Source organism: Budorcas taxicolor, chromosome 13 (genome assembly GCF_023091745.1).
Source record: "Budorcas taxicolor isolate Tak-1 chromosome 13, Takin1.1, whole genome shotgun sequence".
NCBI lineage: Eukaryota > Metazoa > Chordata > Mammalia > Artiodactyla > Bovidae > Budorcas > Budorcas taxicolor.
Genome location: NC_068922.1, coordinates 48,068,480 through 48,212,658, shown reverse-complemented (window position 1 = coordinate 48,212,658; position 144,179 = coordinate 48,068,480). Strand labels below are relative to the sequence as shown.

Here is a 144,179-nt window from a genome sequence, read left to right as displayed (position 1 = left end):
AGAATGCTGGAGATTCCTTCAGCTGATTCCTCTTGTCTGTTTCTCTTACTCCCACATCCAGCGCATCATTGCGTCTAGCCAAGGCTGTCTCCAAAAGACACCTTCCATTCATTCCACTCCCTCTCCACCTTTAACTCCACCACCACCTTGGAGGGCTAAGCCTCCGCTATCACTTGTTTGAAGGTTTGTGATTATGTCTTAAATGATCTCCCCCAGTATCCTAGCAAATATCTTCAAAGGGATATCTTCAGAATACCTTCTTCAGCCTGTCAGTCCATTGCAAATTTTTACTCTGTTTTATATGCTTCCCCTTCCAGACATGGACTTCCATAAGGGCCTGAACTTTACTGTTTTTCTTCAGTCACCATTCTACAGCACCAGCAGGTAAAAGGTAATAAAAATTGTCTAAAATGAGAAACGCCCTTGAAAATCATCTAACCTAGTAACTTGTACCTTTGGGGAGGTTGTGGATTGCTTAGAGAAATCAATGAAAGCTATGAATGTTCTCCCAGAAAAATAGATTTATATAACATGTATACCATATTAACTATAATTTACAGTTTTAACTATTATGATATTCCCCCACAATGCTCCATTCAGGTCCAAGTTTTAAAAAAAGAAAGAAAAACTCTAAATAACCTCTTAACTTTTTCAGAAGCTTAAATTAATTTTCTAAGATCAAACAGTATGTAGTTGATTGAGTTGAGATAAAGTGAAGTCACTCAGTCAGGAGTTGAAATAAGCATGTTCAATAAAACTCCAAGTGATTAAACTAGAACTCACATTTTCCAAAGAAATGGTAAAGGAAACCATTTAGCTAAGAAATCCTGACTATAATACTCAAGAGCTGAAAAAGTATATAAAAAGCTACTTACCAGCTTATTTCTTAGTAATCAAATTTGTAGAATATAATCATAACAACAAGAGAATTTCCTTTTTTATCATTTGTGCCATAGAAATTCCATGACCAGCTAGAGAAGTTACAAAATCCTGGGACCTGGAAAAGTCTTTTGCGACCTGGCAGGTCTTTTACAAATGGAGACAAAAGCATCCAAAGGGTCAGTTAGACTGAAACTAGGGATGAGCATTCCAGGCAGAGGGAATAGCCATGGCAAGGTGCAGAATAAAGGCCAGGTCTGATGTGATCAAAGAAAAGCAAAGAAGCCAGGTTGGCTAGCTCAGAGCAGACTTGAGGGAGGGTAGCAAGAGATATGCTCAGGTAGGTGACTGGGGTATTTGACTTCTCAGCAGCCAGTTAATGCTGGAGAGGTGAGGACAGTGTGGGTAGTAGGTAAAGTTGTAAGCACATAAGTCGACTATGGATGGGATCCAGATTCAAGGGAGGAGAAATGAAGACAGAATCTTTCTTGTTTTCTACAGTGGCACATTTCCAGTTTTTATTAGATCTCTCCTATTGCTCCCTCCCTCACCAGAGCCACCCTCTCCGTTGACTTTCCTCAGGTCAGTTTGGGAGAAGAGGAGAAATGATAAGGTCAGAGGTGGTACCGGGACTGGGTTCGGGTATATCCTTAACAGGGAGGTTGGGGAAGAAGTAGAGAAGGGTATAGCATGGGATTTCTTTTTTGTGTCAAGCCCTCACACAAAAAAAGAATCAACACACATAGGGTTTGCTTCACAATCCAGTCCCGTGGCCCCTGTGAACTTCCAGATATTCAAGCTGGATTTAGAAAAGGCAGAGGAACCAGAGATTAAACTGCCAACACCCGTTGGATCATTGAAAAAGCAAGAGAGTTCCAGAAAAACATCTACTTCTGCTTTATTGACTATGCCAAAGCCTTTGACTGTGTGGATCAACATAAACTGTGGAAAATTCTGAAAGAGATGAGAATACCAGGCCACCTGACCTGCATCTTGAAAAAAATCTGTATGCAGGTCAGGAAGCAACAGTTAGAACTGGACATGAACAACAGACTGGTTCCAAATAGGAAAAGAAATACATCAAGGCTGTATATTGTCACCCTGCTTATTTAACTAATATGCAGAGTACATCATGAGAAATGCTAAGCTGGATGAAGTACAAGCTGGAATCAAGATTGCCGGGAGAAATATCAATCACCTCAGATATGCAGATGACACCACCCTTATGGCAGAAAGTGAAGAAGAACTAAAGAGCCTCTTGATGAAAGTGAAAGAGGAGAGTGAAAAAATTGGCTTAAAGCTCAACATTCAAAAAACTGAGATCTTGGAACCTGGTCCCATCACTTCATGGCAAATAGATGAGGAAACAATGGAAACAGTGGCCGACTTTATTTTGGGGGGGGCTCCAAAATCACTGCAGATTGTGACTTCAGCCATGAAATTAAAAGACACTTGCTCCTTGGAAGAAAAATTATGACCAACCTAGACAACATATTAAAAAGCAGAGATATTACTTTGCCAACAAAGGTCTATCTAGTCAAAGCTACGGTTTTTCCAGTAGTCATGCTTGGGTGTGAGACCCTGAAGAATTGATGCTCTTGAACTGCGGTGTTGAAGAAGACTCTCAAGAGTTAGACTACAGCAAAGAGATCTAATCAGTCCATCCTGAAGGAAATCAGTCCTGAATATTCATTGGAAGGACTGATGCTAAAGCTGAAATTCGAATATTTTGGCCACCTTATGCAAAGAGCTGACTGATTTGAAAAGATCCTGATTCTGGGAAAGATTGAAGGCAGGAGAAGAAGGGGACAACAGAGGATGAGATGGTTGGATGGCATCACCGACTCAATGGACATGAGTCTGAGTAAACTCCAGGAGTTGGTGATAGACAGAGAGGCCTGGTGTGCTACAGTCCATGGGGTTGCAAAGAGTCGGACACGACTGAGCGATTGAACTGAACTGAACTGAACTGATCTCCCTCTTAGTTATAACACCACCAATTAGACCTTCTAAAGAAGAAATTGTCCAAACCAGGTAATTTTAAAAAAAAAATAACACAGATGATGTGGTAGGCAGAACAATGGCCCCCAAAGATATTGGATTATAAGATGGAAGTAATAAGGGGTCACAGGCCAAGGAAGGTAGGCAATCCCTACAAAGTGGAAAAAACAAGGAAATGGATTCTCCCTAGGGTCTCTAGGAAGAACACAATCCTGAGGACACCTTGATTTTAGTCCCATGAGACCTGCTTCAGACTTCCAGCCTCTAGAACTGTCAGATAGTAAATTTCTATCAGTAATTTGTTACAGCAGCAACAGGAAACAGATACACATGTAAAGCTGGTTCTCATTTACTCATTCATTAATTCAATAAATATTCATTGAGAGCTTCTCTAAGCTGGACACTGTTCTTGGCTCTAGGGATACAGTTTTTTAAAAAAGAAACAAAGTGCACAGCCCCTTGGAGCTTACATTCTAATGGATACAAACAGACAATAAACAAGAGAATGTCTAATGTATCAGATGACATAATAGGTCAGGTAAGTCCTGTGACTGAAATAGATGGAAGTAATGATGAGAGGGAGGGACGATGTTATACAAGATATTTGGAGACATCTGACAAAATGGCATTTGAGACCTACACATCAGGAGCCAAAGCACTCCAGGCAGAAGAACAGCAAATGCAAAGCCCTGAAGCAGGAACTGTGATATAAAACATTGCGATTTCGCTGGTGGCATAGTTCTAAGAACTATCACTGCTTATATTTATAGTCAAAGGAAATGCTAATTTTGTGTTATAGGTCAGTTTCCTCCCCCCCCCCCTTTTCTAATTCACACTGAATTTGGATTAAGATCTGGTTTAAAACCCTGGTAAAATCAAAGCATTTACTTAATCTTTTAAAAATAGATAGTACTATAGTAAGTTAAAGTAGGAGACCACTCTCCTCAAATCCCTAGAAATCCTCTCTTTTCAATTCAAGTTTTATTAAATACCTATAGAGATCTTCCAGTACTCTTGCCTGGAGAATCCCATGGGCGGAGGAGCCTGGTAGGCTGCAGTCCATGGGGTCTCGAAGAGTCGGACATGACTGAGTGACTTCACTTTCACTTTTCAATTTCATGCATTGGAGAAGGAAATGGCAACCCACTCCTTTGTTCTTGCCTGGAGAATCCCAGGGACGGGGGAGCCCGGTGGGCTGCCGTCTATGGGGTCGCACAGAGTCGGACACGACTGAAGCGACTTAGCTGCAGCATAGAGATCTTCATATGCACAATATGAGCAAATAAAACAGTAATAGGAAGTCTGTTAAAACATGCAAGTAAAGCAAGGATTCTGATAATTACTAGAGGAAAATCTGACCTCTAACTTAAAAATAAACATATTTGTGTTCTAAATCTAATGAAACCAAACCTAGATGGGGGAGGGGCAGAAAGAAAAGCGGTATATAGGATTTGCAAGCAGGACAACAGTGACATCTAGTGGGAGCGTTGTGGTAAAGCAGCTTGAATACTACCAAGAAACCCAGCAGACAGAAATAAGCACAGAAAGACATAGTCATTAAACATGTATTGAGCGCCCAGAGGAGATACCCCACATCCAAGGTCAGGAGCGGCAGCTGTGCTTTGCTGGAGCAGCCCTGAAAAGATACTCCACATCCAAGGTCAAAGAAATCCCAGTAAGACGGTAGGCGCTGGAGCAGGCTGTGAGGAGATACCCCAAGTCCAAGGGCAAAGGAGAAGCCCAAGCAAGATGGTAGGAGGGGCAAATTCACGTTTAGAATCAAACTCCATTTCTGTCAGAAAAGCTAAGAGGGCTCAAACAAACCTTGTGCACACCAGGACCCAGGGACCCCACAGAGACTGACACAGAACTGTTCGAGTGTTTCCCATGGAAGTACGGGTCAGCAGTGGACTGCCGCAGGGACAGGGGCTCTGGGTACAGCAGACCTGGGTATGTCATAAGCCCTCTTGGAGGAGGTCACCATTAACCCCACCATAGAGCTGCCAGAACTTACTTAGGACGGGGAAATAGACTCTTGGAGGGCACAATCAGAACCTTGTGCACCAGGACCCAGGAGAAAGAACCAGTGACCCCACAAGAGACTGACTCAGACTTGCCTGGAGTGTCCAGGAGTCTCCAGGAGGCGTGAGTCGGTGGTGGCCTGCTGCGGGGTTGGGGGCACTGAGTGTAGCAGTACATGCATGGGATGTTTTGAAGGAGGTCACCATTATCTTCATTACCTCCACCATAGTTTGGCCCCAGGTAAATAGCAGGGTTTTGCCAAGAGAATGCACTGGTCATAGCAAACACTCTTCCAACAACACAAGAGAAGACTCTACACATGGACATCACCAGATGGTCAACACAGAAATCAGACTGACTATATTCTTTGCAGCCAAAGATGGAGAAGCTCTATACAGTCAGCAAAAAACAAGACCAGGAGCTAACTGTGGCTCAGATCGTGAACTCCTTACTGCCAAATTCAGACTTAAACTGAAGAAAGTAGGGAAAACCACTAGACCATTCAGGTATGACCTAAATGAAATCTGTTATGATTATACAGTATAAGTGAGAGATAGATTTAAGGGACTAGATCTGATAGAGTGCCTCATGAACTATGGACTGAGGTTCGTGACATTATACAGGAGACAGGGATCAAGACCGTCCCCATGGAAAAGAAATGCAAAAAAGCAAAATGGCTGTCTGGGGAGGCCTTACAAATAGCTGTGAAAAGAAGAGAGGCGAACAGCAAAGGAGAAAAGGAAAGATATAAGCATCTGAATGCAGAGTTCCAAAGAATAGCAGGGAGAGATAAGAAAGCCTTCCTCAGCAATCAATGCAAAGAAATAGAGGAAAACAACAGAATGGGAAAGACTAGAGATCTCTTCAATAAAATTAGAGATACCAAGGGAACATTTCATGCAAATATGGACTCAATAAATGAAAGAAATGATATGGACCTAACAGAAGCAGAAGATATTAAGAAAAACTGGCAAGAATACACAGAAGAACTGTACAAAAAAGATCTTCACGACCCAGATAATCATGATGGTGTGATCACTCACCTAGAGCCAGACATCCTGGAAAGTGAACTCAAGTGGGCATTAGAAAGCATCACTACGAACAGAGCTAGTGGAGGTGAGGGGATTCCAGTTGAACTATTTCAAACTCTAAAAGATGATGGTGTGAAAGTGCTACACTCAATATGCCAGCAAATTTGGAAAACTCAGCAGTGGCCACAGGACTGGAAAAGGTCAGTTTTCATTCCAAACCAAAAGAAAGGCAATGCCAAAGAATGCTCAGACTACCACACAATTGCACTCATCTCACATGCTAGTAAAGTAATGCTCAAAATTCTCCAAGCCAGGCTTCAATGATACATGAATGGTGAACTTCCAGATGTTCAAGATGATTTTAGAAAAGGCAGAGGAACAAGAGATTAAATTGCCAACACCTGCTGGATTGTAGAAAAAGCAAAAGAGTTCCAGAAAAAAAAAATCTTTTTCTGCTTTATTGACTATGCCGAAGCCTTTGACTGTGTGGATCACAATTAACTGTGGAAAACTCTGAAATAAATGAGAATACCAGACCACCTGACCTGCATCTTGAGAAATCTGTATACAGGTTAGAAAGCAACAGTTAAAACTGGACGTGGAACAACAGACTGGTTCCAAATAAGAAAAGGAGTATGTCAAGGCTGTATATTGTCACCCTGCTTATTTAACTTATATGAAGAGTACATCATGAGAAACACTGGGTTGGAAGAAGCACAAGCTGGAATCAAGATTGCTGGGAGAAATATCAATCACCTCAGATATGCAGATGACACCACCCTTATGGCAGAAAGTGAAGAAGAACTAAAGAGCCTCTTGATGAAAGTGAACGAGGAGGATGAAAAAGTTGGCTTAAAGCTCAACATTCAGAAAACTAAGATCATGGCATTTGGTCCCATCACTTCATGGCAAATAGATGAGGAAACAATGGAAACAGTGGCTGACTTTATTTTGGGGGCTCCAAAATCCCTGCAGATGGTGACTACAGCCATGAAATTAAAAGACGTTTACTCCTTGGAAGAAAAACTATGACCACCTAGATAGCATACTAAAAAGCAGAGACATTACTTTGCCAATAAAGGTCTGTCTAGTCAAGGCTGTGGTTTTTCCAGTAGTCATCTATGGATGTGAGAGTTGGACTATAAAGAAAGCTGAGCGCCAAAGAATTGATACTTTTGAACTGTGGTGTTGAAGACTCTTGAGAATCCCTTGGGCAATAAGGAGATCCAACCAGTCCATCCTAAAGGAGATCAGTCCTGGGTGTTCTTTGGAAGGACTGATGCTAAAGCTGAAACTCCAGTACTTTGGCCACTTGATGTGAAGAGCTGACTCATTTGAAAAGACCCTGATGCTGGGAGGGATTGAAGGCAAGAGGAGAAGGGGACAACAGAAGATGAGATGGTTGGATGACATCACCGACTCAATGGACATGAGTTTGAGTGAACTCCAGGAGTTGGTGATTGACAGGGAGGCCTGGCGTGCTGCAGTCCATGGGGTCACAAAGAGTCAGACATGACTGAGTGACTGAACTGGACTGAGCACCTATTATAGACTAACATTTCTTAGACCCAGGCCAATAGCCCATTCATGTATTTTTCCCTCCCCTGGCTCCATCCCACACCATAATGACCTTCTGTGTACACATCTAAGCCAGACACAAGGTAGGTAAAGAAAACAGTCCTGGGTACTCTTCCCTTTCATAGACTGGCTAATTGAAGATTTAGTGCCAAAAACGGTCATGCAGATATAAGGTGACCAAATCCAGGCAAAGGATATTTGCCATGAGGGCAAAGGAAAACATGTGCCCTGAAGTAGGTTATCATTTTGGAGACCTGGAATGGAATCACTCAGTTCCCCACAAACTACCTCCATGTTCTCTCTCCCTTTGCCCTTTCCTTCCTCCAACAAACCCAGAGTGCCTGAGAGGTAGTGCAAGGGCCATGAGAGGAGAAGATGGACAGCATTTGCTGCAAAGTGAGTTCCCTGGGACACTGCTCAGACCTACAGGAGTACACGCTGCGGTGGATCTACCCTACGGACAGGGGCAGCCTGAGGCACTGCTCAGGGTGGGTTGGAGAGGCACTGAGACCTGGGTGGTCAGAATGCAAAGGCTGAGAATGGTCCAGGCAGAAACATGCTTGAGGCCCATTGTGAAGAGAGTTCCAAAGTCTCAGGTACCCAGTGTAAGCCGTTTAAGGGTCTAGAGGTGGTCTCCAGAGGGAAATACTCTAAGCTACGTGGGCTCCTCAGCCAGTGGGACAGTCCTGCCAGAAGGAGCTGTGGGAGGAGAAAGGGTTCTTGCCAAGAGTTAAGGGTAGCACTGCCCTTACCTGTTCTCCCTCCTGCATTTCCTGTTTTCATAACTGTAGCAACTCTAGACATTCACATAGTCCATATGGAAGAGGAGTGAGAGAGATCAACCACATCTCTCTAACAAAGCTCTGTGGTACAGTCCAAGAGTGGGCACCTGCTCCTGCCAGACTGGTGGGACGCCTTCCCGGGACATTGTCAGAACTTTCAGCATTTCCAACTGTACAGTCATAATGGGCATGGCAAAGTTCATCCTCTTCACCTAGTTGAGTCAGCCTGAGAGTAACACCACTGCAGAAGGAAACAGAGCCAAGACATGGGGAGGAAGACACGGGGCTCTGATGAAATCCTGAGTCCTGCCACAGCTCACACCTCCGTTATGACAAATATTCTCCTTTTGTCCCTGAGCTACTTTCGGATGGTCTCTTCTCTTCCTGATTTCAATCTTGCAAGACACAGACAGCAGCTGATTTCAAAATGGAGACATTATTGCTCCCATTTCAAAGGGATACATCTTCCAGAAGACTTCCCCAACCCCTCTAATCAGCAAGAAGCCTCCTGCATTGAAACCTACAGTTCTGGGGAGTTACCTGGTGACCTAGCTGTTATGATTCCTAGTTGTTATGATTCCTGCCTTGGCCCAGGTTCAGGGAACTGAGACCCCACAAGCCACTCAGTGTGGTCAAAAAAGAAAAAGAAACACACAGTTCCAACAGCCCTGGGCCTCTCATTTGGAACTTTTTATTTATAACCCCATTTATAAAGCATTTTCCAGTTGCAAAGACTGTTTTAGATACATAGTCCAGACAAGAAGTAAACTGCCTGGGTTCAAAGCCACTTGGCCACTTCTCAACTATATGATGCTGGGCCAGTTACTTAGCTTCTTTGTGATTCCATTTCTTCTACTTAAGGCTGCTATGATGCTTGGTTGGTTGGTGTTCAGTCGCAACCCCATGAATGGCAGCGCACCAGGCTTCCCTGTCTTTCACTATATCTTTGAGTTTGCTCAAACTCATGTCCATTGAGTCAGTGATGCCATCCAACAGTCTCATCCGCTGTAGTCCCCTTCTCCTATTGCCCCCAATCTTTCTCAGCATCAGGATCTTTTCCAGTAAATCAGCTCTTAGAACAGTGCTCAGCACATGGTAAGACCCATATACAGGCCTTCCATTACTTATTATAGCTACTGATGTTATTTTATCCCAAAACAACATTTCAAAGTATGTATTACTGTTTTTATCCTTATTCCCATTTTACAGGTTAGTGAAACAGAGCAGGACCCTATAGCCCTTGTTCCCCCCACCCATATCCTCTGCCTGTCTTTTGTCTGTGGAAAACTTTAATCATAGAATAAGTTTAATAGAGAAATGAAAAATGCAGAAACAAGGGAAAACAGTCAAAGGAGACCAAATAATAATAATGTAGTCATTAAGCATAGTCAAAGACCTTTAGTTTTTTCTCAAGGGCTATAAATATTCTGAGCCACACCCATGAGCTGTCTTATAGAAACTGAAACCCCAGGTGGTGAAGCTAACTACATGATGTCCAGACTGTACAGATGACATGAGTTGTGACAATTCTGAGAACTGGGCTCAAAAAAATGGAAACAAACCGACCTGGAACTGAAGATTAACCGTACCTAAAACAGTTGAGATGATGCTGCTCAGACCACTGATGACCAGTATGAAGATGACTATGCTATTTCTGCATGTAGCCCCCTCCTTCTGTCTATAAAACCTCTTGCCTCCCATAGAGGTTGATATCAGAGGCTGGCATCAGAAGCTGGCATCTGAAAAAAAGCAAACTTTTCTTTCCACCAACTTGGCCTGTTTATTGGCTTTTGAGGAGATAAGCAGCTGTACCCCTCACCTCTTGGTAACATTGAAAATGAAAGTGAAAGTCATTCAGTTGTGTCCAACTCTTTTCTGTATAGTCCATGGACTATACAGTCCATAGAAATCTCCAGGCCAAAATATTGGAGTGGATAACATTTCCCTCGTCCAGGGTATCTTCCCAACCCAGGGATTGAATCCCAGTCTCCCTCATTGCAGGCAGATTCTTCACCAGCTGAACCACAAGGGAAGCCCAAGAATACTGGAGTGGGTAGCCTATTCCTTCTCCAGCAGATCTTCCTGATCCAGGAATCAAACCAGGGTCTCCTGCACTGCAGGCGGATTCTTTACCAACTGAGCTATTATCAGGGAAGCCTCGGTAACATTAGGAGACTGAAAATATTGTATGGCAAATTCATTTAGTGAACAAAATTGCTGAGATAATTTCAAGTCTTCTGATTCTATATACCCATCAACAATCTTCCCAAACTGTAATGTGTGGACTCTCCTAATATTGTCATATTATTTAGCTATTTTATTTGTATGCCTATTTTAGATCTCCTCATTAACTAAACTATAATCTTGATGCTAAAAACTCTCATTAATACATCTTTAAAATCCCTGAGCAAGTAGCACAGTAGCGCCAAGTAGTAAAAAAGCATTGTTGTTGTTTAGTCCCTAAGTCGTGTCCAGCTCTTTGTGACCCCATGGACTGTAGCCACCAGGCTCCTCTGTCCATGGGATTTCCCAGGTGAGAATATTAGAGTGGATTGCCATTTCTTCCTCCACAGGATCTTCCTGACCCAGGGACTGAACTTGTGTCTCCTGTGACTCCTGCACTGCAGGTAGATTCTTTACTCTCTGAACCATCAGGGAAGCCCCCAGTAAACAAATACCCAGTGACTAATAATATTTAATGGGATAGAAATACATTAATACATAATGTGATATACATTAATTCTTTAGATGGTAGAGGCAGTTTGTAAAGCAGGATGTATATGAATCCTATTACAGTAAAAAAATATTTTTCTATGTATTTTTCTGTATAGAGACAGAAAAAATGACTAAAGGAACTTTTATCCAACAAGTTTTTTCATTTCTGGGTAATGGCTTATGGATAACATTTTGTGTGTTTCTGGGATTTTAATTAAGAGATTCCCAAAATTATATATACCCCAGTGTCCATAGCAGAATTACTTATAACAAAAAGATATGGAAGCAACCTAAATGCCCATTAACAGATGAATGGATAAAGATGTATGTACACACAGTGGAATACTACGCAGCCACACATAAAAAGGAATAAAATTCTACCATCTGCAACAACTTGGATGGACCTGGAGGGTATTATGTTAAGTGAAAAAAGACAGAGAAAGATAAATACTGTGTGTTATCATTTATATGTGGAATCTAAAAAAAAAGTTTATGGATAAATATAAAACAAAACAGAAACAGACTCACAGACATAGAGAACAAACTAGTATTTACCAGTGGGGAGAGGGACAAGATTGGAGTGGGATATTAAGAGGTACCAACTACTGTGTATAAAACAAATAAGCTACAAGGATGTATTATACTTCACAGAGAATATAGTTAATATTTTATAATAATATAAATGGAATACAACCTCTAAAAATTGTGAATCACTGTATTGTACACCTGAAACTAATATAATATTGTAAATCAGCTATACTTTAATAAAAACAAATTTAAAAAAATTTAAAGAGACTTCCAAATACTCAACAGCTGACAGGTGTGATGTGCTGTGCTCTCTCACTTCCATCCTCCCTTCTGCTACCTGAGGGCTGGAAATGGACCAAAGGAATCTTCTCAAGTCCAGAATCTATATTTGTTAATATCCTTGGTGTGACCGCCTGTCTCAAGCTCTCCCAGTTGGGTTCCAAAAGCTTGAATGAATGCACCACTTTTCAGTGATGCATAAAACTCCCTCTTACTGCTGCTTGGTGTCTCCTCAGTAAAGGATTCTCAGAGGAGCATAGAAACTGTCCGGTCTTCATTCAAGAACTCTCCCAAATAAGGGGTGGAAGATCCCAGGTGATCCTCTGAGCAGAAGAGAGAGAAGTTCCCCATGGGGGCTCTCCATTCTACATCTTCTACCACCAACATGCATCTTACAACAGAGAAAAATGCATTGTTAAAAGCATTATAACATATATTGAAAATATACTGAAATGAGTTCTTTGTCCAAGTCTTGCCAAATTTTCATGCTTTTCCTATTTATTTTTGCTCTGTAGGAGTCAAAGCATAATCATCTTTAAATTGTCTATTCTGGATTTGTTTGTTTATATTTCCTCTCAGTTTCCTGGGATAGTTTTTTATCTCTACAATGACTGGCATAGAACAACTCTCAGTTCAGTTCAGTTCAGTCACTCAGTCGTGTCCGACTCTTTGCAACCCCATGAATCGCAGCACTCCAGGAGTCCCTGTCCATCACCAAATCCCAGAGTTCACTCAAACTCATGTGCACTGAGTCAGTGATACCATCCAGCTATCTCAACCTCTGTTGTCCCCTTCTCCTCATGCCCCCAATCCCTCCCAGCATCAGGGTCTTTTCCAATGAGTCAACTCTTTGCATGAGGTGGCCAAAGTATTGGAGTTTCAGCCTCAGCATCAGTCCTTCCAATGAACACCCAGGACTGATCTCCTTTAGAATGGACTGGTTGGATCTCCTTGCAGTCCAAGGGACTCTCGAGTCTTCTCCACACTACAGTTCAAAAGCATAAAATTCTTCGGCACTCAGCTTTCTTCACAGTCCAACTCTCACATCCATACATGACCACTGGAAAAACCAAAGCCTTGACAAGACGGACCTTTGTTGGCAAAGTAATATCTCTGATTTTTAATATGCTATCTAGGTTGGTCTTCACTTTCCTTCCAGGGAGTAAGTGTCTTTTAATTTCACGGCTGCAACCACCATCTGCAGTGATTTTGGAGCCCAAAAAAATAAAGTCTGACACTGTTTCCACTGTTTCCCCATCTATTTCCCATGAAGTGATGGGACCGGATGCCATGATCTTCGTTTTCTGAACGTTGAGCTTTAAGCCGACTTTTTCATCCTCCTCGTTCACTTTCATCAAGAGGCTCTTTAGTTCCTCTTCACTTTCTGCCGTAAGGGTGGTGTCATCTGCATATCTGAGGTGATTGATATTTCTCCCAGCAATCTTGATTCCAGCTTGTGCTTCTTCCAGCCCAGCGTTTCTCATGATGTACTCTTCATATAAGTTAAATAAGCAGGGTGACAATATACAGCCTTGACATACTCCTTTTCTTATTTGGAACCAGTTTGTTGTTCCGTGTCCAGTTCTAACTGTCGCTTCCTGAACTGTATAGAGGTTTCTCAAGAGGCAAGTCAGGTGGTCTGGTATTCCAATCTCTTTCAGAATTTTCCAAGTTTATTGTGATCCACACAGTCAAAGGCTTCGGCATAGTCAATAAAGCAGAAATAGATGTTTTTCTGGAACTCTCTTGATTTTTCCATGATCCAGCAGATGTTGGCAATTTGATTTCTGGTTCCTCTGCTTTTTCTAAAACCAGCTTGAACATTCACGGTTCACATATTGCGAAGCCTGGCTTGAAGAATTTTGAGCATTACTTTACTAGCATGAGAGATGAGTGCAATTGTGTGGTAGTCTGAGCATTCTTTGGCATTGCCTTTCTTTTGGTTTGGAATGAAAACTGACCTTTTCCAGTCCTGTGGCCACTGCTGAGTTTTCCAAATTTGCTGGCATATTGAGTGCAGCACTTTCACACCATCATCTTTTAGAGTTTGAAATAGCTCAACTGGAATTCCATCACCTCCACTAGCTTTGTTTGTAGTGATGCTTTCTAACGCCCACTTGACTTCACATTCCAGGATGTCTGGCTCTAGGTGAGTGATCACACTATCACGATTATCCGGGTCATGAAGATCTTTTTTGTACAGTCTTCTGTGTATTCTTGCCACTTTTTCTTAATAAATTCTGCTTCTGTTAGGTCCATACCATTTCTGTCCTTTATCGAGTCCATATTTGCATGAAATGTTCCCTTGGTATCTCTAATTTTATTGAAGAGATCTCTAGTCTTTCCCATTCTGTTGTTTTCCTCTATTTCTTTGCATTGATCGCTAAGGAAGGTTTTCTTATCTCTCCTTGCTATTCTTTGGAACTCTGCATTCAGATGCTTATATCTTTCCTTTTCTCCTTTGCTTTTCGCTTCTCTTCTTTTCACAGCTATTTGTTAGGCCTCCCCAGACAGCCATTTTGCTTTTTTGCATTTCTTTTCCATGGGGATGGTCTTGATCCCTGTCTCCTGTACAGTGTCACAAACCTCCATCCATAGTTCATCAGGCACTCTGTCTATCAGATCTAGTCCCTTAAATCTACGTCTCACTTATACTGTATAATCATAAGGAATTTGATTTAGGTCATACCAGCTATAGACATCTGTAAAAGGTCTTACCTAATTTCTTTTTTTAGTATTATCTTTAAACATTTCAAAGGGTTAAAAATCAAGAAACTATAGAGTAAGACTCGTTTCTCTTTCAGTTCAGTTCAGTCACTCAGTCGTGTTCGACTCTTTGCGACCCCATGAATCGCAGCATGCCAGGCCTCTCTGTCCATCACCACCTCCCGGAGTTCACTCAGACTCACGTCCATCAAGTCCGTGATGCCATCTAGCCATCTCACCCTGGGCCGTCCCCTTCTCCTCCTGCCCCCAATCTCTCCCAGCATCAGAGTCTTTTCCAATGAGTCAACTCTTCACATGAGGTGGCCAAAGTACTGGAGCTTCAGCTTTAGCATCATTCCTTCCAAAGAAATCCCAGGGCTGATCTCCTTCAGAATGGACTGGTTGGATCTCCTTGCAGCTCAAGAGACTCTCAAGAGTCTTCTCCAACACCACAGTTCAAACGCAGCAATTCTTTGGCGCTCAGCCTCCTTCACAGTCCAACTCTCACATCCATACATGACCACAGGAAAAACCATAGCCTTGACTAGACGGACCTTAGTCGGCAAAGTAATGTCTCTGCTTTTGAATATACTGTCTAGGTTGGTCATAACTTTTCTTCCAAGGAGTAAGCGTCTTTTAATCTCATGGCTGCAGTCACCATCTGCAGAGATTTTGGAGCCCAAAAAAATTACGTCTGACACTATTTCTACTGTTTCCCCATCTATTTCCCATAAAGTGATGGAACCAGATGCCATGATCTTCGTTTTCTGAATGTTGAGCTTTAAGCCAACTTTTTCACTCTCCTCTTTCACTTTCATCATTTAGCAAATATTTGTTTGCTACCTTCTATGTAACAAGCCCTGGGGAAAAGTGATGAATTAAAATACACACTTTTCTTATCTTCTAGGGGCTTAGAGTCTAGTAGCCTTCAATCTCACTCACCTCTAGAAGTGACGTCCCTCTTCTCCAACTGTCATCTGTCTATGCTATTATTGTTGTTGCTACTGTTTAGTCACTAAGTTGTGTCCAACACTTTGCAACCCCAGGGACTGTAGCTTGCTAGGCTCCTCTATCCATGAGATTTACCATTCAAGAATACTGGAATGGGTAGCCATTTCCTTCTCCAGAGGATCTTCACCACCCAGGGACTGAACCCACATCTCCGGCCTTGGCAGGCAGATTCTTTACCAGTGGGCCACCAGGGAAGCCTATGCTCTATGCTCTGTAAATTTTCCAAAATCAAAGCTTTGTATACACACTAAACAGAAATATCAGAAGGAGAGGAATTAGGGGAAAAGGAGAGGTTGCCTCACATATTGTCTTCCTAGTTATTGGTTTAACATCTACCTTTACAAGTGTTTTGCAAACTCCATCAGGGCAGAGACTTTATCTTTTCATTCACTACTTTATCTCCCGCACATAGAACATTGACTGGCACAGAGGAGGCACTCAACAAATACCGACTGATTTCTTGAATGAATGAATGGACTTAGAAACATTGCCTGACAGGGAATTCACTGGCTGTCCAGTGGTGAAGACTCAGTACCTTCACTGCCATGGGCATGGGTTCAATGCCTGGTCAGGGAACTAAGATCCCATAAACTGTGTGGTGTGGGCAGAAAAAAAAAGATCATTGTCTAACAGATGTAGGTGCTCATTTATGGATAAATAGGTGGTCCGAGTAGATGAGTGGATAAGCATATAGATTAGCTAACAGTGGGGATGAATAGTAAAAGGGTGGGAAAGTTGAGAAGTGGATGGGTCAGGTGGTGGGGTAAGCACATACATGGTTGGGTTGATGCATATGTGTGTGGTTGATTTTAAAAATGGAAAGTTTCAGTACAGTTACCAAGATTCTTGCGATAATATTCAATTTGTAAAGAGGTTTGAATTTTTTCTCTAGTCAGGAAGAAATCACAGAAGCACCACCATAGTTTGGAGCAGCACATGGCCTGAATATTCCTAAATCACACCCTGCAGCCAGGTCATGAGGCTCCAGCAGCATACATGGTTCAAACCAGGTACATTTTGCTGCCCTCACCCATTCTTACTCCTGGCAACAGCATCTATTTACCCTTTGAAGAACCACCCACCCCTCCAAATATGATCTCACGAGTGTGCAATAACATAAACTGGACTACTCAGATATTTTGAACCTGAAGCAGAAAAACACTGTATTTGCTTCCTAGGGCTGCCATAACAAAGTACCACCAACTGAGTGGCTTAAAACAATAGAAACTTTTTATCTCATAATTCTGGAGCCTAGAATTTTGAAATCAAGTTGTTGACAGGGCGTTGCTCCCTCTGAAATCTAGCAGAGAATCCATTCTTGCCTCTTCTAGCTTCTGGTGTTTGCTGGAAATCCTTGGCCTCCCTTGGGTCTTAGCTGTGTCACCCCAATCTCTGCCTCCAGGGTCAGTCCCCATCTTCTCCCCATGTCTCTGTCTCTTCGCCTCTTATACGGGCACTAGTCATGTTGGATTTATCACCCTACTCCAGTATGACCTTGTCTTAACTCAGAGAACCGACTTCCCAATAAGATCACATCTGTAAATATTGAAGGGAGGACCTCCACATACCTTTTGGCCAATACAATTCAATGCCTAACAGACACAAAGCCTGAAACCATTTGTCTGAAAAGAGAAGCCTAAAGTGATTTGATCCCTATATGCCTTGGTTCCTGTCCTTTCCAAAGTCTAATGGGGAGCTTTTCCTTGAGTCTGTGGACTGCAGCTACTTAACCATATATTTCAATTTTATTTGTTTACTCTTTTAAGACAGAATTGGTTTATGTTGTCTACAACCAAAATATACTAACAGTTAGACCCAGTCCTCCAGGACAAAGGGATCGGGTGTGGTGCACACACAAACACACCACTAACACACACACACACACGCACAGTCACCTTTTCTTTGACCTTGATGAGTGAGCTTGTCAAGAAGAGGCCAAGGGGTTCCTTTGTCAACTCAAATGAAAACAAAAGGTCTTTTCCAGTACATTTTACTTAACCTTGGTGGCTCAGACAGTAAGAATATGACTGCAATGCAGGAGACCCAGGTTCAACTTCAGGTTGGGAAGACCCCCTGGAGAAGAATATGGCCACCCACTCTAGTATTCTTGCCTGGGAAATCCCATGGACAGAGGGGCCTGGCAGGCTACAGTTAGTGGGGTCTCAAAGAGTCAGACACAACTGAGCAACTAACAGTTTCACTTTTCCTCTCCCTCTGTATTTTAGTTCAAGAATCTTGAACAGTTCATCAGCTGGATTGTGTTGAATCCTTGTTTAAACTTATCATAAGGGTATTGTGAAAACTAACTAGGGGAAAGAGGTTTGAAAACAAAATATGACTAACGAAGTGTTATAAAACAGTGAAGGCCATATCTTTAGTTGATGAAGACTGAGAGTCAATTGTAGATTCAGAAGATTCCTGTTAAGGGTCAATCTCTTACCCTTCTGTATTTTCCTTTGTAAACATTTTTATTACCTGAAACTGCATTTTATTTGTATTTATTTATTTACTTGCCTATAATCGGACTTTCCACTAGAAGACAAGCTCCCCGAAGTGAGGACTTGACTTCCCTAGCTGAAGTCTCCATAATGCCTGGATGAATGACTGAAAGAAGCTGCATTGTCAGCACTGAAGACAAATTGCTTAACCTAAGTGTTTGTTGTTTGCCAACTTATTACAGGAATTGAGATGAACTAAGACTAGTAATAGGCTTCCCTGGTGGCTCAGACGGTAATGAAGCATCTGCCTGCAACGCAGGAGACCTGGGTTGGATCCCTGGGTCGGGAAGATCCCCTGGAGAAGGAAATGGCAACCCACTCCAGTACTCTTGCCTGGAAAATTCCATGGATGGAGGAGCCTGGCAGGCTATAGTCCATGGGGTTGCAAAGAGTCAGACACAACTGAGCAACTTCTCTTTCTCTTTTCTTTCTTAAGACTAGTAATGCACAATGTAGCCTGGAGACCAGCGGCATTGGCACCATCTGGGAGCTTGCTGGAATGCAGGTTCTCAGGCCCCAACATAGACCCACTGAGTCAGAATTTGCATTTTAACAAGATACCCAGATGATTCATCTGCAAGATATAATTTGAGAAGGCTTGAATGTGAAAGGTGCATGCTGCTCACTTCATTCGTGTCCGACTCTGTGACCCTATAGACAGCAGCCCACGAGGCTCCCCTGACCCCGGGATTCTCCAGGCAAGAACACTGGAGTGGGTTGCCATTTCCTTCTCCAATGCATGAAAGTGAAAATTAAAAGTGAAGACGCTCAGTCGTGTCCAACTCTTAGCAACCTCATGGACTGCAGCCTACCAGGCTCCTCCGCCCATGGGATTCTACAGGCAAGAGTACTAGAGTGGGTTGCCATTGCTTTCTCTGGAAAGGTGCATGAAACTGTTCATTGATTAAGGTAAATGAAACTATAAAACATAGGCACAGACATTATCACATTATTATATTGTTGCCATATGTCCTTCACTTTTTCACTGTGTCAAAAGACAGATACCCTAAGGGCCTAGTAGAACATAATTTTTAACACAAGAGTGATAACAATGCATACTAATCTTAGAGGAGTTCTGATATACTGCTGGACAGAATATTAATGGATACAATCTTTCTGGCGAAAAAACTTTACAATCATACCAAAACTCTTTTTTTTTTACTAATTTTTGTTTATTTAAACATTTGGATTCTCTGAGACTTAGTTGTGGCATGTAGAATCTTTTAGTTGTGGCATGTGGGATCTAGTTCCCTGATCAGAGATCGAACTCAGGCTCCCTGCATCAGGAGCATGGAGTCTTAGCCCTGAACCACCAGGGAAGTCCCCCAAAACCCTTTAAATTTTTACATACTTGCACAAAAATTTAGTAAGATATCCAGCAGAGCCTTAAGTTGGAGGGCAATGGAAACAATTCAGAACAGTAGATAATGGATTAAAATAAATTATGCTTACCCAAAACAGTAGAAAACTTGTAATCATGTTCAGTATATATGCACATATGTATTATTAGTACAATGACTAAGCAAGACTCATACATCATAATCTTTTAAAACTATTTTACTTGTTTCCCATTCTGCCTGTAGACACAAGGAGAAGGGGTATTTATCTTCCCCTCCTTGGGTGAAAATCAGGGCAGCTTTTATAAGATATCTGAGCCCTCTTAGATCATGAAAAGTACTCCTGACACTGGCTGGCCATTAAAAAAAAAAAAAAAAGTTTGGTAAGGGATAGTCTAGTTTCATGTAAAAATTTAAATATCAACCTTCATTCAAAGTTAAAACTTCTCCTTCCTCCATCTGTGCTTCCCACAGCTTCACCACCTACAGCGCTAGTTCTTAAAGGAGAGGTAGGAATTTACACAAAGAAAGAGTCAAGGAGGGCAGTACAGACAGAAAGAACTGTGTAAACAAGGATGAGAAGCAACAAAAAGCACACCTTCCTCGGTGGACTCCAAGAAAACCATCCTGCTGAGATAGAGCCCTCTTAAATGGCAATAAACTCTCAGAAGCTGCCAGAAATTCAACCTATCAAAACTAGGTAGAATTGAAATTTGCAAAAGGAATACTGCATGTGTGTGCCAATAGTATTGTGAGCTATTGAGAACATTGGTTTAAGAGTTAAACGGGTCCAACTTCAAATTCCAAGTTTGCCACTTAATACCTGAGTGACCTTGAGCAAATTGCTTAAGCTCCTTAAGCTTCAGTTCCCTCATCTGTAATATGTCCCCTTAGGTTGTGAGGATTAAGTGACATAATGCATACAAAGAACTAGATACTGTGCCTGGAACACAGAAAGTACTCACCATGACTCAGGAAACTGAAAACTTGAGCTTATCCTCCATAGTGGTCAAGGATTGGAACCAACTGTCATTTGCAATTCCTACTAAGAAGTTGAGGTTGCCATCTCCTGTTCCCTTCCCAAGAACCATTCTCTCCCCAGAAAAATGCAGGAAAGATATTCATTGTAGCACTGGAAGTTTGTAGCGGGCTCAAACTGGGCTCAGGGAAGGAAAGACATTTCCTTTAAGTAAGTACTTAGAGAAGACAAATTTTTAGAGACCAGTGGAACTGGAGCCCAGAGAGCCCTTCCAGAAAGCTCTATACCCTTGGGATCTTCTTAAGATGCTGGAGAGAGGTCAGGAAAGTGAAATCCAATAACAATAGATAACATTTCCCACCAGCAAAGCAGAAGGGAAAAGGCAAGGAAAAAGGAGTGATTTAAAATATTTTTGAAAAATTATTCATTTTAAATTTTTTAACAGGTTAAAATCTATACTTAATTGAAGGCAACAGATTCATACCCCTTTCTTTGCCATACAGTGTCCTCCTGTTCCCAGAGGCAAACATTTCTAATTCTTTTAGCTCTTTCTCCTGGGTGTTAAATCTATATCTCTATACAGTGGAACCTCATTACTCAGTTCCATATTTGAGAATTTGCCCAGCCTCCCCTGGTGGCTCAGACAGTAAAGAATCTGCCTGCAATGCAGGAGACCCAGGTTCGATCCCTGGGTCAAGAAGATCTTCTGGAGAAGGGAATGGCTACCTGCTCCAGTATGCCTGCCTGGAGAACTCCATTGATAGAGGAACTTGGCAGGCTACAGTTGATGGCGTCACAAAGAGTCAGATGTGACTGAACAACAAACACACACTACTAGATAAACTTTATTTGTAACTCCAAAATTAATATTCAAGGTGTTTTTGCAGCAGACAACAAAAAATTTGAGTCACCTCTAACATGCTAGTGTCCAACTGAGGTGGATCAAGACAGTAGACAGCTTTCTTATTTCATGTCTCACACAGATGTCTTCAAAAATAAACAATAAAGAACTTCCCTGATGGTCCAGTGGTTACGAATCTGCTTGCCAATGCAGGGGCCACTGGTTCAATCCCTGGTCTAGGAAGATTCCACATATCATTAAGCAGCTAAATCCACGTGCCGCAACTACTGAACTCACTCTAGAGCCTGTCCTGGGCAGGGCTCTAGAGAAGCCAACGCAATGAGAAGCCTGTGCACCACAACTAGAGAGTAGCCTCTGCTCTCCAAAACTAGAGAAAGCCCACAAGCAGCAACAAAGACCCAACACAGTCAAAAATTAATAAATGAATAAATAAAGTTTTAAAAATAATAATCAGTTAAAAATCTACAATAGTAGTATAAAAGAGTTTTATTTGACTCAAATTGAGGACTATGGTCAGGGAGACAGCAACTCAGATTAATCTGAGGAACTGCTCTGGAGAAGCACGGTTTTCCACACAATCTTGTCATAACAAAGAACATCAAACAAGTCAGGGATACATCATTTCAAGTTTTCAAAAATAAATCAGCACATACACAGCAAGTTAATATGTCCTTGGCACCTAGGAAGGGAGTCTTATCACTGAAGGAATACCAGCATTGGCATCACTTGAAGACAGGCATTTCAACTTTATTTTTAATGTGGACATTCTTTACTTCCAGTCAGTACAATCTTTTCTTTAGTGATTAAAGCAAATGTACAATGTATGTTCAAGAGACCACAAACAAGCTGTTTTAGTTAACATAAAATTCAATTAAAATCATGATTAACCCAGAAACCAGGCATTCCCATACCTCAATAGGTGAAATTTTCCATCCATTATTTTTCCCTTTTGATTGTAAATCTTTCTATAGAAAGCACTGATGATCAAAATATTTGTCCCCTCAATGCCAGGGTGGTTGCTGCCTGCCCTGGGCCCATCAAGTCCCTCAGTGCTAGGCTTCCTTTTTTGTTGTTTACATATGTATAGAGATCTGCCTAAGAAGGAGATAGTCTGCCATCCAAGTGAGGGGCCTGCGCCAAGAGGAGCCAAGTGAAACGAAGCCCGAGCATGGTGGGAGCCAAGCAGAACATAGCTCCAGTGCACAGAGGAGATCTAATCCCGCCTGGCCCACACTGCCAAGGCAGGCCTGGCATGCAGGAGGAGAGCCAGGTGCTCTCCATTCAGAGCCATGTCATCCACAGCTAGAGGGCAACTGGGTGGCCATGTTCCTGCTGCAGGTTTTGGGGTTTGAGGTGGACACAGTGAACTCTGTCCAGTTTTCAAACCACACAGGCCACTCTCCCTTGAAGGGCCAAGTGTTGAACTCAGATGAACTCCCCAAGCTGTCAGATGGGCTGAAGCTGAATGACATGAAGAAATATGACAACGTGCTCACAGGTTACATGCGAGACAAATCCTTCCTGGCTATGGTGGTGGACATCCTGTGGGAGCTGGGACAGCAGAACTCCAGGTTTATGTGAGCAACTCTATGAATGGAGACAAGTGGAATGAAGAAGACTCCATGTACTTCCCTTGAGGACTTCCTTCAGGTTTACAGAGAGAAGGTCATGCTGGTTGCAGACATCATAACCCCCAATCAGTTCTGGGGCTTCCAGTGGTAAATAACCCACCTCCCAGTGCAGGAGAACTAAGAGATACAGGTTCAGTCCCTGGGCCAGGAAGATTCCCTGGAGGAGGACATGGCAACACACTCTAGTACCCTTGCCTGGAGAATCCCATGGACAGAGGAGCCTGGCAGACTACAGTCCATAGGGTAGCAAAGAGTCAGACATGGCTGAAGCAACTTAACACACACAAACGACCAGCTCAAGACTGAGTTGCTGAGCAGGAGCAGGATCCCTAGCCAGAAACAAGCCTTAGCAATGATGCACATGCTGCATTTGATGGGCCCCAACATGGTGGTCATCACCACCTCAGATCTGCTGTCACCCAAGAGGCAGCAACTACCAAATTGAGCTGGGGAGCCTGAGGATGCTGACCACTGATGGCTCTGTGGTGACACAGCACATTCATGTGGAGATGCACAAGGTGGACACAGTCTTTGTGAACACTGAGGGCCTCTTGGTGTGGATACACAGGCACCCTAAGGCTCTCTGGGTGATCTGTGAGTACACCATGTTGCCAGGTACCATGTTCTGCAGTGGACAATCAAGTGCACAAAAGCCAAGCCTGGGGACAGACCAAAGCCTAGCCTGGCCTAGCTGAAGCTGAGAATGGTCCAGAGCAAAAAGAATATCAAGAACCCAGAGATCATTATCCAGGCCACAGTGCTCTGAGTGATGCAGAAACCTGCCTCCTTTAATGACCATCGTTAGGTTTTCATCCTTGTGAAAAATGTAAAGTCTACATTTTTTATGAGAAAAAAAAGAAAGAAAGAAAGAAAGAGACTTGCCTGATTATTTAATTGAGGGAAGGCAGAGTAGGGAGTAAAAGTCAGACATAGCTAACTGGGCATGCACAGGCATGCTAATTGGGGAACATTTTATAGGCGATGCATGCATGCATGCATGTACTAAGTCGCTTGAGGCATGTCTGATTCTTTGCAACCCTATAGATTGTAGCCTGCCAGGTTCCTCTGTTCGTGGGATTCTCCAGAAAAGAACACTGGAGTGGGTAGCCATGACCTCCTCCAAGGGATCTTCCCAAGCCAGGGATTGAGCCCACATCTCTTCTATCTCCTGTGTTGGCAGGTGGGATCTTTACCAGTAGCACCACCTGGAAAGCCCTTACAGGTTATGAAAGTGAAAGTGTTAGTCATTCAGTCATGTTTGACTCTTTGTGACCCCATGGACTGGAGCCCACCAGGCTCCTCTGTCCGTGGAATTCTCCAGGCAGGTATACTGGAGTGGGTAGCCATTCCCTTCTCCAGGGGATCTTACCGACCCATGGCTCGAACCCAGGTCTCCTGAATTGCAGGCAGATGCTTTACAGTCTGAGTCACCAGAGAAGCCTTTATACGCTATAAATTTTATCAATTATGCTGAACTGTCACATAAACATTGTTACACTTGTTTTTAGAAATAACCTTAAAGCATGTCCTGAATAACTTCATACCCAGCAAAAGAATAATAATACCTACTATGACAAAGATGATCATTTGTAAAGCAAAGCAGGAAAAAAGATCAGACAACCTTGTAGTCATTTCATCCTTTTGGGAAATTGTGTGTGTGTGTGTCTACTTTTCCAGGGTTGTTCATATAAGTGCAACAAGTAGTGTGAGCAATAGAATTATTGCTTCCTTGTTTAACCAGCAAAACTATGAGGCAGTGTTCTATTACCCAATACTATGTGGGCTAAGGAATTTAGGGATATCTGCTATGCTGCAGTGCTTTTTGCAGTTTCCTCAACTATTTGACCAATGGTGGCTGATGGATTTCTAATCATATCTCTGTTTATACATTCTCCTGCATTAGGAACCAAGATTGCCAAAATATTTTGACATGAGGTATCTTATTATCTTGCTAACACGGATCTCTTGACTCTGTAATAGAGAGGAAAAATGGATTCATCTCTTTATTTATGTAAAGACAATGTAGTAATATATTATCCTAGTAAACATAAACCTTCTATTTGCCAGCTATTTAAGACTATGTGCCCATCTTTAGGAAGGTGGATCAGCCCCAATATCACATACAAAGACAAAACCTGGGTGAGCACAAGTGATCTCTCCCACAGTGCTTTCACTGCAAGTTTTATTAGCATGAAATTCAGCCATGGGTCATTTCTCTTACAGGCTTTCCAAAAGCCATCTCTATAGTATTTGACATAAGGGAGTCACTGGCATAATTTACTTGTGTTTTTTCATTAAGACATTTGTTAATTAAATAAGAAACAGAATGAGGTGTCCTAAAGTAAGTTATGTCAAGCCTCTAAGGATCAAGGATCGTATCAAAGAAGGGACGCTTTAGTATATAGAAGAATTTGTACCTGAAAGGTTAGGCCAAAGGGAGGTCAGTATAGGTGGATGGTAATGTTAGAAACATTTGAAAAGTCAGTGATATGAGTATTATGGTCTTGTACTATGGCCAATTGGTCTTGTACTAACAGAGGAATTTGATGGCAAATCCAACAATCAATTAGATTGCCTCTAGGAGTTATTGTTGTTGTTCAGTTGCTAAGTCGTGTCCAACTCTTTGAGACCCCATGAATTGCAGGGCACCAGGCTTCCCTGTCCTTCAGTATCTCCCAGAGTTTGCTCAAACTCATGTCCATTGAGCTGATGATGCCATCCAACCATCTCATCCTCTGTCACCCCCTTCTCCTCCTGCCCTTAATCTTTCCTAGCATCAGGGTCTTTTCCAATGAGTTGGCTCTTCACATCAAGTGGCCAAAGTATTGGAGTTTCAGCCTCAGCATCAGTCCTTCCAATGAATATTCAGAATTGATTTCCTTTAGAATTGACTGGTTTAAACTCCTTGCTGTCCAAGGGACTCTCAAGAGTCTTCTCCAGCACCACAATTCAAAAGCATCAATTCTTTGGTGCTCAACTTTCTTTATGGTTTAGCTCTCACATCCATGCATGACTACTGGAAAAACCAAAGCTTTGACTATACAGACTTTTCTTGGCAAAGAGATGTCTCTGCTTTTTAATATGTATGTATTACTGTCTAGTTTTGTCATAGTTTTTCAAGGAGCAAATGTCTTTTAATTTCATGGCTGAAGTCACTGTCCATGGTGATTCTGGAGCCCAAGAAAATGAAATGTCACCCTTTTTTCCCATCTATTTGCCATGAAGTGATGGCAACAGATGCCATAATCTTAGTTTTTTCAATGTTGAGTTTTAAAGCCAGCTTTTTCACTCTCCTGTTTTGCTTTCATCAAGAGGCTCTTTAGTTATACTCTGTGACAATTTTACTAAAGAATTTTCTTTTCATTCTCAGCATTAGGACAAAAGTATAGCTAGAAGCAAAACAATAAGTTTCCATTTTGAATAGGAGGACAAGTATTCAGTTCACAGAACAATTGAATTAGTAGGGTGGGTCTTGCAGGCCCAGTGTGGATTCCCGTGTCAGCTGTATGCCATTGCTGTCATCCTTTGTCTTAGTGTGTCATTTGAGGTCAGAAGTCCTTTCTATAAAACAGTCCAGTGCAGAAGCCCTTCTTAAGTAGGAAATACAAACTTAAGAGTCAATTCCCATCAGTTTCACTGCACATGAGCTACTTAAGAATACTTTTTTAATTAATTTATTTTTTATTGAAGGATAATTCCCTTACAGAATGTTGCTGTTTTCTATCAAACCTCAACATGAATCAGCCATAGGTATACATATATCCTCTCCCTTCTGAAACTCCCTCCCATCTCCCTTCCCATCCCACCCCTCTAGATTGATACAGAGCCCCTGTTTGAGTTTCTCGAGCCATACAGCAAATTCCTGTTGGCTATCTATTTTACATGTGGTAGTGTAACTTTCCATGTTACTCTTTCCATACATCTCAACCTCTCCTCGCCTCTCCCCATGTCCATAAGTCTATTCTCTATGTCTGTTTCTCCATTGCTGCCCTGTAAATAAATTCTTCAGTACCATTTTTCTAGACTCCGTATATATGTGTTAGAATATGGTATTTATCTTTCTCTTTCTAACTCACTTCACTCTGTATAATAGGTTCTATGTTCATCCACCTCATTAGAACAGACTCAAATGTGTTGCTTTTTATACCTGAGTAAAGTTCCATTGTGTATATACACCACAACTTCTTTATTCATTTATCTGTCTATGGACATCTAGGTTGCTTCCATGTTCTAGCTACTCTAAATACTGCTGCAATGAACAATGGGATGCATGTGTCTCTTTTAACTTTGGTTTCCTCAAGGTATATGCCTAGGAGTTGGATTGCTGGATCATATGGTGGTTTTATTCCTAGTTTTTTAAGGAATCTCCATACCATCTTCCATAGTGGCTGTATCAATTTACATTCCCACCAACAGTGCAAGAGTGTTCCCTTTTCTCCACACCCTTTCCACCATTTATTTTTTGTAGACTTTTTGATGAGGGCCATTCTGACCAATATGAGGTGATATCCTATTGTAGTTTTGATTTGCATTTCTCTAATAATGAGCAATGTTGAGCATCTTTTCTTCTGTTAGCCATCTGTATGTCTTCTTTGGAGAAATGTCTGTTTAGGTCTTTTTCCCACTTTTTGATTGGGTTGTTTGTTTTTCTGGTATTGAGTTGTATGAGCTGCTTATGTATTTTGGAAATTAATCCTTTGTCAAGTGTTTCATTTGCCATGATTTTCTCCCATTCTGAGGGTTGTCTTTTCACCTTGCTTATAGTTTCCTTTGCTGTGCTAAAGCTTTTAAGTTTAATCAGGTCCCACTCATTTACTTTTGTTTCTATTTCTATTACTCTAGAAGATGGGTCATAGAGGATCTTGCTTTGATTTATGTTATCAAGTGTTCTGCCTGTTTTCCTCTAAGAGTTTCATAGTTTCTGGTCTTACATTTGGGTCTTTAATTCATTTTGAGTTTATCTTTGTGTATGATGTTAGGAAGTCTTCTCATTTCATTCTTTTACATGTAGCTGTCCAGTTTACCCAGCACCATTTATTGAAGAGGCTGTCTTTGCCCATTATATATTCTTACCTCCTTTGTTAAAAATAATGTACCCATAGGTGCATGGGATTATTTCTGGGTTTTCTATCTTGTTCCATTGGTCTATATTTCTGTTTTTGTGCCAGTACAATCTTGTCTTCATGACTGTAGCTTTGTAGTATAACCTGAAGTCAGGAAGCTTGATTCCTCCAGCTCCATTCTTGTTTCTCAAGACTGCTTTGGCTATTTGGGGTCTTTTGTGTTTCCATATGAATTGTGAAATTTTTTTTCTAGTTCTGTGAAAAATGCCATTGGTAATTTGATAAGGATTGCACTGAATCTGTAGGTTCCATTTGGTAATATAGTCATTTTCACAATATTGATTCTTCCTACCCAGGAACATAGAATATTTCTCCATCTGTTTATGTCATTTTTTAAAATATAAATTTATTTATTTTAATTGGAGGCTAATTACTTTACAGTATTGTATTGGTTTTGCCATACATCAACATGAATCCACCACAGGTGTACATGTGTTCCCCATCCTGAACCCCCCTCCCACCTCCCTTCCCATACCACCCCTCTGGGTCATCCCAGTGCACCAGCCCTGATCACCCTGTATCATGCATTGAACCTGGACTGGCGATTCATTTCACATATGATATTATATATGTTTCAATGCCATTCTCCCAAATCATCCCACCCTCGCCCTCTCCCACAAAGTCCCAAAAACTGTTCTATACATCTGTGTCTCTTTTGCTGTCTCACATACTGGGTTACCATTACCATCTTTCTAAATTCCATATATATGCGCTAGTATACTCTATTGGTGTTTTTCTTTCTGGCTTACTTCACTCTGTATAATAGGCTCCAGTTTCATCCACCTCATTAGAACTGATTCAAATGAATTCTTTTTAATGGCTGAGTAATACTCCATTGTGTATATGTACCACAGCTTTCTTATCCATTCATTTGCTGATGGACCTCTAGGGTGCTTCCATGTCCTGGCTATTATAAACAGTGCTGCAATGAACATTGGGGTACATGTGTCTCTTTCAATTCTGGTTTCCTTGGTGTGTATGCCCAGCAGTGGGATTGCTGGGTCATATGGCAGTTCTATTTCCAGTTTTTTAAGGAATCTCCACATTGTTCTCCATAGTGGCTGTACTAGTTTGCATTCCCACCAACAGTGTAAGAGGGTTCCCTTTTCTCCACACCCTCTCCAGCATTTATTGCTTGTAGACATTTGGATCGCAGCTATTCTGACTGGTGTGAAATGGTACCTCATTGTGGTTTTGATTTGCATTTCTCTGATAATGAGTGATGTTGAGCATCTTTTCATGTGTTTATTGGCCATCTGTATGTCTTCTTGGGAGACATGTCTGTTTAATTCTTTGGCCCATTTTTTGATTGGGTCATTTATTTTCCTGGAATTGAGCTGCAGGAGTTGCTTGTATATTTTTGAGATTCATTCTTTGTCAGTTGCTTCATTTGCTATTATTTTCTCCCATTCTGAAGGCTGTCTTTTCACCTTGCTTAGAGTTTCCTTTGTTGTGCAGAAGCTTTTAATTTTAATTAGGCCCCATTTGTTTATTTTTGCTTTTATTTCCAATATTCTGGGAGGTGGGTCATAGAGGATCCTGCTGTGATTTATGTTGGAGAGTGTTTTGCCTATGTTCTCCTCTAGGAGTTTTATAGTTTATGGTCTTACATTTAGATCTTTAACCCATTTTGAGTTTATTTTTGTGTATGGTGTTAGAAAGTGTTCTAGGTTCATTCTTTTACAAGTGGTTGGCCAGTTTTCCCAGCACCACTTGTTAAAGAGATTGTCTTTAATCCATTGTATATTCTTGCCTCCTTTGTCAAACATAAGGTGTCCATAGGTGCATGGCTTTATCTCTGGGCTTTCTATTTTCTTCCATTGATCTATATTTCTGTCTTTGTGCCAGTACCATACTGTCTTGATGACTGTGGCTTTGTAGTATAGTCTGAAGTCAGACAGGTTGATTCCTCTGGTTCCATTCTTCTTTCTCAAGATTGCTTTGGCTATTTGAGGTTTTTTGTATTTCCATACAAACTGTGAAATTATTTGTTCTAGCTCTGTGAAAAATACCATTGGTAGCTTGATAGGGATTGTTTTGGGTAGTATACTCATTTTCACTATATTGACTCTTCTGATCCATGAACACGTTATATTTCTCCATCTATTAGTGTCCTTTTTGATTTCTTTCACCAGTGTTTTATAGTTTTATATATATAGGTCTTTTGTCATGTTTGATTTCTTTTGTCACTGTCATAATTTTCTGTGTACAGTTTTTTCATCTCCTTAGGTAAGTTTATTTCTAGATATTTAATTCTTTTTGTTGCAATGGTGAATGTGAATGATTCCTTAATTGCTTTTTCTGATTTTTCATTGTTGATATATAGAGTTGCAAGTGATTTCTGTGTATTGATTTTGTATCCTGAAACTTTGCTAAATTCACTGATTAGCTCTAGTAATTTTCTGATACCATATTTAGGGTTTTCTATGTACAGTCATGTCACCTGCAAACAGTGAGCACTTTACTTCTTCTTTTCTGATCTGGATTCCCTTTCTTTCTTTTTCTTTCTGATTGCTGTAGCTAGGACTTCCAGAGCTATGTTGAATAATAGTGGTGAAAGTGAACACTCTTGTCTTGTGTCTGATTTTAGGGGGAATGCTTTCAGTTTTTCACCATTGAAAATAATGTTTGCTGTAGGCTTATCATATATGGCCTTTACTATATTGAGGTAGGTTTCTTCTATGCCTGATTTTTGAAGACTTTTAATCATAAATAGGTGCTGAATTTTGTCAAAGGCTTTTTCTGCATCTATTGAGATGATCATATGGTTTTTATCTTTCAATTTGTTAATATGGTGTATCACATTGATCAATTTGCATATATTGAAGAATCCTTGCATCCCTGGAATAAACCCAGCTTGATCATGATGTATGAGTTTTTTGATGTGTTGCTGAATTGTTTGCTAAAATTTTGTTGAGGAATTTGCATCTATGTTTATCAGTGATATTGGCCTATAGTTTTCTTTTTGTGTGTTGTCTGTCTGGTTTTGGTATCAGGTTGATGGGGGCCTCATAGAATGAATTTGGAAGTGCTCCTTCCCCTGAAATTTTTTGAAAGAGTTTTAGGATAGGCATTAACTCTTCTCTAAATGTTTGATAGAATTCTCCTGTTAAGCCATCTGGTCCTGGGTTTTTGTTTTTGGGGAGATTTTTGATCACAGCTTTAATTTCAATGCTTGTAATTGGGTTGTTCATAATTTCTACTTCTTCCTGGTTCAGTCTTAGAAGATTGAACTTTTCTAAGATTCTGTCCATTTTCTCTATATTGTCTTTTTTATTGTCATATAGTTGTTCACAATAGTCTCATAATCCTTTGTATTTCTGTATTTTTCATTTCTAATTTTGTTGATTTGATTCTTCTCTTTTTTTCTTGATGAGTCTGGCTAAGGGTTTGTCAATTTTGTTTTTCTTCTCAAAGAATAAGTGTTTAGTTTTATTAATCTTTACTATTGTTTCTTTCATTTCTTTTTCATTTATTTCTGCTCAGATCTTTATGATTTATTTCCTTCTACTAATTTTGGAGGGTTTTTCTTCTTCTTTTTCCAGATGCTTTAGGTGTAAAATTAGGTTGTCTATTCGACATTTTTCTTGTTTCTTGAGGTAGGATTGTATTGCAACAAACTTCCCTCTTAGAACTGCTTTTGCTGCATCCTATAGGTTTTGAGTTGTATTCTCATTGCCATTTGTTTCTAGAAATTTTTTATTTCCCTTTTGATTTCTTCAGTAACCTGTTGATTGTTTAGAAACGTGTTGTTTAATCTCCATGTGTTTGTGTTTCTTACAGTTTTTTTCTTGTAATTGATATTTAGTCTCATAGCATTGTGGTTGGAGAAGATGCTTGATATGATTTCAATTTTCTTAAATTTACTCAGGTTTGATTTGTGACCCAGGATGTGATCTATTCTGGAGAATATTCCCTGTGCACTTGGAAAGAAGGTGTATTCTTCTGCATTTGGCTGGAATGTCCTGAAGTTATCAATGAGATCCATCTCACCTAATGTATCATTTAAGACTTGTGATTCCTTATTCATTTTCCATTTTGATGATCTGTCCATTGATGTGAGTGGGGTGTTAAAGTCTTCTACTATTATTGTGTTACTGTCAATTTCTCTTTTTATGTTTGTTAGTGTTTGTCTTATGTATTGAGGTGCTCCTATGTTGGGTGCATAGATATTTACAATTGTTATGTCTTCCTCTTGGATTGATCTTTTGATCATTATGTAGTGTCCTTCCTTATCTCTTGTAATCTTCTTTATTTTAAGGTCTATTTGTCTGATATGAGGATTGCTACTCCAGCTTTGTTTTGTTTCCCATTTGCATGGAATATTTTTTCCACCTTCTTACTTTCAGTCTATATGTGTCTTCAGGTCTGAAATGGGTTTCTTATAGACAGTATATATATGGGTCTTTTTTTTTTTTCATCCATTCAGCCAGTCTATGTCTTTTGGTTGGAGCATTTAATCAATTTACACATAAAGTAATTATTGATATATAGGTTCCTATTGTCATTTTTTAATTGTTTAGGGTTGATTTTGTAGATCTTTATTTTCTTCTGTTGTATTTCTTGACTATAGAAATCCGTTTAACATTTGTTGTAAAGCTGGTTTGGTGGTACTGAATTCTCTTAACTTTTGCTTGTCAGAAAAGCTATTTATTCCTCTATAAATTTTTAATGAGATCCTTGCTGGTTACAGTAATCTTGGTTGTAGATTTTTCTCTTTGAGTACTTTAAATATATCCTGAATTTCCCTCTGGCCTGCAGAGTTTTGCTGAAAGATCAGCTGTCAAGCATATAGGGTTTCCCTTGTATGTTACTTGTTGCTTCTCCCTTGCTGCTTTTAATATTCTTTCCTTGTGTTTAGTCTTTGTTAGTTTGATTAGTATATATCTTGGAGTGTTTCTCCTTGGGTTTATCCTGTATGGGACTGTTTGTGCCTCTTGGACTTGATTGGTTATTTCCTTTTCCATGTTGGCGAATTTTTCAACTATAATCTCTTTTAAAAAATTTTTCATACCATTTCTTTTTCTCTTGTTCTTCTGAGACCCCCTATAATTCAAATGTTGGTGCATTTGATATGGTCCCAGAGGTCTTTGAGACTGGTCTCAGCTCTTTTCATTCTTTTTACTTTATTCTGCTCTTTAGAAGTTATTTCCACCATTTTATCTGATTCATTCTTCTGCTTCAGATATTCTGCTATTGATTCCTTCTAGAGTATTTTTAATTTCAGTAATTGTGTTGTTTGTCTCTGTATGCTTATTCTTTAACTCTTCTAGGTCTTTGTTAATTGATTCTTGCATTTTCTCCATTTTCTTTTCAAGGTTTTTGATCATTTTACTATCATTATTCTGAATTCTTTCTCAGGTAATTTTCCTATTTCCTCTTCATTTATTTGAACTTCTGTGTTCCTAGTTTGTTTCTTCATTTATGCAGTATTTCTCTGCCTTTTCTGTTTTTTTTTTTTTTTTTTTAAGTTATTGTATTTGAGGTCCCCTTTTCCCAGGCTTCAAGGAAAGTTGAATTCTTTCTTCCTTTTGGTTTCTGCCCTCGTAAGGTTGGTTCAGTGGTTTGTGTGAGCTTCATAGAGGGTGACATTTGTGCTGAGTTCTTGTTTGTTTTTCCTATGGTGGGCAAGGCTGAGTGAAGTGGTCCTCCTGTCTACTGATGATTGATCTTGTATTTTTGTTCTGTTTGTTGCTACTGGTGGTTGGGTGATGCCGGGTCTTCAGGTGGTTTCCTTTGTGTGAGTTCTCACTATTTGATATTCCCTAGGGCTAGTTCTCCAACAGTCTAGGGTCTTGGAGTCAGCACTCCCACTCAAAAGGCTCAGGGTTTGATCTCTGGTCAGGAACGAAGATTCCACAAATGGTTTGTTATGGCATGAAGGGAGAGTAACACAAATATCCAAAAACGAGAAACCAAAGATGAACCCCAGATCAATGGCAGTTACAAAATCAGGCAAATAATAATTAAAATAATGGAATATACCCATGTATATATACACTCATGAGCATAGTGAAAACAGTCCAACAAAAATAAAGTACAGTAGTGATCCAGTGATAAAGGAAATCAAAAATTATATTTACCAGTTAAGAACAAAACTAACTTGTGCACAAACTGGAAAACAAAACTAAAACAAGGTGCCAAATGGAGAATAAAGCAATGAAAACAAAAGTAACAAACATGTTGAGAGGAAAGGAAATAAATAAAAGAAAGAATAGATATGCAAAGTTAAATAGAGGTAGATGAAGAAGATATAGGTACATTAAAGATTAACTGCAAGGGGAACAGAACAGGAGGAAAGGCAAACAAAGGAATAAATGTAGAAAAAATATAACAGGTTTAAAATTTTAAATTAAAAAAAAGAGGAAAACTCCACAGAACTGCAAAAGCCCAATGTAGAGGTTTATGACAACAATAAAAAATGTGACTGAGGAAAAAAAATGCTCAAAAGCTTAATTGTATTTCTTAGTGCCAATAAAATCAACAACTACAACAAGGGTGGCAAGGGTGGGGAAAGCGGGGAGGGGGGTCGGGGCGCCAGACGGGGATCCAAAAAAAATCTACAGAACAAGTCAAAAACAAGAATAATAAATGTTTTTCTTGAGTCACTGCTGTCAGAGTCCTTTCCCACGCTGGGAATCACAGTCCACCTTACCTTCCTAGGATGCCATCCAACACTGTGCTGATCTCTGGACCTGCTGTGGGGGCTGCTCAGATTCTAATCTGGTCCTACCCTTGTGTGTTCTTGCCTCCAATGTCCTCGGCTATCAGAGCTAGTGCGTTTTCTTTTGTGGGAGCTCTCAATGGCCTTTTATATATTCCATCAACACAGAGTCTGCCTAGTTGATCATGTGAATTTAATCTACAGCTTGTACAGCTGGTGAGAAGGTTTGAGGTCTTCCTTAGCCACACTGCTCCTAGGTTTCAATTGTGATTTTATTTCCACCTCTGCATGTGGGTCATCCACTGGGGTTTAGCTCCTGAGGCTGCCCTGAAGGGCTTGGACTTGCCCCTATGAGGGCCAGGTGTAGGGGTGGTGCAGCTGCTTGGGTCACAGAGGTTCTGGCAGTACCAGTTACTCAGGGGGGTTGGCAGCTAGGGTAGTAGGAGATATAGTGCTCTAGAAGGGTATGGCAACCAGTATTGGCTGATGCATTCCAGTATTCTTGCCTGGAGAACCCCTTCTCTGACAGAAAAGCCTGGCAGGCCACACTCTACAGAGTCACTAAGAGTCAGACAGGACCAAAGCCACCCTGTGCCCATAAACACAAGACTTGTTTGTTTGTTTATTTGTTTTTGCCTCTGGCAGCTCTGCCCCAGTGAAAGTTGAGCATGAAGGTAGTGCAGCTGCTTGGCTTGTGGGGACCCTGGCAGTGCCAAGTGTGCAAGGACACAGACTGCCTCTGCTGCAGGAGTTATGACCCTATCAGAGTCTTTTCTTCAAGCCTCATGTAGCTGGTGATCAGAAGGCCTTTTTGGCCAGTCTTTGTTCCTAGCTCCACCCATTCGGGCACTTAGAGGGATCCCTTGCCTTGGATCCTTCTCTGTTGTTCCATGCATCATGCACATAGAGGGGACCACTGACAGGGGTCCTACTCTGTAAATTGGCGCATCAGACACTTAAAGGGGCACCCTGGGTGGGGTTCTACTCTGTAGTTCAGTGCATCAGGTCTTTGATGGGCCAGCCTCTCTATTGTTCAGCTGTCAATTCTGGCATGTGGAGAGAGAGGGGCTGTGGTGAAGGCTCCACCCCCTACGCATGACTCAGCAGTATCACCTTGCTTCCATGGCTGCCTGGCTTTCCTCCACAGGCATTTTCCACCACAATCTCCTCCTCCACATACCCTCAATCCATCTCTCTGCCGTCAACAACAGCCCTTGCCCTGCAATTGCTCCACAATCCCTAAACTCCATCTCCCAGCCGCTGCCCCTTCCAGGAAACCCACATTCCTGCCTGGCATATGTATGGGTGTGGCAAGGACCGTCTGATTCTCATTCTATATAGGTTGCCACGGATCAGCTATTTCACTCTCAGCCTTAAATGTTTCTCCTCTGACTCAGACAATTGCCCCACTATGGGGATTGGACCCCTGCTTCAGTTCCCCACCCACCTAGGGCAGGTCCAGTCCTACAAACACTCCTGTTTTTCCTCCTAGTTCCTTTGTCCTACTGAGTTTTGCATGGTTCCATATATTCTTTTCCGGAGAAGGCAATGGCAATCCACTCCAGTACTCTTGCCTGGAAAATCCCGTAGGCAGAGGAGCCTGGTAGGCTGCCGTCCATGGGGTCCTGAAGAGTCAAACACGACTGAGTGACTTCACTTTCACTTTTCACTTTCATGCATTGGAGAAGGAAATGGCAAGCCACTCCAGTGTTCTTGCTTGGAGAATCCCAGGGATGGGGGAGCCTGGTGGGCTGCCATCTATGGGGTTGCACAGAGTCGGACACGACAGAAGTGACTTAGCAGCAGCAGCATGTATTCTTTTCCACTGGTCAAGTACTCCTGTCCACTCTCAGCTGGTGTTATGCATGCACTTTTGTGTCTGAAGGTGTATTCCTGATGTATCCATGGAGAGAGATGTAGTCCACATCCACCTACTCCTCTGCCATCTTGTTTTCCCATTAAGAATACCTTTCATCTATGTTGGAAAGTCCTTTAAATGGTGTCTCTTTCAGTAAGCATGGTCTCCTGAATGCAGAACATGTGGCATCTAATCTTCATCCAAAGAGAGATTACTGTAATCAACTTCAGAAAAAGTTTAGAATATTCTTTCAATAATTCAATAAAATTTACAATAAAGTAACATAGGAACAAAGAGGCACCTCAGGTGTAGGTAGCAAATGCAAAACTTCAGCACAAACAAAACCTCAATATCCATAAAGATATATTATAGAAACATAATTTTTCTCTATATATTATCTTCATTTTTACCAAATATAATAGTCAAATTAATACTAATTTGTTTGCAAAATAAATCTGGTTCCAGTAAACTTAGCCTGATTACATAAGTGGAATTGATCATATAGGTTCTTTTAAATATGGCTTTGCTGGAACTTTTCAAGAGGAATCGAAAGTCCTCTCAAAGAGTAGCATTGAAAAATACACATTCAGTTCAGTCGCTCAGTTGTGTCTGACTCTTTGCAACTCCATGAACTGCAGCACGCCAGGCCTCCCTGTCCATCACCAACTCCCAGAGTCCACCCAAACCCATGTCCATTGAGTCGATGATGCCATCCAACCGTCTCATCCTCTGTCATCCCCTTCTCCTCCTGCCCCCAATCTTCCCCAGCATCAGGGTCTTTACCATGTGTAAAATAGATAGCTAATGGGACATGGTGGTATTATGCAGGGAGCTCAGCCTTGTGCTCTGTGACAATCTAGAGAGATAGAATGGAGTGGGAGGTGGGAGAGAGGTTCAAGAGAGAGGAGACATGTGTATACCTATGAATGATTCATATTTATGTATGGCAGAAACCAACAGAACATTGTAAATCAATTACAATTGAAAATAAAATTTTTTTAAAGTCCTCTGAAGACCAAGAGAGTCATGCCAAAGACTTGCCATGAGATTCTGCCTGAAGTATCTAAAGATTTAGGGGTATATCTCGTTTCTCAGGGTCCAAAATATCTTGAAGTTCCTGCACCTGCCAGGAAGTAGCCTTCCTTACTCTCTTGGATAGGCTGCTGGGAACCCAAGAGTTTCTAAATTCTGGAGCGTTCAAGTAGAGAGGAAAGATAAATGCTTCAATCTGCTCACAAAGGCACAATTTACAAAATTGTTATGAGTTGGAATTAGCTTAGGATAGAAATTTTCCTTTGTTTCAGGGGAAAAAATAAAAATTAGTAATATTTCAGACAAAAAAGTCATTAAAATTGTATTTAGTTCATTCAGTCTCATGTAACTAATTTTTGTTCTACTCAAGTCCACTTTCCCCATTAGTTTTATTGACCTTGCCTGATGACTGAGGATGACAGTGTCAGTGATAATTTCAAGAAATTTGCAAAGGTTTTTGTTAATACTGTTCTGATTTGCCTGGTGAAGTGGTGCCTTAATCACTGGAGATTGTAGAAGATATTCTCTAACTGGAAAACACATTTTCTAACACTTTATCATTGTGAAATCATCAGCCTTGCAGAAAGAGGTTTTAACCCTTTAAATGAAAACTGGGATTTGTCAGAGAGCTGGGGAGAACCCAGCAACCATCTTGAGTTTTCCACTCACAGTTATCACTTGCCCACCTTAATTTCTCTGATTTAGGAACAGACTGACCATGTTACAAGGACATCTGGATGGCAAAAGCCTGACGATAAGGGGTCAATCTTGCAGAGGCAGAATGGACTTTATCTATATGTGCCATAATCTTACAGATTCTGTTGTTACCTTTGCATGAAAGTCAACTAGGGCATTCTCCTAATATGAGTTCAGTTCCTTTGGCATAAGCCTCAATTTTAATGACAAGATAACATTTTATATCAGGACATATGACTTCCAGGAATTTACGTAATTTCAGGAGAGCCGCTGTCCATGGAATTCTCCAGGCAAGAATACTGGAGTGGGTTGCCATTCCCTTCTCCAGGGGATCTTCCCAAACCAGGGCTTGAACCTGGCTCTCCTGCATTTCAGGCAGACTCTTTAACATCTGAGCCACCAGGGAAGCCCACATAATATATACTGATATCTATATACTGTGTATGGAGATGATTTAATGCTACCTTTTATTTTACAGTGCTTCCCATATAATTTAACAGACTGAATAAGCCTAATTAGTTTAATATCTCTTTTTGAGATGCTTCAGGACAAAAATCTTAATTTTCTTTTTATTTATTTATTTTTGGTTGTGCTGAGTCTCCATTGCTGCATGCAGGGTTTTCTCTAGTTGCCACAGTGGGGACTATTTTTCATTGCAGTGCATGGGCTTCTCATTGCACTGGCTTCTCTTATTGCAGATCATGAGTTCCATGTGTGCAGGCTTCAGTAGTTGTGACTCATGAGCTCTAGAGTGCTGGCTCAGTGATTGTGGAGCAAGGGTTTAGTTGTTCTACTTCATATAGGATCTCCTCAGACCATGGGTCAAACCTATGTCCCTTATTGGCAGGTGGATTCTTAACCACTAGACCACCAGGGAAGCCCCATTTTGTTTTTATTTCCGTATTTTTAAATTTTTATTAATTTATCCTGGCTTCACCACACAGTATGTGGAATCTCAGTTGCTTGACCAGGAATTGAACCTGTGACCCCTGCATTGGAAACGCAAAGTCTTAACCACTGAACCACCAGTGAAGTCCCCAAAATCACTTTTTCTGTCTTAACAAAATGCATTTCCATTTTTCATACCTTCTTTTACTGAAAACACACCTTATTTTCATTGTACACTGAAATATTTCCCTATTTCAAATAGCTTTAATTACCTATATATTACCATTTTTAATTTTTTTAAAAACCTGGAACTTCCCTGATAGTCCAGTGATTAAGACTTATGCTTCCACTGCAGGGGACATGGGTTCAATCCCTGGTCCCAGAACTAAGATTTCACATCCCACAGGATGTGCAGGAAAGAAGTTGAGGGGCGGGGGGGCGGAGGGGGGGAGAGACAAAAAAAAAAAGCCTGAATCTCTAGCAAAAAAAAACCCGAACAAACAAAAGCAAGCAATTGTGAACTGTTCGTCATATCAGCATTTCCTGGTTGGCAAACTTGTGAACGTACTCTGCAATCTCTGAAAACATGCATTTACTCATATCAAAATTTCTCCCCTTAATGTCATATAGGACATGTTTCCAATAAATTCAAACATCTTTAATTTTTCTCTAATAAGGAGAGAAAAGTAGGTAAATTTAGACTTGCTTAGCAATTAATGTTTTAGTATTTTACCTTAATTGGAAGTGATCTGAATATTCAATGAATTCCCATCATTTAACTTAATCTAGAAAAAAACTTTAAAGCTTCAAGTTACCAAAAGCCTGGAGAAACTATTTTTAGGTAGACATACTACAAAGCCTACCCCATGCAGTCCATGGGGTTGTGAAGAGTTGGACATGACTAGGCAACTGAACAATGAACAACAACCGCAAGACAATCATTCTTAAAGAGTTCACCTAAAAACTTTTATCCCATTTATCTCTATTCATTACTGATGAAAATTTCATATTGCCGAGTTTAATTTTCTTGTTGATAAATTTTGTAACAGAGGTAACATGAGCTTACTGATTTTTAGTAAACCGAGGTAAAATATGTGTTATATTTAATGTTGGTGACTCTAAAGACATGTCTCCCTTAGTTAAACCAACAACTTGAACTTGTTTTCATTCATTAAAGATTAATCCTAGATCACATGATCGTTTAAAATTTGGGCTTAGTTTTTTGTTATAAATATTTGATTTGGGAATTCCCAAATTAAATAGTTTCTCCAGGCTTTTGGTAACTTGTCCTAACCAAGTGGTTAGGACATCATGCTTTCACTGTAGGGTACATAAGATCCCTCTTGTCACTTGGAACAGCAAAAAAAAATTTTTTTTTAATTTATAGGTGCTTTTTTCTTAAGCCAATTAGTAGAACTCTTTTAAAAACTAATTTTTATATTATCTAAAGGTATAAACATCATAGTTATAATGTGTACACATACATAATACATCTAGCTAGACACAAACAGAGATCTCATAGTTTTCTTGCTTGAGTTTTAATGACCTCTTTTTCCATTTTTTCTTTTTTAAGTTTTAGGATCTACTAATTGAACTGTAGTCTGAGGCAATATGGACTGTGTTTACATTTCAGAGACATGATAAGAGTTAAAATTCCAAATAATCTCCTAGGACTGCTTTTGTACTATCAGGATTAAAATTTTGAAAAGAAGTTTCATGTTGATGTGTGGCAAAACCAATACAATATTGTAAAGTAAAAAAAGAAAGAAAGAAAGAAATACTGAATGAGGCAAACACTTTAAAAAAATAAATAAATAAATAGAAATAAAAATAAAAGCTTTTGGCTCAAAAAAAAAAAGAAAAGAAAACATGTTTTATTAAGCCAGCTTACTGTAACTGTGTGCACAAAAAAACAGATTTGGAATGTCAAAAGTGTCCCATTCTTGCCATTTTAGGGCTAGATAAGTACTTGCAAGTATTGGCTCTGTACCAGTGGTACATGAAGCTAACTGGAGTTCCAGTGGGTAATCAGTCTGTCCAGGAGCTGGTAGTCTTTAAAAGCACAATTTCCTCCTCCTCTTTTTTTTTTCCAATTTTATTTTACTATAAAGGACAAATATCTCCAATTTTAAGCCACATTTTTTTTTAAGTCAGCCAACTCGCTTCACTTCAAAGTTCCTTCTAGGCTTTTCCTGCCTAGCAACTCCCTCTAGGTTCTCTACCTAGTAATTTTCCCCTATGTGCCTTTCATTAGGAAATATACTGGTATCCCTTTAAGACTCTAAGTCTTAAGATAACAAGCAGCTCAAATAAAATTTATTGACCATCACTTAATGCAAGGAGATCCAGATATCAGGGACAACTCACTGAAGAACCTGAAAGGTGCTATGAAGTTTGTAGGGTTGGGGTCCAAAGTAGACTCCAGGTAACCTCAGGTGAATTTTTATGGTATCCCATGGGTTATGCCAAGCAATGTCATTGGAAATAATCAATTTAAAAATCTATAATAGGACTATAAAAGAGTTTTATTTGGCCCAAATTGAGGACTATATTGTGGGAGACACCCTCTCAGGTTAATTTGAGGACCTGCTCTAGAGAAGCATGATTTGCAGCAGTGTCATATCTTGTCAGAGCAAAGAACATCAAATAAGTCAAGGACACATTCCTTCAAGGTTTCAAAAATAAACAGATCAGCAGAGCATATACACAGTGAGTCAGTATGTCCTTGGCAACTAGGAAGGGTGTTTTATAATTGAAGAAATACCAGCACTGCCATCCTAAGAAGGGATAATTTAATTTTTATTTTTGATATGGACATTCTTTACTTCTAGTCAACACACTTTTTTTTAATAGTTAAAGCAGATGTACAAAATATGCTCAATAGACCACAAACAGACTGTTTCAGTTAGCATAAACTTTAAGCTAAATCATTTACAAGCCAAAATGATTTCCCCATACTTTAATATGTGAAAATTTCTTCCACTATAGAGGAAGAAGAATGGAGGATGACCAGAGGATAGAGATCAGTGGACAGTGTCGTGTCCTGCAAAAATCTCTAGCTCTGGTATCATTTGGATGTAGTGTGAATCCCAACTCTGGCATCTATTAGTGGAGCAGCCTAAGATTAGCCACATTTCTGAACCTCAGAAAATTTTTAAAAATAGAAGCTACCAGGATAAGTTGTTTTTAGATTTAAAATTACCATCTATGGGAAATATGTGTGTATGTGTGTTTGTGTGCGTATATCTCCCTAGGAACAATGGTTCATTATTGACTAATTCAATGGTCATGGCAACTTTATAGAACATACTTTCCATGAATAATAAGACTCACTGTATATAATATGTTTCTACTACTAATTCTTAAGTTATCAATTTGAGACATCTGTGGGCTTCCATGTATAATAGATAAGTATTAAGTTCTTTTACAAATCTCCCACCTCCCAAAATAGGTATATCTAGACATATTTTTAATTCAATTCTTCTCTTGGTTACTTTCGTTACTTCAAAGTAACAAAGTAATATATTAATACCTTGATTACCTGTTTATTAACCTTATCTTTTGGCATTCTGTAATGTAACATGAGGCCTTTAGCACCTCTGACAGTTCTCAGGAACTGAGAACTTCCAGATGTACAATCTGGGTTTTGAAGAGGCAGAGGAACCAGAGATCAAATTGCCAACATTTGTTGGATCATGAAGAAAGCAAGGGGGTCTTCTTTGAAAGCTCAGTTGGTAAAGAATCCACCTGCAATTCAGGAGACCCCGGTTCAATTCCTGGGACAGGAAGATCCACTGGAGAAGGAATAGGCTACCCACTCCACTATTCTTGGTCTTCCCTTGTGGCTCAGCTGGTAAAGAATCCACCCGCAATGTGGAAGACCTGGATTTGACCTCTGGATTGGGAAGATCCCCTGGAGAAGGGAACAGCTACCCTTTCCAATACTCTGGCCTGGAGAATTCCATGGACTGTATGGTCCATCGGGTCACAAAGAGTCAGACACGACTGAGCTAATTTCACTTTCCAGAAAAACATCTACTTCTGCTTCATTGACTACACAAACATTTTTTGACTGTGTGAATCACAACAAACTGTTGAAAATTCTTAAAATGATAGGAATACCAGATCACCTTACCTGTCTCCTGAGAAACCTGTATGTGGGTCAAGAAGCAACAGTTAGAACCAGACATGAAACAACAGACTGTGTCAAAATTTTGGGGAAGGGAATACGTCAAGGCTGCATATTGTCCCCCTATTTGTTAAACTTATATGCAGAGTACTTCATGCGAAATGTCATGCTGGATAAATCACAAACTGGATTCAAGATTGCCAGGAGAAATACCAACAACCCCAGATATGCAGATGATACCACTCTAATAGCAGAAAGTGAAGAGGAGCTAAAGGACTTCTTGAGGAAGATGAAAGAGGAGAGTGAAAAAGTTGGCTTGAAATTCAACATTCAAAAAATGAAGATCATGGCATCCGGTCCTATCACTTCATAGCAAATAGAAGGGGAAAAGTGGAAACAGTGACAGATTTCATCTTCTTGGGCTCCAAAATCACTTTGGACAGTGACTGCAGCCATGAAATTAAAAGACACTTGCTCCTTGGAAAGAAACCTAGACAGCATATTAAAAAGTAGGGACATCACTTTGTCAACAAAGGTCTGTATATTCAAAGCTATGGTTTTTCCAGTACTCATGTACTCATGTATGAACGTGAGAGTTAGACCATAAAGAAGACTGAGCACTGAAGAATTGATGCTTTTGAATTGTGGCACTGGAGAAGACCCTTGAGAGTCCCTTGAACTGCAAGGAGATCTAACCAGTCAATCCTAAGGGAAATCAACTCTGTATATTCATTGGAGGGACTGATGCTATAGCTGAAGCTGCAATACTTTGGTCACCTGATGCAAAGAGTGGACTCACTGGAAAAGACCCTGATGTTGGGAAAGACTGAAGGCAAGAGGGGAAGGAGGTGACAGGGGATGAGAATGTTAGAAAACATCACTGACTCAATGCACATGAATTTAATCAAACTCTGGAAGATAATGGAGGACAGAGAACTTTTGTGTGCCACAGTCCATGAGGTTGCAAAGAGGCAGTCAAGATTTGGTGACTGAACAACATTCTCTTTTTCTTCCACCCCAAAACTCTGTCACCTGTGCCTTTACCTTTGTATTGTTGAAGTTGACTGGAAGGTCTTTCCCCCCAACCAGTTCTCATTCTCTGACACAAAATGGTGTCCTTCAAGTGAATGTAATTCTGTCACTGGCCACCTGGAGTAGCAGCAGACCCCACAGGTATAAGAGCTCAGTCCCACAAGACTGTCCTCACTTCCGATGCCAGTTACAAGAATTGCATCCCAAGTTACCTGTATTCTGTCTGATTTGGTTAAAAAGTCAGAGGTTCCCACAATCCCCTTTCCCTCAATGCAAGAATAATTTACTGGAAAGATTCACAGCACTCAGGAAAAATGCTGTACTTACTGCTCCAGTTAATTAGAAAGGATACAAAGAAACAGGCAGATGAAGATACTGAGAGTGAGGTCCAGAAGGGTGGCAAGTTCAGGGGCCTCTGTCTCGGTGGAGTTGAGTGCAAGATCTCCTGGCATGTGGATGGGTTCACCAACTCAGAGCCTCTCCAAAAACCATCGCTGAAGGGGTTTTATAGGCATGATTTTGGCAGGTGGTGATAAAGTCAAACTCCAGCTCCTGGAGACTAGAGGATGGTGCTGAAAGTTTTTAATCAAAGCCTGGTCTTTCTGGCCACCAGCCCCAGCCTGAGGCTATCTAGGGACCTGTCAAGAGTCACTGCTGCTGCTGCTGCTGCTGTTGCTATGTCATTTCAATCATGTCCGACTCTGTGTGACCCCATAGACGGCAGCCCACCAGGCTCCCCCGTCCCTGGGATTCTCCAGGCAAGAACACTGGAGTGGGTTGCCATTTCCTTCTCCAATGCATGAAAGTGAAAAGTGAAAGTGAAGTCACTCAGTCGTGTCCAACTCTTAGCGACCCCATGGACTGCAGCCTACCAGGCTCCTCCACCCATAGGATTTTCCAGGCAAGAGTACTGGAGTGGGGTGCCATTGCCTTCTCCACAAGAGTCACTAGTTACAACAAAAGACACTCCTGTCACCCTTATCACTCAGGAAATTCCAAAAGTTTTAGGAACTGTGTGTCAGGAACCGGATGAAGACCAAATATCTTTCTTACTATATCACACTGACAATGTTTACATCCTGTTTCATAATTCAGTCTTATCTGCTTTGTTTATGGATTAATTTTTGAAATTGAAAAGTTGTATATCCTATTTACATCTATTTTCTTTCCTGAATTTTCTAATCGACTTTATTTTTTCTTGCACTATTTTCCTTTACCAATCCCAAATCTTTTTCCAAACCTCTCATAGCATCAAATATTCTTGACATCTTTTGCTCTAGAGACTTCCTCTCAGGGAAAGAGGTCTTCTTTGCTTTTCAGAATTGAATCTACTGTTTCCTGTATCCTAATTGTCCCTCTCTCTTGATTCACTTCCTTGCTTTCTTGAACTCATTTTGAGAATGTTTCTAAGACAGATTTTGTGAGAATTAAATTTTCTGAGTCACAGCATTTCTGAAACATATTTGATTGATGGTCTGACTCAGTATAGAAAGATCGTTTGGGTTCTTTTATAGATAAGCTGGGTTTTCTTACTAAGCTTTTGAGTTTGTATATTTCCACAGTGATATCACATTTCTTAGTGCTGTAACTTGATATAGCTATTTCTTATTTATTTGATAGGTATCCAGTAAACTCTTTAAACTAGAGACTCTTTTTCCTCACTCTGGACAGTTTCTCACACTATTTCTGTGCTAATTTATTCCACTGTGTTTTTGCTTTTCTCTTGTATTGACCTTGATGCTTTTGAACTGTGGTGTTGGAGAAGACTCTCGAGAGTCCCTTGGACAGCAAAGAAACCCAACCAGTCCATCCTAAAGGAAATCAGTTCTGAATATTCACTGGAAGGACTGATGCTGAAGCTGAAACTCCGATACTTTGACCACCTGATCTGAAGAACTGACTCATTTGAAAAGATCCTGCTGCTGGGAAAGACTGAAGGTGGGAGGAGAAGGGAATGACAGAGGATGAGATGGTTGGATGGCATCACCGACTCAATGGACATGAGTTTGAGTAAACCCCAGGAGTTGGTGATGGGCAGAGAAGCCTGGCGTGCTGCAATCCATGGGGTCGCAAAGAGTTGGACATGACTAAGTGACTGAACTGAACAGAACTGTATTGACCATGTAGGTTTCTTATCTTTTTAACTTATTTTTTATTATTTATTTATTTGGCCATGCCAAGTCTTAGTCACAGCACCAGGTGTCTTCTATCTTTGTTGCAACATGCAAGATCTTCTCTTAGTTGTGGCATATGAGATCTAGTTCCCTGAGCAGGGATTGAACCCGCGCCCCCTGCTTTGGGAATGCAGAGTCTTAGCCACTGGACCACCAGGGAAGTCCTGTATTTTACTCATTTTTTGTGTGAAATTTTCTCATATCAATTACTTCAATAAAACTAGGGGATATAAATAAAATAAGAATTTTTAAAAGTTTTTTTCTCTCTCATGTTGCATGGTTTCCTTAAATGTTTGATAGCATTTGAAAATGAGGATATAGATTTTTTTTCTTTTTTGGTGGGGGCAGGGGGTTTCACTGACTGGCTTTGCTTTCAGGTAACTGAGTGGGGAATTGGTCTTTATGGCAGGTAACCTTTTCAAAGGAGACATTTAACTTCTAAAGAGCAGAGCCATCTGAATTCAGGCCAGCAGGGTGGAGATCTTGCAGCCATAGACTCTCCCTGAATGTGATAGTGAGGAAACTGACTGTTTTTTATAGAGATTTTCTATTCATTCCCTTGTTTTTGATAACACACCTCATATCCACATTTGATATTTTATATCTATATGTTGTACTTGTCATTTTCCAGGACTTGAATTTCTCTGAGAATATCCTAGAAAGCCACAGTTACATTTCCATTTTCACATAGTCCTAGACTATGGATTTCACTGCACTGCTTTATTAGTAAACACTCCTTCTTCAATTTTCTATCTTCTAGTAAATCTTGAAATCTCTTATTGGTTGATGGCCTTTCTCCTGTTAACCTTTGTTGTTGTATTCCTATACTGTAATTTTAGCAGGGAGTCAATAGGAAGAAAAGATGAATGGCCAATCAACTATCTTTAACCAAAAATTAAAATATAAATTAAGATTTAGAAAAATTAAGGACTGTTCTCACACTCAGCATTCTGAATTTTTCAAAATCATACCTGCTACTATAATAATAGATAGTGTTTATTGAATATATATTACTAGAAAGTAGGAAAGAAATCACTCCAATATTTCTAGAGCACCTTACACCTGCATTGAGATTTGGAAAGAACTCGCTGTGACCCTTTTCCTGCTAGCCTGGTGTAAACTGTTGCATTTTCCCTGTGGTACAGTCTAGGAAAATTGATAAATTCCTAGAGATTCACCTAAGTGACAATTCCTCCTCTTCTTTCATCCCTTACCTGTGAGCAAAAATGCAGGAGAGGTAAGCACAGTCTTGCCGCACTGGGATGAGATGCAACATCTTCAGAGTCTCCAATTCCTCCTCTTTATTGGAGAACAGCCCAGTCTTTCTTATTTACTTATTACTGTAATAAAGTTTCAGACTCTATGCTTGGGGAATATCCTCTCATTTCATAGCACCTTATGAGATGGGTATTATTAGTCCCATTTTATAGAACCAGAAACTGAAGCTCAGAGATCCAGACTAAAATTTGCCCAACACTTCTCATGTGTAATGTCAGCAGTACCAGCAGGTGAACACAGATATGTCAGTTTTCAAATCCTGAACCACCATGCTGTAAAGTCACTGCAAGATAAGAATATTAGATATGGTCCCCAAACCCCAACCTATTCCAAAACTCTGAGTTACAATACCAGAAAAACAAACAATCTAATCAAAAATTGGAGGAAAGAACTAAACAGACATTTCTCCAAAAAAGACATACAGATGGCTAACAAACACAAGAAAAAATTATTGTTCAGTTCAGACACTCAGTCATGTCCGACTCTTTGTGACCCCATGAATTGCAGTGTGCCAGGCCTCCCTGTCCATCACCATCCCCAGAGTTCACTCAAACTCACATCCATCAAGTCAGTGATGCCATCCAGCCATCTCATCCTCTGTCGTCCCCTTTTCCTCCTGCCCCCAATCCCTCCCAGCATCAGAGACTTTTCCAATGAGTCACACTTTGCATGAGGTGGTTAAAGTACTGGAATTTCAGCTTTAGCATCACTCCTTCCAAAGAACAACCAGGGCTGATCTCCTTCAGAATGGACTGGTTGGATCTCCTTGCAGTCCAAGGGACTCTCAAGAGTCTTCTCCAACACCACACTTCAAAAGCATCAATTCTTCGGTGCTCAGCTTTCTTCACAGTCCAACTCTCGCATTCATACATGACCACTGGAAAAACCATAGCCTTGACTAGACAGACCTTTGTTGGCAAAGTACTGTCTCTGCTTTTCAACATGTTATCTAGGTTGGTCATAACTTCTTCCAAGGGGTAAGCGTCTTTTAATTTCATGGCTGCAATCACCATCTGCAGTGATTCTGGAGCCCAAAAATATAAAGTCTGACACTGTTTCCACTGTTTTCCCATCTATTTCCCATGAAGTGATGGGACCAGATGCCATGATCTTCGTTTTCTGAATGTTGAGCTTTAAGCCAACTTTTTCACTCTCCTCTTTCAATTTCATCAAGAGGCTTTTTAGTTCCTCTTCACTTTCTGCCATAGGATGGTATAATCTGCATATCTGAGGTTATTGATATTTCTCCCAGCAATCTTGATTCCAGCTTGTGCTTCTTCCAGTCCAGCATTTCTCATGATGTACTCTGCCTATAGGTTAAATAAGCAGGGTGACAATATACAGCCTTGATGTACTCCTTTTCCTATTTGGAACCAGTCTGTTATTCCATGTCCAGTTCTAAGTGTTGCTTTCTGACCTGCATATAGGTTTCTTAGGTCAGGTGGTCTGGTATCCCCATCTCTTTCAGAATTTTCCAGTTTATTGTGACCCACACACTCAAAGGCTTTGGCATAGTCAATAATGCAGAAATCGATGTTTTTCTGGAACTCTCTTGCTTTTCCCATGATCCAGCGGATGTTGGCAATTTGATCTCTGGTTCCTCTGCCTTTTCTAAAACCAGCTTGAACATCTGGAATTTCACGGTTCACGTATTGCTGAAGCCTGGCTTGGAGAATTTTGAGCATTACTTTACTAGCATGTGAGATGAGTGCAGTTGTGCGGTAGTTTGAGCATTCTTTGGCATTGCCTTTCTTTGGGATTGGAAGGAAAACTGACCTTTTCCAGTCCTGTGGCCACTGCTGAGTTTTCCAAATTTGCTGGCAAATTGAGTGCAGCACTTTCACAACATCATCTTTCAGGATTTGAAATAGCTCAACTGGAATTACATCACCTCCACTAGCTTTGTTCATAATGATGCTTTCTAAGGCCCACTTGACTTCACATTCCAGGATGTCTGGCTCTTGGTGAGTGATCACACCATCGTGATTATCTTGGTCATGAAGATATTTTTTGTACAGTTCTTCTGTTTATTCTTGCCACCTCTTCTTAATATCTTCTGTTAATAATAAATATATTATTTAAAATATATAAAAATAAAAATATATTTAATAAATATATTAATAAAATTATTATTAGAAAAATGCAAATCAAAACTACAATGAGATATCACCTCACACCAGTCAGAATGGACATCATCAAAATAATAAATAAATGCTGGAAAGGGTGTGGAGAAAAGGGAACACTCTTGCATTGTTGGTGGGAAAGTAAATTGATATAGTCACTATCGAAGATGGTATGGATATTCCTTAAAAAACAAGGAATAAAATGACCATATGATCCAGCAATCCCACTCCTAGGCATATACCCTGAGGAAACCAAAATTGAAAAAGAGACATGTACCCCAATATTCACTGTATCACTTTTACAATAGCTAGAACATGGAGGCAACCTTGATATCCATTGACAGATGAATGGATAAAGAAGTTGTGTTAAATATACACAATGGAATATTACTCAGTCAGAAAAAGGAACACATTTGAGTAGGTTCTAATGAGGTGGATGAACTTAGAGCCTATTATAAGGAGTGAAGTAAGTCAGAAAGAGAAAGATAAATATCGTATCCTAACACATATATACAAATCTAGAAAGATATTACTGATGAATTTATTGGCAAGGCAGCAAGAGAGAAACACATCACAGACTTACGGACATGGGGAGAGGGGAGGAGAGGGTGAGATGTATGGAGAGAGTAACATGAAAACTTACATTACCATATGCAAAATAGATAGCCAATGGGAATATGCTGTATGTCTCAGGGAACTCAAACTGGGGCTCTGTATCAACCTAGAGGGGTGGGATGGGGAGGGAGACGGGAGGGAAGTCCTAGAGGGAGGGGACATATATCAAGCTACGGCTGGTTTGTGTTGATGTTTGACCAAAAGGCAGCAAAATTCTATAAAGCACTTATCCTTCAATTTAAAAATAAATTAATTTTTTTTTTAACTTGAGTTACAACAACCACCTGCCCATGACATTTTCTCTCCCTGCTCCCTGGAAGGTCATGGCTGGATCCAGAACCTCAATTCTCCTCTTCTTAGTGAGTTGCTTCAGGGTCAGAGCATGCTCCTGTTGCTATCTTCCTCCTTCTCCTCATTTTGAATAATGTTGGTCTTATAGGAAAGTTATGAAAAGTACACAGAGAACTTGTATACCCTTGTACATAGTCACAATAAAATTACAGAAATCAGGAAATTAGCATTCTAATAATACTATTAACTAATCCACTGTCCTATTCACATTTCACAGACTTTCCCTACTGACATCTGCTCTCTGTTCCAGGATTAAATCTCACACGGCATTTGTCTCTTTAGTCTCCTCCAATCTGACACGGTCTCAGTTTTTCTGTCTCTCATTGTCCCTTTTGAAAATTATTAATGATTTATTTTATAAAAAATGTGAAAGTGAAGTTGCTCAGTCATGTCTGACTCTTTGCAACCCCATAGACTGTAGCCTACAGGCCTGTCCATCCATGGCATTTTCCAGGCAAGAGCACTGGAGTGGGTTGTCATTTCCTTCTCCAGGGTACCTTCCCAACTCAGGGATAGAACCTGGGTCTAGTGCCTTGCAGGCAGACACTTTACCCTCTGAGCCACCAGGGAAGCCCCTTGTTTTGTAAACTATCCTTCAATTTGGGTTTGTCTGGTATTTTTTCATGATTAAATTAAGGTTATATATTTTGGGCAAGAATACCATGGAATTGATGCTGTGTCTTCTCAGGTATGCAAGGTCAGTATGCATTATTATAGATGATGTTTATTTTGATCACTTGATTAAGGTGATAACTACCAGTTTTTTCCACTCTAAAATTATTATGTATCTTGTAGGGAGATACTTTGAAACTACAAATATCCTGTTTCTCATCATACTTTTACTCATTTATTTTATATTCCTTTCTTTCCTATGATTACTAGATGTGGAAACTTCAAATACATCTTGTCTTTGCATCTTACTCACTTCCAAATTAAAGTTGTGCTTGTGCGTACCCGAGCAAAAGGGTCTAGGTTGCAGGCCTGTGCCCCAGCTGCAAAGGAGGTCGGAAATTCAAGTTCTGATTTCTAGACAGAAAGAATTTCTACAAATGTAAAGAAGACTTTCCAAGGGTAGTAGGCAATGATGACTCTGAATGATGTTCACTATTAAGATATTTTAAAGTGAAAAAACAAAACACAGGAAAAATATATATGTATAGAATACTACCACTTATATAAAAGCTAAATAGTCTACTCACACAGACTATCTCTGGAAGGTTCAAAATGAAACTAGTAACAGTTTTCTCCAGAGAAGGGAACTTAATATTATCAAGAGAAGATGAAGACAGTTATCAGAGTATATTCTTTTGTACCCTTTGATTTAAATGGATGCAAAGGAAGGAGGTCTGGCATGCTGCAGTCCATGGGGTCGCAGAGAGTCGAACACAACTTGGCAACTGAACAACAGTAACAACAAAGGAAGGAAGAAGAAAGAAAGAAGGAGGGAAAGAGAGGAAGGAAAGCACAATCTTTCTTGCTCCTCTCACTCAACGGTGGCCTCCAACAAGATCTCCTTTGCCCTTTCTCACTATGTTTACATGGTACCTGTCCACAGACCAGGACATACCTCTCTGCCCACTCAGGGAGAACATTTTAGAACTTGCCTGAGCATAGAAAGTACTTATTACCCACCCAACTGGAAAGGAGGGTGTAGCTGCAATAGGCACATTGTGATTTTTTTGCATTAAATAGAACACAAACATGAACACAGCTACTGAGTCTCAAGGACTCAGTAAAAACAAAAATACATTTTCAGTGACTGTTGCCATTTCTTAGTTGCCAGACTTGTGGCACATTTATGAGCTGAATGCGCAATACAGAAATTTACATTCGGTAACGGATTGTTTTCTCAAATAAAACCAACAATCAGGAAAAAAATTCCCTCTTTTCTCTTTCTAGCAGTTTTCTCATTTTCTCTAAGTCAAGCATATAGAATTCTTTAAACAGTGAGGGCTCATCTGGTAGAAGTGAAAACATATTAGCAGAAGAAGGTCGTTTGTGTCTAACAAGTTAAAGTAGCTAGGATGGTCAAAGGCCCTCTACTGGTTTATTTCCCTTTTCTGTTCAGTGAATAAGAACATGGCCACATCAATCATCCACTCCAGTGTACTTGTTACCAAGTCTGAGCTCAAACCACTGGCCACGCAACAGGCCAATAAATCAAGAGATGAGCTGTTGGGACAAAGAATAGCAACTTTATTCGGAACGTCAGCATGTTAAGAAGATGATGGACTAGCAATCCAAAGAACCATCTTCCCAGCATTAGAATTCATGCTTCTTTTATCCCCAAAGAGGAGGGATGTGTCTGGTTGTTTCAAACTTCTTGGTACTAGAATTCTTTGTGCTTGCAGCTGTCCAAGTAAGTCAGGTCACCATGTTTCTGTAAATATCCAACAAGGTTCCTGTATACCAAAAAGGTTCTACAACTTTTTGTCTCTATATGAGTGAAAAATGTTATATCTTTAAAGGGTTAGGAAGAGCCTTGAAAATGGGCTACCCTGTATATTTTAGGTTTGTTCTTTTCTGTTATACATTTATATTCCACATGATAATGCAGACCTGACTAACTTACCTGTTGAGGGTAATGATTCTCAGGCCAGCTCTGCAGTATTATAAGTATCTGATAATAGTTATTGTTTCAATATTTGTACTGTGAACCTGGAAATTTTTGAGATCAGGAAATATATCTCCTGAAGCACAATAACTATCTACTAACTAAAAAATATACCTTAAAACTGTTTTCTAGAGACTACAGGTTATTATAGGCAACTATCAAACTTCCAATTCCATCTCAAACCCATCTCTGAAGCCTTTTCTAAAGCTCCCCACCATGCCACACACCTGGGAGAGGTACACACCACTCCTCCATATTCCTTAGGATCTGAAGATAAAGTCTGTGCCTAATCTGAGTATTTTCAGCACTTGTTTCAGTGTCTAGCTCACAGTAATACCATGGATGAATGAATAAATAATCTTATTCATTGCTTGATGAACATGTATGGATTAAATAACAGACTCAAAGTGGTGATTCTGCTTGTTTTTAAGAAGAATTCAAGCAAGCATTGCTTATTAATACATTATGAAATTTTGAAGTCCAAAATATACTTTTTAATACACTTGTAAATCAGAACCTTAGAGGAGGAATTGAACCTCTATCACAATAATAAGCAAGTACTAAAAAAGAAAAACCTAAGACATTCAATATAGATGAAACTCAAAAGCAATGCTAAACAAAAGAAACTAGACACAAAATAGTATATATCATCCAATTCCATTTATATATGGTACAGATATCAGCAAAAACCCATTTAAGGATTTGAAGTCAGGATAATAGCTATTCTTGGTGAGTGCTGGTAGTATTAAAAACTAAAAGGTGAGATTAAGGGGCTTCTGAGGACTGGCAATATCCTGTTTCTTCATCTGGATGTTCATTTCACAGATGTGTCCAGCATGTGAAAATTCATCAGCTATATATTTTTGATTTGTGTTCTTGCATATAAAAGTACATTTCAATGAAAAGCTTAAAAAGGAATTTAGGCCAAGCAGAAAGCTTAAAACCAGTTAAATTCTTTAACACAATCCAGATATGTTCAATTAAAATGGAAAACCAATTTGGTGTAGAGAAAGCCATCACTACTTTATGATCGTTTCCAACATCCTGAAGACAGTCTATAGTCTAATCAGTCATGCACAGTCTCCAGGAAGCAAGTCTTAGACAATCTCTGCTCCAAATAAGTGCATATTTGCTCAGTTGGTATTAGGTATGCAAGAAAGTGGAACCAGATGACAGTTGACCACATTCCTATAGTTGACAAACTACAAATTCAGTTTCAAATTTTTAATCATTTTAATTCTAAAATCCCATATTTGCTGATGTTTGTTCAACTGGCCTTTTAAAATTAAATGTAAAGTACTTTCAGAACCATAATAATGGCTGAATATGGTAATACCAAGCAAAAACAAGGATTCCACTTCTAATTTTTGCAACATTTTAAATTAAATATGTTATGGGAAGCTTTACGTACTTGATGAAAATCGCTAAAGACTGTATTACTGCATGAAACTCCTCTATGGACTGAAATTCTGGTGGTGAGAATCCCATCCCTTTACCCATTTTACAAATGAGAAAACTATAATTTCCTGTTTTATAACCCTGTTTTATATCCTCAAAGCTCAGACTCAGGCCTGGTGCGCAGTAAATACTCAACGAAAGGTTTGGAGAGGTGTGCCAGTTGCCCAAGGTCACCCACCCTTCCTGCTTCCTTCGGAAGTGAATCCGACAGGAAGGTGAGCGGTGGAGCTGGGTGGTGAATCTGAGATGAGCCACCCAGACTTCAGCGAGGGGAGCGGCCTTAGGTTTCCCGGGGATCTTCCAACGTGCGTGTTTGGGGCGCCTCGCCCTTCTCAGAGGTTTACACCACCCTGTTACTCAGAGATGAACCACTTTTGTTTCTTCCAGCTGGCAACCACAGGTCCTCCGGGCTCTCTAGAGCGGAGGCGGCTGTTCTTGCCTAGAGCCAGGACTCGGAGGAAGTGGACGCACCCGCGATGTGAGTGACAAGTACACCCGGAGGGCGGGGAAAGTAGCAGGACCTTAATCACCAGGCTAGTCCCAGGCGGGCCTCGGGGAACTGGGAAACGAGAGGCGGTCTAGAGGAGGGTGGGCAGGATGAGAGGTCTCAAGAGGGGCGTGGGTCTGAGCATCCGCCCCGGTTCTCCCTGCTGTCCTGTCGCGCTGCAGCCCAGCGACCACCGTTTGTCCGTAAAGTCTGCAGAGCACCCCCTCCCCGGGCAGCGGGACCTGGCAGGCTGGGGCTAGTCGTGCTGCCGCCTGCCCGCCGCGCTGGCCAGCTGTGCCCGGAGGGCCGCGCGGGGCGGAGATCAGTCGGCGGGGGCGGGCGCCAGTCTAGGCGGCAGGTCCGCGCGCAGCACTCGCCCGCAGAGCCTCGCGGAGCAGCCGCCGCCACCGCGCGCCCCCAGCTCGCCCTGGGTGGCCTCTGCCCGAGTCTCCAGGAGGGCAGCGGCACACGTGCCCGGCCTCGAGACCCACGCCGCAGGCTTGAGAAAGGAAGTGAGTGCCCAGGAGATGGGCCCCGGCGGGGAATGGAGACTGGCGGGGAAGGGAGGCTGCGATGGGCACCGCTGGTTCCCCAGACCCCCGCTCCTGCCTTTCCGCGGCTTCTTGCACGTAAATAGCTGTTGAATTAAAAATCTCGTGATCAGCTTGTGACCACCTTCTCCGACCTTGAGCATCTGGCTGCGCAAAATAAACTCTCAGTCCAGCAGCGGTGCTGACCTTACGGGTGGGGAGGGGTTTCTACCCACCCACCACATTCCCCTGGGCCCTGGGACCCTCCCTGCATATTTGGCAAAAGACAGGCCAGTGGCCTTCGGACCCACTCACTCTCTGTTCTTCCAGAGGGAGCATTCGGTCTATTTCCCTCTCTGTCTCTCTGTCTGCCTGTGTCTGTCTGTCTTGACTGAGTTTTCTATAAAGGACCGCCGGAAGTGGGCCACTTGGTTTCCCCAGGGAAGGCAGGTGTGCTGGTGTGCTTCTTGTTCTGGTCTTTAACACCCTAGGTCTGCTTTCCCAGCCGAAGCTTGAGGCTTTCCTCAACAAGCAACATCTTGCTGCAGAACTTCACTCTCGAAAAGAAAGGCGCAGAAAAGATAGGAGTGGAATGTGGGGAAACCAGATTGTCTAATTTTAGCCTGAATTTCGTTGTAAGGGAATCACCACCGATTGCCTGTTTTTTAAATGAGAAATACCTTATTGCCCAGGTTAGGTAAAGAAAAATCCTGTCTAATTGCTCCCAAAACAAGCAGTGAGGAATCATTTTAAAAGTAAGGTTATTTTCTTCATGTACAAAACATTTTAAATAACAAAGCCTCAAAGCATAGCATTAAAAAAGCTGTAAGGATCCTAAAGTCAAATACTTCAATACCATGTTAAGAATTTGACAGTGAAAGAGGTATCTTTATTGTCTCCTAAATGGGAAAGATTTATGTTAGTTAAAATGTTTGGTGAAGGTACTGAGAATTTAGCTCGTAGTTTTAAGTGTTGTATTTCATATTAACTTTGTAATATTATCAAGAATATGTCCCAGAGTGCTGGTTGAGAGTTTGGAGTTAGAACCTGAATTGATCTAACTTGCTGTGTGACTTTTGATAAATTACCTAGCTTTTCTGAGACTGTGTTTCCTCATTTCTAAATGGGATTGCTGAGAGGATGGAGATAACACAAGATAGTAGTTATCCCAGAGTACATCATTCTGAATGATGTACACAGTAAATAACACCTGAGGCTGAAGATGACAGTGAGGTAGTTAGGCCCAATATAATCATTGCATGACACTGCCCATGCAAGAAGTCTTGTATGTTCCTCTGTGCATTGGGAGGTGCAAACATTAGGATCCTTTAGTCGCCTCTGAACTCTTGAAGTTGAGTGGAACAAATGAAATCTGTTCTAAGCCTGTTCAGATTTGCAGCATTTATCTTGTGATTCTCTTTTGCTTACGAATGTGAACAGTGACACTGGTGGTTTAATTATTGCTTTGTATAATTTTTTTAACTTTTAAATGAAATATAGTTGATGTACAGCATTATAAGTTACAGATGTACAACAGTGATTCACAATTTTAAAGGCTATACCTCATTTATACTTATAAAATATTGGCTATATGCCCTGTGTTATACAATATATCCTATAAGCTATAAAGGTTATTTTATACATAATAGTTTGTAGCTCTTAATTTCCCCTATTTTGCCCCTCCATCCTTCCCTCTCCCCACTGGTAACCACTAGTTTTTCTCTATATATGTGTTCTCTATCTATATATCTGTTTCCTTTTTGTTATATTCAGTAGTTTATTATTTTAGATTCCACATGTAAGTGTTATCATACAGTATTTGTCTGTCTGCCTTTTTTCACTTAGCATAATATCTTCCAAGTCCTTCCATGTTGTTGGAAATGGCAAAATGTCATTCTTTTTTATGGTTGAGTAATATCCCATTCCACGTATTTATCCACTCATATGTTGATGGACACTTAAGCTGCTTCATATTTTGGCCATTGTAAATAATATCTTTATAATATGTATATTTTGTATATTTTCAAATTGGTGTTTTGGGGGGATTATTTGTTTTGTTATTTTGTTTGTTTGTTTTTTGATATATATCAGGAATGTAATTGCTGGGTCATATGATAGCTCTATTTTTAGTTTTTTGAAAAACCTCCATACTGTTTTCCACACTGGCTACACCAATTTACATTTTCACCAACAAGTATTGAAGGTTCCCTTTTCTCCATGTCCTCACCAACGTTTGTTATTTCTAGTCTTTTTGATCATCACCATTGTGACAGGTATGAGACTGTATCTCACTGTGGTTTTAATTTGCACTTTTCTGGTGATTAACGATGTTGAGCATCTTTTCTTGTGCCTGTTGGCCATCTCTATGTCTTCTTTGGAGAGATGTTTATTTAAGTCTTCTGCCCAGTTTTTGAGTGGGTAGGGTTTTTTTAATTGAGCTGTATAAGCTGTTTGTATGTTTTAGAAATCAATCCCTTGTCTGTCACATCTTCTACAAATATTTTCTCCCATTCTATACGTTGTCCTTTCATTTTGTTTACAGCTTCCTTTGCTGTACAAAAGCTTTTAAGTCTAATTAGGTCCCATTTGTTTATTTTTGCTTTTATCTCATTTGCTTTAGGAGACAGATACAAAAAAAAAATGTTGCTACCATTTATGTCAAAGGGTGTTCTGTCTATGGTTTCTTCTAGGAGTTTTATGGTTTCTGGTTACATTTAGGTCTTTAATCCATTTTGAATTTTTGTATATAGTGTTAGAGAGTGTTCCAATTTCATTCTTTTACATGTAACTGTCCAGTTTTCCCAGTAGTACTTATTGAAGAGACTATCTTTTCTCCATTGAATATTCTTGTCTCGTTTGTTGTAGATTAATTGACCATAAGCATGCGGGTTTAGTTTTGAGCTCTCTGTTCTATTCCATTGATCTAAGTGTCTGTCTTTGTGCCAGTCCCATACTGTTTTGAGTACTGTAGCCTCGTAGTATAATCTGAAATCAGGAAGCATGATTCCTCTAATACTGTTCTTCTTTTTCAAGCTTGTTTTCACTATTTGTGGGTTTTTGTGTTTCCATACAAATTTTTAAATTATTTGTTCTAGATCTGTGAAAAATGCCTTTGGTATTTTTATAGGGATTGCACTAAATCTGTAAATTTCCTTGCATAGTATCATCATTTTAACAATATTAATTCTTCCAGCCCATGAACATAGTATATCTTTCCATCTGTTTGTATTATCTTCCATTTCTTTCATCAGTGTCTAGTAAATAGATCCAAGTACAGATCTTTTACCTCCTTAGATTGGTTTATGACTAAGTATTTTATTCTTTTAGATGTAGTGATTAAGTAGGATTGTTTCCTTAATTTCTCTGATAGTTCATTGTTAGTGTACAGAAATGCAACAGATACTATATATATATAAATGGCAACCCACTCCAGTGTCCTTGCCTAGAGAATCCCAGGGACAGGGAAGCCTGGTGGGCTGCCGTCTATGGGGTCACACAGAGTTGGACATGACTGAAATGACTTAGCAGCAGCAGCAGCAATGTTACCAAATTCATTGATTAGCTCTAGTAGTTTTCTGGTGGCATCTTTAGGGTTTTCTATATATAGTGTCATGTCATCTGCAAACAGTGACAGTTTTACTGCTTCCTCTCCAGTTTGGCTTCCTTTTATTTATTTTTCTTGTCTTATTGCTGTGGCTAGGTCTTCCAATACTGTGTTGTATAAAAGTGGCTATAGTGGGCATCTTGTCTTGATCCTGATCTTTTATATTTTTACTTATATGCATCAGGTCTTAGTTGCAACACGTGGGATCCTTCATGGCCTCACAGGGGCTCTAGCTGTGGCATGCAGACTTCAGTAGTTGCAGCCTGTGGGCTCTCTAGTTTTGGCACAGAGGCTCTGGAGTGCACAGGCTCAGTAGTTGCTCCAGGGTATGTGGGATCTTGTTCCCCTACAGGGGATCGAACCTGTGTCCCCTTCATTGCAAGGTGGATTCTTAACCACTGGACCACCAGTGAAGTCCCTGTTCCTGATCTTACAGGGAAATGCTTTCACCTTTTCATCACTGAGAATGATGTTTGTTGTGGGTTTCTCATTTATGACCTTTATTATGTTGAGGTAGGTTTCCTCTATGCCCACTTTCTTGAGAGTTTTTACTATAATTAGTGGTTGGTGGTTTAGTTACTAAGTCACGTCCAACTCTTGTGACCAAATGGACTGGAGCCTGCCAGGCTCCCCTATCCACAGGATTTAGTGCTTAATATTAAAAAGAATGTTCCTCAGATGTCACCATGGTCCTAGCTTAATACTGATCTAATTAGGTTGAAGGGAGGAACTGAGTCCTGGAGCTAATTTTTTAAGTGGCTGTTTTGACTTAAGAGTGTAAGATGAAGACTAGCATCAGCTGGAGTTTGTTATGAATGCAGGGTTTCCACATCATTCCCAGATCTGCTGACTAGAACCTGTATGTTAATAAGATCCTGCTGAATAGAATCTACATATAAATGAGATCCACAGGGTTCCTGTACACTGTCCCTTAGAGAGACCCTTTCCTGAGCCCTTTGCATACACTGATGGTTTTCAAGAACAGGCCTTATGAAAACCGGGATTTCTTATAAGCTGTCTTTACCTCACAAAGTAAAAAAGATTTGTCATCACTTAAATGACTGATTTTTATTTCAAATCTTAAAATAGCCAGGAGGTATTTATCATTTGCCTCCTACTTAAAGAGAACTGACATTTTTAAGTTCTGCAAATTTGGGGTTCCAGTCTTCCTATTATACTCAAAACACTCAGTTTTGAAACTGCTTAGCTTCATTCACATTGGAGAAGGAAATGGCAACCCACTCCAGTGTTCTTGCCTGGAGAATCCCAGGGACAGGGGAGCTTGGTGGGCTGCTGTCTATGGGGTCACACAGAGTCGGACACGACTGAAGCAACTTAGCAGCAGCAGCAGCAGCAGCTTCATTCATCCTAGTTCCTCCAATGATGGGACACTGTGGGTTTGAAGCACTCACCTCATCTGTACTTTGAAGAGTGGGATTGTATGTCTATCACTCTTGTTTTAAATATTTTGCCAAAAGTGTGTCCAAAACTTATATGATATATATAATATAAAATGGTAACTCCAGTAAGTTGAATATGTGCTGCCCCTGGCCACCCTGGGGCTGATCCACCACTCAGGAGCAGAGGGCCTCTCTCGCCCTCTCTGCTGCTGCAGGTCACCCTGGAGCTGATCCCCCACCATTGCCGAGCTCTGGCCCCAGCCTCTCCTGTCCTCCTGCTCTGTGCTAGGAACTGGTGGTGCTGGTCACTACCCTGCTCCCATCTCCGTCTCCAGTGTGATCTCTGCGAAGCTGCTTCCCAGGCCGCCAGTGCCTCTTCAGACTGCTGCTGCCATGTTGTCCTATGAACATCCAGTCCACCAGAGAAGGGAATGGCAAAGACCTCTAAGGAGGCCTTACAGAAGCTGAGAAAAGAAGAGAAGCAAAAGGCAAGGAGGAAGGGAAAGATATACACAACTGAATGCAAAATTCCAGAGAATAGTAAGGAGAGATAAGAAAGCCTTCTTAAGTGTACAATGCAAAGAAATAGAGGAAAACAATAGAATTGGAACGACTACAAATCTCTTTAAGAAAACTGGATAAGAGCAAGGGAAAATTTCATTGCAAAGATAGGCACAATAAAGGACAAAAATGGTAAGGACCTACAAAAGCAGAAGAGATTAAGAAAAGGAGGCAAGAATACACGGAAGATGGTGTGATCACTCATCTAGAGCCAGGCATCCTGGAATGCGAAGTCAAGTGGTCCTTAGGAATCATCATTACAAACAAAGCTAGTGGAAGTTATGGAATTCCAGCTGAACTATTTCAAATCCTAAAAGATAATGCTGTGAAAGTGCTGCACTCAATATGCCAACAAATTTGGAAAACTCAGCACTGGCCACAGGACTGGAAAAGGTCAGCTTTCATTCCAGTTCCAAAGAAAGGCAATGCCAAAGAATGTTCAAACTGCAGCACAATTGCACTCATCTCATGTGCTAGCTGGAGAAGGCAATGGCACCCCACTCCAGTACTCTTGCCTGGAAAATCCCATGGACGGAGGACCCTGGTAGGCTGCAGTCCATGGGGTCGCTAAGAGTCAGACATGACTAAGCGACTTCACTTTGACTTTTCAGTTTCATGCATTGGAGAAGAAAATGGCAACCCACTCCAGTATTCTTGCCTAGAGAATCCCAGGGATGGGGGAGCCTGGTGGGCTGCCGTCTATGGGGTTGCACAGGGTCAGACACGACTGAAGCGACTTAGCAGCAGCAGCAGCATGTGCTAGCAAAGTAATGCTGAAAATTTTCCAAGCCAGGCTTCAACAGTACATGAACTGTGAACTTCCAGATGTTCAAGCTGGATTTAGAAAAGGCAGAGGAACCAGAGATCGAATTGCCAACATCTGTTGAATCATTGAAAAAGCAAGAGTTCCAGAGAAACATCTACTTCTGCTTTATTGACTATGCCAAAGCCTTTGACTGTGTGGATCACAACAAACTGTGCAAAATTCTTAAAGAGATGGAAATACCAGACCACCTTATCTGCCTCCTGAGAAATCTGTATGAAGGTCAAGAAGCAAGAGTTAGAACTGGACATGGAACAGACTGGTTCCAGATTAGGAAAGGAGTACATCAAGCTGTATATTGTCACCCTGCTTGTTTAACTTATATGCAGAGTACATCATACGAAATGCTGGGCTGGATGAAGCACAAGCTGGAATCAAGATTGCTGGGAGAAATATCAATAACTTCAGATATGCAGATGACACCCCCCTATGGCAGAAAATGAAGAAGGACTAAAGAGCCTCTTGATGAACGTGAAAGAGGAGAATGAAGAAGTTGGCTTAAAACTCAACATTCAAAAAACTAAGATCATGGCATCTGGTCCTATCACTTCATGGCAAGTAGATGAGGAAACAATGGAAAAAGTGACAGACTATTTTCTTGGGCTCCAAAATCACTGCAAATAATGATTGCAGCCATGAAGTTAAAAGATGCTTGCTCCTTGAAAGAAAACCAATAACCAACCAAGACAGCATATTACAAAGCAGAGACATCACTTTGCTGACAAAGGTCTGTCTAGTCAGAGCTATGGTTTTTCCAGTAGTCATGTATGGATGTGAGAGTTGGACTATAAGGAAAGCTGAGTGCCAAAGAATAGATGTTTTTGTACTATGGTGTTGGAGAAGACTCTTGAGAGTCCCTTGTACTGCAAGGAGATCAAATCAGTCAATACTAAAGGAAATCAATCGTGAATATTCATTGGAAGGATTCATGCTGAAGCTGAAGCTCCAATACTTTGGGCACCTGATGAGAAGAACTGACTCATTAGAAAAGACCCTGATGGTGGGAAAAATTGAAGGTGGAGGGAGAAGGGGACTACAGAGGATGAGATGTTTAGATGGCATCACTGACTCGACGGACATGAGTTTGAGCAAGTTCCAGGAGTTGGTGATGTACAGGGAAGCCTGGCCTGCTGCAGTGCATGGGGTCACAAAGAATCAATTGGACATGACTAAGCAACTAAACTGAACTGATACACAGAGTTCAGTTCAGTCACTCAGTCGTATCTGATTCTTTGCGACCCCGTGGACTGCAGCACGCCAGGCCTCCTGTCCATCACCAACTCCTGGAGTTGACTCAAACTCATGCCCATTGAGTCAGTGATGCCATCCAACCATCTCAAACTCTGTGGTCCCCTTCTCCTCCTGCCTTCAATCTTTCCCAGCATCAGGGTCTTTTCAAATGAGTCAGCTCTTCACATCAGGTAGCCAAAGTATTGGAGTTTCAGCTTCAACATCGTCCTTCCAATGAACATTCAGGACTGATTTCCTCTAGGATGGACTGGTTGGATCTCCTTGCAGTCCAAGGGACTCTCAAGAGTCTTCTCCAACACCACGTTCAAAAGCATCAATTCTTTGGCACTCAGCTTTCTTTATAGTCCAGCTCTCACATCCATACATGACTACTGGAAAAACCATAGCATTGACTAGATGGACCTTTGTCGGCAAAGTAATGTCTCTGCTTTTGAATATGCTATCTAGGTTGGTCATAACTCTCCTTCCAAGGAGTAGGTGTCTTTTAATTTCATGGCTGCAGTCACCATCTGGAGTGATTTTGGAGCCCCAAAAAATAAAGTCTGCCAAGGTTTCCACTGTTTCTCCATCTATTTGCCATGCAGTGATGGGACCAGATGCCATGATGTTTATTTTCTGAATGTTGAGCTTTAAGCCAACTTTTTCACTCTCCTTTCACTTTCATCAAGAGGCTCTTTAGTTCTTCTTCACTTTCTTCCATACACAGAAGATACACAGAAGAACTGTATAAAAAAGCTCTGGATGACCTGGGGTAACCATAATAGTGTGGTCACTGACATAGAGCCAAACATTCTGGAGTGTGAAGTCAGGTGGGCCTTAGGAAGCATCACTGTGAACAAAGCTAATGGAGGTAATAGAATCCCAGCTGAACTGGAACGATGCTGTTAAAGTGCCACACTCTAAGCCAGCAAATTTGGAAAACTTCGCAGTGGCCACAGGCCTGGAAAAGGTCAATCTTCATTCCAATCCCAAAGAAAGGCAATGCCAAAGAATGTTCAAATTACTGTACAATTGCACTAATCTCAATGGTAGCAAGATTATGCTCAAAATCCTATGCAGTAGGCTTCAGCAGTATGTGAGCCAAGAACTTCCAGATATACAAGCTGGAATTATAAAAGGCAGAGGAACCAGAGATCAAATTGCTGACATTTGTTGGACCATGAAGAAAGCAACGGAATTCAAATGAAACATATGCTTCATTGACTATGCTAAATCCTTTGACTGTGTGGTTCACAACAAACTGTGGAATATTCTTAATGAGACAGGAGTACCAGACCACATTACCTGCCTCCTGAGAAACCTGTATGCAGGTCAAGAAGCAACCGTTAGAACTGGACATGGAACAATGGACTGGTTCCAAATTAGGAAAGGAGTATGTCAAAGGTGTATATTGTCACCCTGCTTATTTAACTTATATGCATCATGCGAAATGCTGGGCTGGGTGACTCACAAGCTGGAATCAAGATGGACATGTGGATAGACATGAGTTTGAGCAAGCTTTGGGAGATGGGGAGGGACAAGGAAGACTAGCATGCCTAGCATATGACCAGGGGGTCACAAAGAGAGGGGCATGAGTTAGTGACTGAACAACAAGAACAAATTATTAATGACCTGTATCTCTTATGTGCTTAAGATAAAACTACATGTTATATGGCTAAAAAAGAAACTGTTTTGTTCTGTTTTGGTTTTTTTTTTAATTTTCATACCAGAAAATGTCCTTACTATTTTATGGGTGAATGTAATAATACCTATGTATAGATATTCTTTTTAAAATCAATTCTTTTTAAGTATAATATGCATACAATAAAATGCATCCAAGTATACATTTCAATTCAATCCCTTTTATTGTATGAAAATTATACTTCAATAAATGTGATTTTTTATGTCAAGGATTGTCATGATTTGTTGCCTATTGCTCAAGTACTTCATAGAAGGTCAAGAAAAGTCAGGAGAAAGGGATGGATGCATTGGGCAGGCACAGAAAATAAATAGCTAGGTGGACCTGGGAGGGTAGAAAGTTTAAAGTACAAGAGATTTAGAAGAGATCATTTTTATAAGACTTTTTGTCTTTAAAGTTAAGATGCTGAATTTAATATCAGGAACTCTGCAGCATTTTTGAGGAGGGGACTAAAAATGAGAGAAAAGAAAGTTTTGCTCTGCAGAGTCTACCTGATGAGCCTCAGTTTCATTCTGGTCCGTCTGCCTTTTTTCATGTAGACACCTGTATTTGCCACAATGCTCTCATCCAGTGACTTTGCATCTGCTTCCTGGGAGCTTGTGGTCCGAGTTGATCATCCAAATGAAGAGGAGCAGAAGGACATCACACTGAGAGTGTCTGGAGACCTGCACATTGGGGGAGTGATGCTCAAGTTAGTGGAACAGATAAGTAAGTTGCTGCTTATTTATGGTTTCTTATGTTGCATCATCACTGAATGACTGAACTAGGCTGTCAGACTATCTAAGTTTTTCTGATCACCCATCTTGCAATGGCCCCTTTCTACAGGAAGAAAAGAAATGGGGAGCCCTAAAGGAGCCCAAACAACCCCCTGACCCCCTCTGTCAAAACTTAAGTCTTTGGTAGCAAACTGAAGCTCCCCAGTAGGTGTAATAACCTGTTTGCACTGGAATGAGGTCACCCTCCATGGTGACATCTAGGGTAACCTTAGACCACACCTGGGGCCTTAGACTGTTATGTAATTTTTTGTCAATGCTTGATTGCTCTGTGAGCAAGCAGCCTGGTGCCAGTGTCCTTACCTACCGTTTGCTACTAGTCCTTGTTTAAACAAGGAAAGAAGTCTTCAGGGTCAGAGTCTTCACATCAGGAGTCAACGCAATGGACCTAGAATTTAATAATGTGTTATTTTCTTTGCATTCATTTTTTTGTCTTCTATTTAAGACCACAGATGTTGGCTTTTCAGTTATACTAGTGATATAAAGTATCTTTAAGTTGTCTTCATTGGAATATAATATACATACAAAAAGTGCAATTATCAAAAGTGTATAGTTCAGTGAATTTTCACAAAGTCAAATAACCACCACTCAAATCAAGATATAAAACAGTACCTGTTCCCCTACCCAAGTCCCACATCTGACACCTCCCAGCCACTGTCCCACTAAAGGTAGCTATTACCCTGAATTGTTACTCCAAAGGAATAATTTTACTTGTTTTCAAACTGTATATATGTGGAATTATACAGGATAATATACCCTAAAGCATCTGCTTTCTTTCATGCCACATTATGTCTGTGACATTTATCCATTTTATTGCATATAGTTTGGATTCTTTGATTCTCATTGCTGTATAATACTCCATTATATGATTTTTTTTCCCACAATTTATCCATTTACCTGATGGTTTATGGATATTGGGTTCTTTACATATAGGGGCTTTTATAGATAGTAGCTGTCTTAGGTAAGTATAGGCATTTCTGTTGGGCATACAGATCAGAGAAAAGTTACTGAATCATAGGACTTTCCAAAATAGTTACAGCATTACAGCATTTATTCTGCACTGCGCTGTGCACAGTCACTTCAGTCATCTGACTCTTTATGACCCCATGGACTATAGCCCGCCAGGCTCCTCTGTCTATGGGATTCTCCAGGCAAGAATACTGCAGTGGATTGCCATGCCCTCCTCCAGGGAATCTTCCCAGCCCAGGGATTGAACCCACATCTCCTGCGTTGCAGGCAGATTCTTTACCACGGAGCCATGGGGGAAGCCTACAGCATTTATACTTCTACTAATAGCACTGAGAGAAAGGTTTTCTAATTTAAAAAGAGAGAAAGAGGGAGAAACCATTTTTTAAGTAAAAGTACTGGTGGCTCTTAATTTAGCCAAGTAAAAGATTGACTATGACTCTAACATTGGCAAAGGGGAAAGATTCGATCTTGATGCCAAGGGGCATTGAAAAAGTGGAAGGGTTCAGTGTTGATGTTACCATTGAGAGATAAAATATTCAGCTCTGATTTTAGTGTCAACAATTTTGGAAACTGGTAATGCAGTGGTACTGGTAAGAGGTGGACATTCCTGAGAAGGGTGAAATGTAAACTTCTCAGTAGTTCTGTATGTATTTTGACTGGAAGCTTTCGATATTCCCTTGTGAGCTGGTGTCTGAAGGATTCATCTATTTTTCCTCACTGTTGTGGTGGTGTTAGTAGTGCACGGGCTAAGTTGTACCATATGGGCTTAGTTGCCCCACAGCAGGTGGGTTCTTAGTTCCCTGATCAGGGATCAAACCCACGCGCCCTGCATTGGAAGGGGGACTCTTAACCACCAGACCACCAGGGACCTGGAAGGATCCATTTCTATTAGAGAAATCATCTCGATTAAACAAAGCCTTGCTTCTGGCCTTCCCAGAAAGGACCATGGCACTGAGGGACTTGGGAGAAGAAAACTTTAGCATTTCATCATGATAAACGTTGTATGTTTCTGTTCCTTCCGTAGTATTTAAATGTAAAGAAGGTGAGGTTCAGTCGGTCTCGTAGCTGCCTTGTCTTAGGGACTTGGACAAGAAGCCAAGAATGATGGAGCCTTGGGTTGTAGGAAGAGATGAGAGTGGAAGACCAGCATTGGCTTTGGTTTTGCACATGCAGGACTTGACTCCAGGGTGCAAGTGCTTGCTCTCACTTTACTGTGCTCTGTTCTCTATTCTTGCAGACATAGCCCAGGACTGGTCAGACTTTGCCCTTTGGTGGGAACAGAAACATTGCTGGCTTCTGAAAACACACTGGACTCTGGACAAATGTGGGGTCCAGGCAGATGCAAAGCTTGTCTTTACCCCTCAGCATAAAATGCTTCGCCTCCGCCTGCCAAACATGAAGACAGTCCGACTGCGAGTCAGCTTCTCGACTGTGGTCTTCAGAGCTGTCAGCGACATCTGCAGAGCCCTGAGTGAGTCCCCACAGGCGGGCACCTCTACCCTCTGTACTCTCAGCAAAAGAGGACAGGAAAATACACGCACTTCTGCCCACAAGTGGTTGGCTTTACATCCCTTATTAGGAGCACAGTTTTCAAGCCCAGTTCTGGGGACTTTAGCCATTTAAGTGAAGTTAAACCAGATGGAACATTATCAGAGCAAATCAGGTTCATTTTCCCAAAGCTTAAAGCTCAAAAGAGACTTAAAGCTCAAAGTCTCAAAAGAGATTTGTAAACAGAAAAGACAACTCCATTAAGATTTCCACCCCAAAACTCATTTCCCTAAGCCATACTGAAATTGTTATATTGAAGACAAACGAAAAGAGTTCCATTAAATCATTATCACCATAGAGCTGATATGTCTGTGTTGTTTTTGAGATAATGGTGATGCAGTGTCTTAATTGCTTCCCTAACACTTGGCTCCAGTAAATAACTCTGTACATAAACATCATTTGTGGAGTTTATTTTAAGCAGAAATGTACGCTTAATTATGGATCAAAAATTTTAACAGTCTTTAGGGACAACACTGCCCAAACCATTTCTTCTTTCTGGGACTTCCATAATATTAGCAAACTCTGGGTAAGGAAGTATATTTTTTGAAAGTGTGTATAGGTATATTCTTGAGTTCCAAGGCTAACATTTAGGATTTGAACACAGTATACACACTATGTGAGTGGGTGATCTATCTTCCCCATTAAACTGTAAACTGCTTATTCATTCCTTCAGCAAATATATATTTTGACTTGGCAGGCACTATGGTGAGTGCTAGAGATTGGTTTGGAGAAGGCCATGGCAACCCACTCTAGTACTTTTGCCTGGAAAATCCCATGGATGGAGGAGCCTGGTAGGCTGCAGTCCATGGGGTTGCCAAGAGTCAGAAATGACTGAACAACTTCACTTTCACTTTTCACTTTTCACTTTCACGCATTGGAGAAGGAAATGGCAACCCACTCCAGTGTTCTTGCCTGGAGAATCCCAGGGATGGGGAAGCCTGGTGGGCTGCCGTCTATGGGGTCGCACAGAGTCAGACACGACTGAAGCAACTTTGCAGCAGAGATTGGTTAGCAATAAAAATAATCCAAACCCTCTGCCCTCCCTGAGCTTCCACTGTAGCATACAGAGACAAAAAATAAATCATGTAAAAAATAAGATGTTAAAAGGGGGTAGGTAATGGAGGAAAAAAAGGGGGAAAATCTAATAATGTACACATTATTGAGAGTGCCAGTGTTGAGTGGTGCAGGCTGGTATGGTATTATATAGGATGAAGACAGCCGTTTCTTGAGCATGTCTGTTCCTAACACTTAGCACAATGCCCAACACATATCACCTGCTTAGTAACTGTTTGCTGACCAGACAAATGATTGGAAGCTTCCATTACCAAAGGTAAGTTCCAGAATTTTCCTTGATGCATGGTGAGCAAATGATATAAGCACAAGGTACCTGGCTTTCAATAATATTCTAGTGAAAATTTGAAAACAGTAAATGAGTAAAGAAAATGTACATTTCAGATACTATAGTAGACTAGAAGCACACATTATAGCTGGGGTCAAAAACTTGAAGTTTTCAAATAAACAGAAGCATTCATACATTCTTTTCTTTCTAGATTACACCTTCATGGTAACTCTAAATGACTCAACTTGGCATTTCTAATAATCACTTTTTTTTTTTTTTGGCCAAGATGCACAGCATGTAGGATCATAGTTCCTCAATGAGGGATTGAACTTTGAACCTATGCCCCCTGCAGTGAAAGTTCCAAGACCTAACCACTGAACCTCCAGGGAATTCCCTAATAATCACTTTTTATATCTGACCAACTGAACTTAAATCTAGCAACAGGATGATTTTTTTTTCTCTCAAAGAAAAGACAAGATACAAACCTTGGGCTTAGATATCAGTGGGGTTTTTGTTTTGTTTTGTTACTAATGCTACTGGAAATTTTTATTCATCTCCTGGTTTTGTGTATGAATTATGCATTTGGAATGGTTACAGGTGTGTGTTGCAACCTGACAGTCAGGCTTGTTTACTGGTAGCTCAACTGCCAGATTCAACCTCAGCTGAACTAAGAGGTGGGGATACCTGTGGAATTAGTGCATTTACCTCCAGGAAAGCTGCCCAGAGATTCTAACATCCACATTCCTGGATTTTTACCTGGGATCATAACAGCCCAGTGTACAATCAGTTCTAATTGGAAATGGCAGTTAGAAGTATATTTGATTAATGGAGGACAGTGGGGACTATCTTCTTAGCTTGAGTTCTCCAGAAGAAGACCGGAGATAAGAATTCAAGTATAAATATTATTTATTTAGAAAGTTATGCCAGGAAACACTGGCTGGGAGTGGTGAAGTGAGACTGGGAAGAGAAGGCCACTAATAAGCGAGTGTCATTAATCAGCTCACACTGGGGACAGCTGGGGCCCTCTGCGAAGTGGTGTGGTCATGCCTTGGAGCTGTGCAACCAAGGGGTAAGGGAGCTGGGGTGTTAATATACCATTCCACCAGTCACTGAGTCATTGAGGGCTGCTCTTGGGGAGTGTTAACTCTCTGAACTCATGTGACCTGTGGCATCTCTGTCTGGGGAGTGAGAACTCTGGCATCCAGAGCAGGCCCTTGGATAAAGAGATACATCCTAGCTACCACTGGAAAGAGGTCAGAATACACCAAAATGGGGAGGGCCAGGAGATGGACAAGGTGCCTAGGATGTCTGCCACAGGGATGGAAGAAGCCACTGGGCAGAGAAAGGTTCTGAGGACCACTGGTCCATAAAAAAGATGGAGTCCTTGCTGGTTGCTTAAAAACCTAAAAACAGAAAAGGAAAGGGGAAAAGAAAGAAGGAAGGAGGAAGGGGGAAACTGCTAGTAAGTAAATGACACAAGAACAGTGAAACACTAGGAAAGGTTTAAGGGGGCGGCGAGCATGGGAAGGTGCCACCATGCTAGCATTGAATATGTTTGAAAAGTTTCACAATAGATTTAAAAACAAACTAGAAATTTTCCTAGAATGAATCTCCCTCCACTGTTTGATCCCCACACACCCATTTTGGGGGTCACTGATCTTCAATTTCTTCAAAAGGAATGTCATTTAGTTCCATTTACTTCTCGGGAATTTTTTGAGAAATAGTTTCAAATGCCCAACATGACTTAAAGTCTTAGAAGGAATTTTCTTTTTACTTCTTGCTTTTCTTTTTTATATATATTTTTTAGATATTAGAAGAGCAGAAGAACTGTCCTTATTAAAGCCTTCAGGTGAATATTTTAAAAAGAAGAAGAAAAAAGACAAAAATAATAAGGAGCCCGTAATTGAAGATATTTTAAACCTGGAGGGTTCTCCAACAATTTCAGGTCCATCTGGTAAGATTCATGATAGGTGTTTCATTATTTTAATTTATTATTAAATCCAAGAATTTCTTAAATTCTTAAGTCCCAAGAACTCTCCTCCCCTCTACTTAGCCTTTCCTCCTCTCTCCCTAATCAAGGACTAAAATTAAGGATTCCAGTGATAAGGAAAGAATATCCAACTAATTTTAGAACAGAAAATTTTTAATAAGGTATGTTATATGGCTCATTATTTTAATTGTATATATTATGCTGCTGATGAATGAAAAACTTGAGCAGAATTGGCCATGAATTTGTGGGATAAGGAAATTTGTTAGATCATTCAAATATACTTCTCTTCCTGATTCTACCTTCACGTGACTCTTTCCTGAACTCAATTTAAATCTTGCATTGGGTATGTAACAGGAGGGGCAATAAAAATTCTAGAAAAGTGTCATTCTTTTATTTTTACAGACATACTCAGAGATACTGCAGACTGCTGTAATAAAGCAAGTTGCATAAAATATTTTTTTGTTTCCCAGCGCATATAAAAGTTATGTTTACACTATATTGCTACCATTATGAGTACAATAGCAGTATGTCTTTTTAAAATGTACATACTTTAATTTAAAATATTTTATTGCTAAAAATGCTAACATCATCTGAGCCTACAGCAAGTCATAGTAGTAAAATGAAAGATAACTGATCACAGTGACAAATATAATAGTAATGAAAAAAGTCTGAAATATTGGAGAAGTTACCAAAATGTAACACAGAGTCACAAAAGTAAAAACAAAAAAAGTTAAAAAACAAAAAAACATATCTTCGAAGCATAGTGAAATGAGATATGCCTGTATATAAGAATGAATCTCTAGCATGCTTGCAATATTGAGAGTTTCTTGCATAGTATATTCCAGTACAAAGAATGAAAGGGATTATTTATATTTCCCTTATGCAAAGTAGAGTCAGATAACTATCAACTAGCTAAGTTCTTTAAATTGGTAAGCATTGCAATTTAAGAGATTTGCCAAACAATAAAGTATATGCATGTATTCTGTGAGAGCTCCAGTTTTCTAATAGTGCCAGAACTCACTACTGATATAAGAGAATTTTGAATTATTGAGAAGAAGATTTTGGAAGTGATTTTGGAAGTTTTTACAGCCTATGAGTTTCCAAGCTTTCCAGGGACTAAATATTCAGACTGGAGTTTTACCTGTGTTTAACTTCTACCATCATTCATCTGCTTTTTCTAAATGATACAAACATTTAAGTTCAAAATCCATTTTAGTACAAGCAATGTTGATAATTATTGTTCTAAAGATTCGTATCCCAAATCTCATATCCTAGTTCGTACTTTCCTTTGCTTTGCAGTAAGTCCTGGCTTATACAGTAAAACCATGACCCCCACATATGACCCCATAAACGGAACGCCAGCATTGTCCACAATGACTTGGTTCAGTGACAGCCCTCTGGCAGAACAAAACTGTAGCATCCTGGCATTCAGCCAGCCCCCACAATCACCAGAAGCACTTGCTGATATGTACCAGCCTCGGTCTCTGGCTGACAAAGCCAAGCTTAACGCAGGGTAAGGACTTAACTTGTTTTACTTCTCTGTGAACTGATGTTAATGTAAGAGAGATGCTGTGGAGATGAAGCATGGAGGGGTTGTTCAGTTCTCAAGTCAGCACACCTAGGAATTGTATACTATTCACAAAGGTCAGCACTGATTTTAGCAACAAAAAAGACAAAATGTAACCATTTGTCATTTCAATACATTTAAAGTGTGACATTTACACATTGGGTTAACTCAATGGTTTGCTGGCATGTGAATGCTAATTCTTTGTTCAGACACGTGTGCAAATTTTATGGGCAATCGGGTACGACTGAGTGACTTCACTTTCACTTTTCACTTTCATGCACTGGAGAAGGAAATGGCAACCCACTCCAGTATTCTTGCCTGGAGAATCCCAGGGACAGAGAAGCCTAGTGGGCTGCCGTCTATGGGGTTGCACAGAGTTGGACACGACTGAAACGACTTAGCAGCAGCAGCAGCAGATCAGCTTATAAGTGGGCTGGTTCCCTCTGTGGCAGCAGGGGAGCCCCAAGTGGCTTTGCTGTCTTTGATAGAGCACCCCTTTTCCATTCTGCATTCCAATTAGTGAGTCCTTAAGCTTTGAAGTGGTCTCAGAAAATACACTCGAAGTGTTTCTCAAACCACCACTTGTTTCACTCACTGTTGTCCAAGTAAAGTCACATTTGTTAGCATTCAGACCCTAGTTCATACTCTCCTTTGATCCCGTGAGATCAGACTCCATGTATGTCCATCTGTCTGTCCTGCTGCGCTCTCATGCTCCCCATGCCCCCAACGCGCATGCTGCTTCCTGCGTCACTGCCTTGCCTCCAGCTTTCCCTCTGCTCCAGGACCCTCTCCCTCCCTCCTGCTCTACTGGCCTGTCCCTGTTTGTCCTATAAGGCCCAGCCACTTCCAGTCTTCTCAGAAGATCAGTCACTTCCCTCGAGTCCCGTCCTACTGCTCCAGTGTCGCCTTGTTCCTTTAATCTGAGGCTTGGTTACCCCACTGACTGTCAGTTCCTTTCGGATGGAGACTGCATCTTGGTTATCCTCATTCTCCCACAGGGGAATATGACTATATAATAGAATATTTTATATATAAATAAAATCAATTTATATAGACATATATAAAATACATAAAACATATAAACTGATCTTCTATATATTCATATATAGAAGTTCAAGCCATTTTCAGTGGTATTGGAGGGCCCTCATTCCCACCTCATTTCATTGTTAACTTTTATTCTCTCCTCACCATTACCCAGTGTGTATCTTTCAGACTCTAGAACTGTGCTACCCAGTACAGGAGTCACCAGCAGCATGTGGACATTTACATTAATGTTTGAATATAATTAAAATTAAAATATGGCACTAGCTAAATCTTCAGTAGCCTTGTGTGACTAGTGGCTATTCAATTGGACTGGGCATTATAGAATATTTCCATAGTTACAGAAAGTTCTAGACAGTAAGATAAAGCCACTTTGGGGTCAGGTCACCTGGTGTGGAAGTGGTCAGCAGTCAGCAAGTACACACAGCACAAGTACGTGCAGCAGTCAGCAACTGCAGATTCTCATTCTGGCTCCACCAGGAGGCACAGGACCTTGAACATGTCACTTAATGTTACTGAGGCTCATTTTCCTCATTGCTAAAACTAGGAAAATAATAACTGCCCTGGCTCATTCACTGATTTGCTCTAAAGTGCCAGTGAGAAAATACATAAATACAAAAAAGCACTTAGAAAGCTGTGTGATAAAATGAAGGCACAAGCTATTATCAAGTCATCCCCTTTACTGGGTGTAGATTATGTTACTTACCCAGACTTTGTTCAAGGGTGTATATAGACATACATGCATACATTTACATGTATATGTATATATATTATATTATATAATACTAAAATATGTGTGTAAAATTGACTGACTTTTAAAACTAATCTTGTTGTTTTCTAGTTGGCTAGACTCCTCACGTTCCCTTATGGAACAAGGCATCCAGGAGGATGAGCAGCTGCTGTTACGATTTAAATACTACACTTTCTTTGACTTGAATCCCAAAGTAAGATACTTTTTCTCTATTCTCTCTCTCCTTTTTAAATGTAAATGCTTTGAAATGTAAAACTGAATCATTTAGTTACCAAAATTAGGATTAATTCTTGTAACCTTCTGTTTAGCTCTGCAGGGTTAGACCAATAAGTATATACTGGTCTCTGGATTTTCCTGTTGGTCTCTAGTGGGAATGGTGAGCTTCCCCTGAGTTAGGGAGTCTCTGAGGACCTTCATGCATGGCATGTGCTGCCCCTCTCCACAGGGGCCCAGAACAGGAAGAGAGTGAGTGGCTCACAGGCATGAAGCCAGAGCCCTTCATGCTTAAGAAGAAAGGAGTTGTCAGGGCCAGGTTAAGAGGTGTAGGGTTTCTGGCAAAGAAGCCAGGACCCCATGATAGCACACACTTGGCTCCCCACCACAGTGCTGAATGAGTCTTGATTGGTGAGACAGAGGGGTCACCTGGGTCAATAAAGAACGCAGCTGGTTGCCAACTCCCATATTAAGTGCTCATCCCCTCCCTGAAGTTTCCCGGGACAGCTGAGTGGTGAAACATGACCTCTGAATGTCTGCCTTGTCTTTGCCCCAGCTCTCCCTTTTGTAGAGCTGTGAACCAGCATTTAAAATGGCCCAAAGTAGAAAATACAAACTGGTCACCTGAGTGCACAGGATTGTATTATTTCCACCAAAAGCTGGCTGCTTTTGCCCAATTACCAAAGGGCTGCTCTTCGAGGAGCTGCTCCAAGTCGCCTTCTGCGCCCATCCTTTCCTCGTGCATGGCAGTGTCTCTCTCTGTCTCTTGTGCCACTGTCTTCTCCCTAGTCCTCAGTTTAAATCTGGTCTCCAGAGGCCTTCCGGGCTCACTGCTTCTCTAACTGGTGTCTTCTTTAAAATAAGCCCTATTTCTTGTCCTTCTCTGGAGCTCTTGCTCCGTCTGTGGTTGAGATCCAGCTTTCTGCCCCTGGACCTGGCTTGTGTCTGGAGTGTATCACTTCCATCAAACCATGGTAAGAAAGCAAATTTTGGTTCTTCTTTGATTAAATCTTGAGGAGAAATCACTGTTACAGCTTTTCCTAACCAATTGTTTTAATTTTCCTAAGGGCAATGTGAATTATACAGCTATGAGGATTTTCTTTTTGTGTTGCCTATTAGAACCAAATCTTTTTTTTAATATTTATTTATTTTAATTGTTGATGATTGGTTACAATGTTGGCTTGATTTCTGTTGTACATCAACATGAATTAACCATAGGTGTCCATATGTCCCCTCCCTTTTAAATCTCCCTCCCACCGCCCACCCATTCTCACCCCTCTAAGCTGTTACAAAGCCCAGTTTGAGTTCCCTGAGTCATACAGCAAATTCCCATTGGCTATCTATTTACATACGTTACTGTATGTACATCCATGCTACCTCTCCATTTATCTCACCCTTTCCTTCTTCTCCCCCACCCTTGTCCTTAAGTCTGTTCTCTATGTCTGCATCTCCACTGTTGCTCTGTGAACAGATTCCTCAGTACTGTCCTTCTAGAGTCCAAATATATGTGTTAATATGTGATACTTGCGTTTCTCTTTCTGACTTCCTTCACTCTGTGTAATAGGATCTAGGTTCCTCTACCTCATTGGAACTGACTCACATGCATCCCCTTATATGGCTGAGTAATATTCCATTGTACTTATGTACCTCTACTTCTTTATCCATTCATCTGTCAATGGACATCTAGGTTGCTTCCAAGTCTTGGCTATTGTAAATAGTGCTGCAGTGAATACTGGGGTACATGTATCTTCTGTTTTCTTCAGGGTATATGCCTAGAAGTGATATTGCTGGGTCATTTGGTAGTTCTATTCCTAGTTTTTTAAGAACCCTCCTTACTGTCTTCCATAGTGGCTATAACAATTTACATTCCTACCAGCAGTGTAGGAGGGTTCCCTTTTCTCCATACCATCTCCAGCACTTGTTGTTTGTGTATTTTTTAATTATGGCCATTCTGTCTGAGATGAAGTGATACCTTATGGTAGTTTTCATTTGCACTTCTCTAATAATGAGTGATGTTGAACATCTCTTCATATGTTTATTAGCCATCTATGTATGTTTTCTTTGGAGAAATGTCTGTTTAGGTCTTTTGCCCACTTTTTGATTGGGTTGTTTGTTTTTCTGGTATTAAGTTGTGTGAGCTCTTGTATATTTTGGAAATTAATTCTTTGTCAGTTATTTTGTTTGCTGTTATTTTATCACATCTGTGGGTTGTCTTTTCACCTTGTTTATAGTTTCCTTTGCTGTGCAGAAGCTTTAAAGTTTAATTAGGTCCCATTTATTTATCTTTGTTTTTATTTCTATTATTCTAAGAGGTGGGTCATAAAGGACCTTGCTATGATTTATGTCATATGGTATTCTGCCTGTTATCTTCTGAGAGTTTTATAGTTTCTAGTCTTACATGTAGGTCTTTAGTCCATTTCAAGTTTATCTTTGTGTATGGTGTTACTAAATGTTCTAATTTCATTCTTTTGTAGTTGTCCAGTTCTTCCAGCACTACTTATTAAAGAGACTGTCTTTTTCACATTGTGTTTTCTTGCCTCCTTTGTCAAAGATAAGTACCCTTATGTGCATGGATTTATCTCTGGACTTTTTTTCCTGTTCCATTGGTCTATACTTCTATTTTTGAGCCAATACCTTACTGTCTTCATGACTGTACCTTTGTAGTATAGTCTGAAATCAAGCAAGTTGATTCCTCCAGCTCTATTCTTCTTTCTCAAGATTTCTTTGGCTATTTGGGATCTTTTGTATTTCCATACAGAGTTGTGAAATTTTTTGTTCTACTTCTGTGAAAAATGTCATTGGTAATTTGATAGGGACTGCATTGAATCTGTAGATTGCTCTTGGTAGTGTAGTCATTTTCACAATATTGATTCTTCCAACCCAGGAACATGGAATATCCCTTCATCTGTTTATGTCATCATGATACTGTACATAGAAATGCTAAAGACACTATCAGAAAATTACTAGAACTAATTAGTGGATTTGGTAAAGTCATAGGATACAAAATCAATAAACAGAAATCACTTGCATTCCTATATACTAACAATGAAAAATCAGAAAGAAAAATTAAGGAATCAATCCCATTTACCATTGCAACTAAAAGAATAAAATACCTAGGAATAAACCTACCTAAGGAGACAAAAGAGCTATATACAGAAAACTATAAGACACTGATGAAAAAAAATCAAAGAACCAAATCTTTACATTTCCTATGACGTCAATTTTTAGTCTCATTCCTCAGTCAACTTACTCTTTCCTTGGCTAGTCTCTAGGTAGCTTGTTCTACCTTGTTGTATGCTATGTATTCTAATACATAAGTTTTTTTCTGAAATCTGATATAAATAAAGCATATTTATGCATTTTCTAATTGCTAAGTCAGGAATGTGGCTCCATCTTGTCTGTTCAGACTTGTATCTCTGTTGTTTATTTTTTCATTTATTTATCAAACAACTACTGTGTGCCAAGGGCTTGCCAGGTGGCTCAGTGGTAAAGGATCTGCCTGCCAATATAGGAAATGGTCCCTGGGTCAGGAAGATCCACTGGAGAAGAAAATGGCAGCCCAACTCCAGTATTCTTACCTGGAAAATCCCATGGATGGAGGAGCCTGACAGGCTACAGTACATGGGGTTACACAAAATTGGACATGACTCAGCAACTAAACAACAAACAGCAACCATGTGCCAAGAGCTAAGATAGCAGCTGAGGACCCAAAACTGCTGGACATGATAATAAGGTTTTCAAATTTATGAAATAAAACATACGATTACAATAAGGAATAATTATATTGAACTATAGTAACCAAAAGCTTTTTCAAAATGGATATAAGTAAATCTCTTTCATTAACTGAATAAACAGGAATATATAGTGGCCATTCTCATAACTAGCTTAATATTGAAGTGGTGGTGATGCATGTGAGCATTATTGGAAAATAGCAACTGTAAGGAATATGAAAAGTCTGTGATTCTGGTAGTCATGAGTACTCTATAATACTGTGGTTTGTTGCTTACATTCATCATGGATGGAAATGCTAAATTTCCATTAGCAGTTGGTGCAAATGGAGATGTAGTTTTTCCTCATCCAAGCTTATAGACTACCTGATTTAGACTCCCAGATTCAGAAACCCTGCCCTACGATCACACTCAAGTCTTATTCCTTCTAGAATAAGAGCTTTTCTCTATTCTTGGTCACCCTGGCCCTTCCATTTTCTGAGCCACAACTGAGTGTGATTTCAGGACTCATACTTCTAATTGTACCACGTTCATGAATTTTCTCCACAAACTGCAGACTCCTTGAAAATAGGGAGCACTTCTGATAAATCCTTTGCCCTCCACCCCTACATGTTGCAAGGATGCTAGGAGAGTGATCCTTGGTCACTTGCTCTGTGATTGGATCGGCTAAGTCTTGAAGGCCTTCCTATCAGTTTCCTTGCCAAGAGATTCTACATTAAATTCCTTGCTTTGGCAATTGAGCTCATTGCTGAAAATAAACTCAGTCATCTACTTCTAAAAAATTTGTCAGAAACATGTGAATGACATCACAGTCAAAAAATTCAGACATGTCAAATCATCAGCCTAAGTTAGCAAACATGGAAGAGCAGTGTTAAATATATGTTGTCTAAAAAGTGGAAGATTATGAGACTTCCCTGATGGTCCAGTTGTTAAGACTCCATGCTTCCAATACAGAGGGTGTGGGTTTGATTCCTGGTTGGGGAACTAAGGTCCCACAGGCCTCTCAGTGTGGCCAAATGTTTTTTTAAAAAAGTAAAAATAATTTAAAAAGTGGAAGATTAAAAAGAATCATAATCCCAGAAGGGGGCAAGCACACCAAAGACAAAGGTCACCAGGGCCATTGTCCTAGGCTCTTTGCCTCCAGTCTCTGCTTGCTTAATTGGTAAGGAATTCTCTGTCCACAGCCTATGAACAAAATATATTTGAATATAACAGCCAAATAGCAGCTGTCAACCCAAAAATGACTGGAAGATTCAGGCTAGCAGTATATGACTTTGCGATGTAAGATGATTCCCAACCAACTAGAGTTGTGGCAGCCCTCCTTCCCTTCCTCTCCTAAAGTACAGAGTGCTATAAATGAAACCAAGTTTAAGGCTTCTACTGTGTACTGAGTAGAAGATACAGAAACTTAAGATAGAGTTCATGTTTTCAAAGAATCTACAATCAAATTAAGAAGAGCAAAGATAGCACCCAGGAAACCACTGCAAATATACAAGGCACGCTGTATTTAGGAGCTAGATGAGTTAATTGGACCAGGGAACCTCTCTACTCTGGCTTTCAGAGGAGAGATACAAGCAAGCTACAGGGTGTAGGCTACCAGAACTGAGTAAAATCTCAGATATATGAGAGTACTCGAATACAACATTTCAAATATATTACTTTAGAAATGCAAAAAGAATCCATAAAAGGAAAGATTGATACATTTTAATTAAAAGTGAAAACTGTGTACATGGCAAAAAAATACAAATAAGTAGAAAAATGTTATTGTAATACTTACTACAAACAAAAGGCCAGACTCTCTAATATATAAAGAGTTCTTCCAAATCAGTAATAAAATAGCAACAACGCACTAGCAAAGGATGTGAACACATAGTTCATAGAAAAGGAACTATATAATAGCTCTTAGTCTTACATCCACAAAGAACAAAAAGTTCCATACACTATCTTATTTATCTAGAGTGTGGAGAAACAGGTTCTCTCATACATAGACTGCTTGTAGGTCAAAGTACAAATTAAGTCTCTGTGGAAGACTATTTGACAGTATCTGTCAGAATTACAATTCTGCATAGCTTTAACCCAGAAAATCTACCCTTTGGTATTTTTACCACAGTTATACTCAAATATGTGAGTCAATATATCTGTACACAAGAATAGTTATTATTACACTGTTTGTTTTAGGAAAAATTTGGAAACCACCTAAACATCTATCAGTAGGAAACTGGTTAGTTCCATTATGATCCATTCATCTAGTGTTGTGATTAGGAAGAATGAGTCAGCTTCCTTTTGATGGGAAACATGTTCAGGGAATATTATTGAGTAAATGGAGAAGGAAATGGCAATCCACTCCAGCACTCTTGCCTGGAAAATCCCATGGACGGAGGAGCCTGATAGGCTACAGTCCATGGGGTCACAAAGAGTCGGACACGACTGAGTGACTTCACTTACTCACTCACTCACTCAAAAAGGAACAAGATACAAAACACTCAGGAGAGAAACCACCATTTGTGCGGAACAAGGAAGAAAGAGAGTTGACTTTTTATTGTACACCTTTTGTCTCTTTTAAATTCATTCAAAATTAATTTCATCATTATATACTCTTTTGCCCTATTTAAGGGCACTTTAAAATGTGTGCATTTAAAAAAAAACTTTTATGACTTCAAAGCAACACTTTCCCTTTTATTAGGCTCATGTGGACTTTTTAAAGTCCAACCTCTTTGAAAAATGTTTCTTTGTTATTAATTTCCTCCTTAGGAAGCAGACAAACTCTGTCCTTGAAAGATGTGTTTTCTAACTTGATTCTGTACTCAGTCCTCAGGCCTGCAATATGTGGTTTACAAGTCTGACATCTTAGAGAAAAGTGCTGTCAAGGCAGGCGGTAATCAACTAGGACCTTCCATACTTCATACATATGTGTGTGTGTGTGTGTGTGTGTGTGTGTGTGTGTGTGTTAGTTGCTCAATCATGTCCAACTCTTTGCAACCCCATGGACTATAGCCCACCTGTCCATGGAATTCTCCAGGCATGAATACTGGAGTGGGTTGCCATTTCCTTCTCCAGGGGATCTTCCCAATCCAGGGATCAAACCCAGGTCTCCCGCATTGCAGTTAGATTCTTTACTGTCTAGGCCACAAGGGAAACCTATATAGACAGATAGATGCATATATATTCACATATATATGTACACATTTACATTTGTTTTTTACAAAAATAATATAACAGAGTTTACAGAGTTACATGTAATCATTTTTTACTCTGGAGTAAAATGGGAATTTTAGGCCTAAAATTAGATTTAAGATTACTGAACAGAGGCCATATAGCAACACAGACATGATAAATCTTGATCATCACATAACTAGAAACATGTTGCTTTTATCCTTATGCAGGGTCTTACACATTCCCCCATCAATTAGTTTCATTTTAAGCAAAATACAAAAGCAAAATAGTTCACTGAAGTAATCTTCTTTTCAGTACATTAGCACATATGCAAATTATACTAACTGCATGATAACCTCTATGTACTAAGGCTATATTTTTAGCATGTGCTCATACCTACTTCATTAAATACAGCATCCAGCTAGCAACCACAAAAAAAGGAATGCCTGCTCTACAGCAAAAAAGAAAACAACAACCTGCAGGATGGTGTCTTACAGGGTTTGTTGTTGTTTTATAGTCACTAAGTCATGTCCAACTCTTTTGCAACCCCAGGGACTGTAGCCCACCAGATTCCTCTATCCATGGGATTTCCCAGGCAAAAATACTGGAACAGGTTGCCATTTCCTTCTCCAGAAAAGGTACATCAATTTTAGTAAGAGGCTTAAAAGATACTAAAAGTTGCTACCCAACTAACAGAGAATCTTGAATGATTAGATCAAATAATAATCCTCTCCTGAGAGCATGAAAACTTTGGGAGGTAGGCTTTATTATTTTTTCATATTGTTGATTGGTGGAAGGAGAAAGAGGTTTATTGAACTGACTAGATGGGGAAAAACAGGGATTTGAGCAGTGGAGGTGGCAGAAGCCACATGTTTTGGTGATTTCTATTTTCAATTAACTAGGAGACAAAGGAAATCGAGGGCCAAGGAGAGAGCAGCAGTAGCCAGTCCCCACCAGGGAAAAACATGTTTCTCAATCACTGAAACCCCTGAAAGAGCTCTCCGGGAAAACCTTTTGGGGCCCCTGTTAGCAAATGAACCTGCAAAATACCCAGGACCCTGTGCTCAGTGGGAATGCAAACAGTCCAAAGAGGAAAAGTCCAGAGCTCTCTGGATGTAGCAGACGATCTGGGGTTCCTCAGCAAGAGCCAGGCCTGGCCCAGCCTGTTCTCCTGATGTCAGTCTGGAAAAGTAGGCAACTCTTGTTAACCAACACTTTCAAAGAATTGTTTTACCAGATTTGGGAATGGAAAGGAGATAAGTAGTTTTAAGTGTGGAAGCGCTTATTCAATTTTTTAAATCTGTACTGACTGCATTTGAGAGAAAAGCCTTATCGGGTGATTTAATTTACTTTCACTAAGCAAACAGAGAAGGAGTGATAGGTAGACCAACAGATACATACATGCATACAGATATATATAAATATGTATATGACAAATGACAGTTTATGAGCCCAATTCAGATTTTAGCAACTGCACATACTATTTAAATTGTGTGTGTCAGCTTGAATTAAGGGCAGGGGCCTTTCGTGGGGATAGGGTTGGGAGTTGGTTGCCTGGTTTTTGGTGTGCACTGTGTGTATATGTGTTTTTTTTAGTTTTCATGTCTTTGGATGGTAGTATAATTGGCATGCCATAAAATTCACCCATTGCAAGTATACATTGTAATTTTTAGTAAATTTACATAGTCGTGTAGCCATCACCACAATCTCGTTTTAAAACACTTGCATCATGCAAAAACATTTCCAATCATACCCATTTGTGGTCAGTCTCTGTCCCAAGCCCCAGCCTGCACCTGATCTGCTTTCTGTCTTGAGTTTTGCCTTTTCTAGAAATTTCACATATGGAATCATACAGCGTGTAGCTTGTGTCTGGATTCTTTCACTAGGCATGATGGCTTTGATGTGTATCTGCGTTTCTGCCTGAGTGGAGTCCCATCATGTGGATGGATACATGTGGATGCATTTTGTTTATTCATCTTCAATTTGAGGGACACTCGAGTGTTTCTGGTTTGGAGCTGTTAGGAATAATGCTGCCGTGAGTGTTTTCATGTGTGTCATATTTCAGTTTGATTTGGAGGATTCTGGGGCAAACGCCTGAGGGTTTCCATGACACCTGGCAAAGTTAAAAAAACAAGGACAGACTTCCTTAAGACTGTTATTATTCCAGCCTCCTGAAAACCACACACTTGGATCTGCATTTGCCCTCCCTTCCAAGCAGTTTTAAAAGCAGTGAGAAGGAGGAAGCCTGTGGGCAGGTCACAGTCCCACGCGCATAAAGTTAATGCAAAAGGAAAAGTGGACTCATGCTAACCAACCGTCGATAAACCTGTTTACATACTCTGAATGTCTTTCTATTTCTCCACCATGTTTTCTTCAACATTTTTATCTTTTTTAAAGGATACAGTATAAACTCAATATGAAGGGAAAAAAGAAAATCAAACAAAGGAGTTACTGTTTAATTCGAACAGAATTCCAGTTTTGCAAGATGAAACAAGTTCTGGAGTCAGATGGTGGTCAATGCGAGTGTACTTAATGCCACTGTGTATACTTAAAAATGGTTAAGATGGTAAATTTCATATGTATTTTTTAAAGGAATTTTTAAAAGTCAAACATAAAAAGGAAGTAGTTACAGTAAAAATGGAAAGTAATCCTTTACCATGATCGTTCTCCCGAGAGGTAGCCATGGTTAACAGCTTAATGATTAACCATCCTTGCAGATTTTTTCACATACATTTATAAACATGTATTTGCTTTGCAGCTTGCTTCTTTTTACTTTATATCAGCCATATTTTCATGTCAGCATATATGTGTCTGACTCACTTTTTTTAACTACTACAAAATAATCAAGGAAAAGGCTAAATAAAGCCTGGTGGCTCAGAGGTTAAAGGTCTGCCTCCAATGTGGGAGACCTGGGTTCGATCCCTGGGTCGGGAAGATCCCCTGGAGAAGGAAATGGTAACCCACTCCAGTATTCTTGCCTGGAGAATCCTATGGACAGAGAAGCCTGGTAGGCTACAGTCCATGGGGTCGCAAAGAGTCGAACAAGACTGAGCAACTTCACATAGTTTATCAGGACCTGTGGATTGCTTATCTTTGATGAATGCTTTGTATCTCTTTAGAATAATAACCATGGACATGCTCATGAAAGGGCAAAAAGACATTTAAAGATCCTGCCAGAGTGCTTCCTACTGACATATGTGTATGTGCCAGTTTACACTACATCCTCACCAACACCATACATTATCAGTACTTACAACCTAGATAAATCTGATAGGAAAATAGAAATTATGTCATCTGGTTTTAGTTTTAATTCTCTGATTATTAGTGAGGTCAAGCATATTTTCCAATATTTATGTGGCCATTTTGGTTTCATCTGTGAATTGCCTGTTTATATATATTTGCCCTATTTTTTATTGAATTCTTTATATTTTTCATATTGATTTACAGGAGCACTTATTTATTGTAAATATTTTCTTTCAATCTATATCTTGTCTTAACATATAATCTTCTCTAGGGTGTTTTTCACCATTAAAAATGTTTACATGATTTTAAAATGATTGTAAAGTCAGCCTTATGCATCATAACCTAAAGGCTTCCTGTCTTGCTTAGAAAGGGCTTCCTCTCTGAAAGATAACAAAGTTTTCTATTGTGTTTCCTTCTAATAGTTTTGATTGTTATCTTTAGATTTTTAAATATAATATGCCTTTAGATATAAAATCATATACCACATGCCTTTAGATATAAAATCATATACCATGCATTTCACATACCAACATTTCACTCATTTAAAATGTACAAGTCAGTGGTTTTTAGTATATTAAGAGTTGTGCAACCATTACTACTATGTAATTTCAGAGCATTTTCATCATCCCATCAAAAAACTTTATCACCCATTAGGAGTCTCTTCCCATTTCCCTTCAATGCTCCCAGTCCTTAACAACCATCAGTCTACTTTCTACCTCTGTGGATTGGCCTGTTCTGGACATTTCATGTAAATGGAATTATACAGTATACAAAATACATGGTACTTTGTGACAGTTTCTTTCCTTTAGCATATTTTCAGGGTCCATCTGTATTGTAGCAAGTATCCGTATTTTATTTCTTTTTATTGCCAAATTATATTCCATTATACGCATATGCCACGTTTTTTTCATGGACATCTGAATTATTTCTATTTTTTGGTTATTATGACTAATGCTGCTGTGACCATTCATGTACACATCTGGGGGTTTTTTCCTTTGACTTTTTTTAATTGTGCTAAAATATACAAAATATAACATTTGCCATTTTAATCATTTTTAGGTCTACAGTTCAGTGTCAAGAAGTATAGTCACAGTGTAGTACAACTATCACCACTATTTCCAGAACTGTTTCATCATCCTGTACAGAAATTCTATACACATTAAACAAAACTCCCCATTTTTTCCTTCCTCCAGCAGCTAGTAAACTCTATTCTACTTCCTATCTGTATGAATTTGTCTATTCTCAACACTTCATCATATAAGTGGAGTCATACAATAGTTGTCTTTCTGTGTCTGTCTGTTTTCACTGAGCGTAATGTCTTCAAGATGCATATATCTTATAGCTTGTATCAGAATTCCTGTCCTTCTTAAGGCTGAATAATACTCCTTGTATGTATATACTTCTTTTTGTTATTCATTCATCAATTGATAGATATTTTGGTTGTTTCTACTTTGGGGCTATTGTGAATAATGCTACTGTGAACACTGCAATACAAGTATCCATTCAAGTCCCTGTTTTCATTCTTTTTCAGTATATACTTATGAGTGGAATTGCTGGATCTTAACTCTATGTTCAACTTTTCGATGAACTGCCAAACTGTTTCTTATGGAGGCTGCACCATTTTACATTCCCACAAGCAATGCATAAGAGTTCCAATTTCTCCATATTCTTAGCAACATTTGTTATTATCTGTCTTTTAGGTTAGATGGATCCTAGTGGATGTGAGATGGTATTACATTGTGGTTTTGCATGCTTGGATTCTTTAATCTATCTGTACATTTTGGATGTGTAAGGCTTTGTGATTTTCTATCTTGTTTTCCAAATGGCTAGGCATTTTTAACACTAATATAGTGTTGAAAGAAAGCTTCTCTTGCTTATAAAATGCCATTTTATTTTATATTAAATGACATACCTTCATTAGGTCTGTTGCTAGATATTGCTTTATTGACGTTTTGTCCATTGCCACAGCAACAACACACAGTTTTAGTTGCTGCCACTTTATTATAAGTTTCAATAACTGAGAGGAAAAGTACCTTCCCAACATTGCTGTTTTTCAAATTGTTCTTGGAGATATTTGAACATTGTCTTTTCCAGCCCAACTTGAACAGCTTGCATGAAGTTCCACTAAAAACCTGTGTCCTTGTCCACTGAAATACAGAGGGTAGGGGGTTAAGATTCTGCTTAGAATTACACAGAGTCTACAGATCAGCCTGGGGACCCCTTCTCCTTATTTTACTTAACACATAAACCATTCCATTAGCTGTGTTTCCCACCAACAGAAGTATAAGAAAGGGAAAATAATGGAGTCTAACTAAGATGGGTCGGTTTGGCCTCTTGAAGAAGCTCTGGGAAATATTTTGAGAAAGAAAATTCTTAATTCAGAAGTAAAATGAACTGCAGTAGTGGAAAGATAGAGGGGTTTCTTTCAGTTACCTGAACTAAAATGTATTGCATTTGATTAATAAGAATTGACCTCAGTTATTCTAGAACTTTTGTATCATGGGATGTAAATATGTCCCATCACACACACATGTGCACATGCCTGTTCTTCTCTCTAGTATGATGCTGTCCGAATAAACCAACTCTATGAACAAGCCAGGTGGGCCATTCTCTTAGAAGAAATTGACTGCACAGAGGAAGAAATGTTGATCTTTGCAGCACTACAGGTATGGGAACGTTGGTACCTTCCTCTGGAAGGAAACAAAGAAAATTTTTCTCCTTAAAGTTTCATTTTCTTTCTACTGATTTTTTCTTAGAAAAGGAGTTGAAAATCAGTGTAGTAAATTTAAGTTTAAAATATTCCTCATAACCAACCCATGCATACATCTTATAAGGCAACAGTCTTGCTATCCTCATTGCTTCCACACTATAAGGTCAACCAGTGATGGAGAAGAACTGAGTTGGAACATGACTAACCATAAATCTCAAAATAATTTACATTAAAATGTCAGTTTCCCTGCATACCTGGGAGATCTCCTTCCAGAAGATGTTCAGTATTTTCTGTCTTCATTTGTGTATCTAGTAATCCTAAACACTCTGTTTCTGTTGTAGTATCACATTAGCAAACTGTCGTTGTCCACTGAAATACAGGATTTTACAAATGAGTCTGAGGTTGACGAAGTAGAAGCAGCACTTTCTAATTTGGAAGTGACCCTGGAAGGTGGAAAAGCAGACAACACTTTGGTATGAATGTTTCTGATAACTCAGAATTGTGGCTTTGCTCTGATTGACAAATATAAATGTGCTTTTTTATTATAAATAAGGGAATATTTTGTCTGATTTTGAAGAAAGGAAAATACTCTCTTCCTCGGACAAACTTAAACTTGACTAGCTTTTCTCAGATCAGCTCTGTAAGTAACTGTAAGGTATTTTTATCACTCCCAATGACAATTCTTTTGTATTGTATTTCTTCTTAAAGATAAGCTAGCTTGGTATGAGGGAAAGACTGCTCTGGTCTCCATTTCACTAGAGTGGAACATGAAATTGGCCCTTTAACTAAAGTCTAGAAGAATGAAGTAGCTGTGAAAGTAGACAGGATGCTTCACAGATACAAAACCATGTGATCTGTTGACCTAGTCATGCATTTCTTTGGGCAAGACTGTACACTGTAAAAAGTTCCTGAACCCTTTTGACTTTAGGAAATAAAGAAAAACTCTCCAGTAAAACATAAAGTAATGACGCTCCTGCTTCTTATCCAGCAAATGTGGCTGAACTGTCAGCTTTATAATTGCAGTGCCCTGTCTTGTTTGATTCATTTGTTGGGAGCCACCCTTTTGTTTAACTTCTTCAATCATTAGTTTAATCACATTGAATCAGAGAGGTAGATTCATTGTAATTTGGTATAAATAGTAATAGATGTAATGAGGCATTATATTGTATTTAATGTGTGTTCTCTTATGATTAAATTCCTTAAAATAGGAAATTGGTATAATGCAAAAGCAACTACCTTATATAAACGAAATTCTCAGATTCTGAAGAAATCCAGGCCCTGAACCACATTTATGAGACCTGGGCCCCACAAAACTGGATTTCTCTTTTGTTTACTTCCTCTACTAAATACTTACAGTGGAAAAGTCATCCTTCTTAGAACAATTGGAAAATTCCCTCTCAACGCCCTCAATATTTTTATGTGATGCCAAACAATAGTCTTTTCAGTTTGAAAATAGGCACCAATCTATACCATAGAATGAACTTTGAACCAGATTCTTTCTGAGAATCAGTAGGATTCTATATATCAGTAAACTAGATATAGCTACTCTTACACACTCTGATGTAAAAATTATGAAATATTTTGTTTGAGCATAAAAGTAGTTTCTAACTCAGGTTTTTAACTTGAATGATAGTGTATGGTCAGTTTTTTTTAACCTTTTTTCATTTGTGTAATATATGACACAGAAAGTGAAAAAATACAAAAATGTACAGCTTAACAAATCAGTATTAAATTATCAGCCAAGTTACCACCCAAATCAAGAAACAGAACTTCACCAGTTACCCTCAGGATCCCCACAGGTGCCTAATCTCAGGCCCAGCCCTCTCCCACCCTACCCTTGTGGTAACTACTGGAAATGTAGCTAGTATAACTGAGGAAGTGAGTTTTTTATTTTATTTAATTTTAATTAATTCTTATGTAAATAGTTCCACGTGGCAGGTGGCTACAGTGTGGGACAGAGTACCAGCACCACCTGTCTAATTACTGCTTGTCAAATGTTATCTGCTTTTCCTCAGGAGGACATTACTGATATCCCTAAACTTGCAGATAATCTCAGATTATTTAGGTAAGTTACCCTTGAAGAGGAAAGAAGTTACTCATAGCAAAATCTTGCAGGTAAAGAATGTAGGAGTTCAAACTGAACATCCATTAGGCAGGTTCATGGTTCAAAGGTAAGAGAACAAGCTTTGGCATCAGACAGATAATGGATGGGGTCCTAGCTCCATAGCGCACAACAGCAGGATGATCTCAGGTATTGTCATCATGTCTCTGAGCCTCAGTTTCCTGATATATGAAGTGGGGATATACCTCCTCTTGGGTATGTTGGGAATATTAAATTAAATGATGCATATGAAGCATTAAACATGGTTCCTGGCTCATGAAATGCTGGTATAAATATGGTCAGTATTGGTGATCGTGAACACGTATGCCAGACTTTTATGGCCCACCTTCTCAGGGCTCTCATACCATTTGAAGGCTCTTTTATGATTGCCTCTAGAGCTTTGATCCCAGACTTACAGAGAGATGGATTCCCTGGTGGCTCAGAGAGTAAAGAATCTGCCTGCAATTCAGAAGATGTGGGTTCGATCCCTGGGTCAGGAAAATCCCCTGGAGAAGGGAGTGACTACCCACTCCAGTATTCTTGCCTGGAGAATTCCATGGACAGAGGAGTCTGATGGGCTAAAATCCATGAGGTCGCAGAGTCAGACATGACTGAGTGACTTACACCTTAGTTTATCTACCTTCACCTGTTAAGGTATTTCTGATAAACCCCCCAGTCACCTCAGATCACTCTGAAACTGTTAAAAGGAACAGAAGTGTTTTACTTTCTTCATGAAGGTCTGCCACATTTGTGATGGTGCCAAGGTGGGTTAGGATGAAAGGAGTAAGGTTCGTTTGAAGTTCTATCTGTTACTTTATGGTTTGTTGACTTTTCCTGACAAACTGACACTTCACTTAGTTGGCTTGAAAAGAAACACCGGTTGCTTTTGTTACCACGATTCAAAGAAAAACTTGGAAAGAATGAGCAATGAATCAGATATAAATGAGAAATAAGAGTCCAAAGGTAACAGTATTTGTCACTGGGTTTCTTCAGGGTTCTTTTTTAATGTGATCTTAGCAGATGGTCCAAACAATTGGGTCATTCATTTAACTTCTGTGGCATAAATAGTTGTAACCATGTATCATTACAGTCAAAATTATAGAAAAAAATAATAACAATTTGAATCCACAAATCTCTTTATAAATTATTAATTGTTCTTGAGAGAAATCTGGTTGCCATAGCTTCTGTATAGAGCAAGCTGAGCTCTTCACAGACCAAATGATGACAGTATTCTTCCTATAAAATGATAAATCCTAAAAAGGAGATGATATTCTAGAAGTAAGCCCCACATCCGTATCACTTTAAAGTGACTTTTATGCTAAAACTCACAAAGTTATCCTCATATTTGGCCAGTGGACACTTTGTCTACCAAAGTTCTCAATGCATTGAATGTAATATATAATATTGTTTCTGGAAGAAAAAAAATATAGGAGGAAGGGAGGGGGGAGAGTGGAGCTAATGACACAGGAAAGGAGGAAGGAGGTTGCAGGGTATACCTCTGCTGTTGGTGGGTGTGTGACCCTTATAGGCCATTCTTTTCTCTGGGCCTCCTGTCCTCAACAGAAGAGCACTGAACTAGCCCTTTGATTTTAAATATTTTTCTTTGACAGTGAAGCTCCTTTTTCTTTCCTTGTGCTGCTAATGCTAAGTCGCTTCAGTCGTGTCCAACTCTGTGCGACCCCATAGACAGCAGCCCATCAGGCTCCCCCGTCCCTGGGATTCTCCAGGCAAGAACACTGGAGTGGGTTGCCATTTCCTTCTCCAATGCATGAAAGTGAAAAGTGAAAGTGAAGTCGCTCAGTCGTGCCTGACTCTTAGTGACCCCATGGACTGCAGCCTACCAGGCTCCTCCGCCCATGGGATTTTCCAGGCAAGAGTACTGGAGTGGGTTGCCATTGCCTTCTCCGAAACCACATCTATTGAACCCACATGTAAATAATGGACTTCTCTTCCTAGCAATGTGGTATCTCATCTGATGCAAATCTCAATCTTGCTTGCCTATACAAAACTGATCTTGAAGTGAGACTGGGAAGTCACAAGTGAGACTTCCTCAGCTTGTAGGGAATGAAGAGGGAACCAGTTCTATTAGGTTGGTGCAAAAGTAAATGTGGTTCTGTATTGTTGAACTTTGCCATTTGATATTGGAATACATTCTTAAATGTGGTTATGTTATATATCATTTTAATGCATATTTCTCACTTTATTTCTTGCTAATGACATTATTTGTTGTGTATTTTACACTCATTTTAGAAACGTAAACTATGGAAATGATATTAGACAAAAAGCAAATTCAAGCAATTTTCTGATTTGAGTTCAGAAGGGGTCATAAAGCAGCAGAGATGTTGCATAAAACCTGCAATAATGCACTTGGCTCAGGAACTGCTAATGAACGTACAGTGGCAGTTCAAGAGTGTTGCAAAGGAGATGAGAGACTTGAAGATGAGGAGTGCAGTGGCTGGCCATCCAAAGTTGACAACAACCAATTGAGAGCAATCATCAAAGCTGATCCTCTTACAACTGCATGAGAATTTGCGGAAGAACTCGGCATCGACCATTCTACAATCATTTAGCATTTGAAACAAATTGGAAAGGTGAAAAGGCTTGAATTGATAGATAGGTGCCTCATGAGCTGACCAAAAATAAAAAAAAAACCATCATTTTGAAGCATCTTCTCTTATCCTATACAACAACAACCAACCATTTCTTGATTGGATTGTGACGTGCAAGAAAAAAGTGGATTTTATATGATGACCAGTAACAACCAGCTCAGTGGTTGGACCAAGAAGACGCTCCAGAGAACTTCTCAAAGCCAAACTTGCACCAAAAAAAATGTCATGATCACTCTTTGGTGATCTGCTGCCAGTCTGATCCACTACAGCTTTCTGAATCCCAGTGAAATCATTACATCTGAGAAGTGTGCTCAGCAAATCAATGAGATGCACCAAAAACTGCAACACCTGTAGCTGGCATTGGTCAACAGAAAGGGCCCAGTCCTTCCCACCTAACCACATTGCATGTCACACAACCAAAGCTCCAAAAGTTGAACGAACTGGGCTACATACGAAGTTTTGCCTCATCCGTCATATTCACCTGACCTCTTGCCAACCTTGGACTACCAGTTCTTCAAGCCTCTCAACAACTTTTTGCAGGGAAAATGCTTCCACAACCAGCAGGAGGTAGAAAATGCTTTCCAAGAGTTCGTCAAATTTCGAAGCACAGACTTTTTACATTACAGGAAAAAACAAACATTTCTTGTTGGCAAAAATATGTTGATTGTAATGGTTCCTATTTTGATTAATAAAAATGTGTTTGAGCCTAGTTAAAATGATTTAAAATTCACAGTCCAAAACAGCAATTACATTTGCACCAACCTAATGCAGATGCTGGAGGAGGAAATGGCAATCCACTCCAGTATTCTTGCCTGGAAAATCCCATGGACAGAGGAGCCTGATGGGCTACAGACCATGGGGTTGCAAGAGCCAGACATGGCTTAGCAACTAAACCACCACCACACCTGAATGGTCTAGTGGTTTTCCCTCCCTTTCCCTAATACAGATGAAGGGCTTCCCAGGTGACTCAGTGGTAAAGAACCCTCCTGCCAATGCAGGAGACACAGGAGACGGTTCGATCCCTGGGTCAGGAAGATCCCCTGGAGGAGGGCATGTCTACCCACTCCAGTATTCGAATCCCAAGGACGGAGGAGCCTGGTGGGCTACAATTCATAGAGTCACAAAGAGTCAGACACAACCGAAGTGACATAGCACACACGCACAATACACATGAGGCCTCAGCTGCACAGGGAGATTAGGCTATAGACATGGATTCTCGTGGTTCAGGGCTGGGACTGTAATCCCTGCACAAAATTTAAGGTGGGGTTGCCTCCTGTGAGGCAGTGAGCCAGGACTGAAGCCGCTGCCTCAAGGCAGAAACTTGTAAGAGCTGCCTTTTCTGCTTAACCAGGAATAGAAAAACTGCCCATCAGTGGAAGGAAGAGTAAGAAGTTCATCTTTGCGTGGAGTTCTGTGTGGGGAAATGCAATGTCCTTTGAAAAATAAGAGCCATGGTCTGTGCCACACACAGATGTAGATCTAAATTTAAATGTCTTCTATGATAAAAGAATTCTGAAAAGTAAAACATACTGGTCCAAAACCACAGAAGCTATGAAACCCTGGCAAATGTAATTGCAGAAATACCTAGAGAGCTACAGAGAAAGTAAACCCCCTCAAATAAACAAACAAATAAAAACCTTCCCAATAAAAATTGCTAACCCTGTGAGTTCATGCACTACCGTAAAGAAACGTCAGTAGGCCCAATAAATAAGAGGATTAGGCAGTAGGACAATCTGAAGAAACCATAATATGAGTATGTTAAGAATCATTAAATATACTGAAAGGTAAACATTTTAATGAAAGGTAATACTAGAAACTCTAGAAAAGAAAAACAGTCACAGAAATTGAAAATTGAATACATGTGTTAAACATCAAGTTTAAAACACAGCTAAAGGGAAGCCCCTGTCAGTCCAGTGTTTAGGACTCAGATTTCACTGCCAAGGGCCCAGGTTTGGTCCCTGGTCAAGGAACTAAGATCTCACAAGCTGCACCGCATGGCCAAAAATTTAAAAAGTTAAGGAGAGGACTTAGAAAGATAAAAGTGTAAAATACAATATAGGTAGAATAAGAGGGTTCAACTAGGAGTTTAGGAAGGAAAAAAGGGTGGAGAAGCAAGCATTCAAAAGAGGATACCCCTGGACTTGCCTGGTGGTACAGTGGATAAGAATCTGCTTGCCAATGCCGGAGACACAGTTTTGATCCCTCATCGGGGAAGATTCCACATGCTGCAGAGCAGCTAAGCCCATGAGCCACAACTACTGAAGCCCATGCACAGCCAAATAAATAGATAAAAAGTCAACAAATGAGAAACCCTAGGGTTAAGAGGATTAAACTGCAGAGATTGAACATTGTGGCTCTGCCTTTCTCTGAGCATTCCTTGAAATAGCATACGCAAATTACAGGAAGAATTTTTTTGAAGGGCCATTAGATGAAGAAAATGTGATTCTTACATTGTATCCAGTTCATGAGGAAATTGTTGAAGACCATCAAGTGGAACCAGGTGTTTCCTCAACTTCAGAAGTCAAAGAGGAGGCACTGAATACAAATGATCAAGTTCCTCCTCCTCCAAGAAATGAGCTTAGGAAGCTTGTCGGAGCTCTAGCTTTAGAAGATCAGTTTGTCCCTTGCCCACCACGTTGCCTCCAGTTAACGACGTGAGTCGGGACACTGTGGTACTGGCGCCAACAACTTAAGTTGAGTACCGATGGCCAGAAAATAGAAGTTTCTCGGAGACTCCAAGAACATGCTTATCCTGAAAAAGATCAGTATATTCCTAAATCATCACGGGAGGCCCAAATGCACTCATGTTCAAGGAAATACAACATGATGACCAAGAAGGGAAGTATACAGAAAAGAAAGATGAGTGAGAGTGAGGAAAGGACTAACATGGTTGATGTGGTAACTTCAGCTCAGGTAGCCATGCTGGCAGAATTGCTGCAAGGGCTGTTCAGCCGAAGGCTGTGAATTCATATGCCCTTCTTACCTCTCAGTCCTTTCTGCCCCAAGCCTCAAGCATCCAGTGTTCTGTGGTCCACGGCAGACCACTCTTGGCAGACGCAGAATGTTGGGTTCACCTGCAGTTCCAAGCAGGTCAGACCTGGGTTCCCAACACCCCAGGAGGATGACCTCTCTCTTCATGACCTGGAAGATAACATGTTATGCCCTAAATGTGTTCGGAGGAATAAGAATATTATGAAAAGATTAATTGCAGTGGGGAGGAGGAAGAAACCTGGTTTGGATACATCAACATCATTGCTTTTAAATGGGCCATGTCTTAAAACAGAATAAGTGATTATGAGAGGGGAAGGAGTGTGAAGTGGGGAAATGGGTGATAGGGGTAATTTTATGGTAATCATGGTAACTAGATTTTTGTAGTATCAAATATCGAATTACTATTGTATATCTGTAGTGGTGTGTGTGGGTGTGGGTGTGGGTGTGTGTGTGTGTGTGTGTGCGCTCAATCGCTGTTGTTCAGTTGAGCTTGATTCTTTGGGACCCCATGAACTGCAGTCTGACAAGCTTTGCTGTCCATGGAATTTTCCAGGCAAGAATACTGGTGCAGGACTTGCCATTTCCTTGTCCAGGGGAAACTTCCTGACCCAGGGATCAAACCTGCATCTCCTGCATTGGCAGGAGGATTCTTTACCACTGTGTCATCTGGAAAGCCCTGTATATCTGTAACGAAATGCTATATACTGGTTTTGCCTCAATTTTTTAAAACGTTAGAATTTACCACGGGAGCCTTCTGGTCTTGGAGTTTTGCTTGTTGAGAAGTTTTTGATTACTGATTCAATCTCCTTACTAGTAATCAGGGGGGAAAGGATAAATGGTGGAGAGTCCACAGTTAAAGTGACTCACATCCCAGTGATGGCTATGCTCTGTCCTCACCATCCTCAGTGTGGCCTAATGCCTTAAGTACAGATGGGAATGTCTATATTCTGTACTTGAGGTTTATCTGAAAGTGACTGTTTCTAGCTATGTATTGATAGAATTTAATTTGGTTTCATTTTAGTTAATAGATTTTTTTTTTTTTTAGCAGTTTTAGGCTTAACACTGAATGCTCCATTGTCTGGATATACCATAATTTATCCATTCATATCTTGAAGGCCACCTTGGTTGCTTCCAAGTTTTGGCAACTATGAATAAAGCTGCTAAAAACAAACACAAAAGTCTATACATAAGGCAAAAATCATATATAAAAAAAGAATGCTTGAGAGTTTTCATAATTGTTGAGGACAAAATCCTTAAATTCAGAAATCTCAAATCCAAACAAAATAAATCAATATAAATGTACATCTTGATATGGCCCAACACTGGTAAGAGAAAGTTGTTAAAGTCTGAGAGAAAAGATAGATTTCCTACAAAAGAAAAATAGGGGCAGCAGATTTCTTGTTGGCTGGAAGATATTTTGAAAGGACTAAGGAAAGATAAGGGCTTTCCAGGTGGTAAAGAACCAGCCTGCCAATGCAGGAGACATAAAAGACGCAGGTTTGATCCTTGGTCGGGAATATCCCCTGGAGGAGGACACGGTCACGCATTCCAGTATTCTTGCATGGGAATCCCATGGACAGAGGAGTCTGGCAGGCTGTCATCCATGAGCGCGTGCACAGTCACTTCAGTCATGTCTGACTCTTTGCAGTCCTATGGCTGCTCTGTCCATGGCATTCTCCAGGCAAGAATACTGGAATGGGTGACCATGCCCTCCCCCAGGGGATCTTCCTGACCCAGGTCCCTGAGGTCGCAGAGTCAGACATGACTGAAGCGACTTAGCACACAGCACACAAGAGAAGAGAAGTCGATCTAGAACTTTGTGCCCAATCAATCTCTTTAAGATTTTACTTGCTATAAACCATTAAATATAAATCAGGCAAGATACAATCCTAATAGTCAGTTATATGTTTAATAAAAACAATGATTTATCCCCAAACTGTGAGGTATAACCACTGCTGGAGAGACTGCTTTGGAATAAATGGCTCCACAGCAAGGTTATAGCTGAGAGGTTATACATAAAATTCATTCATGGAAGCATTCACAGTCAAGTTACTATAGCAAAGAAGTTCCAATCAGACATACACAATGTGCTATAGAAAACTGTCAGTTTGATTCAGTTTATAAATGAGACTCTTTACAGTACTTTTAAAGAGATGGAGGGTGACCATGAAAATCTTTGGTCCTGCTCTAAGGCTCACTGGTTATCACATGCAAAATTACCTATAAGTGTTATAATAAAAAAAAAAAACTGTTCCAAATCTATGACTTTTCTGTGACAATAAGTGGCCATTGGTAGTGAGTCTCCAGATACTTTAAAAATAATAGATACACTTAATCTGTAAATTTTTAAAGGTGATTGTAAAATGAGTGAGTATGGAACTAGAGTTTTAAAGATATTAATGCTATGAAGAGAACACTTTGAGAGTTATTTGGAAATGTTTCCATTGCCACAGTGTTGCCGGTAATGATCCTGCCTATTAAAACAGTATTATCTGCTCACCTTTAAAACTTGGAAACAGAATTTTTCTGTGTTAAACAGCATCCAAATTGAGTGATAGTGTATTTGAAACACACTTATTAAAAATACTAAATTACAACATATCGTGATTAGTTTGCATAAGTGAGTGATTGACATCAAGGAATATGAAAATTAGTAGCCTTGCTTCAACAAAAACCTTCACAAACAGATAGACAGCATTAAAATATGAATATTGTAATTAGTAAACACAGCCAACAGTGTGGTTCCTCCACTGGGATTTGTATAACCTCCCTTCTTGAAACAAAATGAACTTTTCATATATAATTTTCAATAACTGTAAATATGTTAGGAAGTAGGTACTCAAAATATTTTAAAGATAGATTGTGCCCAGATTTACTTTGGAGATTATGGGGCAAACTAGGAAACCATGTTAGGAAAGCTTACCTAAATTATGGACACCTGTGCCCTAAACTGAACCTGCTGAATAGGACTCTCTGGGAATGGGTCCAGGCTTATATATCTCCAATAAGTTCCCTTCCATGTCTTATGAACACCAGAGTTTGAGAACCATTTTTCTAGAAAATAAAGTCCAACTTCTTAGCCATACATCCAGAGGCCCACAGTGGCCTCAGCCTGCTCACTGTTCTTGTCTTCATCAGCCCTGACATGGAAATGACATAGTTTCAGAAACTGCCCCTCTTCCCATTTCCATGGCTCAACCCAACAGCACCCAGCATAAGGGAGATGTCCAGGAAGTGTTGACCCAACTTCTACCAGCAAGGTACCCAACTCTGACTCACCTCTGCATTTTGGACACGCAGTTGCCTGCACTTTTCTTTTTGAAATTTCTTTTCTGTTCTTCCCATCATATGCTTATTGATCCTTCATTCTGAGTTTAAACATTGTGTCCTCTGTTACCACTCCTATATGCTTGTTGTGTGACTTACCACATTTTTTTATATTTATTTACTTACACATTTCCCTCTTTAAAAGGGAAGCTCCATGAGGATTTGAGACTGTCTCATTCTTTCTGCTTTTATTTCTCTTTGTCATTCTTCAGGTAAAATTTATGGATTACTTTTTCATTTATTTTTATTGAGGTAACACTGATTTATAATACTATGTGATTTTCATATATACATCATTATATTTCTACTTCTGTGTACCCTACAGTGTGCTCACCACCAAAATTTAGCTTCCGTCTATCACCATGGGCTTCCCCGGTGGCTCAATGGTAAAGAATCTGCCTGCATTGCAGGAGACACGGGTTCAGTCCCTGGGTCCAGAAGATCCCTTGGAGAAGGAAATGACAACCCACTCCAGTATACTTCCTAGAGAATCCCATGGACAGAGGCACCTGGTGGGCCACAGTCTATGGGGTCACAAGAGTCAGACACAATTTAAGCAACTAAACCACAACCCACCACCACCATATAGTTTATCCCTTTAACCCATTGTTCCCCCCTTTCCCCAACCCTCCCCTTCTAGTAACTACCACTCTCACTTCTATATCTATGTGTTTGTTTTGGTTTGTTCATTTATTTTTGTCTGTTTTTAATTAGTTTTTTGTATTCCACACATGAATGAAATCATACTGTATTTGTCTTCCTCTGTATGACTTATTGCACTTAATGTAGTACCCTCAAAGTCCATGACAAATGACAAGATTTCATTCTATTTTGTGGCTAATATTTCATTGTGAATATATATATTGAAAATATACATATATATTCATATACATGTTCATATCATATCTTCTTTATTCATTTATTGATGGACACTCTGGTTGTTTCCGTATCTTGGCTATAGTAAATAATGCCACATTGAACATAGGGGTGCATATATCTTTTCAAATTAGTGTTTCCATATTCTTTGAATAAATACTCAGAGAAATGAAATTGCTGAGTTTTACAGTAGTTCTATTCTTAATTTTTTGAGGAATCTCCATATTGTTTTCCATGGTGGCTATATCAACTTACATTACCACCAACAGTGTGTGAGAGTTCTCTTTTCTCCATAATCTCACCAAGACTTTTTATTTCTAGTATTTTTTATAATAGCCAGTCTAACAAGCATGAAGTGATTTTAACCTTGTGGCTTTGATTTGCATTTCCCTAATAATTAGTGATGTTGAACATCTTTCCATGTATCTATTGGTCACTGGTATGTCTTTGGAAAAGTGTCTATTCATCTCCTCTGCTCAGTCTTTGGGTTGTTTGTTTTTTGTTATTGTTGAATTATATGAGCTCTTTATATATTTTGGATATATGTATTTGCTCTATTGGATATATCATTTGCAAATATCTTCTTCCATTTTGTAGCTTGTCTGTTCATTTTGTTGATAGTTTCCTTTGCCATCCAGAATCTTCTTAAAATCCAATTTTTAAAATTTGCTTTTGTTTCCCTTGCTTGAGGAGACTTAGCTAGAAAGATATTGCTAAGACCAATATCTAAGCAATGCTGGCAAACAGAGGTGTAGTGCCTATGTATTCTTCTTCTAGGAGTTTTATGGTTTCAAGTTTTACATTCAAGTCTTTAATCCATTTTGAGTTGTTTTTTGTGTATGGTATAAGATAATAAGCTTCCCAGGTGGCTCAGTGGTAAAAAAAATCCATCTGCCAATGCAAGAGACATGGGTTCGATCCCTGGGTTGGCAAGATCCTCTGGATAAGGAAATGACAACCCCCTCCAGTATTCTTGCCTGGAAAATCCCATGGACAGAGGAAAATCCCATGGAAAATCCATGGACAAATCCCATGGACTGACAGGCTACAGTCCATGGGGTCACAAAAGAGTCAGACATGACTTAGCAACTAAACAACAATAATAAGATAGTGATCTCATTTCATTTTTTTGCTTGTAACAGTCTAGTTTTTCCAGCACCACTTATTGAAGAGACTGTTCTTTCCCCATTGTATGTTCTTTGCTCCTTTATCTAAATTAATTGTCCATATGTGCATGGGTTTTTCTGCCTATACCATGCTGTTTTGATTTCTGTGGCTTTGTGATATAGTTTAAAATCAGGGAATGTGATACCTCCAGCTTTGTCCCCTACCCTCATCAGGATTACTTTGGCTATTCAGAGTTTTTTGTGGTTCCATATAACTTTAGAAATTTTTGCTCTATATCTGTGAAAAACATTCTTGGGATTTTGATAGGGATTGCATTGAATCTGCAGATTGCTTTAGGTAATATGAACATTTTAATTATGTTAATTCTTCCAGTCCATGAATGTGGAGTATCTTCCCATTTATCTGTGTCTTCTCCAGTTTCTTTTAACAATGTCATATAGTTTCCAGTGTACAAGGGACTGTCTCATTCTTGTGTACATCATTCCCCATTCTGACATCTTCTCCACTCTTCTTTCCCTGCCTTTTCTCAGTCTCTGGAACATGGAATAAGAGTTTGGGGATGTGTGAAAGCAGCTGGAGGATGACCCAACCTGGAAGAAGAGAGTAGAAAGAGTTTAAAATCTTTTGATACTCTTCAAATCCAGTTAAAGTGGAGAAACAGAGTTTCATTCTTAATTCTGAATAGAAACATTTAGAATCCTGAGACTAAGCTGAGACTTCACTATATTTTGTTTGTAGGCTATGTCCTTAGATTTTATTTTGAAAACGTTATTTGTTAACTTTGGAAAATCTGATTCTTAGACAGGTACCTTTCAAATATGTCCCTTAAAATTATCTTACAACTCTCAACATGGTAAAACTTAATAAATAGTGGTTTTTTAAATCCTGGAAATATGAATTACATATAATGTTTTTCAATTTTATTATATAATTGTTATGTAACAATCTCCTGTAATACACTGGTTTTTTAAATTAACATTTCTCTTATCCTTGTGTTAAGGATAGCACATTTTTAGCAGATAAAAGATTATTACCGACATGTTAAAAGACTTGCCTAGAAGCATATGTGAGTGCAGTTAACCCCAAGCTTCCTGTCTTCCTCCCATTCTTAAATACAGAAACCCAGCTCTCTGAAATGAGATACCCTGATCCACCCCCAAAGCCGGAATTGTCCCAATGAACCACATATGAAACCTACTACCTTTTCTCTGTCTAGCTGTACCCGCTTCCCTGCTCCCCAGCTTGCTCTCTCGTTTCCTAGTTTGAATGACTTAGCTGAGGTCTTCTTTTGGCACTGCCAGCCTTGTCTAGCCCAGAGTAGTTTTCTGGCCTAAACAGATACCATGGTTAGAAATCTTCCCTCAAAATATTTTTTAATAACAGTAGGGTCTACATGGATTAGCTATAGATTTTGGTGATTTCCATGGCTCACTGGGAATTTTCTGGTTGGTTTCTTTTAGGGTCAAGAGGAAAATACAGAAAAGGTTGCTTACTTTTATATCTGATTTTATGTCTGTAACTTGAAGCTTGTGTTCTCCATATGGACAGCTTTTTCAGAATCAAGAAATAAATTGAAATTTTATATGTCTCCATATTCATGGATGTTTCTCACATCATCACAATAATAATAATAATAACTTGTTGAGCACTTCAGTTTGCCAGACACTTTACAGAAATTACCTCTTTCTACCCTCACAAAAGCCCTGTGAATTTGAGGCTGATACTCTCCCATCACACAGAAGTAGTACACATGGCCCAAACAGACACAGCAGCTCTCCCAGGGTCATACATTTATACAGCAAAGCTAAAGTGTAGCACTGAGTGGTCTAGCTCCTGAAATTTTGTGTTAACTTCTACATCTCATATCAAAACTCCCATTTTCCAGTTTTAGAAATGAGTTAGCAATTTGAAAATTATTAAAAAATAAAGAGAATGTTGTTTGAAAGGATCTCTAGAGCATCTTGATTCGCTTGAATTTGCAATGTGTCCTACATTTCTGGATGGTTTTTCAAATGTTTACTGTACTTTCATTTGCAGGCCCAAAAAGCTAATATTAAAAGCTTTCAAACAATATTGGTTTGTCTTTAAAGACACATCTATAGCCTACTTTAAGAATAAGGAACTTGAACAAGGAGAACCAGTTGAAAAGTTAAACCTTAGAGGTAAGAGGGTCCAGTATCTCAGTATGTCTTGACAAGGCCCATCAAGAGGGTGAAAGCATGTTCACCCAGTGAAGCATGTTCACCCAGTGAAGCATGTTCACTCCCAGAGAAACCTCTGTCTGTCATGGGCTGTCAATGGCCTCCTGCCTGGAGCTCCTCCTCCCCGTGAAGTACGAACCTGGAATGCAAATCAGTGAAAAAACAATCAGTTATTATGCTGCCCCTTCTTTCCCAGTGTGTCCAAGTCTCTGATGTGATGGTAATTGTTGTCATAAATATAGTACATGAGACATTGTTGGAACCTGTAAAGCTTTCTGAATTCCAAAACAATTATGTTTAATTCAACGTCACATTTGGGCTTTATGTCTGAAAATGGCTGTGAGTGTACTGGTAACTCCATTAACTAAAAATTTAATTAACTAGTGCACTCAATTCCCTTATCATTGTGACAATCAGAGAATTCCCTCTCCTTTAATTCTTTCAAAGTTTATGTTCAATAACTGATCATATGAGTTAGCCAAATTAGCCTGAAAAGGAAGTCAATCGATGATATATTTAAGAAATCCATAAAATAAAATATTTTTATTTATCCATGTTAAGTTCATAACTTACCTAGTAATCATTTAATTCAGCAGTCCCTAGCCTTTTTGGCACCAGGGACTAGTTTTGTGAAAGACTGTTTTTCCGCAGATTAGGGGCAGGGGTCGGGGGATGGTTTGGGGATGGTTCAAGCACACTACATTTATTGTGCACTTTATTCCTATTATTGTTACATCATCTCCACCTCAGCCCATCAAGCATTAGATCCCAGAGGTTGGGGACCCCTGCTTTAATTAATGTTATCAGCCTGCTCTTCAGTTTTTCAGAAGAGAGTCAAATCTGAGGAGTTTATGTTCAAATTCTTTGTTTTTAGATGCACATCTGATATTTGTCTAAGAGATTTCTCAGAACTCAGTTCTTTCCCTGCCTTCTATCGTTCAGGTTGTGAAGTTGTGCCAGATGTAAATGTAGCAGGGAGAAAATTTGGAATCAAATTACTAATCCCAGTTGCTGATGGTATGAATGAAGTGTATCTGAGATGTGACCACGTAAGTAAAATCACTTCTCTTTTATTAAGCCTCAAGACAAACCATCTCAGTTGTTTTCTCAAATCAGAGCACTCATCAGTCAGCTCCTGCTTTGTAACAATCACAAAAATCATAAAGATACGTACCAATAAGCATTCTGCCAGGTGACTAGGGATTGGATGATTCAGGCTGTGGGCAACTGGACAAATCTGCTTCAAGCCATCCACCTGGCTCAGCTGGCTCTTTACCACTGGCTGAGCTCATGGGCTTTACTTTGAGCCCCAGGCTGCCTGGGGAGGCTTTTCTCATAGTGATGGCAGAAGTGCCAGAAGGAGAGTGGGAACGTGTGAGACCTGCTAATGCTTAAGCCTGGAGTCAGTTGGTAGGTACACTGTCATTTCCACCCACACTCCGCTGATTAAAGCACATCCTTGGCCAGGCCGAAAGTCAAAAGATGGGAAATTACACTCTGGCTCTGATGGGAGGGACTGTAAAATTACATGGCTAGAGATGTGGATGCAAGGAGGGTGATGACTGAGGCCAGTGATTCAATGAGCCACACCTACTGTTGCCCTGAAGAATTAATTTCACTCTTCACCCACATCCCCTAGGCTTCTGGGACCACTCCGCTTTGCTCCCTGATTTGCTCCCTGAGGTAGCAAATGAGCACAGATATTAAAGAACAGTAGAAGCTACAACTAGCTGGTTCACATCCACCAATATGAGAAGTCAGTTAATGATTTTCCTGTCTTTTGTCAAAGGGATAAGACATGATATGAAAATGGGAATATACATCAAGGACATTTCCCAGTAGTTTGAATTTTCACCTGTCTGTGCTCCATGAAGCTCCTTTGTGTCCTTGGTTCATCTTTACATTCAAAGTTCTCCACACAGAATTTCTCAGTCGACATTCCTGTTCTTCAGTCCCTTGGTATCTAGAAACTCAACACAGGACACAAAAGGTCTCATATGGTGTTAAATTAGGTGATTAACAGACAGTTCAAATGCATGCCACCCCACATCTTCTAGAATGATGGTCCATATCCTGCTCTGTTCCCAGCATGGCAGCTTTGTACTTGAACTTGCTTCTCAGCCCTCTGGTGTTTCTTGCAGGAGAGTCAGTATGCCCAATGGATGGCTGCCTGCATCTTGGCATCAAAGGGCAAAACCATGGCAGACAGCTCCTACCAGCCAGAGGTCCTCAACATTCTTTCTTTTCTGAAGATGAAAAACCGGAACTCAGCATCTCAGGTGGCTTCTGGTCTTGAAAACATGGACATAAACCCGGAATGTTTTGTGTCACCTCGGTGTGCAAAAAAGCACAAGTCTAAACAGGTACTGCTAAGCAGGCTGGGGTGATTATTTGCAGTACATTCTGTATTTTCTGAAATAGAATAGGGAATTAAATTGATTGAGATCATCATCATGAAAAATCAGCTAATGGGGAAATTTATGAACTGGGTATCAAATGATATTAAGAAATTATTGTTAATTTTTTAAATATTTATCTACTGGACTGTGTTGGATCTTAATTGCAACATGAGGGGTCTTCACTGTGCCATGTGGGCTTCTCTCTAATTGAAACACACAGGCTCTGAGCATGCAGGCTCAGTCACTGTAGCACATAGGTTTAGTTGCTCTGTGGCATGTGGGATCTAAGTTCCCCAACCAGATATTGAACCCATGTTTCCTGCATCAGAGGGTGCATTCTTAACCACTGGGCCAACAAGGAAGTCCCAAATTATTGTTAATTTTGATAGCAATGACTGCACTACTAACTGAACATGGTGGTATTCCCAGAACAAAAATTTTAAAAGAATGATTTAGTCCCCACAAATTAAAATTTTAAATTTATGCTTCCATAAGAGTGGGTTGAAAGGTACACAGTAAAATGATTCAAGTAGAAACATTGCCCATGGAGACCCCACAGACCCCAGAAAGAAAGCAAGCCTACAAATTACCTGATCATCCTGCTTCTCCCCAGTGATTTGTATGTATTATAGAAAAAGAGAGAGAGAAAATGAATGAATGAATGGAAAGGAATTGTCTTTGTGAAGCCGCAGTTGGGTCTTGTGTTCATTCTTCTCACTGGAGACCTGAAGCCAACAGGATACTTGCTGTAGAGAGTCAGTGTCTGCTAAAGGGAATTTGACATCTTCCACTTCTGCTTAGCTGGCAGCCTGCATTCTGGAAGCCCACCAGAACGTGGCCCAAATGCCCCTGGTCGAAGCCAAGCTGCGATTCATCCAGGCATGGCAGTCTCTACCTGAATTCGGCCTCACCTACTACCTTGTCAGGTGATTATAATGCTCACCTGCCTCTTACTTTCTGTTCAATTCTAAGTGGCTTCCTTGGAATCCAGTTTATTCTCATTTGGTCTAGAATATAAAATTCTCTTTTTTGTAAACTTTAGAATACTGTCTGTTCACAGATGGCCATCACTTTTGGCTGCTCGTAACAATCTTCCATACCTCTGTTCAGAGTGCCTACCTGATCTCTCTGCTTCTGCTGCTTGTCCCCTAAGTTTTCAATTTAACAGCCTGTGTGATCCTTTTAAGTCAAATCCTGTCGGGCTTCTTCTCACCCCATCTAAAGGCATTCTGTCACACTCAGGGTAAAGGCCAAATCCTTACAGTGGCCCTGCAGGACCTTAACTCTAGAATTTCACTTCCTCTCCCCTCATTCATGCTGCCCTGGCCTCCTGGCAGGGAGCCATGCTGGCCTCCTGGCAGGGCTTTGAGCATGAGGGGGCTGGTGAGGGAAAGAGAGCTCAGGCCTTTGCACTGTGCCCTCCGCCTAAGATACTTTTTCTCCAGGTATCCACATAACTCACGCCCTCATAGACACCAGTTCTTCAATCAAATCTTCCTTCTCACTAAGATCTCCCTGACACTCTATTTAAAATTGTAAGAACCTCCTCCCCATTATTCCCTGTCTCACTTCTGTGCTTTATTCTCATTCATGATCTTATCTGACATATATAGTTCATTTATTCATGACCCTCTCCCCCAGCTAGGATATAAGCTCAATGAGGTTAGGAATGTTCTTTCTGTCTGCTTAGGTTGCTGTGCCTAAGCAGTGCCTAGAAGGGTGCCTGGCATACACAGTTGGTACTAATTTGAATTAATTGACTTGACTACCTCTTATTTTGCTTTCCTCTAATGTCAATTTCATTTAAATAATGTCAGCAGGACATCCTAATTCTCTCCAGCCTTTATATTCTCTCTATCACAATAATAATGCCCTTTGCAGAAAGTTAACCCCTCATTGTCTACTCTTCAGAAATGATTTAGAAATGTTGGTATTATTTTTAAGAAGTTGTGTGTGAATAAACATCATGTCACAGGAAGTAGTTACATCTTTTAATTAAATTTTTTCAGATTTAAAGGAAGCAAAAAAGATGACATTCTGGGAATTTCATATAATAGGTTGATTAGAATCGATGCAGCCACTGGGATCCCAATTACAACATGGAGATTTACAAATATGAAACAGTGGAATGTAAACTGGGAAATCCGGCAGGTAAAGTGAAAGTCTGGATACATTCAGTATTGAACCTATTAAACCTGTGCTCCCTCAGAACTGCAGCTTATTCTGATTTTAAGAAGGTATTCTTATGCCTAGAATTTAGAAACCACAAGCATGTGGTAATTGTCTGCTAAAATAATCATAGGCAGTTCTGGGCAGTTCCCTAACAAGTATAGGCCAAATGCTTTTGAATTAACATAAGTTGGCTTGGTCTCCATACAGACAGACCCTAAAATTGCTCAGTAGTTTAATTTCCTTCAACTCATGTATGATTATATAAGATTTAGGCTGATAATTACTTAGCAGAAGCCACCTGAGATGCATATATCATACAGAATAAATCCAAAACAGACCTCATCTGACTGGCTGCCAAGAGGTATAACTGCTTGAGGACTCCCAGGCTCAACTGACTACGTGGAGAGCATTCTAGTCCCAAAGGGGAAAAGTACCAAAGCCAGCATGGTACACAGGGGTGACAGGGGAAAATTCCACCTCTGACTTCAGGAGCCGTCCACCACGATCATCTCTGCCCTGGGAACCAGGCCACACCTACGTCACAGGCTGTGCTGGACTGAGTCAGAGCCACCTGAGAGTCCTGATGATTTAAAACATTCTTCTAATGATGACAGAGGAGCTCTACCTCATTCCTGTGGCATTCCTATTTTTCCAGTAGAAAGCTATCAGTGTAGAGGGAGGTTAAGAGGCTCACATTTTTTTAAGAACCATGGATTCCTCTCAGCACAGCTGTTGACAGTCTTAACTGTTTTGTAGAATGAAGGTCTGAGATTAGATGGCCTCTAAGGCAGTGGCCTGAAAACCTTGCTATACCCTCAAGGCCATATAAATCCACCTCTGGGAAATGGAAATCAAAACTACAAGGTGCCACCTCACACCAGTCAGAATGACCATCATCAAAAAATCAGCAAACAATAAATGCTGGAGAGGGTGTCGAGAAAAGGGAAACCTCCTACACTGTTGGTGTAAGTTGGTGCAGCCATTCTGGAAAACAGTATGGAGGTTCCTCAGAAAACTGAAAACAGAATTACCGTATGATCCAGAAATCCCACTCCTGGGCATATATCCAGACAGAACTCTAATTCAAAAAGATACGTGGACCTCTATGTTTAAAGCAGCACTATTCACAATAGCCAAGACATGGAAACAACCTAAATGTCCAACAACAGGTGAATGGGTAGAGAAGATGTGGTCCATAGATACAATGGAGTACTACTCAGCCGTGAAAAAGAACAGAATAATGCCATTTGCAGCAACATGGATACACCTAGAGATCCTCATACTAAGTGAAACAAGTCAAAAAAAAGGAAGATAAATACCATATGATATCAATTATATGGCTATACCATATGATACAGAACCTAAAATATGACACAAATGAACAAAAACAGAAACAGACTCACAGACACAGAGAACAGACTGATGTTTGCCACAGGGGAGAGAGTTGAGGGAGGGATGGAGTGGGAGGTTGGGTTTAGCAGATGTAACCTTTTGTATATAGAATGGATAAACAAGGTCCTGCTGTATAGCACAAAGAACTATATTCAATATGCTATGATAAACCATAATAGCAAAGGCTATTGTAAAAATGTATACACACACACACACACACACACACACACACACACACACACACACACATATATATATATTGGGTTGGCCAAAAAATTCATTTGGGTTTTTCCAGAAGATGTTACAGAATGAACGAACAGTTTGGCCAACCCTGTATATATATATACCTGAATCACTTTGCTATACAGCAGAAATTAGCATGGCATTGTAAATCAACTACAATTTTAAAAAATAACCCAACTGTGTACCTTAAATAGGTCTGTTTATTATATATCAGTTATACCTCAGTAACACCATTTGGAAAAAAAAAAATCCAACTCTGGGAATGGCCAAGGTCAGTGACTCTTTCTTTTAAAGGTTTTTAAAATAACATTTATTTCTTAAAACTTATCATGTGCATAATAGGAAACCAAAAAACACAAAAGGCAAAAAACAAAGTCATCCATAATCACAAGCAGTTTACCATTTGATGTGTCCTTCTAGGCTTCATTTGTTTATCTATAAAAGTAAGCATCCATTTTTATATAATTAAGATCATACAGTTATATATCATGCTTTTTCACACATCATGAATATTTACCATTTCAAAGTGCCAAAGCTATATGAGTATTTGATAACCAAGAATACACTACACCAACTCAATCTAGAAAGAAAAAATGTAGTCCTACCTTTCTTGGGACAAAAATTTCATAAAAGTAAAAAATGGCAACAGACCTCTACATAAAGATGTTGGCAGAGTCATGATTAAAATACTACATTCCCTTAATATTTTAAAAGTGAGACATGAAGCAAAATATAAATATGAACACCTCCACATATATCCCTCCATTTATACTTCCTCCTCCCCTCTGCTGCCAACCTAATGAACAAGTCCTGACCTTTATTTCTCAGATGGATTAATAAGTCCATGTCCAAGATGCTACTTTTTTATCAATTATAACAAAGATATTTACAAATTGATTAATTCAATAGTTCTACTTTTTAGTCATATGTTGTCACCTCAGGACATCTAAAAGACATGTTGCAAATAGAATGAACTTTGCGAAGATGTTTTGCTTTGCATATAAGAACATTTCAACATATCCATTGTTGTATAAGTTACATGCATTTTAGCTTTACTGTATATTCTTTGTAAATACTGGACAGTATGTCCCAATTGTATAATATTTAGTCTCTAGATATTAAAGAGTAGCCAATGTTTGACAAAAGTACAGTTAGTAAACTAACATTTTGCACACTTTGTGTTAAAATTCATTGAAAGGCCATCTTCTGAAAGGGACCTTTGGAAGTGAAATTGTAAGCCACATCTAAGTGACACACGTGCCCATACTTACCCACTGTTGGATGATGATGGAAAGAAGAAATTGAGAGAAATGAAGCATTCTAGATTAGAATGTTTCTATGTAGATCATCCATTCTTAAGGTCCTCAGCTGATTCCAGTGGTAGCCAAGGTAGAGAACTCGTCAAGCTTCAATTTCTTCTAGTGTAGAGTTTATGACTTCCAGCTGGGAAGGACTGAGGGCCGTGGCCATGGAAAAATTCACATGAGCCTTTTCTTCTCCGCTCAAAACTCTGCAAAGCATCCTATCCCTCCACACACACTGTTTAGGCAGTTCTTTCATCTAAAGAGACAGACAGGAAATATCTTTGCACTAGGTCTTAGTGTTTTCCCAGGTGTGCGGCAAAGTTGACACCACAAGAGGGCGCACGGAGAGCAGAGATGTTTTTCTGTAAGCTTTGATGCAAGCAGTGGGGTTTTGTGAGGTTCGGGAAAAGCTGTCAGCACCTCAGCAGTCCTCAGCTCTGGACCATCTCCAGCCAAGCGGCTTCTTTTCGATCCATCCTTGTCAGGTTTAAGCGTACCTATGCCTTCCCCTTCCAGGTGGCTATCGAGTTTGACCAGAACGTCTCCATTGCGTTCACCTGCCTGAGTGCGGATTGCAAAATCGTGCATGAGTACATCGGAGGCTACATTTTCCTGTCCACCCGCTCCAAGGACCAGAATGAAACGCTTGACGAGGACCTGTTCCACAAGCTGACCGGCGGCCAGGAGTGAGCAAAGCAGGCCTGCTGGGCCTGCACAGAGGGCGGCCTCCCTGGAGCTGGGTCCATGGCCCGAATCGTGTGTACGCTCCAGGCTCACAGCATATATGGACACCCAGACCCTCTCCTTATTTCAGACACCTTGCCTAGCACAGCCGTCCCCCACCTCTTCTCTCTGCCGCCTGTGGTGGAAGGAGCCTCAGTTAACTTAAAATGTGGGGTGGGAGAGAGCACCGTACTCGGCATTGCTCTAAGGCCCCACCTGTGACTTGAAGAGCCTGTGCGTACAGGGTTGGAAGCTGCCCGTGTGCTTATGGCTTGGTTGTTAAGTCAGAGGAAAGCCAGGTAGCACATGTAGTAAGGACAAATCTTATTCCCCAAACTCAGGTATGAAAAGAAATAGGTCTTTCCTTAACAGAAGTGCTTTTACCTGCCATCTTGTGGAACTGGTAGAGGGAGCCCTGATTATTCTTACGTCCTGGGGATCAAGGTCTAGGGTGCAGGTCTGGGGGAAGGTGGGGCTACCTGGTACTAGTTGGTGACAAGGCATCAGAGTAGTGGCCCTTGGTGGCATGAGTCCAGAGCGGCATCTGCCAAGGTGATCACTGACTCCTCTTGTCTTGGACACAGGTTACTGCCCCCCACCCCGCTGCAAGTCCCATTCCATTCCAGCCACCTTTAAGTCCTTCTAAAGACGTGATAACACATGGGCTCTGGGAATCCCGCTCCTCAAAACTGCTTCATGTCTCCAAAGCTTCTACCCTGGGTTGGGGCTCAAGAAGATGGGTCCAATTCTCTCTTCATAAAACCACCTCATGCATCGAGGCTTCCAGCAAAGTTTCCATTGCAACCCGTCAGGGAGAGAAGAGCAGGACAGCCCATCCCCAAAGCCCACCAAATTTAGGAGCTCTTGGCATCCCTGGAGACTTCTACTGGGCCTTTGGCGGGTGGGTGGGTGGGGTAGGGAAGCCTTGCTCTTATCACCCAACAGTGCTCTCTTAGATTTGTGTCTGTTTACGCGACTGTGTGCACTCAGTTGCTCAGTTGTGTCTGACTCTGACCCCATGGACTGTGACCCACCAGGCTCCTCCATCCATGGAATTTTCCAGGGAAGAATACTGGAGCAGGTTGCCATTTCTTACTCCAGGAGATGACTAGATAGCATCACCAACTCAATGGACATGAATTTGAGCAAATTCTGAGAGACAGTGGAGAACAGAAGGGCCTGGCATGCTGCAGTCCATGAGGTCACAAAGGGTCAGACATGACTTAGCAACTGAACGACATATGACTCATGGCCTTTCCCCTAAAGGCTTTTGACTTTTGTAAATCAAAAGCTGATAACAAACCTTTTTTTTTCCTCTGCTTTTTGCTTTGTCATCTCTGCCATGAGACATGAACATGGGCCAATTAACAGCTGCCTCAATGGTCATTTTCTGTTTTGGTTTGTCATTGTTGGGATGAGTGAGTTTTAAGAAAGTAAAAAGCAGTACTGGGGATAGAAGGATATATGAGATGTATTTTATTATGTTTTTATAAATATTCTTCTGTCACACAAAGGATATGGGTTGCAAGGTTAAGGCCGAGACTCCCTTTCCACTTTAAAGTTCCTTTAGGATGCAAAGCTCAGGGGGCCTTGTTGGCCCTCAGATGCCCAAAGACATCCACTGTTGCTTTATTTTCCAACAGAGCTATTTGAGAAGACAGATCTCTGCAATTCTGGGGGCCACCTCAAGACAGCTTTGCTGGGGACTCTTCAGCCCTGAGGCAGAAGTTGTCACTGGAAGTTCCTCTTTCAGCCTCACCTTAGAAGTGAATGTTAGTGAAGAATCTTCAGGCAATACCTGAACTTCTGAGGCCTAGCTTAAAGATTAATTGTGCCTCAGGCACTTGACTCATCTGGTCCATGTCATAAAGAACTGAGTTTGAAAATCCCTGGTGGCTCAGAGGTTAAAGCATCTGCCTGCAATGCGGGAGACCCAGGTTTAATCCCTGGGTTAGGAAGATCCCCTGGAGAAGGAAATGGCAACCCACTTAAGTATTCTTGCCTGGAGAATCCCATGGACAGAGGAGCCTGGTAGGGTACAGTCCACGGGGTTGCAAAGAGTCAGACACGACTGAGCAACTTCACTCACTCACTCATACAGAAACCAGTGCCAAGTGACCGGTGTTGAAGTTGGTGGTTATTTCTCCATAGTCCTGGGTCCCATTATTTTAGAACCTAGCTGGGCCCTAGATTAAAATAGTGCTCCTTGATGTCACAGTTTACCTGTCTGCTGTCATATACAGCTCTGCCTAATTTACCAAAGCTAGACCTTTGGTTCAACTTTCTTCCTCAGCTTTTCCTAGTTGTCTGATATTTCCATGTAAAACTCAAAAGAGTTGACTGGTTTTAACCAGACTTTTAAGGGAGCATTTCTTCCATGACTACACAGCAACATCCCAGAGGAAAAAGCAAGTGTGACAAAAATCATAAACATTGCTATTCTAAAGAGCAACTTACAGATTTTTTTACATTGGGTGCAAAGGTCACCTGACTTCCTACGATGAAATTTGAAATTAATGTGTGGCTTTCAACCTTGTTTGTTTTCTTATCTAGGTACATAGGGAAATCTGCATTTTTTTGTTATTTTATATGACTTTTTTAAAGTTTTCTACAGATTTGAATATGGTCTAATTGTGTCATCTCCAGTCTGTTGACTCTAAAAAGGTGTATATTTTCTCCACTTTGAAAAAGAAGTGCAACTTTCAGGTTTAACATATGCTTTTGCTCACAATTCCAAGATTTGAGCATATTCTCTGCAGTGAGATTGACTTAGAAACATTACTTAATCATTGGTTTCAACTTCTTTTTTTGAAACCAATTGATCATCACCAGATTTTCTGACATATAGTGTGCTCTTTTTATCCAGGTCTACCTTTTGGAAAAAGCACCATAGAGCAAAAATAGCCAGAGGCATCAGAATGCCTCTGATTTATGGTCAAATGTCAAGGGCACATCTTTCATTTAGATGGTCCCTAAGAATTAGGGATGTGGAGTTTGTAGACATCCTTTCATGCAGTTCTTTTTTTTTTTTTTTTAACTGCAGTTGATTTACAATACAGTTACAATGCAGTTGTATTAGTTTCAGGTACAGATTCTTTTCCATTATAGGTATTACAAGATATTGAGTATGGTTTCAGGTACTGTTGCAACCCTTTGTGCAATTCTCACATCAACGCATAAGGGGCAGGAATAACTTGCCTTCTCATTTCACAAAGGAGAAACCAGGCTCAGTAACTTGCCCAAGGTCATACCAAGAGTAAGCAATGGAACAAGATTGAGAGGCAGGTCTTAACTACAGAGACCATTGACCTTGGTCCAGCAAACCCCACAAAAACCTGTGCAGCATTGAAATGCCTACCCCAGCCCCAGTGCAGGCCTCTCCTGAGCTCAGTGTCCCCGTTTCACACACTGGTGGGGGAGGGCCAGGGAAACTAAAGGGTTGGTTGCCTCCGAGGAGCTGGGGAGGTGCAGGGGTATCAGAAAGGTCTGGGAGCCAGAGAAGTGAGTTGCCTCACAAGTATTTTGATTCTGGGAAAGTTTCTTTTTCAGTCCCAAGCTCAAAAAAGTAAGCAGATGAATCTCTCATTTGAAAACTCATCTTTGAGTTGCAGGCATTAGAAGCAAGACATCCTGAAATTGCTTAAAATTTTTAAACAGTTTTTTTTAATTCACTTGTAAGTAAAGACTTTTTTTTCACTTCAGTATATTCAGCAAAGAGTGAAATAGAAAAGGAGGCTCCTTTCCACTCCTCCAACCTCCCTGAGAGATTCCAGGCTGACAGGAGGAAGAGAAGAAGCAGCAAAATCATGTGAAATAATGAAATACATTCTTTCATTTTACCACACAAACACATGATTTTTATAAAATCACAGGAGAGATGATCATGTGAGATAATGACGTATACGACTTTCATTCTTTGCCCACACAGCATGTGGTTTCCTACTTCCTCCTCATCCCTTGCTATCACCCCTGAATCTCTCTAGATGGTAAGGGTGGGAGAAAGCTGCCTCTTTTTCTTTTTCACCCCCTTTCCCCTCTTCAGGCCCCTTACCTCCAAGAGCCATTGGATCCTGAAAATCCTAGAAAAGCTGACAGTCCCCACATAGCCCTTCCTTGTATTCAAGTTTCCCTATCCCCTTTCTCAAGAGCGCATTCCTCCCTGAAGCCAAGGGGAAATACTGAGCTCCAGCAAAGAGAACAAAACCTGCCTGTGGGTTCTCCCTCCTCACAAATGCCTGCACTGCCCTCAACTCTTGCTGGCCTTGGGGTGATGGATTCTCAGATTTCTTCAGAGCAGAAATCTTCTGAGTGAAAGGTCAGATTCCAATAAGCCACCCTGGAGCCCAGAGCTTCCAGAAGCCACTTAACATGACACTAGGTCAGAAGATTTAGAGAGAGCCTTCAGGAGCCTCCCTACATTTGCCCAGACATCCATGTTGCGTGAAGACCCAGTTCTCTCAGAGCAGCCCTTCTGTGAACAGAATGTAAACAGAATGGGAATGTGAGGTTTCTCTTCAGATTTGCTCATGCTCCTCACTAACAACTGTCAAAAGAGATCTTCAACTAAATGAATTTCCTTCCTCTGACTCGCCACTGTGTGCGTGACATTGCAGGCCTCAGTTTCTCCAGTCATTACAGAGAGAAAATCCCACAGTCCCTCCTTTACAGAGGACCTCAAATGACAGTGCTGTCCACGACCCAGCAGGGTGTTTTTTCTCTTCTCCCTTTAAAGTTGGGAGGCAAGCCTCTGGCTGCTCTCTGAGATCCCCAGAGGCAGGAATGTGCCAGGGGAGGGAGAGAGCCCTTTGTGAGGGGACCCAGGGCCTCAGGGGAGAGCAGGGTCCAAAGCCCCAAGCCTGCGTCCTTGTTGGCCCCAAATAGGGCCCATAACAGCGAAGCAAGGTTGGCAAATGAGGTCCTGGAAGAGGGAAAGAATTGTATATCTTTGAGAAAAGAAGGGATGGGGAATGCAACAGGGCCTGGGGGCCCAGGCCCCACACATAGGGGTTGGTGGTGGAGTGGCTGGTTTGGGCCCAGCACCTGCCTTATAAAGGAAGCCCTGACTTGTGCCCACTGTGACTATTGGGAGAGAACAAGGACGCTCTTTCAGGCAACATAGTGGAGAGTGGGAAAGCCAGTGCTGAAATAGTGAGGTCTTCCGGGAACGGGTGAGGCTCAGGGATGGAGGTCTGATGGAGGGGCTTACAAAGGGCCTCAGATACCTGCTGCTGCTGCTGCTGCTGCTGCTAAGTCACTTCAGTCGTGTCCGACTCTGTGTGACCCCATAGACAGCAGCCCACCAGGCTCCCCCGTCCCTGGGATTCTCCAGGCAAGAACACTGGAGTGGGTTGCCATTTCCTTCTCCAATGCAGGAAAGTGAAAAGTGAAAGTGAAGTCACTCAGTCGTGTCCAACTCTGTGTGATCCCATGGACTGTAGCCCAGCAGGCTCCTCCATCCATGAGATTTTCCAGGCAAGAGTACTGGAGTGGGGTGCCATTGCCTTCTCCCAGATACCTGCAATGTTCCCAAAATATTAATATTAGCAGCCAGGTCAGTCCACATGACCCAGCATTAAAAACACAGCAGAACCTGTGTTTTCTTTTCTAGGACTTAGCCCACACACTCAGCTTCAAAACGGGAAAGCACGCTCTTTGCTATTGAGGGTCAGATACTGAGCACTAAACCCACATACACTGCAGCTTGCATGCATAAGTGCTAAGTCACTTCAGTTGTGTCCAACTGTGCAACCCCATGTACTGTAGCCTGCCAGACACCTCTGCCCACGGGGACTCTCCAGGCAAGAATACTGGTGAAAGTGTATTGTTGGATTCACAACACTGGTTAGAAATGCCAGATCCACAGGGCCGGGAACAGGGTGAAGCAAGCAAGTCACCCGGGGCACATTTAAGGAGGTCCTCACCACCAGGGCCTCCCTTATCTCATCCTCGTCCCAGCTCCAAGGCCCACCCTGACCTCTTGAATTTTAACAAGACCTTCAACTGATATGTGTACACAGCAAAGTCTGAGAAGCTCTGGCCTAAGACACATGGCATGGATTTGGCAGAGAGGACATCAAACCCTGAGGCATCATGAACACAAATACCATAAAACCTACTTGCCAGTATATGGGTTGGCTAGTTTTCCCCAAAAACTTCATGTTTATCCAGAACCAGTGAATGTAAACTTAATTGGAAATAAAGTCTTTGAAGATGTAATCAGGTTAGGATGAGGTGCACTAAATTAGGGTGGCCCGTAAATCCAGTATGACTGGGGCTTTATAAGAAGAGAGGAGACAGGTAGAGACAGGGAGAAAGAAGGCCCTGTGATGACTGAGACAAAGATTAGAGTGGTGTAGCTGCAAGCCAGGACTTCCCAGGTGGCACTAGTGGTAAAGAAGCCACTTGCCAATGTAGGAGACGTAAGAGACGCAGGTTTGATCCCTGGCTTAGGAATGACAACCCACTTCAATATTCTTCCCTGGAGACTCCCGTGGACAGAGGAGCCTGGCAGTTGATAGGGTCGCATAGACTTGGATGTGACTGAAGCAGCTTACCACACACGCACACATGCAACTGCAAGTCAAGGACTGCTGGCAACCACAAGGGCAAGAACACATTATTCCCAAGACCCTTCAGAGAGATCACGGTCCAGCTGACGTCTTAATTTTAGACATTTAGATTCCAGAACTGCAAAAGAACAAATTTCTATTTGAAGCCAGCAGGCCTATGGTAAAATTTTATGGCAGTTCTAGGAAAATAATGCAGCCAGAATTTTGACATCTTTAAAAATGGGGGCGCTGCTTTCCCCACTGAATCACTGGGTTACTGGAAAGAATATATGACAGAATGACTGCAAAGATGTTTCAAAAACTAAAATGCAGAGATTTCCCTGGTAGTCCAGTGGCTAAGAGTCCATACTCCCAACTCAGAAGGCCGGAGTTCAATCCCTGGTCAGGGAACTAGATCCCACATGCGTCAACTAAAGATCCCATGTGCCACAACTAAGACCTGGTGCAGCCAAATAAATAAATGTTAATGAAAAAACTATAAAATGCAATTCAAAAATGACACATTATTTTTTTTATATTTTTAAATCTTTATTTTTTGGTCATGTTGTGTGGCATAAGGGATCTTAGTTCCCCAACCAGGGATCAAACCCTCAGCCCCTGCATTGGGAACACAGAGACTTAACCACTGGACCCCAAGGGAGGTGCCAACATTATTATTTTTAATGAGGACATACTTTCAGTTATAAAATATTTATGTACTTATTTTCAAAGAAGTTTGTGTAATAATTTGGATATTTGCCCCCTCCTCCCAGGTGTTGGTAGTGCATACCTCTTGCCCCATTGTGTGGATTTGGCCATATGACTTCCTTTGGACAATCGGATGTTAGTTAGTGATTGATGTGAGCAGAGGCCCTCATGTCCTTGTACTTTGACTGCCCTTTTGCACTCCTGTCATCCAGTGTGAGAACAGGTCCCCCAGATAATCACCTGGGCCACAGAATGGAACATAATGCTTCACTTTTAAGACATTTTTTTTTCCTTTTTTTCTCGCCATCTTCACCTATTTCTTCCATCCTCCACTCCCCACCTCTGGAAACCAGCAGTTTGTTCTGTTTCTAGGGGTTCAGTTTTTCTAGATTCCACATATAAATGTGATTATACAGTATTTATTAATATCTTTTTCTGACTTATATCACTTGCCATAAAACCATCCAGGTCCATCCATGTTACAAATAGCAGCATTTCCTTCTTTCATGACTAATATTCCACTGTGTAGATATATCCATGCATCTGTCAATGGACACTTGAATTGTTTCCACGTCTTAGCTATTGTGAATGATGCTGCGGTAAACATGAAGGGACAGTTACTGCTTCTGGATAGTGGTTTTCATTTCCTTCAGGTAAATACCCAGAAGTGGAATTGCTTGATCATCTGGTAATTCTATTTATGCTATTTATCAATTTTTTTAGGAACCTCCATACTATTTTCCACAGTGGCAACGCCAGTTTATATTCCTATTTTAAGATATTTTCCTGCTTGCTTTTCTGATCCCATTTAGAAAATTCTCTTACACAGTCTGAATTTGATCATTTTTTCACCATAATCAAAAGCTAAAAGCATCAACCTGGTCAAAAAGGAAACTGGAAAAACAACGGTAGAGGAAGATCAAACCTTGATCTAAGAGTATCTGTCTCCTCAGCTGAAAGGCAAGGGGTTAAGACTGGGTGGTTTCTTGTAGCCCCTTATATCCCAGGTTTCGGTGATTATTGTCCATTCCCCCCACCTCCTCAGTCATGTCCGGGTGCATCCCCGACTCCAGTGTAACACTCCAAGCCTTTCTACCATACATTTGCCTTTCTCTCAAAACTGTCATCATTCTGCCAACACAACCGCATTATCTGTGTCAGGCCCTATTGTTATATAACTCCAATTTCAGGGTAGGATGACAAGCTGCTGTGGCAGTCAAATATGCCCCAGGGGCCAAAGGAATACTGAGAGGTTAAATGGCTCAGCCATCTTAGAGCCAGTGAAGTCAGCTTCTGCCTCCCCAAAGAGCAGTCTCAACAGTAACATTGCTAATGATCCATGGCTAAAAGAATTAGGAAACTAACACGTATTAGGGGCTATCACTTGTGCTTCCCACAAGGTCATTCCATTCATCCTCTGGGTGAGGTAGGTATTATCAGCCCCATTATACAGATTTGGAAAAATACAGGGAGTCCTGGTAAATTTTTAATAACTCCATGGGCAGGAGGGAGCCCCAATTTGCCAGTTCCCCTGGTTTAAAGATGCCTACCACAGCCAACATGACCCAAGATGACATCAGAGTTGGGAAGAGATTCAAACACCTGGCTTTCTGACAAGGCTGAGAAGACTCCAGCACTCACCATAACTGTGTACAGAGAGGTCAAGCAACTAATCAAGGTCACCCAGCTAAAATGTGGAAAGCGAGGATGTGAACCCAGACCTCTGACTTTAGTACAGCTCTTGATATTCCCATGTGAATGGCAAGTCCTTGTGAGCAGAGAGCCCTAGACTGTCTTCATACGTAATAATATACCCCTGAGGTGATTTTTCCCAGAACATAATAGGTCAGACCTATAAAACTCCATGGACATTTTTTCCTCCCAATTACATCACATCAGATTTCCAACAACAAAATGATGAAAATTTCTTCTAAAAAAAATCTTAGACCTAACTGCTGACCTACTTGTTCAATATGACATTTGACTGCAAATGGGACAGAGGCGGAGTTTAGGAGGGGAAAGAATTCTGCCTTCTTCCCAATAGCGCGAACACCCGACGGTGACCGGAGACAACCCTACCCACTCCCACTCCACCCCACTCAGGATTGGCCCAGCTCCCGCCATTGCATGTAAATGATTGATGCCAATTCCACCAGGGAGAGGTGACCTTTCCTCAGGGACTGAGCGCCGTTTTCAGAGGCTGAGTGAAATGTTTTCATTCTAACCTCTGCCTCCCTTTATGGTTCTTTGAAACCAGTAGACATCAGGAGAACAAATGGGTAGTCAAACACTCTGCAAGAAGCTGTTGAATAATCAATTGTTTATAACCCAGCAGAGTCCACTCTAGGACTTTGCAACTCCAGGGACTGTAGCCCACCAGGCTCCTCTGTTCATGGGATTTCACAGGCGAAAATACTGGAGTGGGTTGTCATTTCCTTCTCCAGGGGATCTTCCTGATCCAAGGATTGAACCTGTGTCTCCTACATTGGCAGGCAGATTCTTTACCACTGAGTCATTGGGAAACAACACTCTAGGATAAGGGGGTGTAAATGCAAGTACATTCAGGGGCAGACAATGTGCATAGTCACAGCCAGTCATGTGAAACCACAGGGCTTTGCGAAGCTTGCCCTGTTTAGTATGCACATATCTTTAAAATATGTGAATATGTATCTCATGTATCTGAGAATGTGATGCAGCCACTGGGCCGAGAGTTTTCAAGCCTTGCTATGATTCAGTCAGTCTTAATTCAACCAATGTAGTTAAATCACACTCACACAGTTTTTACATATTTCAGTTAGAATCATTAAGCTATAAGTGACAGAAAACCCAAAATAATAGTGACTCATAAACAAGCAAGTTTTTTCTATTCCACCTAAAACTCTCAAGGCAAGCCCAGACCAAAAAGGCATTATGTTTGTACCATGTCAGAGATCCACATCCTTTTAACCTTTTCCTCTACCATCTCATGGTGTGACTTTGGTGTCATCTCTTTGGTAGCTGCTTTAGCTTCAGGCATTATGTCACACAGCTTCAATTAGCTACAAGGGAGATTGAAATATTTGGTCTTTATCCAAAGTAACCATGAACTCAATTCAAAATCAGCATTCTGGGACTTCCCTAATGGTCCAGTGGCTAAGAGTTTGCATTTTCAATACAGGGAGCCAGGGAATGATCCCTGGTCAGGAAACTAGATCCCACCTGCCACAACAAAGAGTTCACATGTGCAACTAAAAATTAGGCCTCACGCACCATAACTAAGACCCAGCGCAACCAAATAAAGAAATAAATGTTTTTAAAAATAGGTTTTTGAAACTAACTTTGCTAGTTGAGGGAGTGGAAACCCAGTTGATTAATAAATATAAAGAATACTGGATGGAAAGAAGGCATAGATAATAATCAGTGGACACAGACGAGTTTTGTTTGGGTGAGCCTAATATCTCAATCACTCCTGGTACAGTGTAATTCTATGAAGTATGTGTGGATCTTCGCAATGGTGCATCATCAAAACTCCCCTTTGGAAATTCTTAGCAAAGCCTCATTCACCTTATTTGGGATATCCTGACTGGATGAATCTTCATTGTTTTCATGGGGATTCATCTTTTGGAAATATCTAAAACTAAACAAGGTGAGTTATGAGATTTTGATAAAATACTTCTGTGAATGCTCTAGTAAATAAAAGTAATTCTGTTGATTATTTTCTGTGCATATGATAGTCCTTCTAAAAGCAATTCCACAACAAGAAACACAAATGTTTTCAACTATGAAAGCATCATTTACAAAAGGACACCAACCTACCAAGTAACTTCACTCAGGACAAACTCTTGCCAGATTTTCTTTTTTAATTACACTCAGGAGTTGGTGATCCAAACATCCTCTTAAATAAAACAGGCAGGTATTTTTCGTTTTCTCCATACTCCTAAAAAAAGAAATGATGTCAGAGTTCTAATCTTGGGTTCTTCCTCAGACTTAATTTATGAAATTAATCCTAATTCCCCCAAGCAATAAAACAGAAACAGCAAATGCCTCCCATCAAAAGGAATGTGGTGAACAAGAATTGGTCATCAACTTCCTAGAATTTAGTGTCTCTCTCCTAGTTTACATAAATACTTGACATAATTAATACTCACCAGTAAAATGGTTTTGTTATTAATATATTATTCAGGATTGATCATCAGATACTTAGGGCTTCCCAGGTAGTGCAGTGGTAAAGAATCTGCCTGCCAAACGCAGGAGACACAGGTTCAATCCCTGGGTCAGGAAGAGCCCCTGGAGTAGGAAATGGCATAGTATTCTTGTCTGGAAGATTCCATGGACAGAAGAGGCTGCCGGGCCACAGTCCGTGGGGTCACAAAGAGTATTATCTTTATTCTTTTTGGCAATAATAGAAAGGCAGCACTGTTAAAATCTGCTTTTCAAACAAGTACCAAGTGTTCCCACTTTCTGAAATCACTGTGCTGTATGTACAGCTTGTTTTTTCTCAATCCTCCTCAGCACCTACCCTTAGCTCATGATTTGTAATGTAATGACCTGTACATTACTGGGCACAGTGAAGTCATCAGAGGGGAGCAGTCTCATCTTTTGACTCCAAATCCTTCCTCACACGTTCTTCTTCCCTCCTGTCCTGGTGAGAACAGTGCTCAGTCTTGAGCCTTTGAGTATTGTCCCCTTGTGACCTGCGAAGGACTTGATTCCTACAGTTTGCTCTTCTCTCTTTCACATCATTCACCTCTCCCTATCTCACGGTGCACTCTCACCCAGCCTGCAAACATGTTCTGATCTGTGGGGATTTAAAACACAGCTGCAAATTCTATGACTGTCCTTCCACCAAAGGGCAGGAACTATGTCCCAACCTTTAATCTGGTTGGGCTTCTGGCTAGATTGATCAATAGAGTACAGCCGAAGTGATAGTCTTTGACTCCTAAACATTAGTTATAAAAGTCCAGGTAGCTTCTATCTTGTCATGGGACACTCCCTCTTGAGCTCTGAGGCCATCATACTAGAGAGGCCACAAGCAGGCACTCTAGCTGACCGGCAAGTGGAGCTCATACCCACCAGATGCCAGACCTGTGAGTGAAGCCATCTTGAACCCTCAAAACCAACCTCTTCAACAGCTGAATACTACCAATGACTCCAGTTAATACAAACTGGAGCGAAAGAATCATCCAGCCAATCTCTGACCAAATTTCTGGCCCACAATAATCATGGAATAGAATATAAGGATTATTGCTTAAAGCCACTATTTATAGGGTACTTGCTAGGCAGCCATTGAAAACTACAACAATATTTCCAACTTTAAAAATTTTGAATTCCACCTTACCCCATTTTTCTGCTCCTTCTCACAGCAAAATTTCTTCCAAGTGTTAAGAAGGCTAAAACTCTCTTTCTTGCACCTTAACTGTTTCCTCTCTGGCTTCTGTCCCTTGCTCACCACCTCAAACTCTGCTCTCGCCCAGGTCTTGTCCTCCCCTTTATTCGGTCTCTCCAAGCCTGACTGGTCATGCCCTCCTTACCAAAACTCTGATAATACCAAACTTTCCTGAGTTTTCTTCCCCTCCCTTGCTGATCCTTCTCAGCCAGCTAGGTTGCCTCCACCTTCATGTGCTGGTAACTGCGTCCCCTCCTTTTCTCTCTGCACACATTCCCTGGGAAGCCTCAACCAGGCTGCTAGCTTTAAGCACTATCTCTATGTGGTGACATTTCCAGAGTGTAGCTCTCCCGCTCTGCCCTCCCCTCAGAATTCCATAGTCGGATATCTGCTTATCTCCTCAACAGCTCTGAAAATCCAGCAGATATCTCAAACAGTATGGCCCAAACAGAGCCTGTGATTTTCCTACCCTGAATCTGTTGATCTTCTCTGAGTCTTCTCTTTCCCAGTAAATGGCATCTCAATCCATTCAGTCCTCAAGCCAAAAGCCTGCATGCGTGCTAAGTCGCTTCAGTCGTGTCCGACTCTGTGTGACCCTATGGACTGCAGCCCTCCAGGCTCCTCTGTCCAGGGGATTCTCTAGGCAAAAATACTGGAGTGGGCTTCCACGCCCTCCTCCAGCGGATCTTCCCGACCCAGGGATAGAACCCACATCTCTTACATCTCCTAGATTTCTAGGCAGGTCCTTTACCACTAGCACCACCTGCAGATCATCCTTAATACCTTCTTTTCTCTCCCTCATTTGTCAGTTTCCTTCAGCTACTACAACAAATTGCCACAACCTCAGTGATTTAGGAGAAGGCAATAGCAACCCGCTCCAGTACTCTTGCCTGGAGAATACCATGGACGGAGGAGCCTGGAAGGCTATAGTCCATGGGGTCACTGAGGGTCGGACACGACTGAAGTGACTTAGCAGCAGTGATTTAAAACAACACATGTAATATTCAGCTATAAAAAGGAATGAAATTTTTTTAAAAAGGAATGAAATTTTGATATATGTTACAACATGATGGACCCTGAAGACGTTATGCTTTAGTGAAATAAGCCAGAATAGAAGGACAAATATTGTATGACTCCACTTGCAGGAAGTATCTAGAATAGACAAATACAGAGACAAAAAGTAGAATAGAGGTCACCAGGAGTTGGGGAGAGGGGGGAATGAGGAGTTATTATTTAATAGGTTCAGAGTTTTTTATTGAGATGATGAAGTTTTTTAAGCCAAAGATAGTGGTGATGGTTATACAACACTGTTAATGTATTTAATGCTACTGGTTTGTAAACTTAATGAATAGTTAAATTGATACATTTTAAATTATGTAAATTTTACCACCATAAAAAAAAATAACATATACATGTGTTCTCTCAGAATTCTTGAGGTGAGAATTCTGAAGTCAGAGTCACTGAGCCAAAATCAAAGTGTCAGCTGGACCGTGCTCCTCCAGAGCATTTAGGAGAGGATCCACTCCCTTGCCTTTTCCAGCCTCTAAAGCTGCGTTCCTCAAGCCAGCAGTGGAGCATCCTTCTTCAGTCTCCACTTTGCATTCTTCTTTGCGGCAAAATCTCTCTCTACCTCCTTCTGAATAGATAAATAAAAATACTTGTGGTTACATTCAGGGCCCATCCACATAATCCAGGATAATCTCATCTTCAAGATCCATTACCTTAACCACACTTGCAAAGTTCCTTTTGCTATATAAAGTAACATCTATAGGTTCCAGGGATTAAGACATGGATATTTTTGAGGGCAATTATTCAGCCTACCATTCCTCATTTTCAATCCACTAACAAATTCTGTGGCTTCTACTTCATACATATCAAAGATGTATCCTTGGCTCCACTTTTATTATCAACACTCTCAAGCCAATATCATCACCCTACTAATGTAACTCCTTAGCTTTGTTGCAGGAAGGGGGACCCCTTCTAGGGCTCAAGACTGGACTTTTATCCAAGGAGACACACATGCTGACAAAGCTAGAGATTTATTGGAAAGGGGAGCCCAGGCGGAAAGCAGCAGAGTAATGGAACCCAAGAGAACTGCTCTGCCACCTGGCTCAGTCTCAGATTTTATGGTGATGGGGTTGGTTTCCAGGTTGTCTCTGACCAATCATCTTGCTTGGCCCATAGTCTGACTCAGGGTCCTTCCTAGTAGTGTGCACATCTCTCAGCCAAGATGGATTCTGGCAACAAGGATTCTGGGAGATTGGTCATCTTCTCCCTCCTTTTGGCCCCTCCTGAATTCTACTGGTTACTCTTGCAGTGGCAGCATCAAGTTCCTTATTGGGACCTCCTGTTCTGAGACAATTCAAGCAAGCAGTTATCATTGTAACCCTAACCCTGGCCGCAGACAGCATTTTGGTCAACAGTTCCCTAGCAACTTTGCTCTTGCCTACAACAAAGCAAAGACAGTGACCTTTCAACACACCAAGCATGCCATGTGCAATTTATTTGCAACATACTGTCCCTGCCTTCCTCTCCCCTCCCCTACATTCCTACAGACACAAAGATCTATTTTCTGCAACTCAAACCCAACAGGTCCTTTCCTGAAGGCTTTTCCCTGGAACATTATTCCTGTGGCTCTTGGCATGACAGCTCCCTCTCATCCTTGGGTCTCAGTTCAAATGAAGCAATCCCTCTTAACGTCCATCTCCACTCTCCTTCCTGATTCCTTTACATTGTAAAGGAATGTAACAGTCACTAGCCTGTTTATTTCCTTTACAGCTCTTACTGCAATCTGTAATTACCTTATCCATGAATTTGCTTGTCTTCTATACTCCCCAATAGGATGAAAGTTTCCAAAAGAAGAGACTATATCTGTTCCAGCATTTTGAATAGTAGTTAGTGTAGAGCAGAAGCTCAGTGTGTTGAACGAATTAATGAACAAATGAAATTGACATCGTAACCAAGTCTGTATCAACCAAAATAGATAAAAATATGCTGCAGTAGTAACGAGCAACCTAAAACTACAAAGTTTATTTCTCACACTATGTATGTTCAACCTCAAGAGAACTCTGGTCTTCCTAGGGGCCAGGCTAATGGAGCAGCCACCTCCCAAACAGTGTCAGCTGCAAGAGTGGAAGAGAGAACTCCTTGAAAGTTCTCACTATAGCAGTTAATGACAGAGGATGAGATGGTTGGATGGCATCACTGACTCAATGGACATGGGTTTGGGTGGACTCCAGGAGCTGGTGATGGACAGGGAGGCCTGGCGTGCTGCAGTTCACAGGGTCGCCAAGAGTCGGCCACTACTGAGAGACTGAACTGAACTGAACTGATAGCCGTTAAATGCATTGCCTAGAAGTGACACACATTGCTTCCTGTTACAACCCACTAACTGGAACAAAACATGGAAACATGGTCCCACTCAACCACAATGGGCCAGGAGTAAAATCTTACCAAGTGGCCAGAGGGAGAGAACCTGAAATATGTGGCTAATAGCATTAATGGCTACCACAGGGCCTTTTACAAAATGAGCCAAGAAACCTTCCAATCTCTCTCCCTACAAGCCACCTCCCTGGCTCTCGCAATCCTCCTACCATACTAGGTTGCCCCTTCCCTCAAAACACCAAGCCTTGTCAAAACTCCATTTCTTTGTACATCCTGAGCCCTCTGGCCTGGGATGTTCTTCAGAGTTAACCGCTATAGGCCATCATATGACTATACCATGATTTATGTATCTATTCTCCATTTATGTGCATGTGTATTACAACAAACTGTGGAAAATTCTTCAAGAGATGGAAATACCAGACCACTTTACCTGCCTCCTGAGAAATCTGTATGCAGGTCAAGAAGCAACAATTAGAACTGGACATTGGAACAACAGACTGGTTCTAAATCAGGAAAGGAGTACATCAAGGCTGCATATTGTCACCCTGCTTATTTAACTGATACGCAGAGTACCATCATGCAAAATGTCGGGCTGGATGAAGCACAAGCTGGAATCAAGATTGCTGGGAGAAATATCAATAACCTCAGATACGCAGATGACACCATCCTTATGGCAGAAAGCGAAGAAGAACTGAAGAGCCTCTTGATGAAAGTGAAAGAGAGAGTGAAAAAATTGGCTTAAAACTCAACATTCAGAAAACTAAGATCATGGGATCCGGTCCCATCACTTCATGGCAAATAGAAGGGGAAACAATGGAAACAGTTGCAGACTTTGTTTTGGGGGGCTCCAAAATCATTGCAGATGGTGACTGCAGCCATGAAATTAAAAGAAGCTTGCTCCTTGAAAGAAAAGCTATGACCAACCTAGACAGCATATCAAAAAAGAGACGTTACTTCGCCAACAAAGATCTGTCTAGTCAAAACTATGATTTTCCCAGTAGTTATGTATGGATGTGAGAGTTGGACTATAAAGAAAGCTGAGCACTGAAGAATTGATGCTTTTGAACTGTGGTGTTGGAGAAGACTCTTGAGAGTCTCTTGGACTGCAAGGAGATCCAACCACTCTGTCCTAGAGGAAATCAGTCCTGAATATTCACTGGAAGGACTGATGCTGAGGCTGAAACTCCAATACTTTGGCCACCTGATGTGGAGGACTGACTCATTGGAAAAGACTCTGTTGCTGGGAAAGTTTGAAGGTGGAAGGAGGAGGGGACGACAGAGGATGAGACGGTTGGATGGCATCACCAATTCAATGGACATGAGTTTGAGCAAGCTCCAGGAGTTGGTGATGGACAGGGAAGCCTGGTGTGCTGCAGTCCATGGGGTCACAAAGAGCTGGACATGACTGAGCGACTGAACTGAACTGAACTTTCTTATTTGTATCATTTGGGCTATTTTCAGTTCAGGGCTTTTGAATAAAGCTGTTATATACATTCTTTTGGTGGATATATACACTCATTTCTCTTTCATATTAACCCAAGATTGCAACTGCTGAGTCACCAGGTAGATGTACACTTGACATTCACAGATAGATAGTGCCAGTTTTCCAAAATAGCTGTACCACCTTACACTCTCATCTGCAGAGTTCTAGCTGCTCCACATCTTCCCCACAACTTGGTACCATCAGTCTGTTTCATTTGGCCATCCTGGTGGGTGCCTACTAGTATCTCATTGTAGCTTAAATTTGTGTTTCCATGGTGACTAATGATGTTGAGCATGCACTCATATACTTATTGGATGGCATGCATTACTTCATTCCACAAAATGGTACTGAACATCCACACTGCATGTGTATGTGGCTATAGCAATGGGAATAAATAACATTCAGGCTCCATGAAATCGTATATCATTGACTTGTTTGTGCAACTTGAACATTGTTGCTTCTGAAAGAATTTTGTTCAACATATTAAAAATCTAAACAAATATACAGGCAAACCCTGACAGTCCTTCTATGGAAAATCCTAAATTAGGAAACATAACTGATCAGAAACAGAAGGAGATGCAGTTAATAAACCCTTATTCATTCAGCAAATATTTCTTAAGCATATATGTGTGCAGGTACTGCCAGACCCTGAAAACAGCAAGGAACAGGCTGGACACCTCCAGAGCTAACAGAGCTTGCAGCTCAGCCCTTTGTGATGGGATGGTGCACTCACACTATGCAGGACTGTGTTCTGTCCTCTGCCCTTTCCAGTCTGGGGACTGCGTGAAGACAGAGTCCCATGTCCTGTTCATCTCTGAGTCACCATTTTACACCCTGAGCACCTCGGGCAAAGGCTGCCATGTTCTGAGGACTGTTTTTGTTGTTGGTCAATCACTAAGTCGTGTCTGACTCTTTGCGACCCCGTGGACTGCAGCACACCAGGCTTCCCTGTCCTTCACCATCTCAAACATGTGTTGAATTGCAAAGCCTGAACCAATTGATTCACTTAAAAATATGAGACAGGGACTTCCCTGGTGACCCTGGTAAAGAATCCCCCTGCCAATGCAAGGGACATGGGTTTGATCGCTGATCCCAGGAGATCCCACATGCCACAGAGCAACTAATCCTGTGTACCACAACTATTGAGCACGTGCTCTAGAGCCTGGGAGCCACAGCTGAGCCCATATGCCCTAGAACTTGTGCTCTGCAACATGAGAAACCACTGCAATAAGAAGCGGGTGCACTGTAATGAAGAGTAGCCCCTGCAACTAGAGAAAACCTGTGCAGCAACAAAGACCCAGCACAACCAAAAGTAAATAAACAAATAAAATTCAGCATTGGGAGTAGAAAGAAAATATATGAGACAAGTAGAAGCTTAAGGATGCAGACATTGTACCCAACCAAAGATTAGCACTGTTATGATGCAAACCCAGTATCCTGTCCCACTTTAAAGAACTTTGTATTTGTGTACTGCCTCTGAAAGTGAAAAAAGTGAAAGTGTTAGTCACTCAGTCGTGTCCAACTCTTTGCAGTCTTATGGACTGTAGCTTGTCAGGCTCTTCTATCCATGGAATTCTCCAGGCAAGAATACTGGAGTGGGTAACCATTCCCTTCTCCAGGGGATCTTCCTGACCCAGAGATCGAACCCAGGTCTCCTGTATTGCAGGCAGATTCTTTACCATCTGAATTACCAGGGAAGCTCATGCCTCTGAGATGTGGTAAATTCCAGAATGTGTTTTATAAAAACAGCCTAGGGACTTCCCTGGTGGTCTAGTGGTTAAGAATTCACCTTGACATCCCATGTGCTGCAACAAAGACCCTAGTGCAGACAAATAAATTAATTTAAAAAACAAACAGCCTACTTACTACCTTATCCCACTTCCTATAGCCACATACAAAATAAAGTGGCAGATTAGAGTCTCACTTTTCAATTTTTTCTCTTCCACTACAAATTTTAATAGGATCTCAAATGGTAATTTTTTTTCATTCTAAGCATCCTATAAATCCTCACGTTAAAACTTCACTGTCACTGAGTGATGTGTCAATAGAAAAATAAACATGAGTCTCAACCTGTTACTATTTCATTCTGTCAAGTTCAGATCAGCCGCATGAGTGGAGCCCCCACCTCTGCTCTGCATACCATTCCGTGAGAGCTGCTGCCTGGAGACTTGACAACCTGGTACCATCTCCTCCCAGTATCACCCTCCCATTCCTCCAGCTTATCTCTGGTGTCAGAGAAGAATGAGCCTCAAACTTGTACATTCCAACTCCAGCCCTTGGGGGAAGAACCCTTGGCACAGCCATTTGGCATCTGGAGGCAGGATGGGGAAGCTGGCTGCCCAGTCACCCATCACATAAGCCAGGCCCCCTCACTGCACCCAGGCTGGCAGAACCATGCACAGAGCTAGACAGGGTCCCTTTGGAAAGCACCAAATCTGAGTCTCTGGGGCAGCCCTATATAGTCTCAGGGTATTTATCTCTGGGGTACTGGGAATGGTATCAGGACCACAGCAGTCAGCACCCCTAGAAACTCTACCAGTCTTCTGACTCTCGTCAGGTGTGTTCCATGAGTCACGCCTATGGAGAAAGGCCCACCGTGCTAATGCCAGGGCAGATGAGACCTGGCTGGCTATGCAAACAAGCCCAGAGCCCAAAACAGAACAGTGAGAATTAGGTCAACCCTGCCTTCTCACTGGACTATTGGGACTCAACTATGTGACCCCAGACAAGCCAGTGTTCCTCAAAGGGGCTCAGTTCTCTCCCTCTAAAACAGACAGGGAGGGGGTGGAACCAGGCAAGTCACATCTAAGGCCAAGGACCCATGACTCTGATTTCAATCTAAATCCAGAAAAAAACATGTAGCCAGGTGTGTAATTACTGATTTACTGTTTTTCTTCTGAAGGCTCTGGGTTTACTAACATCTAACCTTGTGATTTTCTTCCAAGAGAACTTTCTCCCAATACCCCTAGCTGTACTGGGGAAAAGGATTGGAAACTTCTTTGGGACTCAGTTCTCTCCTTCTATTCCTACCTCCACCACCTCCACCTATACCCACCATGCCCACTTCAACCTTCACCTGAGCTCTTCTCAAGGCTGGGATGCTGGCAGACCAGGGATGTAAGTCTCAGGCACTTGCATTTTTTAAAATATTCTTTATTTGGCTGTGCTGGGTCTTAGTTGCAGCATGTGGGATCTTTTATTTGTAGCATATGAACTCTTAATTTCAGCATTTGAGATACAGTCCCATGACCAGGGATTGAACCCTGGGCCCCTGCATTGTGAGTGCAGTCTTAGCCACTAGACCACTAGGGAAGTCCCAAGCACTTTCATTTAACATTCGCTGTTTTGAGTCCTGCCCCATCCACTCCTGGGCCCCTTGGGGGGAATTCTAACTCATTTCTCATCCTGTGTGCCAGCCTATATCCTGGGCACCTGGGCTCAAAAGAAGAATGATGTGTCCCATACTCAGGGAGTTGACTCTTAAATTAGGGAGGCACCACACCAGTCCACGGGACAGCAGTTAACCCCAGGTCCACCTGGGAAAGAACACCAAGTGAAAGCCTGCCTGGGCAAAACCTTGAAGGTGCTAGGCAGTTGCTGTCAGTGCCCACCCATCCCCATAGCCCTCCTTAGAGTTCGCAGGGCAAAGCAGATGTGCTGGGCAGTTAGAGCCATAGGAAAACCCTTGAGCCAACAAGCAGCAGAGGCTGAGGGGGTAAACACCCCACCTCCTCGCCACGGGATGAAATAATCCCAAGGCAGCTGGACACAGGCTCCCAGGAGGGCTGAGTGACCTGCTTGTAGTTAACACAGTTGCAGTACCTGCCCTTCTGGGTCTCACTTCCTTACTCCCTCTCCATGCCTCTCAGGATGGTCTCTGGAGTAAATTACCCGCATGCAAGTCCTTACCTAAAGGCCAACTTCTGAGGGAAGCCACGGGAGGTCTGGAAGAGTGAGCTGGATTGGAGAGTAAGGTGGTCCTGAGGAGGGCACCCAGACAGAAAGCCCACTTGGGAAGAGCCCCTGGGGGTGGCATGCAGCCTGGCACACTTGTTGGCTCCAGGACTTTGTCATTGGACCTTAGCACCCTTGTCCAAAGAGGGCAAACACTTGAGTCATCTTTTCCAGAGGGGGTGCTGGGGGAGGAGAAGGGGCAGGAAAAGATGACCAGGGGCTTCCTGAGAGGTGCCCAGTGACCCTGCCCACCCATCTGCCTCAGTCCTGGGACCACAAGGGCCCAGAAAGTCATTCTTTGGAGAATGAGCTGCTCAACTATGAAAGGAAATACCCCATCTGTCCTGGCTTTTAGAGTGATTTGGGTCCAAGTATTTGGAAGTTTCTCTTGTGCTTACAAAGTATATTACAGTGTGAAATCCTGAAGCCTGTGGAAGGCAATATAAAGCAGTGGGTAAGGCAGGCAGAAACTAGTAGTGTGCTCCAAAGCCTAGAAAGCCTCTGAGAGCCTGGGTTTCCTTACCTGTAGCATGGGAAAAATCTTACCCAGTGAGGATTCGAAAAGATAACGCATATGGCATTGGGCTCTGAGTATAGTAAGTGCTCAGTTTTAAAAGGTGGAGGGAGGGGGCCAGGATGCTGGTAACAAGCAGAGTGCACCCACTGAGGCAAGGCCAACATACCACCTGGGTGAGACCCCTGAACAAATGCTGCCATGAAGGATCTGCCTCCAGACTCCCTGGCTTAAAGGCCCAACTGGGCAGCCCACCAAAAGCATCTCTGCTTGAGTTGCTGCTGCTGCTGCTAAGTCACTTCAGTTGTGTCCAACTCTTAGCGATCCCATGGACTACAGCCTACCAGGCTCCTCCATCCATGGGATTTTCCAGGCAAGCGTACTGGAATGGGTTGCCATTGCCTTCTCTGGTCTGCTTGGGTTGGGTATGACCAAAGCAACAGAGCAGTCAGAGGGCCGAGCTCAGATATCAGGTCCACCTAACCTGGCCAGGCCCTTGCTGCCACTGATGGGCTACCCAGCAAGAGCAGGAATGAGAAGGTGGCTCAGAGGGCCTGGGGCTCCAGCAAGTGTCAGACGATGACCTCAGGGGGCTCCTCGAATAGGGCCTGTCCAGGCCTCTTGCCCCACTGGTGTCCAGAGGAGCAGGCCAACATCACTCTCTGGTGTCCTCTTTACAGGTCTCCATGGACAGCCACTTCCTCCTCAGGGTCTCCATTCAAATGGGCATGTTTCAGTAGATTCAGCTCCCTCTCATCTGGGCACCCCAGCCTGAACACCCCAGCCTGAACACCCCAAACCTCTGCTGCCCTCAGGTTGCTGGTCACCTTAAGAGCAGACCCAGCTGGTTATTCTCTGAAAGAAGCTGAGTTGTGGTTGACCTGCTGGGTGCTCTCTGGCATGAGAACCAAGCAAAGGCAGAGGTAAGGGCCTCACCTCAGGCTGCCCACTGACCCCCACGCCGGTCCTTTCACTCTTCCCATCTTTCCCTGATCCCTCCTTCGTCTTGACCTCATGTCATTTATGACACAGCATTTCTACCTCTGGGGCCTGAGCCTCAGGCTCCTTGGGTAGTGAATGCAATGCCCTAAACAGTGATGCACAGAACAGGCATCTCCCTGCCCTCTCGTGTCGCTGATGGAGGTATACTTCTGAGCAGCAAGGCTCCAGGCTAGCACTTAGCTGAAAGGATATTTTTGAGGGTTTAGGTAAAGAAGGCCTCAAAAGAGATGCCCAGGAATTTGCAATTATCCAATTAAACATGCCAATCCCCAGAGGTCCTGGAGTTCCTCAGGGCTGTTCAGATAAGGACTGACAGGAGGAGGAATGAAGTTCTGGTCTCAGAAGTCTGTGTACACAACGCTGGGAATGATTAACCCCTGGCCGGGGGTAGGGGGCGGGGGGTGTGCAGATCAAAGACCCTAGATGAACAAACAGTCTTGGAATTCTGGAGAAGAAAGGCACTGACTGCTCTAAACAAATATGCTCAAAGGAACGCACACTTAACATCCCCACAGCTTCGGGAAGACCTGGGCTTGTGGTAACCAGGACTGATCACCCCAGCCATGGGGTGGGAATGATCTTTCTGCACTTCTGCCCTCTTTATTGATTCCCACCCCTTATGAGAGACAAACATTCATACTTTCACCAAAGTGGGTCCCGGAGAACCCAAGCCATGGGGCTTCCCTGGTGGCTCAGTGGTAAAGAATCTGCCTGCCAATGCAGGAGACACGGGTTTGATCTCTGGGCCAGGAAGATCCCACATGCTGAAGAGCAACTAAGCCCCTGAGCCACAATTATTGAGCCTGTGGTGTAGAGCTCGGGAGTCACAACTACGGAAGCCTGCGTGCCCCAGAGCCTGTGCTCAGTAACAAGAGAAGCCACCGCAGTGAGAAGCCCACGTACCTCGACTAATAGTAGCCCCCACTTTCCACAACTAGAGAAAAGCCCAACAACAAAGCCCCAGCACATCCAAAAATAAATACGTAAAATTATTTTTTTAAAAGGAAACAAAACCAGTCCTTCTCGATTTGCCCCATGCCTGCCCCTGCTCTCACACTCCTCTGAGGATGCCCCTCCTGCCACTTTTTCTTTCCTGTGGACTGGGGTGCCTTCCTCTTCTGGGAAGGGGGCTTCCTCCTCATACCAGCTCACCATGCAGCCTCCAGGAAATAGGAACCACCTGGCAGGAGGATTACATTCCTGGGAGGTGACAGGGCTGCCTCTGCCCCTCTGCAGCTGTCAGCCCTCAGCACTCACATTGGCCCAGAAGAGCTCACTCCCTCCATCTCAGGCCCCAGAAAGGTGGTTGGCTTGGTGGCTAACTGGCTGGCATGGGGCCAGGTAAAGATGGGGGAGGGCTGAAAGGAGGTGCCATGCCTGGAAAGGGGCAGGGGCCGGCCTAGGTCCAGAGGAGGAGGAGGAGACAGGCAGTGAGGGTGTTGGCTGAAGACCACAGTGTCTCAGTAAGGAAGAGGGGGTGTGCGAGCTGGGGTATCCGAGGCTCCCTGGTGGGTGGGGCCACGGCCAGGGGCATCTGGGAAACAGACCTCCTGAAATTCAAAGTTGAGCTGCTAGCCACTGGCTCCTGGAATCTACAAGACAAAACTGAAGACTGCAGACAGGGGCACCCAGGGCTGCCACACTCCGAAAGGACAGCTTCTGAGTGAGTATGACATACTGCTGGACACATGGACTCCTAGACTCAGTTTCCAGGATTTTTCTCATTACCTTGACCTGCAGCTAGCAAGAGGAGGCCCTTTCCCTGGATCCAGGGTGGTTGCTTAGGGACTTAGCAGTCAACAGAGACAGCAGAGCAGAAACACACACCTGCAGAAATGAGGGGATGTCAAGCAGTGACCTCAAGGCCAGGACCTAGTTGGAAATAGCTTTGCCACTCCCACACCAGCCCACTGCTGCCTTATCTACCCCAATTTGATCTCCCAGCTGCCTGTGTAATCCTGGGTACTCCAGAAACTCCACACTGAGCAGCTCTCGGCCATCTCTTGCTGGCAGGGCTGACTTCAGGAGTTTTTGTTGGGACCAACGTGGGATGAAAGAATACTTTTCTCCAGGTTCCCAAGCCCTACAACTGTCTGGAGGCTCCTTTCTTCCCTGAAGGCAACCCTGAGCCTTCCCAAGAAAGAGATCCCAGAACTTGAAGTGTGACCCTCAAAAAAGATCAGAGGCATACCAGACTCACCTGTGGCTGGGCAGTTCAGTTCTAAGGATAAAAACTGGGACAACCAATGTCGTTGAAACTAACAAAATCTCCCTCAAGTCCCATGTTTTTACCCCAGTGGAGCTTCCTCCCTATGGAAGCCTCCCATTAAAGTGTTATTAATATATATTTATGCAGCAATGTCTGCGCTTGGGGAAGAGTTTACAAAAAGGCCACGTTCCCTTCTCTCCAGAAGCTCATGGGATGAAGACAAGCAAAGGGAGCTTTCTGGGTTCAGAGACAAATGAGGGAGGCCTTCAGCAAAAGATTCCCTATGGGTGGTAACCCTTGAGTTAATTAGAGGGAAGGGCAAATACTGGGGAAGGAAGGGCAGGAGGTGCCCCGGCGTACATGCAGGAAATGATGGGGGAAGCGGGCAGGGGCCAAGTCACTACACATCCCCGACGCAGGGATCAACCCCCGCCGTTCAGGGAACATCCAGGGCTAGGTTCTCCTGGGAAAGGGGCAGCGAGGTGGGGACATTTGCCCCTTCTTCCGGGGTTTCCGCTGCATTTAATGAGCTGTCCCGCTGTTCTCTCCAGACACCCGCCATGCGGTGGGCCCTGCTGCTGCTGCTGCCTTTCACGATAGCGCCGCGACCCAGCCGGGCGGGGCCGCTCCAGAACACCCTTGTTTTCCGGCTCACTCAACAGGGCCCCTGGGGGAGCGGGGCCGGTAACTCCACGGTCTCGCCCTGCGAGTGGCTCCCAGTCGCGGGGGTCACGACCCTGACTTTCGTGAACCGTGGCCTAGAGCGCCTGCCCGGCTGCCTGCCCCGCGCGCTGCGCAGCCTCGACGGCAGCCACAACCTGCTGCGCGCCTTGAGCGCTCCGGAGTTGGGCCACCTGCCACAGTTACAGGTGCTGACACTGCGCCACAACCGCATCGCTGCGCTGCGCTGGGGCCCCGGAGCGCCCGCGGGGCTGCACTCCCTCGACCTCAGCTACAACCTGCTGGCCACCCTGCCGCCGTGCACCGGGCCCGCGCTGCCCGGTCTCCGCGCGCTGGCGCTGGCCGGGAACCCGCTGCGGGCTCTGCAGCCCGGGGCCTTCGCCTGTTTTCCCGAGCTGCGCCTGCTCAACCTGTCCTACACCGAGCTGGGCCGCGGTGACCACGAGGACATCGCCGACGCTACCTTCGCGGGGGTGGGCGGCGCGCCCCTGGCCGCCCTCCAGGTGCTGGATCTCAGTGGCACATTCCTCCCCCGCGGTGAGTGCCGGCGCCGAGTGTCTAAGCCTGAGGGGTGGACGATCCCGGGAGGGAGGGCTGTGAACTTCCTCGAGGGGCGCTGCCCCGGGCGTCTTCTTGCAGGAAGGCTCAAAGAGACCCCAGAGGTTCCCTGAGCCTAGGGCACCCTGTTCGAAGCGCCTCACTGGTCTGCACTCCTTGAGTCCCAAGAGCTGGGGGCTATCACCTCTGCTCTGCCTGTGAGGAAACCAGGGCACAGAAAGGAGAATGCTGGCCTGCAGACTCCCAGCTCCTTAGCGGTGCCTCCACGTCTGAACTGTGGCGTTCTGGGTCCAGAGCCCACAGGTTTAACCTCTGTTCTGCTCCCCAGCAGAATGGAGAATGGGGAGTGGTCGCAGTGCTTTGGGGCTGATGAATGGGCAAACCTGGTATCAAACATTTTAACATGAAGCACCTGATGTTCAGAGGAGGCTTTCATTGATTTCTATTAATACTTAGTTGGCTAAAATTCTTTCTGTGAATGTTAAATCCTTCAAACAAGACACAGAAGAGAGGTGGGAATATCTATTCTCCTGTACTTGGGTATTCTGACTCTGATTTACAAGATTGGTTTTATTGTTTAAAAACGCTTCACATGTTGATAATCACCTGTTCCACCACCACCAAGAGAACAAAAAGCAAGAAGGGAAGCAGAGAAGGGGGACGTTCTCCATTTACCAGGAGAGCGATGAAATGAGATTTCCCAGCCTCCTCCTGCCCCACTCCTCCTCTGAGCCTCCTTCCTTACATTCCTCAAAGATTTCCCCTGCTCCTGGTAGCCATCACACTGAAGCCTGGGGCTTCTGTGTGGGGTTTAACAAGAGGGTGGGACAACAGCGTACTTGGAGACAGTGTCCTAGAGTCAAGCTCAGCCTTGTTCCTTCCTTGTTGTGTGGCCTTTAGCCAGTCATCATCCTCTGGGACCTCAGCTGTCTGGGGCTGGAAAGGGAAGGACTGGTCTTCTCTGAAGGCCCTTCCAGCTGAAGTGGCCCATGCTTCTGAGATTCCTGAAGCTGCCCACTGTCCCCATGCTTAGCAATGACCTTGACCACTCACCTGTCACACTCATTGTTTCCTTAATGCTGTGCCAGCCTTATGGGTTCACGCCTTCCAGGATAGTGGGCAGTGTCCCATCTGTATTTCAGTTCGGTTGGGATGGATCAGAAACCTGCCGCAGCTCACATCCCTCTACCTGAGAAAGATGCCAAGGCTGAGGAGTCTAGAGGGGGACATTTTCAAGATGACCCCTGACCTGCAGCATCTGGATTGTCAAGATTCACCAGCACTTACTTCTGTCCATACATATATCTTTCAAGACACGCCTCACCTACGGGTCCTTCATTTCCAGAAGTAAGTGTTTCTAAAACACATGACTGATTTTTGTCCATTACACTAAATTGAATAGTCATAACTATTTTATAGAATAAACTAGACCTTCCTTTTCCTCCCATTGCTCTTTCAAGTCCTCGTTGGGGTCTTGTTCCTCCTTATGCTTTGGAGGATAGGGTAAGCACACCCCAGAGAGTCCTTCTGGCCTAAAAACCAACCAACTCAGTGCTGTCCACAGTAATGTTAAAACTTCAAACTCTCACACATGTCAAGTTTCCTTCAAGTCCAGGATGAGAAATTTGCAGTGGGAAGAGGGCATCAGGGTCTTCTCTATTTCTCCATCCACCTGCTTCCCCATGTGTTTATGCAAATCAGCAGCCCCTTCCAGGGCTTGAGCAGCTTCTACTTGCACGGGACCCAGGGGTGGTTCCCTCTGGGCCAGGGGTTATCCCGAGTCTCACCATATCCACCCTCCTTCCCAAGAGCAACTACTATCCTGACTTCTAGCAGGAAGGGCAGCATACCTTTGAAGATGATCTCAAGCCACCCCCTTTCCTGGGAGCCCACAGCTAGGCCCTGGGAGGCAAGCACCATTGCCCTGCCATCACTCTTAATGTTGCCTTCTCTTTTTTCTTGACTAGCTCCAGAGTACTCACCTTGGGGCTTATCATGAGGGGAAAGGAGATAGAACACACAGAGCACTTAGCTCAGTGCCTGGCGCATTGTGTGCTCTGCAACATTAGTGAAGATCATGGTGGTTGGGATGATGGTGAGATTATGTTGACAGTGATGGTGATAATGGTGTCTCATGATGGTGGTGGTGGTGGTGGTTATGAATGGTGACAGGATGGTCATGGTGATGATGATGGTGGTGATGATATGGATGGGAGGGATATCATCTCTGGCTTAGACTCCTCTTTTGAGTTTCAGACTGATGAAGCATTGTTTATCAGATGTGGAACCAAACTGCTTGGACTCAATCCTGACTCCACTCACCACTTCCTAGCTATGTGAGTTAGGGCAAGTTAACCTATGCTTTTGCAGCTCAGTTTCCTCATCTGTAAAATGGGAATAATGATCTGATCCTCCCCTACTGCATTGTTGTGAGAGGAACTGCTTTGATATGTATCTAGAACAGTGCCTGGCACAGAACAGGAGGTTTGTGTAATCACTACTGGGCATCTCCACTGGATGTCTCACAGGTCTTTCAGCATCTAGGACATACCTAGATACATGAGCCTAGAGCTCATGGGAACTCTGGGCTGGAGATTCCTAAATGAGCATCCTCAGCACAGAGGTAGTTGAGAAAGCATGAAGTGATGGCAGTGATGATGCTGATGGGGATAGCAGGGAAGACACCAGTAGCAGTGATGGTGTTGACGGCCATGAGATGGTGATGGTGATGATGAGAGCATGGCCTCTGCTTCCAGGGAGCGCACAGTTCTGTAGGGAGAAGACATCTGTCAATTGTCATGATATATTGGGATCAGTAACAGAGGCACATGCCACGTACCATGTCATAAGGCAAGTAGGGTCAGTGATCAGCTTCAGCAGGCTGGAAGAAAAACATAATTGCTCCATATCTTCAAAGGTAAGTCTAAACTCCCCAGGTGGAGAAAGGCAACCGAGACTCCTAGAAAAGCAGGCATCCCTGGATCAGAAGTGGGGGCTGCTTCCTCTTATCCCTACATTTCTCAGTTTGCTGCAGTCTGACCACCCACTTCAGCTTCATGGTTGAATTGAACCAGTGGCATTTCAGCTGCTATGTCCAGTGGACACTTCTCTATCCCCTAAGCCCCTTCTTGAGTCCTTCCTCCCTCTTGACACTCTCTCTTCTCATCCTTAGGATACTGCTCTGGTGCTTCTCCAGCTTTTCTGGATAGGCCTTCTTAAGGCCCTTGACTATTTCCTCTTCTTAAAACTTTTCTGCATGTTATTACTCATCCTACATGCTTCCTCTAGCACTGTTTCCACCCACTTTTCCAATGCCATAGGATTTGACAAAATGTGGGGTGTTGGTGATGTTCATTCTCAATGGAGCCAGAATGAAGTGGGATGAAGAGTCAGTGTAGGTGCAGACAGCTCTGAAGGTTGGCTCCCTGATCACCAGGTCCAGCCTGGTCTCCATTCCCAATGGCTCTGTGATCAGCCCTTCCCACCTGCCCTGCAGGGTAGTTTGAGGTCAAGTTGTCATTATTCCCTACCCAGCTAACCAAAAGCCTTCTAACCCATGACCTTCAGGAGTACACAGGTTAGTGCAGGGAATCTTAAACACTCTTGTGCCATGGACTTCTGTGGCAGTAGCTGAAGCCTGTGGGCCTTTCTCAGAAGTACGTTCTCATATACCTAATATCCAGTCCCATCACTTCATGGCAAATAGATGGGGAAAATGTGGAAACAGTGATAGATTTTACTTTTTGAGGCTCAAAAATCACTGCAGATGGTGAGTGCAGTCATGAAATTAAAAGATGTTCCTTGGAAGAAAAGCTGTGACAAACCTAGACAGTGTATTAAAAAGCAGAGGCATTTACTTTGCTGGAAAGGTCTGCATAGTCAAACTGGTTTTTCCAGTAGTCATGTATAGAAGTGAGAGTTGGACCATAAAGAAGGCTGCATGCCAAAGAATTGATGCTTTTCAACTGTGGTGTTGGAGAAGACTTTTGAGAGTCCCTTGGACAGCAAGGAGATCAAACCAGTCAATCCTATAGGAAATCAATCCTGAATATTCATTTAAAGGGCTGATGCTGAAGCTGATGCTTCAATGCTTTGGCCACCTGATGCAAAGAGCCAACTTATTAGAAAAGACCCTACTGGTGGGAAAGATGGAGTACAGGAGGAGAAGGGGACGACAGAGGATGAGATGGTTGTATGGCATCACTGATTCAGAGAGATTCCCTGGCTCAGGTGATAAACAATCTGTCTACAGTGCAGGAGACTTGAGTTTGATCCCCGGATTGGGAAGATCCCCTGGAGAAGGGAATGACAATCCACTCCAGTATTGTTGCCTGGAGAATCCCATAGACAGAGGAGCCTGATGGGCAATAGTCCATGGGGTCGCAAAGAGTTGGACTTGACTGACTAACACTTTTCACTGACTCCATGAACATGAGTTTGAGCAAGCTCCAAGAGATGGTGAAGGACAGGGAAGCCTGGTGTGCTTCAGTCCATGGGGTCAAAAAGAGTTGGATACGAGTGAGTGAGCAACAAAGAAACCAATTATAGTCATCAAAATATTTTTAAGTATGTGTTTCAGGACTATGTATGTGTGGTGTGCGTCTCTATTTTGTTGTTGTTGTTGTTGTTGTTCAGTCGCTCAGTCATGTCCAACTCTTACAGACCCCATGGTTTCCCTGTCCTTTACTATTTCCCAGCGTTTGCTCAAACTTATGTCCATTGAGTCAGAGATGCTATCCAGCCATCTCATCCTCTGTGGCCCCTTTCTCCTGCCTTCAATCTTTCCAAGCATCAGGGTCTTTTCCAATGAGTTGGCTCTTTGCATCAGGTGGCCAAAGGATTGGAGCTCAAGTTTCAGCAATTCAGGGTTGATTTCTTTCCTTTAGGATTGACTGGTTTTATCTTCTTGCTGTCCAAGGGGCTCTCAAGAGTCTTCTACAGCACCACAGTTCGAAAACATCAATTTTGCAGTGCTCAACCTTCTTTTTGGTCCAACTCTGACATCCATACGTGACTACTGAGAAAACCATAGCTGTGACTATGCTGACCTTTGTCGGCAAAGTGATGTCTCTGTTTTTTAATACACTGTCTAGGTTTGTCATAGCTTTTCTTCCAAGGAGCCATCATCTTTTAACTTCATGGCTGGAGTCACCATCTGCAGTGATTTTGGAGCCCAGTAAAATAGAGTCTCTCCCTGTTTCCACACTTTCCCCATCTATTTGCCATCTGTTTGAAGTGATAGGACCAGATGCTATGATCTTCATTTTTTGAATGTTGAGTTTTAAGCCAATTTTTTCACTCTCCTCTTTCACCTTTATCAAGAGACCCTTCAGTTCCTCTACGCTTTCTTCCATAAAGGTGGTATCATCTGCATATCTGAGGTTATTGATATTTCTCCTGGCAATCTTGATTCTGGCTTGAGCTTCATTCAGGCTGGCATTTCTCATGACATAATCTACATAAATTAAATAATCAAAGTGACAATATACAGCCTTGACGTACTCCTTTCCCAATTTGAACCAGTTAATCTTGTTCCAGTCCATTCTAACTATTGCTTCTTGATCTGCATACAAATTTCTTAGGAGACAGGTAAGGTGGTCTGATATTTCCATATCTTTAAGAATTTTCCACAGTTTGTTGTGATCTACAGTCACAGGCTTTAGCATAGTCAATGAAGAAGAAGTACATCTTTTCCTGGAATTCACTTGCTTTTTCTATGATCCAATGGATGTTGGCAATTTGCTCTCTGATTCCTCTGCCTTTTCTAAATACTACTTGTATATCTGGAAGTTCTGGGTTCATGTACTGTTGAAGCCTAGCTTGAAGGATTTTGAGCATAACCTTGCTAGCATGCAATATGAGTGTAATTGTGAGGTAATTTGCGCATTCTTTGGCATTGCCCTTCTTTGGGATTGGAATTTAAACTGACCTTTTCCAGTCCTGCAGCTACTCCTTAAATTTAAAAAATCCAGCAAGAGGTCCAATAACTTCAACAATTTTGATGATCATTAGGTTCAGCTCAGTCACTCAGTCATGACCGACTCTTTGTGACCCCATGGACAGCAGTACTCCAG

The 144,179-nt window shown here is 41.5% G+C and overlaps 2 protein-coding genes, 1 non-coding gene and 1 pseudogene across 3 annotated transcripts in view; 3 read left to right on the top strand and 1 right to left on the bottom strand.

Annotated features, from left to right (window-relative positions):
* Nucleotides 1-22,460: 22,460 nt before the first annotated feature.
* On the top strand, nt 22,461-23,605 carry LOC128058747 (pyridoxal kinase-like; annotated as a pseudogene).
* A 22,917-nt stretch (nt 23,606-46,522) lies between these two features.
* TRNAG-CCC (transfer RNA glycine (anticodon CCC)) lies at nt 46,523-46,595 on the bottom strand. The gene has a single exon. It is a non-coding gene; the product is annotated as a tRNA-Gly (tRNA).
* A 9,154-nt stretch (nt 46,596-55,749) lies between these two features.
* FERMT1 (FERM domain containing kindlin 1) lies at nt 55,750-111,666 on the top strand. Its single transcript, XM_052650962.1, has 15 exons — nt 55,750-55,873; nt 65,748-65,916; nt 68,188-68,421; nt 71,645-71,791; nt 73,127-73,340; nt 75,277-75,379; nt 88,082-88,189; nt 88,575-88,706; nt 90,249-90,298; nt 103,303-103,427; nt 104,409-104,515; nt 105,608-105,829; nt 106,667-106,791; nt 107,875-108,016; nt 111,493-111,666. Exons 2-15 carry the CDS (start codon nt 65,766-65,768, stop codon nt 111,664-111,666), a joined length of 2,034 nt encoding a protein of 677 aa, XP_052506922.1. The 5' UTR covers nt 55,750-55,873; nt 65,748-65,765.
* A 25,760-nt stretch (nt 111,667-137,426) lies between these two features.
* LRRN4 (leucine rich repeat neuronal 4) overlaps nt 137,427-144,179 on the top strand; it is a 15,825-nt gene continuing 9,072 nt past the window's right edge. Inside the window, exons 1-2 of the mRNA XM_052651314.1 lie at nt 137,427-138,084; nt 139,248-139,452. Of these exons, the coding sequence (XP_052507274.1) occupies nt 137,427-138,084; nt 139,248-139,452 (863 nt within the window). The remainder of the gene's footprint in view (nt 138,085-139,247; nt 139,453-144,179) is intronic.

What these genes read in the sequence shown, in the direction of transcription:
- FERMT1 (XM_052650962.1), top strand. Translation starts at nt 65,766, where the DNA reads ATGCTCTCATCCAGTGACTTTGCATCTGCTTCCTGGGAGCTTGTGGTC. An exon ending in GATAATCTCAGATTATTTAG is followed by an intron (nt 90,299 to 103,302) that starts GTAAGTTACCCT and finishes TTTCATTTGCAG; the next exon opens with GCCCAAAAAGCTAATATTAA. An exon ending in TGAAAAGTTAAACCTTAGAG is followed by an intron (nt 103,428 to 104,408) that starts GTAAGAGGGTCC and finishes TCTATCGTTCAG; the next exon opens with GTTGTGAAGTTGTGCCAGAT.